General features: G+C 41.1%; 2 protein-coding genes across 8 annotated transcripts; one reads left to right on the forward strand and one right to left on the reverse strand.

Moving 5' to 3' along the window:
• Nucleotides 1-2,504: 2,504 nt before the first annotated feature.
• nrg1 (neuregulin 1) lies at nt 2,505-69,722 on the forward strand. Of its 6 annotated transcripts, none has more exons than XM_060908750.1 (10): nt 2,505-2,698; nt 17,978-18,143; nt 20,957-21,078; nt 57,575-57,713; nt 59,416-59,483; nt 64,169-64,271; nt 64,396-64,528; nt 66,029-66,159; nt 66,618-66,809; nt 66,951-69,722. In XM_060908750.1, the coding sequence occupies exons 1-10, from the start codon at nt 2,617-2,619 to the stop codon at nt 67,612-67,614; spliced, it is 1,800 nt and encodes a 599-aa protein (XP_060764733.1). In that variant the 5' UTR covers nt 2,505-2,616; the 3' UTR covers nt 67,615-69,722. The 6 variants fall into 6 exon arrangements, with proteins under 6 accessions (XP_060764733.1, XP_060764734.1, XP_060764735.1 ...); XM_060908751.1 differs by having other exon boundaries at nt 66,032-66,159; XM_060908752.1 differs by having other exon boundaries at nt 64,172-64,271.
• A 36,118-nt stretch (nt 69,723-105,840) lies between these two features.
• Nucleotides 105,841-141,996, reverse strand: fut10 (fucosyltransferase 10). Of its 2 annotated transcripts, none has more exons than XM_060909255.1 (4): nt 141,747-141,996; nt 120,249-120,525; nt 113,330-114,159; nt 105,841-106,210 (listed from the first exon to the last, which is right to left on the reverse strand). In XM_060909255.1, the coding sequence occupies exons 1-4, from the start codon at nt 141,825-141,827 to the stop codon at nt 105,986-105,988; spliced, it is 1,413 nt and encodes a 470-aa protein (XP_060765238.1). In that variant the 5' UTR covers nt 141,828-141,996; the 3' UTR covers nt 105,841-105,985. The 2 variants fall into 2 exon arrangements, with proteins under 2 accessions (XP_060765238.1, XP_060765237.1); XM_060909254.1 differs by having other exon boundaries at nt 113,330-114,165.
• Nucleotides 141,997-144,179: the final 2,183 nt, after the last annotated feature.

A 144,179-nucleotide genomic window follows, 5' to 3' on the forward strand; every position in this document is an offset into this window, starting at 1 on the left:
ACTTTGTGTTTGTACAGCTGCTGCTTCTCGTCACTTAAAAATGGCGACCTTTCGCGGTCTTGCTATTGTTGTTGGTCTTAACAACTCCACCCCCCCACCCCCCGCTGACGTAAGCGGTTCTTTCCTCTGGCCCAGCAAAGAGTTGGTGCTAGCCTGGAACCGGTTTTTCTGACCCCAGAGTCAGTTCTTTGTCAGTGGAAACGGAAAACCTGGTTCCAAACTAAGCACTGGCCCCGAACCAGCCCTGGAACTGCTTTGGTGGAAAAGGGGCATGAGTGAGGCACCTGGGTGCTGTTAGCATGGCTGGTATGTATGTGTGTGTTCACTGCTTCAGATGGGTTAAACGCAGAGAGGAATTTCACAAGCGTGTGATGAATAAAGTTCTTCTTCTCCAGTTAGCTGCCCACTGCTGTGTGTGTGTGTGTGTGTGTGTTCACTGCTTTAGATGCAGAAGAAGAAGAAGAAGAAGTTCTCTGTGCTTGAGTCACAATAAACAAGTTCTTGTTATTTTGGCGGGTGTTGTGCCTCTAATGCCTCTAATCGTCTCTTGGGCAAAGCGAAGCCGTTTCTCAGTCGGCAGGATCTCAAGAAGGCAATTCATGCATTTATCAGTTCGAGACTGGACTATTGTAATGCCCTGTATGTTGGCCTCAGCCAGTCTTCAATTTTACGTCTTCAACTTGTACAGAACGCTGCGGCCCGATTTTTAACAAGCACGTCTAGACGTGAACACATTACTCCTGTGTTGTCGGCACTCCATTGGATTCCAGTCCATTTTGGAATTGATTTTCAACTTCTGTTGTTTGTTTTTAATGCCATCAATGGCCTGGCTCCTTCTTACTTGTCTGAGATTTTAACTATTCATGATCATGGTAGGGCCCTGCGTTCTTCGGGTCAGCTTCTGTTAGAAGTTCCAAGGTCGAGATATAAACAGTGGGGTGATCGTTCTTTTGCTGTCGCTGCTCCCAGACTGTGGAACAATCTGCCCCCCCGACATTCGCACCACTATTGATCCCGGCCTTTTTAAATCAAAGTTGAAGACCTACTTTTTTAGATTGGCATACAATCCTGACTAGGGGAGTCTTGTTTTTGAGGGGTGCTTTGTTTCGTCTGTTTTATTCAGGGCCGGATTACGGACCGGGCCAGTGGGGCCGGCGCCCAGGGGCCCAAGGGGTCCAGGGGCCCGGGGGGGCCCATAGCGATGTCGATGCCAATTGTGACATCAGAGGGCCTCTATTTTCTAGGATCTTATGACTACTTACACTGTTATAGGGCATATCTGAAGAAAACAGAGGGAAGGGGTGGGTTGGTGGGCGGCGGGGGACGGCAATCAGAGGGCCCCTGGCCCTGCTGTAGTGCCTCTCGTGAAAACTCCTGAGGCCGTAACGTCTGCCAACTAGGGGTTCAAGGAAGTAGGGGGAATGCTTTCAGAGGATCCTATGATTATGAAAGCCCCTGCTAAGGGTCGTGACTTCTGGCTATCTGGGGGCCCTAGAGAGAGCCCTAACAGGAAAGCATACTGTTAAGAGTAGCACCAAATTCTGGGCCCTATGGACCTAGCTCAAATGGACCCCCCTACAAAAAAAAAACCTGACTCCCTATGGGGCCCCCCGATATGTAGGGCCCTGGTGACTGAGTCCCACTTTCCCCCCTACTTCGACGCCCCTGAAGAGAGCCCTCTGATTACAAACGTCCTTACAAAGGGCCTCTGATTTACCAAGGGTTTTGGTGTTGGGGTTCGTTGTTGTTGGGGGGGGGCTTTGCGAACTCCTGGCCCCGGGGCCCAGACCCCCTATAATCCGACCCTGGTTTTATTTCATGTACTTCTGAAAGGCTTTCGGTAATCTGCAGCACGGTGGCACCTTCCGCAGTCAAAACCTGTGTTTTTATGTGTTTTGGTGTTCTGGCTTTGATGTAAAGCACTTTGGGTACCTTTTGGTTATTGTAAAGGGTTATATAAATAACATTTGATTGAGGGCGGCACGGTGGTGTAGTGGTTAGCGCTGTCGCCTCACAGCAAGAAGGTCCGGGTTCAAGCCCCGTGGCTGGCGAAGGCCTTTCTGTGCGGAGTTTGCATGTTGTCCACGTGGGTTTTCCTCCGGGTGCTCCGGTTTCCCCCACAGTCCAAAGACATGCAGGTTAGGTTAACTGGTGACTCTAAATTGACCGTAGGTGTCAATGGTTGTCCAGGGTGTACCCCGCCTTTCGCCCGTAGTCAGTTGGGATAGGCTCCAGCTTGCCTGCGACCCTGTAGGACAGGATAAAGCGGCTAGAGATAATGAGACGAGATGATTTTGATTGATTAATGAATAAATATGATGGTGTCTGGTTAGTGTATATTTGAATATTTGTTATGTTTCTATATGTGGTAGCGTTCCTGTGTGTCAGAATGTGTGCGCACCTTTGCAGTGCTGAATCCACTGAGGAGAAATTTGAGCTGTGGGCTGAAGTTGAAATCCCGCCTCTGGCGCGAGCTGTAAAACACGTGCGCGCGCGGAGGCGGCGGCTAGTCAACAGTTGGCTGGAGAGAAGCGCGCGCTCAGACCGCGAGGAACAAACGGTTGACCGGTTAAAGCTGAACTCCGTCGGCCTGACAGCACTGAAGGAGCGGCCGCCATGTCCGGGAAAGGTGAAAAGGGCAAAAGGAGAGACAGGGGAGGAAGAAGTGGCTCGGATAAGGAAGCAAGCGACGCTCCAGGTGCGTTAATGAATAAATCCGTGGCCCCGGTAAGGTGTGTGAGAGCGCTCAGGCACAATACAGCGGCTTTTAACCACTTCTGTTTCCTGTTCATTTTCTCCTTCAGGTCTTATTTATGGTGTCTGTTCTGATAGAAATTTCTCCATGTGTTTCTCAGCACAGGTGTGTGTGTGTGTTGAGCTTTCTTGACTGAAGTTTCTATTTTTGTTCATGTTGGTCAACAGAATAGACACACTGTAAAAAATGTCCAGTGAATTTATGTAAAATCATGACATAAAAAACTGTAAATACAAAAACAATGAAGCAGTGTGTAATTTACATCAATATACTGTAACCAAATACCACTGTTAATTTAACAGTAAGAATATGTTGAATTGATCATATTTTTTTGTAGAATTTACAAATTGTTGTAGTTTAAACACAGACAAACTGTAATACTAAAACAGAATGTGATAGTTAAAATTACATCATTGCCCTGTTAAAAAAAAAAAGTCAGTAGAGGCTCTCCGGCACATTTCGTAAAACTCTAAATCAAATAAAATATCTGTCTAGTAGTTTGACCCTCTGTAAATACACTACCGTTCAAAAGTTTGGGGTCACCCAGACAATTTTGTGTGTTTTCCATGAAAAGTCACACTTTTATTTCCCACCATAAGTTGTAAAATGAATAGAAAATATAGTCGAGACATTTTTCTGGCCATTTTGAGCATTTAATCGACCCCACAAATGTGATGCTCCAGAAACTCAATCTGCTCAAAGGAAGGTCAGTTTTATAGCTTCTCTAAAGAGCTCAACTGTTTTCAGCTGTGCTAACATGATTGTACAAGGGTTTTCTAATCATCCATTAGCCTTCTGAGGCAATGAGCAAACACATTGTACCATTAGAACACTGGAGTGAGAGTTGCTGGAAATGGGCCTCTATACACCTATGGAGATATTGCACCAAAAACCAGACATTTAGTAGAATTTAGCTAGAATAGTCATCTACCACATTAGCAATGTATAGAGTGGATTTCTGATTAGTTTAAAGTGATCTTCATTGAAAAGAACAGTGCTTTTCTTTCAAAAATAAGGACATTTCAAAGTGACCCCAAACTTTTGAACGGTAGTGTAAACTTTTTTTTTTCTAAGAGTTACCAGAGATTTTGGAAAGTTTAGAATTTCACAGAAGTATCATCTCAGTTCAGTCTTCAACCTCTGAAGTCCATTCATATGTGAATGTGGTTATAAACCCATCCCATTCCTTTAGACCACGTTCCAAAATGTTCACTGAAGATCCTTAACCTTTTATCTCCTGACACGGTTCCCGATCTTTCTAAAGTCCCCGGTGTTATTTTATACCTCACTGGCACACGACTTTCTCACTTGAGGTAATTTTTGAAATCAGGTGAATCTGGATTTACCGAGGTGAATTAGGATTCAGGGTTAGGTTTAGGATTGAATAATCTAATGGAGTGTTTGATTTCTTTCTTGCAATTGAATTCTATTAGGTGTAGCGGTAAAGTGGTGGATTTCAAAGTGGAAGGTGCTGAGTTGGATTCCCAGCAAGGATGGTAAAAAGTGAAGAAAAAAATCTGGATTTACCTAGGTGATTTAGGATTGAATAATCTAATGGAGTGTTTGAGTGCTTTCTTGCAATTGAATCCTCTTAGGTGTAGCAGTAAAGTGGTGGATTTCAAAGCAGAAGGTGCTGAGTTGGATTCCCAGCAAAGGCTGTAAAAAGTGAAGAAAAAAAATCTGGATTTACCTAGGTGAATTAGGTTTGAATAATCTAATGGAGTGTTTGATTTCTTTTCTGTAATTGAATCCTCTTAGGTGTAGTGGTAAAGTGGTGGATTTCAAAGCAGAAGGTGCTGAGTTGGATTCCTAGCAAGGACTGTCAAAAGTGAAGAAAAAAATGCATTTACCTAGGTGAATTTGGATTGAATAATCTAATGGAATGTTTGATTTCTTTCTTGCAACTGAATCCTTATAGGTTTAGTGATAAAGTGGTGGATTCCCAGCAAGGACTGTAAAATGTGAAGAAAAAAAATCTGGATTTACCTAGGTGAATTAGGATTTAGGTTTAGGATTGAATAATCTAATGGAGTGTTTGATTTCTTTTCTGAAATTGAATCCTCGTAGGTGTAGCAGTAAACTGGTAGATTTCAAAGTAGAAGGTGCTGAGTTAGATTCCCAGCAAGGACAGTAAAAAGTGAAAAAAGAAGCAAATTAAATTTGACAGAAAGACAGGTGTAATACTGGGTAGAGAAGCATACGAAGATATAAAGGGAGTGGGATGAGTGAGAACCGAGCTGGAAAGGTGAATAGAAGGTGCTGGTGGTTGAAGTGTTCTTATTGTTTTATGAACCCCCTAAAAATCCAAGCCCCCTTTTTTTAATGAGTCCCCCCACCCACCCAAAAAAAAAATCCCTTTTAAGAATGCCGACCTGATTTACCTTGGTAAATCCAGATTCACGTGATTTTCAAAAATCACCTGTAAGATACTCTTGTACACAGTCGTGTTGAAACAGGCACACTCGTGCTCTAAACGTGTTAGGTGTTGGCATTTCTCAGGGTATAATGTGATCATTCATGAGGCAGCATGCACTGGTGTTGGCGGTGCTCATTTAACGCCTCTGCTTGACCGGCGCCGTTTGTCTCCTAGTGGTCTCTGTGAAGCTCTGACGGGTGTCTGTTACTTTCAGTCTGTTAATTAACTGGCAGATGGTTTAATAGACATTTCTGTTGAAAGGGATTAAACAGATCAAACCTGAGTGCTGTGTAAGTGTCATGTAGTACATGCCCTGTTCATGCTAAGCCTGTTGTAAGTGATGTGTTTATGAAATTAACATCCTGATTGAGATTTTTTTTTTAAATGAACTAATTTTGTGTTTATTCTAGTATAAGGTCAGGCCATGCTCTCAGAAATGAACATACCAAGTTGTATTTTCTCTTGCCATTGGGGTGGTAGCAATAAGGGAACGTGTTTCGTACCTTTAATATACATCTTTTTACCTGGAAAAGTGCATGTGGTGTACCTTTTATTTAGCTTTTAGAGCGTCAGGTTCCATTATGGACCCTAAATTACTTTTCCATGATTCCTAGTTTAAATATACGTACATGCTGAAGGTACAAAACATGTCCTATTGATGGTACCGCCGACGCGACAAAGAAAAGTACAGTTTGATATCTGGTCAGTCACAAAGTTAGTTTATAAAACTCCTCAGTCAGGATTTTAATTTCATAATCAAGTCACTTACATAAACACTTACATAAATAATTAGTCAGTTCAAGGTTATTAGTCATTTCATATTGCTAAACAGTTTAGAGAAAGGTAAGTAAATTCTTAGTCGACTGTGGTAGAGGACTGCTTTGGAAGAGTGTCTTTAAACTCCCACAGCCTCCAACCAATTACGGCATTAAGACCAGTCTTTTAGCAGATGTAAAAGGAGTTGGAGTTATGTACAGTTTTCCTCACAAGTCCCTATAGTCCATGGACTAAAAGCAGAAGATGGCCGGACCCTGTATACGTATATCTGGACGAAGTATTAGATCATGGAATTCCTCGCTCGACAGAGCAATGAGTACTGGAATGCAGAACCTGGTCCGTGAAAATGTCGTGGCCGCAAAACCAGTGTAGGAGTTTCCTTGAAGGGGACTCCTCCATGACACAGAGAAGCAGCTGGAGAAACAGCCTACGTGTACCAAAAAAAAAAAGCAAATACATTGTAAGACAAGTTGTAAATGAAGCTATCTGTCATACTGTTTTAATGGCTGTGACCTATAACTCGTTTTACAGTGATATAAAGGGGCCACCCATGCTGCAATAGAGATCTTGCAGTCACGTGACCGGAAAGTACACAGCCGCCATCTTGTCGGTAAAAAACACCGCTGAATACTGCTGCACTCGTGTACAGAATGGATCAATTTCAACTGACGGACTACATGGCTCATTTTTCTAATGAACAGATAACTAGATATATGTCTAAAATAAACGATCTACAGATTAGTGACCCTTATGGCTTACCGGACGGAGTTTTCACGACCGGATTTTGAACTGCCAGCGGAATACCCGGACGTGTATAATTACCTCATTAACTTTCCCTCGCTGTTCCGTGGTGAAGCACTGTGTGCTTATAAATCTCTGGACAGTTATCTTTACAGAAATTCAGGATTTGTCAGCGACTCAGATGTGGCATCTTGTAAACAAGAATCCTCATTGGATGGGTAAGTCACTTAAGTATTGAGTATAGCACTGACCAGACGATTATAGAATAGAATAAGGTAATTCCAGCTGTAATTCCAAATCGTCCGTGTTGTTTACCATGGATCTGGCGTTGGAGAGGTAGAGGCTTGGCAGTGGAGGTTTGAGTGGCTGTTTTCTGAGCTTAGTCAACAGGCCGGCTCTGCAGCCTCGCTTTTGCTTCCGCTCCCGGCGCCGCCTCCTTCGCTTTGCTTCCGATAACAACCCACAGAGACCCCGCTGGTCTCGCTATCTCGTCCGTAATGTTGTGCATGCGATGGAAATCGCTACAAACCGTCATTTTCTGTTGGAAACCCATGTCCAGTAAGTCCATACGGTTGTAGTGGATATTGAAGTCCGGTACAGACGAACAACACGCAAAAATACACACAAAAAACATAAAAAACGTGCACAGGTAGGGAGAGCTTGTAGCCGCAGCTGCTGTAGTATAATTGTATATAGTAGGGTTTTCCAGAAGAAAAGGTAGAAGTAAAAGCAGAAGTAGAACTAGAAGTAGAAGGCAGAAATATGGCGTTTGACCGACAAGATGGCGTCTGTCACAATCTGGATCGGCTGTGACGTCACATGCAAGTGTTCCATACACACCTATGGCTGGAAGAGAGCGGTAAATTCAGGCAGCAAACCCATTTGTTGAGTCTTAAAGCAGACATCTGTATTCTGTCCGTGATACTGGCCAGTATTGAAGAAGTATTCCTCAATAGTTCAGCTATAAATGTCTGATTGATTAAGTGGACTGTTCCTTGGTATTGATTGTTCGTGGAGCTAGATTTAAGTATTACTCACATGTTGTGCCTACTATCTTTATTGGGTATTGCATGCTGTATGCTTACTTGTTTGAGCTTTTTCGTGCTCCTGTACAGATTACTACAGTGAAGAAACATCTGCTTTCACAATATTGCCTGTACGTGCACAAACGTATGTACACCGTATCGCTTCAATCTAAATTTGTCAAATTCTCAGTGATGTCATTTTTAATGAATGAGTTGCACTTTCTTGAGAATTTCTGGATAGGGACAAGTTCATTATTTTCAGCTAGCGTTAACCTTACATATTACTTATCTACGGAATTCACCGTCTTATCAGTTAAGCTTTTTTTCTGATTGAGAGTGAAGGTTTGGGTTGGGCACCTTTGGGAGGAAATTGAGAATAAAAGTAACAACTGTGACGAACCTGTAAGTAAAACCTATATGATGATATCTGGGAGAAACCTGCAATATTCCGGTGAAATTTGTCTGGTCAGGTATCGTGCGTTGTGGCTTGCGCAGTTGATTACACATTTATTGGGTTCAAGTTCATTCTATTGTCTCGGTATTGACTCCTATCTGCCATTCTTTTCTTTTTTTTCTTTTAAGTGTAACTTCACCCCCAGCTTTCAGCCTAATTCCACCCACTGCATAATTTTGAAAAATGTTTAAAAAAAAAAAAAGTAGGCAAGTGGCGGGGGGAGCTGTGTAAGGCAGGAGTTGAATGATGAGTCTCGATCAGCATATGTTTGAAAATGAACATGGTTTCACAGACTAGGTTTCACAGACAGACTCAAGGGCGGGGGCTGGGGAGGTGAGTCACTCACCTCTGATTAGAGGGCGTTAACATATTTTCTTTTTAATAAAAATTTCATGGCACAGAGAAGTACAAAATGGTCAGCTCTACGTCAGCATCGGCCTTGCAAGGTTCAGGATGGTTTTAAGCAGTAGATGTTGTTTTGAACCATTTTCAACCCAATTTTTTACTTAAAAAGTGGTAGCTTTGTCAATATTAACACCAACATCAATGTATTTTATCACATTACAGTCATATCATTTAGTTAACAGCTCAAATGACACATTTAAGTGAGCTAGTCCCTCAGTTCTATAAAAAGTCTATTGGTAAAATTCTAGACTCAATATATGAGTTTAGAATGAGTCTCAAATCATCCATCCATATTAAAATTTTTCCGTTGTCGACTCCTTCTTGCTTGTAGGACCATTTGTCCAAAGGGGGGTTGGTTGGTTATGTTTCTCCCTGAAAATCAGTACCATTAATCTACAGTAAAATGATACAGAAACAAGATCAATACTGGTTGTAATAACTGAAAATAAATAGAAAAGAGTCAGTGCTGGACAGATGTGGTCCTGTTAATTGTGACGTGATTGATGTGGGAAAAACAGCTTCTGAAATTAAGCCAACCCAAACAATATCCGCTTTACTACAGTTCAGGTTTGCTAATATAAACAAAACAGCATTATGGGATTCTTGTTTCTCAAACTGTGAATATTCAGAGGTACACATTATTGAATTATTTTGATTTATTCACATGGTCGCTGAAAGCAATCCCATTAGAGCTACGGCGAGTGAGCCACTCCAGTCTCCCATTCCCACACCATATACTCTTGTGTGTCTCACCCAGACAAGCCTCCAAATTCATGCGAGACTTGGCTGAGAGACTTGACGAGAATTGAGGTTTTTCACCCACGTGACCAAGTCATGTGAGGCTGCCATTTTGGACGTCACGGCTCGAATCAGTTTGAATGCGAGGAAGGCGACAAACGAAAAACATAAAAGAAAAAGGAGCGAGATGCAGAAAACACCTTCACTATCCAGCGACGTAGGGCATTTACAGGGCGAGCAGAGGGAGAGGTATTTGCAAAAATTGAGGTTAGCAGGCTTAGAGAACGACGTTTACCTGCTTCCACCAGGATTGTTCACTGACGTACGGAAGTACACGAAGCCCTCGTCTTTACCTGACTTCGGCCCACATGATCTGTATACCTATGTCGTTAAAAACCCATCGCCATACACAGGTATTGATCTGAAAGCGTATAAGAGTTTGGATACCTACAAATATTTTGTGTCAGGCTGGGTAACATGCCTACATCAGCGGGTCGTCCCTGGAGCTGGTGGTCGCCATCTTATTACAGCTAAGGTTAGCACTAGCTAATGTCAACAACATAGCTGGTATGTTACTGTAGCAATGTTTACGTTCAGTCATTTGGATGACTGTTAAAACCTTTCAGTCTCAAGTTTTTCCTTTACTGTATTTACTAGTTTACTGTAATTATGATCCAGCAGCTATTTACACCAGATCCAGTGTAAATAGCTGCCGGAGCGCGCTCCGGAACCTCGGCCGGAGCACTCCGGGAGCAAGCCGGAGCGCGCTGCTTAATTTGAGGGGGAGCAAGCCGGAGCGCGCTCCGGAACCTCGGCCGGAGCACTCCGGGAGCAAGCCGGAGCGCGCTGCTTAATTTGAGGGGGAGCAAGCCGGAGCGCGCTCCGGAACCTCGGCCGGAGCACTCCGGGAGCAAGCTGGAGTGCGCTGCTTAATTTGAGGGGGAGCAAGCCAGAGCGCGCTCCGGCAGCTATTTACACTGGATCCGGTGTAAATAGCTGCCGGATCATAATTACAGTAAACTAGTAAATCCAGTAAAGGAAAAACTTGAGACTGAAAGGTTTTAACAGTCATCCAAATGACTGAACGTAAACATTGCTACAGTAACATACCAGCTATGATGTTGTTGACATTAGCTAGCTTGACCTTCAAAATGGCGGACACCGGGGCGTCACGTGACCCTGTGACATCAGGTGAAAAACCTCAATTGGCCACTAACAGAAGTGGAAATGAGAGCGTATGCTTGAGAAACACTTTAGAGAGAAGGAATCAGTGTAAATATAAACTTATTGGTCACGTTTCTAAATACTAAAGGCATAGGACCTCTAGTAATAACTATTTATTATTAAATCAGATTTTACTGATGCAAAGATTAATTGAAACAGTGCATCCCAATTTCATCCCAAATTGTATCCGGTGCAAACATTTTTAATCCAGGCAATCGCACAATGAACTTTTAAATCGGAGTACTGATGCAAATCGGTGAATCTTACAATCCCTACTCGCCAATCACAAACATCTGTAAACTCATTTGTGTCTATCAAAAGGACAGATCGCACGTTCCTCCAAGTGTATAGAGGATGTGCAGTCACGTGACCCGCATGTGTGTACTCCACCACATTGGACGGCATCAGGATAGTTTACCTTGTGCGAGCGTAATGGATCCAGGCAGTAATCCCCAAGAAAATTCGGAAAATACCCCATCAACATCGTGCGATTACTTGTCTAAGTTTGTTCAGCATCTTGAAGGTGACGTGAGGCAGCGTTACGTGGAAAAGTGTCCCAGGTTGGGGATTGCAGATCCGTACAACGTGCCGCAATCCTTGTTCAGGGAAATTCGGAGCTGCGGTGCCGGCGATTTGCCCGATCTGGCCTACCACGACATTTACAGTTTTCTCGTTAATCGTGAATCGTGTTACACTGGCAAAGCCCTCAAAGCTTACAAGAGCCTGGAAGCTTATAAATATTTTGTTGCGGGACGGGTATCCCAACTATACCTCTGGAAGGTTCCGAAGAAGAATGTCTACTTGATAACCTCACGGGTAAGTGGCATTAAGACGTTTATCATAAAGAGACTATGCAGGACGTTTTATCGTAAGAATGTTCGAAATCTAAATTCAGTTCCAGATAATGACGGGGTTGTAAATATGTATGTTTTTGTCTGAAAAACAGAAAATCAGAAAACCGCGCACACCTGCGCGGAAGCTGCGCAAATGTGCGCAGCTTTCTAACCAACTGCCTTCTTCTCATACTAATACTTTCTATGTTTCATGGACTGTAACAGCATTTGCTCATTTAGTAATTTTAATACATAATTTACTTTGATGAAATTATTCAGACACTCCAACGCCCCCCCCCCCCCCCCCCCCCAAAAAAAAAAAATCGGATCTGCGCGATTCAGCCGTGAAAAAGGCGCATCCGCCGTTTGCATCCCTGTTTAAACTCATAGGTTAACCGACTTTAACCGGCTAATGAGGCTCGGAGGTCGGTCAAGATTTTTTTTAGTTTTCGCCATCCCTACTATGGATTGGCCTTTCAAAGGCATATATGAGCCAAAAAGATAAAACATTGTCATAGACTAGGCCAGGGTAGTAGGGCTAGGCATAGCCATTTTAAACGTTAGAGACTGTCTAGTTTCTAAGTATGCAGTTATCATTCAATCCGAAAATCAGCTTAACAGATGTACTAGGAGTATTGAATTAGAAGATTACACCTACCTGATATGAAGTGTTCACTACAAATTCGGCTGGTAGAACTGGGGTACCAGTTTTCTCTTCGCACAGCGGACACCCATTTTGCATGTCTCTCCTCGTCTGCAGGGAATCTATAAAATGACAGGCCTTCCTTTGGTAGCCTGGGCCCGCCCATCCTAAGCGTGACGCAACACGAGGGCCTGTTGCAAGCTTAGTCTGGCCAGGCAAGCTATCTACAGCTCTTCCAAGCTCCCGAAAAATCGGGAACCAATCAACTTTGAGCATCTCCAACGGCCCTGGGTAGAGGCGTGTTCAAGGCACTGACGTAGTAGAACTGCGACCGGAAGCCATAGATTGTTTACAGAATTTATGCCAGAAGTGCTTCATTCACGCTTCTGCATCTATTAGGCATAGATGCTGTATTGAAAGCATTCAACGGGAAGTTCTCATTGAAAACGGAGCAAAGAGCAGCCCTGGAGGTATTTATTGAAAGGAAGGACGGTTTCGCCTTGCTCCCGACCGGCTTCGGTAAGAGTTTAATCTACCAGTTAGCCCCGTCGCGTCGCATACGTCAGAGGAAAGAGTGATGTGATTGGTTTAAGCTTCGTCACAGCCTTTTCTGGCTTCGACCAGTAGCAAACTGAGGCATTTCAGGGAGGCGGGTCAAGCACGCACTTTGGGCAACGGTTGGGCTTAATATCTTGGCCAGACCAATAGCTCGTAGAGCTTTGCAGTCGCGTTAGCCAGACTACTCCTTTTGGCCCTGTCTATTGGTACAACCAAATGCTGAACAAGATATAACCATTCTCAAAAGATCTACTCCCACACACTTGATAATTAGAACGGGTTCGTCTAAGTTCTATGCGCGACCTTGCCGTCCAAAATGGCGGATAAACAAATATCACGTGACCTCGTGACGTCATGTGCACGGTCTCTATAACACTTTCTTAAGCTGCTCTTATATGGGCACTTTTGCTGGAACAAGTTGTCCTGGTGCAGCTGCCTGTCTAAACACGATTTGATCCAGAACAATTTGACACCGGTGGGGGCAGCTTGCTCCACTTTACAAGGTGGTGTGACTTGTTCCGGAACATCATCTTCCAGGTGCAACTTGTTTCCACAATCGGTGGCAAGTAGGAGGACTTAGACATGCGTGGTAGCGTTCATTCAGACAAGACGGCTTCGTGGCAAATTCAATGGTCAGTTCTTCTCGAGTGCTTTTCCTTGTCAAAATTCTCCGCCTTTAAACGATGGAGTCAAGCAATTCCCAAATCAGTCGCAATGATGACTGGACTAAAGAAGAAGTTCTTACCCTCATCCAGTTGTGGGGACATGTAGATCATTGTTTGCTTTTTCAATTTAAAATTCATCTAAAAGAGTCGATTCGTTCCCTGAACGACACGTCATTCAGGTGGTGTTTACATTAGACCGTATCCGACTCGTTTTCGTCGCGGATGCACTGTCCGTGCACATTAAAACGCCGGGAAACAACTCCACAGGCGGAACAACTTGAATCCGCCAGGGCCCACGTATTCAACCCAGTTCGTATCTGATCCGGTGCTGTGTAAACATTGAGGAACGAGGAAACGCAGTGCTGAGCTCTAGCTATCGTCGTCATTGGACAACATCACTGTGACGTCCACCTTCCTGATTCGCTGGCGTTGGGATCACACACACAGCGGCTCAGTCCCGAATCACTGCTCGTGCGCTTCACTCACGCGCTCTGAGCTGCGCAGGGCCGGAGTGCGCACCCTCCAGAGGGCACTCGCTGTTCAGGGCGGAGTGATTTGGAGCGCAGGAGGAAGCGCTGAGCCGCACTGAGGTTTATTTACACATTTCAACTTATTTACCTCCTTCAGGTGCTTAAACTCAGTGAGAACATGAACATCACAGCCAGGTGTGTTTATCTGCTGGAGAAGGTGTTCGCTTGCCATCCTTCCACTTGCAAGTGGTGAGTGACTTGCGCATGCCCGATATGCACTGGGATCATGTGATGTGCCGTCTAATTAGTCATGTGATTAGCGTATCCGTGTATTGGTGTTGCTGTGTGCACGCGAATCGTGTATTGGCGTTGCTGTGTGCACGCAAATCGTTTTAAAAACGTTAATCTGATGATCCGCTGATACGGTCTAATGTAAACACCACCTCAGAGTGAATCAGCTTTCCGAAAGTGAAATCTTGATTTACCGCTGAATCACTGAGCGTTTAAACAGAAACGAGCAGCAAGAGGACAATAAGCCAAGTTGAAAGCAAGCTTCTGATCACCGATTTGTGCATCCGCACTTTTGTGTTTACCTGTCTAACCTCCAGTTTGCCGCCGATCAAGAGTAAGCGTGTAAACATGGAGGAAAGTGGGTGTAATTTGTTCTCACTGCCCATGTAAAAAGCACATTAGTCTTCGTTAGCACTTAATCTCAAGCCTTGTGCATTAATTGACATTGTGAGGACTTCCTAAGCAAAGTCTTGCTTAGTTAATATCAAGAAATAAACTAAAACATGTTCAGCTCATTATATCAACAGCAAAATTCAATTAATTGTCTGGAACAATGTTTGTGTATTGGGTTTTGTGTTAAATTTATTGGTGATTACTAATTCTGTCATGAATCTAACTGGTTGAAGGAGTAACATGATTGTTTCTGCACATGATTTTTTTCCCCCCTGTTTTTCTGCTGCTAACAATCTCAAGGGAAGTCATTATTGGGTTTCTTGGAACAGAATGTTCATGGTGTTGAGTCAAAAAGGGAACATTTGATTTCACTTTTGTATTGAAGAGTTAAAAGATGTCAGCAAGGAATGGATTTAAAAGTATGCTGCACATATCCAATCAAGTGATTTACAAATGATTGTCCACAACATTCAGACAAGCTCAGAGGAATAAAATTCACCCAGACAACATGCATAAAATTGTGTCCCAGAAATGTGTCTTTTCGTCTGTGGTGTACTGACGTGCTGCCTGAGACACATTTAAAGATTAAAGTGCGTATTCTGGACCAATTTCGTGTTTTTTTTACATGAAAGTATGTCCCTTTACACACTCATCTAGAAGGTTAATTTTGCACAAGGCCATCTGTCTACAGCAGAAAAAAATAAACAAAACGCGTCTGGAAAAATCCCAAGGGAGTCTGGAGCCAGATTCGTGACGTCACCTGCGGAAGCGCCAGCAGGCTGCATAAGCTTGCGCAGTTTCAGTGCACAGCCTGTGTAGACCAAGCGCTCCCATTTCTCTCTCATTGTCCGGTCTTTTGGAAAACGATGAGTACTAATCCCATCAAGATTGGTGTCGCTACACCCTCCTACGATACATCTGTTAACCATTTTAATAATTACGTGATAACGTTGAAGAAATTTGCAGAAAACCACCAGGTCGTTTTCTCATAAACAAACCAGCGCTGACGTAGGATTCAGAGGGAGGCGTCCCGCAGATGATGTCACGAAAATCAATGTTTCCCAGGAAATTAAAATGCCAAGTTTTTTCAGAGGCGGACCAATTCGCCTCAAATGGCTTGATTTCAACGGAATTTTTCTGGTATTGCGCAAGGTAAAAAAATTGCAGAGAATGCAGAATGTTACAGATATTTGACCAAAGTTTAATATAAAATCGGAGAATTACATTGATCTTGCTCCTGAATTTACCCGTGACATGCATTTTAAGCCACAGATTGTCCTCAGGTTGTAACTTCATCAGATTTTTCTGCTTGCAGTTTTCACTGAAATTCTTTTGGTTGAAAAACAGGTTATTTATTAGTGGAGGGTGTAAGCAGCATGAAATACTTTGCATATTATTCATGGCTTGTCGGTAGCTTGTGTTGATTCCCAGCCAGAAAAGATCCTCTGAGGGAATATGAAGTCTTTGAAGCTGAGTTTATTAGTGTATAATGCCCTAGTTACCTCCGCCAAGGAGGTTATGTTTTCGGTAGCGTTGGTTTTTGTTTGTTTGTTGGTTTGTCTGTTAGCAACATTACGGAAAAAGTTATGAACGGATTGTTCTGAAATTTTTTCCAGAGGTGTAACTGGGCACAAGTAACAATCCATTACATTTTGGCGGTGAGGCCAAGAAAAAATAATTGTTTGTTTCCTATTACATCTTGAAAAAAAATAGGGTAGGTAGGTAGGTCTTTTTATTTTATTTAATTTTATTTTTTATCACACAAAATACCGGGTAGGTAGGTTTTTTTTTTTAAATAAATTTTAGGTGTGGGACAAACAGTGGCACATAGTGGGGAAGTGTCATTCTGTGACTCAACCATCCAGAACCAGGCCTAAGAAAACCAGTGAAGCTTGTGGAATACAGGATTCGGAGCCCATGGACAAAATATGGAGTGCTCGGACGCTTAAAGGAACTATAAACATAACTACAAATGTATTCAAAATACGTTGGAATAAAATATCGATCTGAATCTACCAGTAAATTGGGGGATTCCACGAGCCAACAACGACCAGCCCTGTGCGGTTTTCACAACACCATCTGTCATACTCTAAATTGTCGGTTTCCAGAACCCCCACCACAAATGCATGTATGTATATGTACAGCTGATGTACACAAAATGGCGCCCACAACAAGCAAACTTACCCCGTCTTCTTCACAGAAACAAAAGCTCTGCCGCCCGCCATGAGCACTTGGAATGCATTATTTGTCACCTTTGTTGCCTCCACTTTTGCGTCCTCGTGTACTTTTAGTATTTTTGTTTTGATAGCTAACATTTTTTGAAACTCCGGCTTCCGTTTACATTCAAATGCCAGTGCCCGCAAGCCAAAATTGCTGAGCAGGCTTTCCAACGTGACTTCCATCGTGATATCGATACCGCCGTTAGCCTGGGCGCTGTGTGTATACTGTTTGCATGACTCGTCCAGCGGAGGATGATAATGTTCGTAGAGTTCTTTTACAGTTGAAAACTTATAAAATGAACTTATTGTCTTACAATCTTCCGTGTGGTCGCAACCGATCACGGTAATCGAGAACACTTCGTTGGCCGCCATGATGCCTAGCGTTGTGTACAACACAAGCCGGAGTTTCCCGGAAAGAGGTCATGACGTCAGATTGAGGCCGTGAGAAATCAATGAGTGTTTCTTGTCCGATATATGCGTTTTAGAATTAGTCACTTGTCAGATCGACAATATTATGCAAATCGTAATGCAGATTTTTTTTTTTCAAAATTTATTGTTGGTCGGCGAAAATAAATTTTTTTTTAAACATCTAACAAAAAAGTCTAGGGTCGGGGCATTTTTTAAACGGTCGGTCGGGTAACCGGAAACAAACAATTATTTTTTTCTTGGCCTGATCCGGATCACCTTCTGGATCCGGGATTTTTTTAAAGGATTCTCGGCGGATGCTCCATAAACTACTTCTGCTTCAAGAGGTTGAAGTAGTTGATGACCTACTCTTAGCTAACTGTTTGCTCATCATTTGCATAATGAACTTTCCCCTAAACACATCTCTTCAAGCCAGGACTTCACATTTAACTACAGTTTCATGGCAACCCTGTGAGTCGTTTAAGATGTGAAAGGAGGCTGATGATTCCTTTGTGTTTGTCTGTAATTGAAGGAGCGGGCGTCTCAAAAATGTGCAGACCCACCGTGGAGCAAAGCCGTTTTGGAAAGGGGCAAAAGCCTCTGTTGGTTCTCATGGGCTTGTGGAATGGCTAGGGTTTGCTGAAAAGATCGTCAGGCATAATGAATATTAACAGACTGAAGTAATGCAAAAACGCTCCAGGTCTGTTGGCACGCAGTGAACACACGTCCACGTCTCCCTCTATCTAAGATAATGGACACTCGGTCATGGCTGTATTTTCTTCAGAAAGGGGCTTGGAATTTAAAATGAGGTTGTTGTGTTTTTTTAAGATACTTTGGATAAATACTGTTAATCTGTTGAATCGTTCTGAATGGAGAAAAACAGTCGTGAAAAGCATTTTGTGCAGCCCCTACTTTTGTTCAGGTTATACCAATGATTAACCAGCCGATTTTTGTCTCTGTTTCAGCCACACCCAAGTTAAAGAAGCTGACTAACGTGCAAGTGGAGGAAGGTCAGAAGGTGACGCTGAGGTGTGAGCTCTTAGCCGGCGGCAAAAAGACCAAGCTCCAGTGGTATCAAAACAACGTCAAGATTGGCAAAAACGAGACCAGAAAAATCAAGCTGAGGAAAAAGTGAGCACCTGTATTCCTGTTCTGTATTTCTACTGAAAAGAGGCTGGTCTTTTCTTTCTGTTTTGTGGAGCAGGTGAGGCCTGCTACAAACATTAGGTCATGAGTTAACAGGTTACACGACAAGCTGAAGTAGTGGAAAAATGATTGTTCTGATGTTGATCACTGCCTGTTGCATATCCCTGGACACTGGAAGCTAGTCTAAACATTTGTCCATATTATTGGTACATGGGCAGATTTTGAACAAAATGTGCAATCCTGAATCATTTAATAATGTTTTTAGTAACTAATTGGAAACAACTTGTGTGTGTGTGTGTGTATTTAGAGCCCAGACAGCTCTGTCCTATCACATGACAGCTACCAACCAGGCAGGGCGAAGGCTGTCATGTGCTTCCTCCATGCCACATGAAGCACGCCGATTACATTTATTTTTTTTTTTCCAAACTGCTGCTCAAGCAATGTTGGGGTGGTGTAACACACTTTGAGGAAAGCCTAGACACCCATGATTGGCTAGTGTCAGTATGATTGACGGGAGAGAGAGTTTCCATCCTTCCCACCCAGAGAGCACAGCTGGTTGTGCTATCTTGGACTATGACATCCGAATTCAAACTCGGGCACATTAACAGTTACATGCCATGAGCAATCATGTGAGGCTGGGAAGATTTGGTCTTCAAGTCCTCTTGCCTGTTTCCTGTTGTAAAAATTATGCTGGACATGCACACTTTGTGTCTGACCCATGATCTTTTTTCTTTTGATGCTGCAGGCATCAATCACACATTCTTGCACACACCAGTCAGTACGTTTACATGCACATAGAGAAAATCGAATTTCTGCCGTTGTTCGACTGAAATCGAAGTTCTAAATGCCGTGGAAACACCTTAGCTCGGCTGAAATTGAACCGAACTTGATTTCTCGTAATCGAGCTACACGACCTAGATTATGCGATTTTAGCCGAGCTACTTAGTGCATGTATACCCTATCGAGCTACGTATTCGAGCTACTTACTTCAGCACTGCCCCTTCCGGAAGTGACAAGTGACGAGACCACAAGCGGGAAACACGACAGCCTCGGTCGGCATGACACTTCACCTTAGCCGCCACTTTATTAGGACCACTTGTGTCTGGGTATGTACGCACCCATTTCCAATTAGTTGGTAAGTTATTAGCATGTTAGCAGGCTAACAGTTAATATGTTCACCATTACAGAGCAACTTCAACTTAGTGGCCATTTTATAAGGAACACTTCTGTTCGTACATACAAACACTCTTCTTGTGAACACGGAACTGATAACTTTGTTTATACTCTTGAATAGCTCTTCTTCATGACGACAGCCGGAAGTGTACCAATACGATGGGGCGTGTAGCGCCACCTGTGGCTCGGGTGCACAATGTACCTCACACAATAGCTCGATTTCCTTGTGTGCATGTAGGATTGGATTTCTCTGGCACCCCTGCTGGGACCCTTAGCTCGATTACGGACAGTAGCTCGATTTGGATGTGCATGTAAACGCACTGAGTGTCACTTCCTATACAAAGCAATCAAATGTGAAATTAAAATGCCTAATACAGGAAAAAGCATCGTAGTGCTGGAAATATGGACATCACATGACCACCATCAGCATCATTTTCAACTTTCCTTGGTCAATATACCGTAATGCCTTTTCAACGTGGCCGGATAAAGAGAATAGATAAGACAAGACGCTTTTTTCAGGTTTATCCACATTATTGTGGCCCAGGCCATAGAGTTAGACAGTAACAAAGTGCTGCATATCTTGTTAGAATTTATCTACCTTTAAAATTTTTACAGTTGTCTTTACTGTCAAGTTTAGCTATTATTTACAGAAACCTAAACACGACAATATGCCGGTTTTCATTACATGTCAATTAGGGTGGATATTTAAGTTATTCCACTAGATCGAGTCGTACATGAGCTGATAGCCAGCGAGGCTTATAGTGCCGAGTTGGCTATAAACCATGTACAACGAGACTGAGTGGAATAACTGTTTTATTCTATCCACATTCACTGGATTTTGAGAAACAGAGCATTTTTATTTTTATGTTTTGCAAATTCTGTTAATAAAAACCTAATACAAAATGTCCGACAAAATCATTTCCGCTTAGAACGTAAACTGGCGAAATGACAGAAGCAATTTGTGAAAAATGCGATAATAATAATTCTTGGAAAAAAAAGATACGTTCTTACCATCACATACTTTCATTCCATATTTTATTGCTTTTTTTTGTATTTTGGGGGGTTTTGTTTTCGACTAGAGTTTTTATTTCGTCCTTGGTTGGTTCAGCAACACACTCCGCCATTTTGTTTTTCTCTACTCATGGTATATGACAGGGGTGTCAAACCTGATCCATAAAGGGCCTTGTGGCTGCAGGTTTTCATTCCAGCCATGCAGCAGCACACCTGACTTGGCTCATTCAATCAACTGAACTGTCTTCACACAGTCAAATACTTGCAGCCACACCCACCCTTGATTAAAGGGTGGGTGTGTCAGTTGATTGAATAAGCCAAATCAGGGTGCTGCTGCATGGCTGGAATGAAAACCTGCAGCCACACGGCCCTTTATGGATCAGGTTTGACACCCCTGGTATATGAGCTGATAGCCTAGTAGTAGTGTAGCCAATCAGAGCACGCAATTGCTCATATCCAGTGAATGTGGATAGAATAATAACATAACATACAACTGTTCCATCTGTTTGATAAATCTTTCTTTTTTTTCCCCCAGAAAGTCATTGTGTGATATTATAATTGAAGACTATAAATCAGATTTTAATTAATAATAATGTTTTATGTTTATCTGACAGAGGGGCATTATCAGAGCTGCAGATAATGAAAGTTACAGACTCTGATGATGGAACATACACATGCAAGGCTGTGAATGATCGTGGTACAGATACACAGAATGCCACTGTGCAGATCATCAAAGGTAAGAAGAGAGAATTGCTCTTATAATAATAATAATAATAATAATAATAATAATTATTATTATTATTATTATTATTATTGTCTAGTAGAGCTTATAATAGCTGATCATTTTAAAGGAAACTGGTAACCTGTAAAGGAAATGGAACTGATTCAAGTTGAGAAATGTCAGGGTTTGAACACAGTAGGCTCAAACAGCTGGCAGGTATGTTCTGTACATAAATCTGAATTATTGTAGGTTTTTCCACTTTGCTTTAATAACCAGACATTTTTAAAAATAATTTCTTAAATTATTGTGCTTTCAAATTGCAAAAGTTAAGCCTTCCTAAATGTCAAACACATTTGACGAAGCCAGTCTTTCTCTTTCCGTTTAGGTTTCATTATTTAAGTTAGCACACCTCTTTAAAGTGCATATCACGGGTAAGTTCAGGAGTAAGATCAATGTAATTCTCCTATTTTATATTAAACTTTGGTCAAATATCTGTAACATTCTGCATTCTCTGCAATTTTTTTCCCTTGCGCAATACCAGAAAAATTCCGTTGAAATCTAGCCATTTGAGGCGAATTGGTCCGCCTCTGAAAAAACTTGCCATTTTAATTTCCTGGCAAACATTGATCTTCGTGACGTCATCTGCGGGACGCCTCCTTCTGAATCCTACGTCAGCGCTGGTTTGTTTATGAGAAAACGACCTGGTGGTTTTCTGCAAATTTCTTCAACGTTATCACGTAATTATTAAAATGGTTAACAGATGTATCGTAGGAGGGTGTAGCAACACCAATCTTGATGGGATTAGTACTCATCGTTTTCCAAAAGACCGGACAGTGAGAGAGAAATGGGAGCGCTTGGTCTACACAGGCTGTGCACTGAAACCGTGCAAAGCTCGCGCAGCCTGCTGGCGCTTCCGCAGGTAACGTCACGAATCTGGCTCCAGATTCCCTTGGGATTTTTCCAGACGCGTTTTGTTATTTTATTTTTTTCTGCTGTAGACAGATGGCCTTGTGCAAAATTACCCTTCTGGATGAGTGTGTAAAGGGACATACTTTCATGTAAAAAAAACACGAAATTGGTCCAGAATATGCACTTTAAAGCTTACCCTGAATTGATAAATATTGGCCCTGGGGGTTTAAAAACTTTGTGTAACATTAATATCCCTGTGAAGTAAATGGGCTTCCTATTGTCCAGTCTTTATCATCTCAGTGCACCACGGAATGGTTGATCACTAAGCAGCTCTGTTAGCTTTAATCTGACACTTAATCACTTTTTCAATTAGCCCATAGTACCTCCTTGAATGGCTGCCCAGAGAGAAAAAAGCTGCTTCATTCGTATGTCTGTCCAGATATTTTTAGATCAACAAGGACAAGCTGAATCTGTAACCTGCTTAACACTGACACTTCAGAGCCTTTACAGAACATCATGGTCTAACCCTTGTCATTGGTTCAGATGAGTTTTTTTTTTTTTTTTTTGTGTGTGTGTCCTCATCCTTACATGATTCCATCAGTCTTAAAGAAACAGTCCACCGTATTTCCATAATGAAATATGCTCTTATCTGAATTGAGACGAGCTGCTCCGTACCTGTCCGAGCTTTGTGCGACCTCCCAGTCAGTCAGACGCAGTCAGACGCGCTGTCACTCCTGTTAGCAATGTAATGCCGCTTTTCCACTACCAACGCGGCTGAGTAGGGCTGAGCCGTGCCGTGCCGAGTCGGGCTGAGCGGGGCTGTTGGAGTTGCATTTCGACTACAACCGCGCTGAACCGTGCTGGCTGGAAGTGGGTGGAGTTAGCGAAAGTGGGTGGACGTCACGTGATGTCGTTAAGCAGCGCAAACAGTGACATCAGTGAGCTTTTAAGCGGTAGTCTCACGACCCGGATAGTAAACAATAAACATGGAGGACATGGAGTCGTTAGTGTTGCTGGTCTTGGTGCTGTGGCTTGTTGTCACCGACAACGCCAACAGATACTGGCAAGAGCGTATAGATGAGGCGAGGTGCATAAGGCTTCAGAAATTCTCGCAATTCGTAATTCTTCTCCTTCCGGGTTTACGGTGTTTACAGATCCCAGCGCGCTCGCGGGGCGTGTGTGGGCATGTGAGGACACTCCTCCTCACCAATCAGTGCACAGGGGAGTGTCTGCTCACGCCCCCAGCCTCACTCGGCACGGCTTGGCTCGCTTCAGCCCCACTCCAGAACGGTGCGAGTTTTAGGGGCTAAGCAGGGCTGAAGCGAGCTGAGTCGTGCTGGTTTTTGGTAGTCGAAACGCGAGCCGTGTCGGGCTGAAGTGAGCTGAAGCGAGCTGAAGTGAGCTGAAAAAGGGTAGTGGAAAAGGGCCATAACTAGGCTCAGCATGGCCAACGGTATTTTTTGGGGCTGTAGTTAGATGCGACCAAACTCTTCCACGTTTTTCCTGTTTACATAGGTTTATATGACCAGTGATATGAAACAAGTTCAGTTACACAAATTGAAACGTAGCGATTTTCTATGCTATGGAAAGTCCACACTATAATGACAGGCGTACTAACACCTTCTGCGTGCTTCGGCAGCGCATTGATACGGAGCTCAGATATCAATGCGCTGCCGAAGCACGCAGAAGGTGTTAGTACGCCTGTCATGATGGTGCGGACTTTCCATAGCATAGAAAATCGCTACGTTTCAATTTGTGTAACTGAACTTGTTTCATATCACTGGTCATATAAACCTATGTAAACAGGAAAAACGTGGAAGAGTTTGGTCGCATCTAACTACAGCCCCAAAAAATACCATTGGCCATACTGAGCCTAGCTACATTGCTAACAGGAGTGACAGCGCGTCTGACTGCGTCTGACTGACTGGGAGGTCGCGCAAAGCTCGGACAGGTACGGAGCAGCTCGTCTCAATTCAGATAAGAGCATATTTCATTATGGAAATACGGTGGACTGTTCCTTTAAAGGATTGTTGGTACTGATGGATGTATACAGGGGGCTGCAAAAGTAAGTATACAGTAAAGATTATTCCAGTATCACCAGTATTATAATAGTGGTGCTAGGTTTCATTTAATGCTAAGGTTTTGTGTGAACGTTTTATTTTTCATTACTGTATACCTACTTTTGCAGCCCCCCTGTATTTCTGTCTGTTTTTCCTGCGCCAGGATTGTCTTTGTTGTGTCCAGCTCACTTGTTATATTTGAACAGAGTGTTTTGTTCACATTCAGAAATATAAATCCTGATACTCAGGAGTCTACTGGGGAATTTTAACAAAATAAGGTACCATAAGGGATAGTGAATAGATTAATATTTTTATTGCAGACAGCTGTGTCTTTGCAAAAATGGTCATCAACAAAACATTTCTTATTTACATGTCTAATTGTCTTAATGTATATCCTGGACCTATTTCATAATTTGCTTTGACAAGTATAACATTTTGATCTTTAAATGTTAATTGGCCTGTACTTAAAGCAAGAGAAGCACACAATCATTGGATACTACAATGTAATAATAAAGTATACATATGAAACATGTTTATTACTCGACTGTTGCAACATAAAATTATCCTCCTGAAAACGAAACATTAACCTACAAAATAGCAGCAGATCAACAGTGCTCCAGTTATCTATAGCGAGGAGTCCAATACCCCTTTTCCACCAAATCAGTTCCAGGGCTGGTTCGGGGCCAGTGTTGGTGCTGGTTCACAACTCATTCAACTTGCGAGCCAGCTGAGAACCAGTTTGCTTTTCCATAGTTCGCGGTGCTAAGCGGAGCCACGTCATTACGTCGCTGTATACGTCATTATGTCGCTGTATACGTCAGTTACGGCGCTACGTTTACATAAACCTTGGCACGAATATCAAAGCAAAAACAACACGGAAGAAGCAGCAGCAGCAACAACAATAATAATAATAATAATAATGGATGACTTCGCGTTTGTACAGCTGCTGCTTCTCGTCGCTTAAAAATGGCGATCTTTCGCGGGCTTGTTATTGTTGTTGGTCTTAACAACTCCGCCCCCCCGCTGACGTAAGCGGTTCTTTCCTCTGGCCCAGCAGAGAGTTGGTGCTAGCCTGGAACCGGTTTTTCTGGCCCCAGAGCCAGTTCTTTGTCAGTGGAAACAGAAAACCCGGTTCCAAACTAAGCACTGGCCCCGAACCAGCCCTGGAACTGCTTTGGTGGAAAAGGGGCACAAGAGAGCACAATTGACCCTCCTGTCTTGGTTGAAATGATTGCATTTCTCTTTCCTCTCAATGTGAGCGACATTCACCTGCGTTTTTCATCAGCTCTTGTGTTGAGTTAGTTTATCTGCCCCGGGTGGGTGGGAACTAGAAATTGGTTAAATTGGGAGGAAGATGGAGAATTAAAAATCCTGTTGTTTTTTTTTTCCTATTTTTTTATTTTTCTTCCTTTATTCCTTTCCATTTAGAAGATAAGGTTATTGCTGTACATTGTGTCAATCAGAGGCCTGTTGTGCTGGCCATTCTACTGGTGCTGGTTCTTGGGGCTGCTCTGGGGAAGAAAACACTCTTGGCACAGTCAGTAATGATCTTCATGCTGTGGAGTGGTGTAATGGAAATGCCTGCTGCTGCGATGGTATCCAGTGGCCAGATTTCCATGGATGGCGATCATGACTGTGGATAACCTTGATATGTTTTCTAGGGATATTAAACAATGTGTGAGAGCCAAGAGCATTTTTTTTTTCTTTCAAGTAGCCAGTGTAGATGTTCTACAATACCAGCCATGTGACCGGATGCGTCTCCATTCCAAAGGTTTCTAATGAGGATATAAGTCAGAATTCAACACCTCATTGATTTGTGGTATTTTGTCTAAGTAGTTTCCCCCAAGGTTCGCCATATAAGGAGCATTTTCATGCAACTTGAGACGGCAAGCCATCATTATCTCCCTCATAAAGACTTCCCCCATATTCATCAGAGTGTCTTATTTGACTCGTTTAAGGGAAGTCGTTCCTCTGTATTACACTGTAATGACCTGCACTATCTACGGTCAGGTGTTCTTTTTTATTTTTATCCATTGTATACTCAATAGATAAAGCTTTTTCATATAGCTAATAATACATTTTTGTAGCCTGATATGAATTATTGCATCATGTATTAGTGATCAGTTATATTGGACTTTTCTGGGATTGGGGAAAATAACAGTGGTCCAGCTATTAACTAGGTTATATTGGTTGTTAACTCCATGTTCTGTTTAAGTCTTGCATCACTAGAATTGGTATACATGCATAGGTGTAGAATTGGGTATGGACGTGTCCTTACCAATATCAAATGACGGCTGATATGTCCCTAGCAATATTTCTGATTGAAGAAAAAAAATGACGCTCCGTGCGCAGTACACAAATGGTTACTGTAGGTTTCCACTGGGCGAAACACCACGCAAAATTCGCGCATGAATATTCACTCTGGGGGCGTAGTCGCGAAAACAGCAAGCAAGTTTGGCTACCCTGTCAATTAGCAAACGCGGTTGCAGTGCAGTGACTGGCTGCTAGCTAGCAAACTGTCCTTGAGGAATGTACCGTTAGATTAGCTTATAAAATTAATCAGTTAACAACAGTTCGTATTCAGTGTGTAAAAACGACAACGTACGAATATGACTGTTTTCTAAGTTTATGTGGCATGTAAATAAGAATCTGACTTGATACTGACAATTGGTGTTCATTAAGGTCATAAAGACATTATTACATCTTAACAAATTATGCTAATGTTGGCTTATATTGCACCTAGCCTTGCTTGTGAGGTGCCTGCAAACTTTAGCAGCCCACTAACCCTTAATTTGAAGTGCTTCAGTTAAGACCTACAGAGAGCCCTGACCAAGCTCGTGTAACATGAAACATGTAAACAACAACCCGATGGTGATGTGGACATTGTTTGTGGCCCAGACACCTTTTAATCAAATAAAACATTTTCACGTAACAAGCATAACAGCCTCCGCCTTCTTGATCAGAAATTTTTGGTTACTCCCACCTCTCTTTTGAAAACGTCACATACCAAGTACATACATGCAAACTTCAAATTTTGAAAGTCTGGACTTTGGAGAGATGATGGATGCTCTTTTGGTAGAACACAAAATATTGAACATTATATTCATAATATTCAAAATATTATGACCCTCTAATGTTGACCTGAAGTTGGCGCCACTGGGGGTTGACATTGGGTTTTTGTCCCCACCAATGTTAACACCAAACCTACGCCCTTGTATACATGATTTATAAGGATTCACATAAATTAAAAGCTTTGTGCTACTCAATTAAAGCTAGACAATATATGGCTACTAATTTGAGATTTTATTTTACCAAGAGGTGTTCATTCATAAAAGGAGGAAGAATGGAAAGGTGATGTTCATTTATTACTGTCTGCTTAAATGCCATGTGCAGCATTTTACTTATTTTATTTTCCACAATATTAATTCATGTAGATTCATTTCATAACATCAGAAGGTTTAACCTCTGCATGGTGCTTGGATGACGTCCATCCTGTTTTGAAAGTAGTACCAGCGAAGAAGACTGATACTGTTTTTAATTTAAAAAAAAAAAGTCTATTTTCCCTCTTGGCTGTTACCCCTGACTTAACTTCAGTATGTGATTTATGTAGAACATAACCAAATTTGACAATTCTATTAGTTTGTAATGTCTCCTACACAATACCAGCTGAAGCCATGAGCTCATTGAGGAGATATGTCTCATGGGGTGATTAGTACCGAGGCCACTGGTCAGCACTCCAGACAGAAGGTAATGGCTCTGGACTCTCGAATGTAGACTGCCGTTGTACCTCGAGTCAGTAAAATGTTCAGCTGTACACAGGGATAATATATCAGCGTGTTCAGTGCTGTCTGCAAGGCAGAGGCAAGATGTAATATGTGTGGTATTTAAACCTAATACCATTAATTAAATTGCGTGCAAATGTCAAAATGTTTTTGTAGGCTGTTATCGGAATAGGTCCTATTTCAAATGGAGAACATGAATAAATGTCTAGACAAGTGTAAAGTCTCTTAGGGAATATGATGTGAAGGTGGTTTAAAAAAGCTTCTTTAGACTAAGTTCATGAGGGTAGGGTAAATCGGGTCTGGCATCGTCTCAAAGGGCAAAGTTCAGCCGGGTGAGGAAAAGATAACGGACACTAGATCTTTATTAAATATCTGTGGTCTGAGTTAATAATGACTGCATGTTATGGCTACAGTTGAAGATATTTTGTCTCTCCTTTCTTTTTAAAAAAAAAAACTTCAGTACGCACACTGAATATTTATAAAAAGCAAACAGTTGATTGTTTTTTTTCTCCCTTTGTGCGTCTAAAGTGCGTCTGAAGTCCCACTAGTAGCATAAACATTTGCACGTTTTTATTTCTTCTGTAAATACTAGTGCTAGGACTATGAATACTTGCTCTTCACTCCGTTCTTATTTGTATATTTAATGTTAATTCATTGATTTGCCATGCGTGTCTTTGTTTTAAGATGGGTGAATTTCTTTTTCATACAGACTGCTGTTGTTATAACAGGCTTATGTAGTATGGTAGTAGAAAAAAACTGGAGATAACCTAAGCCTTAAGGCCAATTTATGCTGAAAACCCAGTCCTCGCAGACGGCGTCGCAGATAGCATCTGCGTAGCCCCCCCACCTTCGCAGACGCTCTGCGTGCACCTCCCAAAAATTGTGACCACCGCAGAAGCCTCGCAGACAGCGTCGCAGACAAGAGGGCTCTGATTGGTCCACTGTACATCCGCTGTACACGCACGTCCGCTTCCCTACTTTCCCGGTTTGGTTTGTTTTCACGACCGCCATTTTTAAAAACACGAGCGAAGATGGAGCAGCACGAAGAGCGGTTGATTGAGGAAGTGAGGAAGTACGTACATCTATACGACTCCAGTTCTAGTCATTATAAGTAACCGGAGGATAAACACTCCACTAACCACACCCACCAACTACTCCTAGCGATTTCGCGACTTCACGCCCCCTTGCGTTGTGGCGGTGAATAACATCGCGCACGCCTATTACTCCCCGCTCAACGATAAATTACAACTGTCTGCGAAAAGCTATCTGCGAAAGCCTTGTCGCAAGAGCATGCAGAGGCCTTTAGAGTAAAGAGTTGCATTAAAGACGTATTTCCATGAACTTTCAGTAAATGCTTTATCCTGATCAGGGCTACAGTGGATCTGGGCTCCGTCCTGGGAACACTGGGAGCAAGGTGGGAGCGCACCCCAGTTCATCACAACATTAAAGGTGTATTTACTATAGAACTAGTCCCAGTGGATAGTTTCAGGTGATATGGAGTTGCAGTGGTTAGCACCGTCACTTTACATCAAGAGCGTTCCGGGTTTGAATCTTGCAGCTGACTGGGGCCTTTCTGTGTGCATGTTCTCCCCTTGCCTATGTGGGTTTCACAGTCCAAAGACATGCAGATTAGGTCAACTGGCTACTGTAAATTGCTCATAAGGTTTGAATATGAGCGTAAACAGTTGCTCGTCTCTGTGTTAGTCCTGTGATAGATTGGCGACCTGCCCAGGGTGAACCCCACCTCTAACCCGAGGTCAGCGGGGGTTGGCTCGAGTTTTCCCCATGAATCTGACAGATAAGCAGTATAGGTAATGGATGGATGGATGGATATTTTCACCCATCTGCCCAAAGAGAGTAGAGTAAGGAAAAAATGTTCAGCTATTTCTCTACGTAGTTCAAATCGACATGATTGAGACTGAGCTGAAAATGTTCTTTTTTCAGAAAAGTTAATTCTACACATCTTTCCCCTTTGGACTTTCACAGCTGCAGGCTATGATTAAATGTTTAGTGCACCAGTTGTGCGTGAGCTCAGCGTATTCTTAGTCACGCTACTCTGTTCTATATCCGAGCCATTTGGGGAAAGACTCGAACTGGAGAACACGCTGTACTCTTGCTAGAGCATTAATAATTACAGCAGACTTTATCCCTGCATTTTTCTGGTGTCCTATATTTTAGGGATTTTTTTTTAATAATGAAAAACTTTTATTGCACCTTCAGTCTGCAGCCAGGATCACTTAGGAATAAGGAAACTGAGGAAATGGATCATCATTGGGGGAAGGGAACATCCAATGAGGCTGTATTGCCTATTTTATCTCGTTTCTGGTGGTTATAAATATTTTTTAGTTTTAATCCCAAACCATGTAGGTAATTCCTGTAGTCTTCCTTTTTGCCATTATGTCCTGGCTTCTTGTTGAATTATTAAACTATTGAATAACTAATATGAATTATTAAGTAACTACAGTGAAACTGATAGGAATGGTGTGTATGAGAGGAATGTGTCTGGACCAGAAACTGAGACTCTAGGATTGCTAATGAATGGAAAGGACAGAACATACAAACCTCTTTGTTAATGTGTAATTAATGTTAATTGAAATATTAAGATGCAGATTTTGTACTCCAGGGATCTTTATGGATTGTTCCATTTTAATACCAGCGTACATACCATGAAAATGACCCAAAATGTACAGTGTTATAGTGTGTATTTCCTTCTGCATTTTTTGGGGGGCTTTTTGCACCTTTATTGGATAGGACAGCGTAGAGACAGGAAATGAGCGGGAGAGAGACAGGGAGGGATCAGGAAATGACCTCAGGTCGGAATCGAACCCGGGTCCCTGGATTTATGGTATGGCGCCTTATCCACCTGAGCTATGATGCCCCATGGAGCATTTTTAACTTCTATTTGTACTGAACCGAATCCATAGGTACAATTCTGAACAAAATTTGTTGGGTGATTGGTGCGATGTGGTTGGGTTTCACTTCTTTTCGTACAAATCAAGTAGCTCGAAAAGGTATGAAAGTTTACCTCGCTGTTAATCCTAAGTGTACACGTTTCTTCCAAATTGAGTTCTTGATTTACAGTTGTGAGATCATATTGTTTCTACCAGATGGAAATTTACCATCGTATTGAATTGGAAGGTCACCTCCACAGCAGTGCAAAATCAGGTAGCGTTGGCTTTCATTGAATATTTTAGGCTTTACATGGCAAGTTGTGGCATGAATAAGTCAGACTGATATAACCATTACATACATTAAAAGGCAAGTGTGGTCTGCTGTCGAAGTGAGGAAAGGACACTAACAATATTGCACAGGACTGGATCAATTGGATGCAATTCCCAGTAGTCATGTGATCCAACAGACAAACTGCCTGACTTCACATGCATGCTCACTTGGGTGAAGTAAGCGAGTTCTAATACAGGTTTACTGTGTCTATTTTTATTTTTTTTTTACTTAATGTTAAATATACAGGTTATTGGGCTTTATGTCAGGTCTGAGTCAGCATATTGCAAAATTTTGGGAAGTCTGCTTCAAATGTTTCTTCTGCCTTTAATTAACAGTATGAAGATTAATTAATTCATGAACATATAACAGTGGTATGACGTACGTTTCCTATATGAAGACTGTGGTTCATATTAGACGTCATTTGATTGGGTTTTAGGGAATAATTAATATAAATGTGGAATTGTCTCTCTGCAGGTTTTTAATCATTGTAGCTTTAATTGGAGATTAAGTTATGTGATAAGTTATTCCCTTTTTGTCTTCCATTAATTTACTGCATTTCATACACACTCGCACTCTGTGTATATTGCATACTGTTGACAGTATGATTTATTATTTAGTAAACATTGTACATATATGCAGTACATTTTAAACATGACATCTCTTTATGGTAAAACTAGATCGAGGAGCCACTGAAAAAATGTTAAAATGAAATGGATCTTTACAAAACTTGCCATTGTGTGACACAAATTCATTTGGGAGTATTAGGAAAGTGTATGAGACAGGAGCTGTCCAGTAAACCAGTGCTGAACACACACACACCCCTCATTCTGTTGTGCTTAAATCCACCCTGAAGAGAGTGTGTAAAGAATGAGCTAGTGTGCACCCAGCCTTAATGATAATGGGGTCATCTTTCTAAGCTCCACTCAATCCTCAGTGGAACGACTTACTTCCTGCCTGGGCTCCATTACATACACATCTGGGCACTGGTCGCTGTGTGTGTGTGTATCTGTCGGGCAGAGCAGTGAGGGTCGCTGTGGGAGACGGATGAGCCTGTGGTGCAGGCACCAGCCAGGCGGGCAGGCAGAGGTGAGGGCCCTTACACACACACACAAGTCTGGCCTTTTGATTTGGTCCTTTCTGAATTAGAAAAAAATGGCAGTTATTGTAAAGTCATAGTTAATGGGAGGAAACGACACCAAACACATCTCCCCCTCCCTGTTGTTAGCAGTGGGAAAGAGGACTTTACTTATAAATGCTGTCTCGTCCTGGCAATGATCTTGCTCTTAAGATGGATGACAGGCGCTCTTCTATTTGTCTAAAAGCCTCTCAGCAGAGAATGTGCATCCGTAGAGAATGGCAGCTTTAATGAATTCAAGCTAGCCTCGTCCCTTGTTTGGTAAAACGTACCATCCTGTCTTTTGGCAAGTAAAGGCCGTTCATCTTTTAATGCACAAATAGCTTTGTCTGCCAGTAAAAAGTCTTCTCTTGCCATGGTGCATGAGGATTTTTCTAGGTCAGGTCCCTCAGATTCTCTTTCTCCTCCCTCTCTCTCTCTCTTTCACTTTCTCTCTCTCTCTCTCTCTCTCTCTCTCTGCACTATAAATAATTCACATGACTTCCTGAAAATGCCACAATAAGGAAATTAATTTTGTAATTAGTTTAATAATTACTGCTAACGTTCTTCCATGTTTATTTGATGTGCCTCACACCTTCTTACTGCTGTAGCCGTGTGAGGGCTTTCTCAATGCAAGAGCACTTGAACCACTTCCTGAATATGGGAGCATGTGATATAACGCTGTATGTCTCCAGAGAGTTGTAGGTGAAGAAGAGAGCTCTAAGCATTTGCTTCAAAAGCATTCTTGTTTTGAGAGCTGCAGATGATGTTTTGAAGAATGACTGAAAAAAGGCTTTATGACGTTCCCATTCTTTGACTGATTTATGAGCCAACTCCATTTAACCCATAGTGTTATTTCTACCACCTTAAGGCTTTTTGCTATTGTTGAAATAAATATTAAAAACATACACAAACATGAAAGTTACTTACAGTAGTGTACATGTATTAAGAGGTCTTATTTTGAACAGATGCAATTTGAAGAATCCAATTCAATCTTGAAACCACTAGTTGTGAAAACTAAATATTGGGCCTATTAACTTGAATGAATGTATATTTTTTTAATGCCGAACTGAACTAAAAATTCTCACCAGATTTTTGAGTTTGTTACTGCTGATTTTTTTTTTTGTACTCGTGTACTTCTGTTGATAAATGCTAAACACCTGTAAATTACCAAGCGCATTCACAAAGCAGCAGATTTACAATGCCCACAAAACTCCATAAAAGGCTCAGAGAGAAACAAGAAAATGACAGCTAAATGGTATAAAAGCATCTCCACAGTTTAGCACAGTTTGTGCTAAATCTTTTAGCAATGTCAATTCAGCCATCAGGGCAGCACGGTGGTGTAGTGGTTAGCGCTGTCGCCTCACAGCAAGAAGGTCCGGGTTTGAGCCCTGTGGCCGGTGAGGGCCTTTCTGTACGGAGTTTGCATGTTCTCCCCGTGTCCGCGTGGGTTTCCTCCGGGTGCTCCGGTTTCCCCCACAGTCCAAAGACATGCAGGTTAGGTTAACCGGTGACTCTAAATTGACCGTAGGTGTGAATGTGAGTGTGAATGGTTGTCTGTGTCTATGTGTCAGCCCTGTGATGACCTGGCGACTTGTCCAGGGTGTACCCCGCCTTTCGCCCGTAGTCAGCTGGGATAGGCTCCAGCTTGCCTGCGACCCTGTAGAACAGGATAAAGCGGCTAGAGATAATGAGATGAGATGAATTCAGCCATCAGTTACCACAGGAACAGCATTACTCTTACTCTTTTCATAGGATGCCATGTCTCCGTTCTAATTTAATGGCTAGTTTTATTTGTCTTAATTACTTAATTGCAGATTTGTTTTGGGTTGCTTTCTCTCAAGTCATTAATATGAAATGACGGCATTTCACAAAATATTCTTGGCAGATTTGTATTGTGTGGCCGATTCGAACCAGGACTGGGAAGACCTTAACACCTGTTATTTGTCCCATTCATCCCATGCAAGCAAGGGATTATGAAGTTGATAATCCCAGACAATATGTAGTAGCATATTGTCATACTGTGACCAGCTTGGAAAAAGCAACAGGGATTTGTTTGTATTAACTGGAATGGTATGAAACCATGTGTGTCTGTAGAGTTATCATTCTTATCATTTAGGTAATTTGTAGGGATGTATCAAGGTATTGATGAAAAGATAATGTGTTCTAAAAGGATATAAATAGGAGGCAGAGTATTCGTTCTGTCCTTAGTAATTGCCTGGTGATAATCACGGTGGTTTAAATTAGGCTATTAGATCGTTTACGTTTTAGCAAATATAACAAATTAAATGAAAAGATTGTAAGCACATCTCTCAAGTGACATGAGGTTGAGGAACTGTCAGAGCCAGAATTCACAGACTATACCGACACTGCTGGCATTTCTACATCTGGGTTTTGTCTAGTGTTTTCATCCCCCGCTGGCCGAAAGGCCTGAAGGGGGATTGCGTCGTGGCGATGTCCATCCGTCCGTCCGTCCCGGGAAGAGTACTCACTTTCTGAAATCAACTCCTCTCACAATTTTTGGAAGAATTTCACGAAACTTGACAGGATTCTTTGTTATATGTCGGTAATACGCATATTGCAATTTAGTTCAGTTCAGTCGCATTTTACTAGAGTTATGGCCCTTGATTACCAAACTTGTACTTCGACAATTTCATGAGGGTGTATTAAGCACTTATAGCATAGATATAGTTGCCAGTGGGGGATATTGTGCTCTCAGAGCACTCTTGTCCTAGTCTGGTTAACACCAGACCATATCACAAGTGAAATATGGTCTGGAATCCGCCTATTGAATTTCTCGTAGGGGAGGTGTGGTTTACGATTGTCAACGGCCGTTTATTGGACGTTGCGAATGTCTATCATTTGGCGTATACGTAGCCCATGACCAATCATGGCAGTTGTACCCGTTGACGTAGTTAGAGCGACGAAGAGGCGAAGAAAGACTGTAACGCCAAACGCTGTTCTTTTTTTAAAACAAACTTTCACTCTAAACTATTCAGAACAGTGTCTAAAGCTTGATCAAAAGTTTGGTTCGTATCGCTCGCCGCCATGTTAAATGTGATCCGTAAACAGTCCCAAATAAACTACAAGCTTCCGTTTGTCGAGTAGTACGCGTCACCGTCTTTCCACCCCTCCCCACTCTCTGATTGGCTCCCTAACTCAGGCGAGCCTTTAGACCATAGTTTCCATGCTGTCTTTTCAGATCGGAACGATTGTGCAAAGCAGCATGGGATTTCCCAGGCTACTCTTGTCTTGTCCAGTGTTTCTGGGGGAATCGTGGTTGGATTCATATTTACTTTTTCATATTTTCTTTCATTTTAGCCCAAGCCCCTCTCAGGAAGGGAAGATATTTAGAGCACTAAACAGATACAGATAGTGATGTTACAGTACAAACCTAGTAGCTTAATAAATGTGCAGACATTGACTGTGTCAAGTTTAGCATGTCTAGTATATTGCTCGGCTGATTAATGATGGAGATGGAGTTGAAGTCGTCGTCTTCTTTTGGCTGCTCCCGTTCGTTTGAGGTCGCCACAATGGACGCGTTCCGCATATTTGATGTGGCGTAGGTTTTACACTGCACGAATGAAAAATTAATGATATTAAAGATATAAAATGATTGTGGTCCTTAATTAAAGTCTGCCGCTTGAACTGTCAGTTGTGGCGAAGAGAAAAGGTTTTTTTTTTTTACACATAAACTCTGCTAACTATTTCAAAATGGAGCTGTTTCAGGAGTGACTGTAAGTCTATTCTTTGCCCTGTATTTTATGTACGGCGTCTTTGTACCCTCCCCCATCCCCTGAGTCAGCAGGACAAGGTAGGTAGGATACATGTGATTACGGAGCATGAAAGGAGGGAAATCGTGCATAGTAAGCATCGAACAAGGAGAAAGGAAAGGAAATGCAAGCAAATGTGTTCATCCATATTTACCAGTCCAGTTAGTGATTTTAATGTTCAAGTGGGTTAATAAAATGCCTTCAATCATATTTGCTTGTTCTCTTGGTTAGTGGCCAGTAAAGGTAGTATTCGATAAAACAATAGCTGCAGTCCCATGAGTAATATCAAATGTCTCTGTCACTGGTGGAGCTCTTTCCGCTCTTAAAACGCGCCTTCATATTCGCATAATCAATGGTCTATAAAGAAGAGGAGGAGAAGTGTGTGAGGAAATATCAGTGAGAGAGAGAGAGAGAGCTGGGTTGGGACTATCTGACTTGCTTGCCTTTGATTCGTTGCATTCTCTGTAATTGGATCAAGTGCAGACTTGCCTAGCTCCGCTGGACGCGTTATGTTCAGAGAACAGAGTGGGAGCGGCTGGACAGGGGACATACCAAAGAGAGAGGGAACGATAGCATGAGAGAGGCAGAAAGGGGATAGAGAGAGAAAGAATGCCCATGTGTGCATGAGTGAGAGAAGAAGAGAGAAAGAAGAGGAGGAGGGGCAAGAGAGAGAAGAGGCGTGCGCAGTCCTCACTCGTCCATCCTTCTATGTTGCGTATCGAAGTGTGCGCTTTGCTAACAATCAGTTTCTGCTCTTATCCCCGGTGCCAGCACATGGAGAGGATGGGCACCTGCAGTTCCTGGATGATTCAACACCTCTCAATACCTGCTGCCAGAGCATGACAAGAAGGCTCTCCTGTTGGCTGAGCTCCAACACAACCACTGCACTCTTCTTCTGTCCTCAGGTGCTCACCGTCTTCCCATTTGAGCTTGCTAAGCCACGGTGCCCTAGAGACCCGAGAGAGGGATCCACCCCAGGCCGCCCCGTGCTTCTGCCTCCTGAGACCACCATTATTTATAGATTTTGTGTTGTGCATGTTTTACAAGTTACCAAGTAGGAGGATGCCGTGAGAGTGAAGCCAAGAAAGAAAGGAGTCCTTTCTGCAACGGAAGTCGGAGCCACTTCCCGGATGCTAACAAGGTTATTCTGTTACCACTGAAGACCATCTCTGCTCTCTCACTCCCTTCCCCCTCCTGCATGATCCGATAATGGACAACACACTTTATGAGCCACGATGCGCGATGGTAAGAGTGCCAGCACTAATCCTCATGTGTAAGACACTAAGCTAGGAGCCAGGCTTTTGGAGAGTGACCTTTGTACGAGACGAGGAGAACAACGGAGGAAGAACGAAGAGACTAACTGAAAGTGATGGAGACTGCTGGAGTGGAGGATTCCTCTGACAGACTCGGTGCACCCGAAAGCTCCACGTCTCCTGTGGATCCCTCCTCCAGAGATCTTTCTGAAGCTGGTCCTGAAGAGGCTCTTGAAGAAGTGAAGCTGGAGGAGGAGAAGCTTGAAGAGGAAGAGGAGGTAGTGACTGATGAGAATGGAGAGGAACATAGACCGTTGGGTTGCCTAGGCTTGACAGCTGCTTCCTGCTGTATATGTGTGGAGCTGGAACAAGTACGTAACTGTGTGCGCTCAGAGAAGATCTGCATCCTGCCCATCCTGGCATGTTTGCTGAGCTTAGCACTTTGCACTGCTGGCCTAAAGTGGGTCTTTGTGGACAAAATCTTTGAGTATGAGCCCCCCACTCACCTGGATCCCAAACCTATTGGCCAGGACCCTATCATTATTGATGCAGATCCCACAATAGGACTACCTGTGTCATTCTCCCACCCCACCTCAACTCGAACCCATCTCCCACCCACCAATACTAAAATCCCTGCACACCCTGACGTGTTTGTAGCAGGTGATTCCACACCAGGTCCTTTTGCACCTGCCTCGCCCAAGGTGACTCACTTTATGCCCACCTCAAAAGTGACTACCCGCTTAAACCCAGCCTCTCAGCCCACCCCCAAAACGGCATCAGAACCTGGCAAGAACAACACACCAAGCCAACATGAATCTAACAGCATAATTACTAAAAGTAAGTACACATGGTGTTTGCTTAGTGTGTCATTGATGACTCCTGGCATTAATTAAGTTTTTCATTTGTCTGCTGTTATGGATAGGATGGAAATTGTTCCTGTTCATGATCAGTGTTTGTAGTGCTTTCCTATCTTGTTAGTTACGTTTTATATGAAATGCTGAGCTTTAATTGGCTTTTACTGAAAAACTCAACTGCTTAATTTCATGTGGAAATTCCTCTTTTCTCCTTTATATAACCTCATGTGCATATTTTTAATGACTGTTATTATTGGCATGGACAATATTTTTGCAGCTCACTGACTGAAAATGCCTGAGGCTTTTCCTTCTGTCCTCTCAAACCGGCTCTCAGATGATTTGAATAATTTGATTTACTTTTACTAAACCAGTTTTATATCAAGAAAACCGCACCGAGTGGAAATCCCTATTGCTTACATACTCTACCTGCCTACACACTAGGCTTGTTATGACTTGTCAGGTATGTTACAAACAGCTGTGACAAAGCCTCGAAAGAATGGGCAAATAGACGTAGGATTGAGTATAATATGCACTCCTTTTTGAATCCACAACTGACAGATACTAGTCTTTATCCTACACAAGATTACCTGCTGTTCTACCACATCAATTACTTTAGTCCATAATGGCAGCTATAAAACATACTACTAACATCCTTTTAGTGAGAGTGAAAAGCTTCCAGCCTGGCTGATTCATTTGAGGCTCTTTACCAGGCATCGGCACTGCCGTTTCCTCTAATTCAGATGCTGTGGTGTGAGGAGACTTCCTCCTTTGGGTGCTCTGGTCCATTTCAAGGTCAGTCTGCAGAGGATCTAATCGATTCCCATCCATCGCTCAGCCACATAGAAAGACTATCCCCAGTAATGCTATCTTCCTGCCTAGCTACTCTCTACTATGACTTTGAAAGCTGTAAGAATTATAACTGTTGGAAGGCAGCCAGCTCACCTTCTTACCCACATCCAGTACGATTCCTTTTTTCCTCATCTATGTGTGCTGGATTTGGCAGTGTAGGGTGGTATGGAGGTTGGGCCGACGCATTGTCTTGGCATAGATAGAAACAGAGGGAGAGGGAGATGAGACATAAGGCAGTGATGACAACCTGCACAGCAAAATGACCTTAGGGCAGGCTTTTGGGGGGAACCCCCACGAAATATTATTCGTTCCAGACTAGCCACAGTGAAAAGTTATGGATACAGTCTTGTAGGATAACCAAATTTATACATCCTAGCATTATAACCCCACTGGCAGGGGGAAAAAATCAGTTGGATTTCCATTATGTAAGTAACATGTATGTTTCTACTGTAGAACTGTGACAGTAAATTGAAAACCACGTCCAGTTAAACATATTTATTGATATTTCTGTCTGTTCAGCTGTATATGGCTTGTATCACCTAGCTCAAGGCCGGTGAAACCCTAAAAGCCTTTCCCTTTTTGAGCAATGTGATCAATTGTCCAGGACTGAAATGGAAATGCGTTTTTGTTGGTAATCTCAGTCTAAATCAATAAACTCAGAGAGCAGGTCAACTCCTCCAGCAGGAAGCCCAATGAAAGCGATAGTGATTGTGACCCACCAGACACCCACTGACTAACTGGCCGAGATGACAGACCTGAATGGAAACGTCATGCGAAAGGAAATATATCAACACACATCAATAACTTTGCTGTATATTTGTGTAAGTCACATAAATAGATGAGCACTGCATGAATGTACATATTTACATATATTTCAACATGTCCAAAGTTATTACGCATGCTAATCTATTTCGATTCCTAATATCCGATATTAATTTAATAAGAGCTTGTCTATACTCAATTTGTTATACATTTGGTCTTTTTCCAAACTGAAATAATACTACCTTGTAGATCAGAATCGAGCCCAGTTTAATCTAATAAGTCAGATTTTTTTTTTCCCCCAGGCAGTGCTGCATCTGTACTTTACCTGTCTTCAGGCAACGCCTGTCAAAACACTTATCTCAAAATATACATTTCCTACAGAGCTGATTGTAGTCCTCATCCTACCATGAGGCTATATCATACTCATTTCATTGTGACAGGTAAATAATTTTGTACGAAGTTTTCCCCCCTCTACAGCATGGCCTGTTTGGCAAGGGAATCACATCCGGCTTCCCCAACAAAGCGTGAACACAACAGTTGTCTTGTCTTGTGCGTCATAGACAAGAGTAATTACAGTGTGAGGCTATAATTTTCAGTTGAAGGAGTGTAGGATTACTGTTATGTCATAAGCATGGCTTTAGTTCTTTTGTAGTTCAAGTGGCCGTCTTGGTTAGTAATTTTCTGCCAGTGGTGTTATAATGTCAGGATGTCCAATTTTGGTAAAAGACATGTAACGACTTTTCCTAACATTTCTCTCGTGCAACTCTCCCTTCCTAGCACATTGGGTTTTGTGTCTAGTACTTATAAATTTCAAGCTCTAATGAAGCAGAAAGGGAAAACGTCAGGGGAAACAAGTTTTGATATGAATTGTTCGAGTCTTGCTCATTGATATTTTTCCCACTTAATGCTTTTGAAGCTGATACGTTTCAAATAAATATGTCTCACTTTTAGACAAAGTTTCAGGAACTACTATATAATGAGTATCAAAAATCATTTTATTATTTACCATATAATATCATTTGAGCTTATTTTCTCCTTTCTGGAAATGGATGATGGAAAACCACACTTAAAATATTTATTGCAGAATTGAAAGTACTTTCACAGCCCATAATGGCAATCACGTAGGTTCCTATCTCGCAGCATAGATAGTTATTTAACTGTAAAGGTCTACGCTCTTATTTAATAATGTATACGTGACTGCTGTGCTGATGGCGTTATTGATCGCCAAAGTCTGTCTTACCGTCTACTCTCGTCAATAATTATTTTGTGTATTATGTGCTTGTTACTTCCTTTTTAAACTTTTATCTTTTTAGCCAAATGACTGGTAGTTCATGAGGACGACTCATGAACTAACAGTTCATGATATATAACTGTTAGTTCTTAGATACTGTTGGTTAGATAGTTCACTAACTGTTTTATATCTGTGAACTCTTTATCCAGGACCCACCTCCTCATTTTCCTTCTTGTCAACCCTTGTTCTGGGATAATAAGGGTCACACAGAGGTCATGTCACACACTTAGCAAATGAGTATTGCTCGTTCACAGCCACCATCTTCACCGTTAGCAAATTCCGCAGCTATTTGTTTTTTGTTTGTTTGTTTTTGTTTTTTACAATTACTTTCTGAAGTAATCTGACGTTCTGTTCAACTAATATCCATCCCCTAATTTGCTAAACTTGGTCCAGTTATGCTGGATTTACTGCATAGGACATGGAATTGGTGAAGACTGGAATTAATTATTAAAGGAAATGCGCCATGTGCAGAGTAGCATCCAGTTGCAAGGTTAGTGTAATATCTGAGTGGCAAAGAAATGCAAAAATGAGTCTGTGTCAAAAGTTATATATGCTTTTTTTTTCTGTGGAAAGGACCAGAAGTCAAATGATATGTGCTGTTGGTATAAGCGAATTGCGAATCTCGGCCCGCCCAGTGCATTATGGGATCGCTAATTTTTTTGGCTACCAAACAGCACTTCAAAATGGCGGAAAGCAGTATTGACAACTACGATTTAGATCAGTTTAAACTTTGGAAAGTTGACGATTTGAAACGGTTTTGCAGTCGTCGTGGACTGCCTGTGACAACCAAGACCACGACTGGCACTAGGGCAAAACGTAAAGAAGAACTGGTTGCCCTTGCCTATGCAGCATCAGTCCAGAACTTACCATGCATTTTAACGAAGGATGAGGAGAGACAAGCTGTCAAAAACGACTACAAGTCCTTGTTGACAGTTGAAGGCAAACAAATTCCCGACCCTCTGCAGACAACCGACGGGTGGTTGGACGAAGCCCAGGGGCTTAATCTGTGGCCAGCATGCATTTCAGTCGATATTGCCGAATATTTACTTGACAGGGACGAAAAAGCGCTACTCCATCGGCTTCGAAATGACTACAAGGAAGGTGAGTTGTTTTGATATTTTGATATATAACGAAGGTGGGCGATATTACAGTAAAATGGAAAGATGTAGTAAACCTGTAGGCCTTTTCTGCATAATAACTACGTAATATTTTGTTAGAATTGCCAAAAATAAATTACAAACTAATGCCGCTTTTCCACTACCAACGCGGCTGAGTTGGGCTGAGCCGTGCCGTGCTGAGTTGGGCTGAGTCGAGCTGAGCGGGGCTGTTGGAGTTGCATTTCGACTACAACCGCGCTGAACCGTGCTGACTGGAAGTGGGTGGACACATTGGGTGGAGTTAGCGAAAGTGGGTGGACGTCACGTGATGTCGTTAGGTGGCGCAAACAGTGACATCAGTGATCTTTTAAGCGGTAATCTCACGACCCGGATAGTAAACAATAAACATGGAGGACATGGAGTCGTTAGTGTTGCTGGTCTTGGTGCTGTGGCTTGTTGTCACCGACAACGCCAACAGATACTGGCAAGAGCGTATAGATGAGGCGAGGCGCATAAGGCTTCAGAAATTCTCGTAATTCGTAATTCTTCTTCTTCCGGGTTTACGGTGTTTACAGATCCCAGCGTGCTCGCGGGGCGTGTGTGGGCGTGTGAGGACACTCGTCCTCACCAATCAGTGCACAGGGGAGTGTCTGCTCACGCCCCTAGCCTCACTCAGCTCGGTTTGGCTCGCTTCAGCCCCACTCCAAAACCGTGTGAGTTTTGGGTGCTGAGCAGGGCTAAAGCGAGCTGAGTCGTGCTGCTCTATGGTAGTCAAAACGCGAGCCGTGTCGGGCTGAAGTGAGCTGAAAAAGGGTAGTGGAAAAGGGCCATATATATCTGAACAAACTTACAACTTTTTGCCATCTTTTACGTCCTTCTGGGTCTTTTTTTTTTCGGTTGGAAATGTAATCAAAACAAACAGAGGTTCACATTTACATGACCCGTCTTCAGATGTAGGCCCAGTACAGTTGTGTGTTTTCTTCCACCGCTTAAGTTTATAACTTCCGTTAGTACATTGGTAAAAAGCACAGTGTGCACCTGTCATAGTTTTACAATTCACTTTAAGCCAATCGCTATAAAGCTTTAAAGTTACGGTCCGCTACCTGTCTTCCTATAGTAACTTCAGCGTCTCGGTAGTTCGTTTGGTAGCCGAAATAATTGACCTAGAAAAGCCGCGCATGCGTACAAGCGTTGCACACTTCGCTTATAGATCATGCACTCGCTCACTCGTGCTCTCTCTCTCTCTCTCTCTCACTTTTTCACTCTGTTCTGCAGTATGTGCTTTTAAGCTGCTTTTATCGCCCTTAAAGTCCCACCTATTGCATTGACATGGCTGCTCATCTTATCTGCCCACCCCATCTCTCTCCCCACTTAGTCACAACTGAAACACTCACCACATGTATTTAAACAGAGAAGCAATGTGTTTGATGTTAAACTGTGGGAGTAGTTTCTATGTCTTTGATCAAATGCAATGCATACACTAGGGATGGAGCCACTCTTTCAGTCTTTTTAATTAGGATCTGTGATTGTGGCTGTCACTGAGACAGGTACGAAGGTGAAGAAGCCGTAGATGAAAGTAGGAAGGTTCAGTGGACTTATCACGCTTTTGGGGAAAGGCTAAAAGTAGATGCCGTTAGATCTGTGCCATTCAGAACGGATTACGCTAATGGCTCCTTGTGTTTCATCTTCCGTTCTGCCCCAGTGACTCAGCGTGCAGACAGTCACGCCTCTCTGAATCCTTCACTAATGAAAACCCCACCACTTTGACCGTGAAGCCGAGGTGAGCAGTATGCATTTAAACTGATGATGAACGAGCATCCACGCTATTCGTCAGATAGTCCATTACCTAATGATGTGCCGTGCTCCCATCTGTCTCATGTTGGACACAGAGGTCTTCTTGCCTTTTTAGCTGTGAGATTTAGAATCCCTTTTTCCTCCTGCAGTCATAGCAGAATGAGTTTGAAGCATGAAAAATGTGCAATGTCTGCTCACTATAAATAATCGATAGAGAGGTATAGAGATAAAATCAGCAGTGTCCGCTGAGAAAGCACATAAAAATCTTGGACAGTTTGTAGCTCAATTCAACCTCCAGAACGGCTTATAGTTTTCACATTTATTATATAATTATGGGAATATAAATGTATGTCCTTTTAACCTTGGTTAAAGGGGAATCCAACTACTTTAACCGAATACTGGTATACGATTGATTATATGATACTATTCCAGAAAACCAGTTCCCCCTGGAGCCTATGCACCACAAGAATATTGTCTGAATGCACAGTGGTTTTATGTTACAGTGCAAGGTCGTCAGAGACAAGATGCACTGCATCAGCACGTTTCCTCTGTGTAAGTGTTCTCTTAATACTGTCCAACTGTAATAACCGTCCGCACTCATTCCGGCATTTTATTATTGCACGCTTCCTATAGTGTAGTATACAGTATGCCTTCCATTCATTCATCGTGTTATTCTCTAACAGGAAGCTAACCCTGCTGTCCGAGTTGGTAAATAGAATGAATGGGGGTGACGTGTAATCACGCTCTGCAAATGTAATTGGGTGTGACGCAGTGTAGAGCATGTGGCTGTCTGCCATCTCCAGACTAGATCGTTAAATGACTTGTAACAGGTTGCATTGCCACAACGGTTAAGACCCACCTTAAAACAGGCCCACGCCTTTTAATACTTCTTTTTGTTCAACCTACTCAGTTGAAGTTGTAACTTTAATTATAGTTGTTTGGTAGCTTTTCTTTTATTGTGCCGTCTAACAGCAATGTCTGCCTTTTTTTTTTTTTTGATGAGATTTTTTAAAATGTATTTTAGACCCTAGCCCGAGCTGCAATGTCAGATTTTTTTTTTTTTTTTTTTTTCCTTGCACATACATTTTCTTACTAAGAAAAAGCGTTTTAGTTCTGGTCCTCATGTTATTCTCATGCCTTTGGGCAATTCACAGAGCATCCAGCCTCTGCGGTGTGGAAAACCTCTTAAGGCTAGAAAAAAGTACATCCTGAGAAAGGACGCGATCCGATATCAGTGAGAATGAATGTGCTGCATCATTCACCATTTAAGGAGGACGTTTAAATGGCAATAAGTATGCACAGGCACAGTCAGCCTGCCGAGGAACATTAGCAGCGATTGCAGTGCTGCAGTGGAAGATTACAGCAACTGCTTCAATGCAGTCTTTTTCACGTGCTCTCTTTCACTTTCACTCTTCACCCTTCTTTCTTTTCATTCTCGCTCCCTTTTGCGATTTTGGTGCATTTTTCTTTCTTGTTGCCTCACCCTTCTTTCTTTTCAGTCTTTCTCCTCCTTGCTGAAACACCCCCACCTCTCGTCTTCCTCTCCCCACACCTCTCTGTCTGCCACACCTTGCAGGGTCCGTCACTCTTTTGTGCACCGCACTTTCCCTTCTCCTGCAGTGCTAACGATGGCATATTAAGATGTCACAATAGCTCTCGCCTCTGTGTGTCATACAGATCAGCCATACATCCTATCCGTCATGATGGACACGTGGTTCCACCGCAGTACATTTCACTTTAATGGGCCAGTGCGGCCGAGCAGCAGTCGAGTAGTGTGTGTGTTCTGTCATTGTGTGAAAGAGGACATAAAGTGAAGGTTAATTCCGGATGTGTTGCGCAATCCACCTGATCTCCCTATCCATCTGTGATTCATGCACCTGCCATCTTCTATATGGAGCTGTGACGTGACTCCTTGTTTAATTTTCCTGTACAGACCTGCACTCTGTGTAGCGTCTGCTGTGAAGACATAAAAATGACGAAGCCCAACATGTGGCTTACCTGCTTCCTTGTCTTTATGTCTTCTTTTCCTGTTCTGTTTTACGTGAGCAGGTTAGATGATGATAAATCAAAGCTTTAGTGGCCCGTGTGATTTAGGACATGAGCTAGCTTTATCATAAGGGGGTTGTAGCGGTCTGTTCTTCATTTCACAACTGGATTTAACATTTCAATATTTAATTGCTCTTGATGATTATTTAGGCGGCACGGTGGTGTAGTGGTTAGCGCTGTCGCATCACAGCAAGAAGGTCCGGGTTCGAGCCTCGTGGCCGGCGAGGGCCTTTCTGTGTGGAGTTTGCATGTTCTCCCCGTGTCCGCGTGGGTTTCCTCCGGGTGCTCCGGTTTCCCCCACAGTCCAAAGACATGCAGGTTAGGTTAACTGGTGACTCTAAATTGACTGTAGGTGTGAATGTGAGTGTGAATGGTTGTGTGTCTGTGTGTCAGCCCTGTGATGACCTGGCGACTTGTTCAGGGTGTACCCCGCCTTTCGCCCGTAGTCAGCTGGGATAGGATCCAGCTTGCCTGCGACCCTGTAGAACAGGATAAAGCAGCTAGAGATAATGAGATGAGATGAGATGATAAATTAATTAATTAAGACAGGGTGTGGCACCACCTGACACAAAGGGCCATTACTGCTACCACCCTTTATTATTTTCCAAAAACAGCATGCCACAAAATATTTTATTCTTCTTCTTGAGCAACAGTCTGAACACAATTAGAGTTTGTTTGTTTTTTTATCAAAGAAGGAGACGTTATACTTTTTATTCACTTATAGTCACGATTAATGTTATGGAGTATCCATGAAACAGGTTAGAGCATCTTCTCACTTATAGCAGGTCTAAACAGTCATTCCATCAGCAGCCTCTTTTTTTTTCCCCCTGTATTTTGATGTGAAGACAGAAAACCTCAGCTTGTCATGTTACAGAGAAACCGAAAAGCCCTCGATCCTGAAGACTTTCCATGTCAAAAAAAGTTACAGCTTTACCTGGGACTGTTGCGCTGATGCTGGAGACTCCTTTCAACAATGCTGATATTGTGAACTTGTTTATTTAGCAATTACAAATGATTTTAATATGTTTATAGAGAGCGTATGAACCATCAGAGCTGCTGGTGTAGAAAATGAGCCTCTTCTGACCAATCAGAAATAAGCAATCAGCAGTGCTGGGGTATAACTGCTGCTGATTCATGCAGCGCTAATGGCGCACATGAATTGATGAACTTTCTAATAATTGTAAAATGATACAGAAGCATCTTTCCATTTGCGAAATGAGTTTGATTTAGAAGAGAATTATAAATGGCTGTGAAGTGTCTCTTCATATTGCTCTTTATGGGCCGACTGATGGATTGTGCGTGGGAATTACGTACAGATTTCCATTATTCGTTTAAACTCTGCTTCGTTTGAAAGTAGGCTCAGTCTTTGCCAGTTTCAAACATTAGTTTCATGTTTAGATAACGCCAGTTTCATTATCCGGCTGATCCGGCCTGACAATTGTTAATTAATAAGAATCTAATGAATATAGGCGGTTGGCAACTGTGGGCTTGTCGGGGGCATCGTGTGTAAGAGACGGCTGATTCATATTGCTCACTTTTGAATGTGGAAGAATGATTAGTCACACTGTGTTGTTTATTATTTTATTTGGATTAATGTGATGGAAATGACACTTTAGATTAAATATCTATTTGGTGCTGATAAAGCGTCAGACAAAGGTGAGGGGGAGGAGGCCATTTATTAGTAATTACTGTATTGGGATTGGTGTATAAGTGGTTATTACAGGAATGCTGGCGTGGTGATTTTGCTTCAAGTCCTGAATAGAGATTATCTGTCTGTTTCATCTCTCTCTCTCTCTCTCTCACACACACACACACACACACACACACAGAGCAACTCATTCATTGCTAGTTTTTTTTTACCCAACAGCTTATTACAGAGTCACACAAAATATCCTATAAATGATGTGCTGTTATATAACTTACACTATAAATGTTTATGCAACCTGTCTACAGTAACGGTGTAGCATAATTGCATTATAGGTAAGCCTTTAAAATCTCTCTCTCATTCATATACACACACACACACACACACACACTATATATATATAAAATCTCATTATCTCTAGCCGCTTTATCCTTCTACAGGGTCGCAGGCAAGCTGGAGCCTATCCCAGCTGACTACGGGCGAAAGGCGGGGTACATCCTGGACAAGTCGCCAGGTCATCACAGGGCTGACACATAGACACAGACAACCATTCACACTCACATTCACACCTACGGTCAATTTAGAGTCACCAGTTAACCTAACCTGCATGTCTTTGGACTGTGGGGGAAACCGGAGCACCCGGAGGAAACCCACGCGGACACGGGGAGAACATGCAAACTCCACACAGAAAGGCCCTCGCCGGCCACGGGGCTCGAACCCGGACCTTCTTGCTGTGAGGCAACAGCGCTAACCACTACACCACCGTGCCGCCATATATTTATTTATTTATTTATTTAGCAATTATTCCACTCAATCGTACATGAGCTGGTGGCCGACGAGGCAGCACATAGTGCAGAGTCAGCTATAAGCCATGTACGACAAGACTGAGTGGAATAATTGTTTTATTCTATCCACATTCACTGGATTTTGAGAAACGGCATTTTTCATTTTTGCAAATTCAATAAATAAAAACTTCCTACAAAAAGTTAGACCATCTCTGCTTAGCGGACACATGACAAATTGCATACGTGCGCAATTTTAATGCTTAAAGATGAAGAATGTAAACAAACCGGCAAAATAACAGTAGCAGTTTGTGAAAAATGCTATAATAATAATTCTTGGGGGGAAAAAGATATGTTCTTGCCATCGAATACTTTCATTCCATATTTAGTCGCCTTTTTTTTATTTTTGAGGGTTTTGTTTTCGAGTAGAGTTTTTATTTCGTCCTCGGTTGGTTCAGCAATACGCTCCACCACTTTGTTTTTCTCTACTCACAGTGTATGAGATGATAGCCTAGTCTAGTAGTAGAGTGGCCAATCAGAGTGCGCATTTGCTCATATCCAGTGAATGTGGATATTTTATATATCCATCCATTATCCGTAACCACTTATCCTGTGCAGGGTCGTGGGCAAGCTGGAGCCTATCCCAGCTGACTATGGGCGAGAGGCGGGGTACACCCTGGACAAGTCACCAGGTCATAGCAGGGCTGACACATATGGCCCTTTTCCACTACCCTTTTTCAGCTCACTTTAGCTCGCTTCAGCTCACTTCAGCCCGACACGGCTCGCGTTTCGACTATCTAAGAACAGCACGACTCAGCTCGCTTCAGCCCTGCTCAACCCCCAAAACTCGCACGGTTTTGGAGTGGGGCTGAAGCGAGCCAAACCGAGCTGAGTGAGGCTAGGGGCGTGAGGAGACACTCCCCTGTGCACTAATTGGTGAGGAGGAGTGGCCTCACATGCCCACACACGCCCCGCGAGCATGCTGGGATCTGTAAACCCGGAAGAAGGAGAATTACGAATTACGAGAATTATGAAGCCTTATGCGCCTCACCTCATCTATACGCTCTTGCCAGTATCTGTTGGCGTTGTCGGTGACAACAAGCCACAGCACCAAGACCAGCAACACTAACGACACCATGTCCTCCATGTTTATTGTTTACCGTATTTTCTGGACTATAGAGCGCACCTGTATATAAGCCGCATCCGCTCTATTTTTAAAAAAAAATTAAAAAAAAGATATACAAGCCGCACCGGGCTATAAGCCGCAGATATCTATGTTGAAAAATTAGATATTTACTGCATGTACAGAACGATTTTGTACTGTAAATGTACATGTATGTACCTGAACAGATTCTTTCCGAACAGTGCCTTTTAACACGGCAGCAACTTTGCTGATTAAAACGGAACAGAACCAAGAGAAAATAACCGGTATTTATTTACCTTCATTTCTCCTGTGTTTGAAACCACAAGTCACTTTAATCATCTTTGCTGGATTTGAAAATAATTACCAGTTAGTAATTTGTCGTGCGTGTTCTATCTGCTAAAGATCTGCTAATTCTTCTTTGCACTGATTTTTCGTCTATCTTATTTTTGATTCTACTTCCGGTTAGAGCGCCCCTAGCGGTGGAAGAAAAATCCACAGAATAGCCGCACCTTTGTATAAGCCGCATGGTTCAAAACCTAGGAAAAAAGTAGCGGCTTATAGTCCAGAAAATACGGTACTCTCCGGGTTGTGAGACTACTGCTTAAAAGGTCACTGATGTCACTGTTTGCGCCGCATAACGACATCACCTGACGTCCACCCACTTTCGCTAACTCCACCCAATGTGTCCATCTACTTCCAGCCAGCACGGTTCAGCGCGGTTGTAGTCGAAATGCAACTCCAACAGCCCCGCTCAGCTCGACTCAGCACGGCTCAGCCTGACTCAGCCGCGTTGGTAGTGGAAAAGCGGCAGTAGAGACAAATAACCATTCACACTCACATTCACACCTACGGTCAATTTAGAGTCACCAGTTAGCCTAACCTGCATGTCTTTGGACTGTGGGGGAAACCGGAGCACCCGGAAGAAACCCACACAGACACAGGGAGAACATGCAAACTCCACCACACAGAAAGCCCCCCCCGTCAGCCACTGGGCTCGAACCCAGAACCTGCTAACCACGACACCACACACTTGGAGTATTGGGAATTTTATAAGTCTGTGTTGTTAACATTCACATGTGACTCAGCTTCAGGTTACTGCATGTGTAATACACTGATTGTATCTCTGTTCATGAAGCTGAAAGCCCTGAGCCCGTTTCCGTATTTATGTGCTGTGTCATCCTAAGTAAAGGATAAAGGACATATTATCCAAAATTACCTTGCTGTATTATCATGAAATGATACTAACCGTCAGTATTCATTCCAGCCCTAAACTAATTTAGCTTTAACACCTTCTTAAATTGCATACATGATATGCCCAGTATACCCATCAGTCTGTCTGTCTGTTATCGTCTGTGAGTACTATGTGCTAGAAAGGAAGTTTTTGAGAGCTCTTCTCCTTGGTGAATACTGGCCTCCACTAATGTGGCGCTGCTATGCAGCTCAGGCCAAACATAAATTCATTTGCTCTTGCTTGTGCAGAACTAATCTCTCCTCAATTTCACACTTTTCTGGGTTTTGTTTGTTCGTTTAGAGTTTGAGAATTAATTATTGAAGTATTAAGTAATTAGGGGTTAAAAATCTCTTGGTTAAAAATCTGTTTCTCGCTTGCATTTTTTGGTGAACAATGTAGGAGATCACCTTACTGCAAGGTATATTCAAATATACGTATGTGGGATTATTAAGAGTGTGTGTGGGGGGGAGGCATAAGAAATGCATCCTGCATTGGATCGGTGAATAAGAGCATCTGCACAAGCTGACTCATGAGAATGTGACTCAGCAGAAGCAGTTACTTGGTGTATTTGGGTTTCTCCTTCACCTAATCCTTTTAGAGACATTTAGCTTCACCTCATAGAGACTGCACATTCCCTCGCACCTCAGAGTAGCTTCCTCACATTGATTTCTCCGACTTAATCTGGGGTGCAGGGGCTAAATACCGCAGTGGAAGCTCAAGTACCATGCGGAGGTATAGAGATCGAGACTGAGATACTGGTGCGGTGGCAGAATGGATCACCATGTACAGAGCATTAGTGATTTTTTTTTTCCCCCCTTAATGGATCTTCTTTTTTTTTTTGCCTATGTAGGCTACTTTGAATCTTGGTGTGGTGCATAGCTGTCTGGATCAGTTGCCAGGAAACGTATCAATACACATCAAATGTTCGATTCTTCGCTTTGTCCAATTTAATTTAAAACTTCAAAGAGTCCTTTTTAGCTGCTTTGTAAAATGACAGAACACTTACTGCTACACTGCTGTGTATTTTCCCACCGTGCTATAATTATACAGTTGACTGCATTGCAGGTCTAACCTATTCTTGTTGCACAGCAAAATCCTCAGTGTGGAATTAACACTTACAAGGTTGACACTGTTACTGACTCACTCGTAGATCATACACAGGAATCAACACCTTCTAACTTTTGTAAAACTGGGCACAAAACTTCTCAACACCTCAGGCATGCACTGTCAGTTGTACCTCCTTATGATAGATGACCGCAAATCAGGAAGCAGAGCCAGTGGGTGCCTCGGGGCAGAATTGGACAGAGCAGGCTGGTTCTGTAACAACAGCAGATTGTCGAGAAAGACCTGGCCCTGGCGGCTCTAGCACTGGTCAGTCGTGCTGCCAGCACATCAATCATGCTGGAAGTGAATACATTTTAGATGTAGATTATGCTGAATTGCTGGTCGTAGCCTTAGTGATGTAGGTGCAGTGTATCTGCAACTCGTGTCTTTTTAAGATTTGAGAAACTGAAATGCAAAAAATAGGTCAAAAAGAACTTGATAAAGTATTATTGTGTTTAAAAATTACAGTGTATTTTAAGGTGATCCATCCATCCATTATCCGTAGCCGCTTATCCTGTACAGGGTCGCAGGCAAGCTGGAGCCTATCCCAGCTGACTATGGGCGAGAGGCGGGGTACACCCTGGACAAGTCACCAGATCGTCGCAGGGCTGACACATAGACACAGACAACCATTCACACTCACATTCACACCTACGGTCAATTTAGAGCCACCTGCATGACTGTGCGGGAAATCGGAGCACCCGGAGGAAACCCACGCAGACACGGGGAGAACATGCAAACTCCACACTGAAAGGCCCCCGTCGGCCACTGGGCTCGAACTCAGAACCTTCTTGCTGTGAGGCGACAGTGCTAACCACTACACCACCATGCCACCCTTTTCTAAGGTGATGCTTATGTTAATTTAAAAAAAAAAAACAGAAAAATTACAGGGCGGCATGGTGGTATAGTGTTTAGCGCTGTCGCCTCACAGCAAGAAGGTCCGGGTTCAAGCCCCGTGGCTGGCGAGGGCCTTTCTCCCCATGTCCGCGTGGGTTTCCTCCGGGTGCTCCGGTTTCCCCCACAGTCCAAAGACATGCAGGTTAGGTTAACTGGTGACTCTAAATTGAGCGTAGGTGTGAATGTGAGTGTGAATGGTTGTCTGTGTCTATGTGTCAGCCCTGTGATGACCTGGCGACTTGTCCAGGGTGTACCCCGCCTTTCGCCCGTAGTCAGCTGGGATAGGCTCCAGCTTGCCTGCGACCCTGTAGAAGGATAAAGCAGCTAGAGATAATGAGATGAGATGAGATATTAACACTGCATTGTAAGTTATTAATATTATTATTATTATAATACAGTTTTAAAGATGAAGTGCTAAATTTTAACCCCAGCTGGTTCCAGTTAGTTTCTAATTATTGTATTTTTTTTCTAAAAAAGTAAAAATTTAATAAAGATTGAATCATGATATCCACAAAATCTCCGAAAGGGGTATTGTGAGAGACTTCATCACAATTTTGACATTACGTTTTCATATCATCGACTGCGGTGAGATTCAGCCGCTGCTTGAGTCCTGTGCTGTGTGTCCACTGTGACCATGGCAATAGAGAAAGAAATTAGCAGATATATGACTCGAATGATTAAAGTGGACACTTCCTGCGCTTGCCCCCTGTCTGGTTTTAACCTATAGCCTGGAGTGTCCCTGGTCAGGATACTGATCATACGAGCATGTAATCGGAGTCAAACTTCTACTACAAAATAACAGTTAAAAAGAATAAAATGTGCTTTTTGCACTTCATGACATAGTCATAAAGATAGCATAGATTAGATTATGATTCTTATAGTCCTCTTAAAGCTAACCAGACGACAAATATTATGTGTGTTTTTAAGGATTTATTCCAGTAAAAGAGCTGAGCCTTTTTTGGTTTCACTGCTGGACTTAAAATAAAGAATACTCTTTAAAAAAAAAAAACAACTTTTTGACAACCATCATCTGTTGCCCCTTTTCCACCAAAGCAGTTCCAGGGCTGGTTCGGGGCCAGTGCTTAGTTTGGAACCGGGTTTTCTGTTTCCACTGACAAAGAACTGGCTCTGAGGCCAGAAAAACCGGTTCCAGGCTAGCACCAACTCTCTGCTGGGCCAGAGGAAAGAACCGCTTACGTCAGCAGGGGGGCGGAGTTGTTAAGACCAACAACAATAAGACCGCGAAAGATCGCCATTTTTAAGCGACGAGAAGCAGCAGCTGTACAAACGCGAAGTCATCCATTATTATTATTATTATTGTTGTTGCTGCTGCTGTTTCTTCCGTGTTGTTTTTGCTTCGATATTCGCGCCAAGGTTTATGCAAACGTAACTGACGTATACAGCGACGTAATGACGTATACAGCGATGTAACTGACGTATACAGCGACGTAATGATGATGTGTCTTCCCTTAGCACCGCGAGCTATGGAAAAGCAAACTGGTTCTCAGCTGGCTCGCAAGTTGAACGAGTTGTGAGCCAGCACCAGCACTGGCTCCGAACCAGCCCTGGAACTGATTTGGTGGAAAAGGGGTATGTGTCTCTTCATGTAACTCTGTTATGGTTGAGATCAGGAGAGAAACCACATGAACAAATGACGTAGTAGTTTAAAAAAAAAATCCAGAGAAAGTTTTCACAGGAAGTTATTTCCTTATTAGTCATTGAACATAAATCCACCTTTTCCTCTGAACAGCGCCCACACATGCTACAACTTGGAGCTGGTTTCTCTGTTGCTCAAGAGCTGTGGGAAGCACACCTTCCCCACCTGGAGCTTGCATTAGATTACATATTGAGTGCACAGAGAGTCACCATGGCTTCACATACAAACAGATGCTATAGCTTCCTCCTGCAGGCAGTCGTTGGCACGGTGTGAAATTAATCATCTTATGGTCCCATCTGGCTGTAGAAGTAGTCGTGATGACATGCCTGTAGTGTCGCACCTGAGAAACTGCTCCGTCAGCCCCTTCCTTCAGGGGACTCCTCGGATCAGTTCAGCACCTGTTGTAGGCTCGATAAAGTGCAAAGATGTGGAATGGATTTTTATCTTGATGTTTTGAATCTCAGAGACAGATACACTAGTCTGTAACGACTGTTCGTTTACCCTGGCACTTGGAGAGCAGTGTTGGATCGCAGACATCAAAATGAGAGAACTGATTTATAATTCACTCTGAGTGCAGCGTTCTAAGTGGTTGTTTGTGAGTGACACCTAAAGATCTGACATGAATTAATCCGTTTTATATGTTGCTTGTCTTATGAAGCACCAGTGATGTCTGGGCTTCACCAGTGCGCAGCAATGCTGTCTCTGCCCTTTTGTGCTGACGGACTGGACCGTTCACATTAATGCAACACTGCAGTAAAATTCCTTTCCCTGTGAATGCATCAGAGGAGGAGGAGCAGAGAGAAGCTAGTGTTGCACCATCGCATACAGTCTGCATAGCCTCAGCAGCTTGGGTTTCTTTCCACCAGTGGGAAAAAAAACCCATCAAATGTACCCAAACTGATCGAGCCACTAGCCTTTGTCTAGAAAGACTGCACTGAAACCACTGCACTGAAACCCAAAACCTGACTGCCTACTTTTAGGTGTGATTCAGCCTGCACCCTTGTGTCGCTGAGTGCTGCAAGCAAAAAGGAAATCAGGTGAAATCATCTTCATCTCCTACTTTTACTGGCTGTAATGAGTTTTGGGTGTTTAGTAAGAACTAGATAAAACGTGGATTTTTTTGTTTTTTCCCCCAGAACATTTGAAATTCAATTTTTTTCTTCTTTTGAGCCATCATTCATATTTAACTGTGGCATCTTTAAAGTAGGCAGTCCTGCTTTGACCACATTGAAGCACATTCAGACGTGAACTGAATGGTTTGGATGCTCTGTCCCTCACCTTGAAAAGACCCCATGTCCCCTGCTGGCATGGTGGCAGTTTGACTTTGTTTAAGTGTCTATCAGTTGAGAGACAAGTTGCCAGAAGCATAGCATTAACTGAATAGTCTTTGTTTCAGACTTTTTTACTTTAACTCCATTGCTTGTCACTCCACCCTTTACCTCTCTGGTGTTGGTAACCCATCTCATTGTTTCCTCTCTTTTTATGTGTTGTTTTTGAGATTTAGACATATGCTAATCTATTTTGAGTTCTTTTCCCCCTCTGGAGCCAAAGAAAGCTGTTGGTGCTTGACTGATGATCTGTCGCTGCCTCAGATTTCTGATCTTGTAGGTTTAATGGGGGAGAAACACAATAATTAGATTACAGAGACAAAAGCGATCTGTTGCACTGTCAATTATTTAACCAGCATAGGTTGTCTAGAACAACAGGGGTATGGATCATAGCGGCTGAATTGCATTTAACTCAGTAGTGATGTCTGCCACCTCAGTGGTTACCTGACAGGGTCACTGACCTATGATTTCACTCTGGCATCTCGATTGTAATCTCTAAACTAACTCGATTGTCTCTCAGGAAGGAGACATGATGTTGCAATATCTGTTCTGAACATTTAGTTCATTGACTTTTCAGATCACGTGCACTTTAAGATTTTGATATAATGGACAAGGGCTTTGTGTGATTTAAATGCCAGTTAGAGATGGGTATTGACGTTCCGGTAGAAAGTTCCTGCTGGAATTAATCCGGTCGTAAAACTTGTGCTTTATTGATCAATTACTATGTGAAGTCACACAGCCAGTGATCAGAGGGCTGGCAGTGAACAGATTCAGCATCTGATCAAGGCCATGGCACGGCATTGCCTTGTCACTAATCTTGATCATTTTAAGGGGAAGCATCTACTTATGTGAATATGGTGGTAGGAAGTGGGCCAAACGTCATTGCTTCATTGCTCTGTGCATAAATATTTGTTCTTTTTCTGGCCAAGATACAAACTCATTTACTTGGACACGTCTCTGCTTGCGCACAGCTGCATTGCCTCCACGTGAGCAGGCCTGTGCCAGGTGTGACGTGGGTGGGAGGCTGAGAGCAGGAGCAGGAAGGGCTTGTTTAAAAATGTTGAGTGTTGAGCTTCCACACTGGTGCGGTCCAGTATCAGGAAGACTTTGATCAGGACTATTGATCCCTACTGGGTAGCAGTAGCCAGGCAAGAAGACATGCGGCTCCATTTGTCCAGACCTAAACGACGTGTTACAGGTAACGCCTGCTCTTTTAAAGTGTCGTACAGCTTTGTCTTGCCTTTTAATCTGTTCAGTTAATCTTTTGGTACATTTCATTTTCATGTCTTATCATGTTTGAGTCATTTAGACAGCTTCAAATGTCAGCATGCTTCAGCGTATATTGTGCGACACTCTCTTTGATTTTTATTAAAGGCTTCCAACCTTTGAAAATCGCGGTTATTTTTTCCATTTAAAAAAAAAAAACCTTGGTTTTATATCAGAATCTGATCATGATTAGTGCAGCCGTTCAGTCATTTAAAAAAGTGCTTGCTTTGTTTACGAGTTTCTGGTTTCGCATCCTGGAACACATTGCTATTATAATATTCAAGGCAGGGATATGTGGGCTTCAAGGTAAGCAGTATGCATTGATTTGCGCCGCATCAATAAACCAAAAAGCCTTGTCAGTGCAGTCCTTGTCCTCTCATATTTCTCGAATATTCAGCAAGCTATTTGGCAACAATGAAGGACACTGGGCTCAAACATAATGTGGGTGTCATTTTCTGCAAAGTCCTTGTAGAGGAGCTAGCAGATCTGGTGTCACAGTGAGTGCTGCGCTCAGTAGGGCAGCTCAGCCTCCATTTCCTTCAGATGCAGGTTTTGAACCAGTCTTCCTTTACCCTAGAACTGAATTAAGCCAAAAAAAGAAGACAAAAAACAGTTTCTCCCAACGCTAAGTTGTCCTGTCTCTTTCTTTAGCTCCCACCAGCACCACGGCGTCAGCCAAGACGTCTAGTCATATGACACGTTGCAAAGAAGAGGAGAAGAGCTACTGCGTGAATGGGGGCGAGTGCTTAACTGTGAATGTCACACCAAACAGCACCAAACACCTCTGCAGGTAAGATGAAAGGGTGGAAATAACATGCATGTAATAAATGATCATACAACACCTAAAGAGTCTAACGTAAGACTACAGTTTTTTGCTCACATAACTGGAATATATCGGAATCTATTTTGTCACTTGTGTTTATTAAAGGGATATCATTACTGAGTTTAATGTAAAGTGCTGTCATAGAGGCCTTTCCATGCTTTACATCTAATTTTAGATCCAGCACAATGCAGCATCTGTTAGTAGTAAAATCATACATGAACAGATCTTTGGGAAATGGTGGCACGACCCTATTTCTTTCCCCCCAAAAACCCCTACCAAGCAGGAAAGAAGATTCCAGGGGTGAAAACTTGGCATGCTGTGCTGAGAATAAAGACATTAAACTGGAAGAATGGGAAAGACCTGCTGTAGAATGAAGGAGCTGGTGAATAAACGAATAAGAGAGAGAAAAGTAACAGTTTATCAGCAGTGGCTGCTGTATATCTTTTTTTTTTTTTACTGTACATCAGATGAAGGTTATGGGCCATCTCAGCACTACAGAGTATTTCAGATAGATCTACTGCAGATTAACCGCTTAGTTTTTTCATTACGTTCCAGAAACATACAATAGAGACATGACGCAGAGAGAATATTGTCTCAGCTTTTCACACACTCGGATATTCCAGTGATCTGCAAAAGTGTGGATCCATTAGTGTCATTAAGAAAAAGCTTTGATGACTTGCACCCTCATGCAGTGCCTCTCTCGATTGACACGCCGGACCAGGAGGCTTATCTTTGCCAAGGAGACACTTTGGCTTGTGCCCTTCCAATACATAAGACTTTTAGTCCACTGAGAGACTGGGTTTAATATTAAATACTTCCGTGACTAAGCAGAAAATCACTGCTGCCGTGTGTCTTTTCATTCTGCAAACACTGCAGGACAAAGCGGGCAAGAAGAAAAGCGTGCCTGTCTCTGTCATTCATTTTCATCTCTCTCACTCTCCTTCCCCGTACGTCTATACTGTGCGGAAGCAGGCTTGCTGCCTGAGTCTCCAGGGATCAGAGAATGCTGAGATCTCAATAGTCTGATACACATGTCAGGAGATGAACCCTGACACAGAGGAGAGTCGGCCATCTTGAAGTGTTTTCAGAAGAAGCTTCAAGTGTCCATGTCTCTTTCGCTCTTGAATATTCATGTTGCAATTCCATGCTATTACAATTTAAATGTTATTTGTTCTCAGCCTTTCTCAGAACTCACACATTGTTTTCTTTTTCGTATGTCTTTCCTAACTCTCTTTCCGGTCTCTCTTTTCCACTCTCTGCTGAGAGACTCAGCTGTCCCAGCTGTTAAGACCCTATAATAGGCACAGCTGGAAGGACTCAGAGGTTGTGCCAGTCACGCCACTAGATTCCCTTTATCAGAGCTTTGGAAAGCCCGACTCTGTCATCAGAGAGCAGATGGCCTTCCAGAAAGCTCCGGTCTTGGCATCCAACTACACTCTTAATGCCCACCTAAACTTTAAATATGACCACCGACCAGGAAATACAGTTGTTCCTTATAAGTCAGTTTTGGGATCATCAAACGATATCCCAAAAGCCATTTTATAAATGTTATAATGTAAATGCTGTCTAATTTGTCGTGCTTTGCTGTTAGACATTATTTTCTGTGTTTAGTGTCAGTTTTTCGATGTGTTCATTCCCTCTTACCCACCACCCCTGCCCCCTTTCTCAGGTGCCTTCCAGGATTCACAGGGAAACGCTGTCAAATCAAAGAACCTGTCAGAGTCTCAAAGCAAGAACGTATGTGCAGCCACTGAACCTCCCCAAGCGCATGCTGCATAGCTGGTGTTTTATGCTTTCGTCTCTCCTCCTACCATTTCCCTAATCACAGTCTCCATAACTCATAACTGTCCATCTGTCCCCTCCATTAGATGTGGACAGGTGTGGAAATGTGTGTGTGGCACAGGCCGCTTTAAGCCGCTAATCACTGCTCTTGCTAATTTGAAGTGAGCATCAAAACTGGCTACTGCCATCTCCATTGGAGGACATTTGGACCAGTTGCTGATACGATTTTGTTCGCATGGTGCTGATACTGCATTCTGATTTCTTAAATCCTCCTTCATTTGCGTGATTTATTTATTGGTTTGTTTTTGGACAACTTAATCGCTTGGAAATTAATCTCACCCAACCATACCATTACTTTGGGACTGTGATTCGGCCAATAGTTGGGAAGAGTGTGTTTCAACAAACATTGTCAATGTTTGTGACACATTTTGCAGAGAACACCAGAAATGCACATGGGCACGGGGAGAACTTTCGGGTATCCACTCACTTCCTCTCTCTCTTCTCTCTTCTCTCTATGACTTTTTTGTTTCCCTCTCAGGTGCCCAAATGAGTTTACTGGTGATCGCTGCCAAAACTACGTAATGGCCAGCTTCTACAGTACGTCTATTTCCTTTTCCTGTCTGCGCTTGGATTGAAGCATGCTCAATCAACGCTATTTCCTGTTGCTTCATTTTGTTTTTCCTGGTAGAAAGATCAGGGAGTTTTCTGTGCTGTTTTGGGGTTTTGTTGTACGTCCTTTACCATACCTACTCCTCGCATGTTTAGCATTTTTTAACCTAGTTTTGTTATGCTGGAATATTAACCTGAGTAGGGACGGAGTGGATAGAAACATGTATTCAATTTGAAAACAGATGAACTAAAGTTATTTTTATATGAAGTAAGAAGAGTAAGGCCATTTCTACTCTGCAACAGAGATCAGTTGTAAATATCACAAAAGAATCAGACAGGAGTGTTTTGTGCCAAATTATGCAATATAGATTTATTACTGATTCTGCAGAGACCAAAAAATTTAAATCACAAACCAAAAGTGCCGAAGAGCCAACTTGTAGCCAGGTGAACAGCAGCTAAGTCCTTGCATCAAAACTGATGAATATGTCGTCAGTACAGGAGTGGATTTTGTCTTTGACCAAATTCACACAGTGTTATTACTGAGTGACATACGATATCTGTTGTGCCGCAAGCTTGAGTACGAACTTGCCTGAACTGTAAGATCATCTTTAACTGTCACATTTTTTCCTGATGAGAAGCAACAACTTTGTTTTAAAGGCCCATTTCGGAGATACAGGACCCAACATACACCTGAACAAATCCTTTAAAGCTGACACTTTCAGTCAAAAATGGAGCAGCGGACCACTGAACTCGGACTTATTCCTCCACTTTAGTACTGAAGCTAAAATAAGTTTTCTGGACTGAAACAGACTGCTGTTCTGTCCATACCCCACAATGATAAGTTTGGTGTTGGACCATAACCAGAAGTGCAGTATGACTAGTGAGTTCTTGTTGAGCACAACACCTATGGCAGTTTATAACTGGGTTGCTAATTATTTTATGTCTTCCCTGTTATGTTGCCAAAGCATTTTTTTTTCTCCTTCAAAGCATTCTGGAAGTGTGATTGAGGCCATGGAGGAAGAGCATCTGCTGAAGCAGCATGGCAGCAGAGCTGTACTTTGCGGCTGTCTGCACAGCATATTTATTAGCACCTTGACTTGCAATCCTAGGCATACAAGCAATTCCTCCACAAGAGCAAATCATTAAGCAATCGCTTTTAGTGGGGGAAAAAACCCAGGTGCAATTATTTAAATTCAGGCAGATTTTGGTTAAACTAGTGACTTCATGTCTACTGCTGCAATGAAGAGGATTACAGTTGTTTATCAGTGGTCACTGAACCCCGTATTCAAATGAAGCATTTTAAAAACAGTAAACGCTCTCTTTCTTCTTTCCATAATCAAGACTATTCAATTCAATAACTGCAAATACACTCACCAGCCACTTTTATGTAAACTGCTCATTTATGCAGTTATACAACAAGCAGCCAATCGTGTGGTGACAACGCAACACACACAATCAAGAGCTTCAGTTAATCTTCGTACCAAATATCAGAAATGTGTCGTGACGTGGTTTTTGGTGCCAGACAGACTGGTTTACGGATCTCCGAAACTTTTCACACTCAGTCCCACATAAACTCTAGAGTTTACACAGCATGGCGCGTCTACTGAGCAGCATCTCTGCGGGTGAAAACGCCTTCTTCTTGATGTGGAAGGTCAGAGGAGAACGGTCAGACTAGTTCGAACTCACAGGAAGTCCACGTGAACTCATATAACCACTGTTAAAAAAAAAACTGTGGTGGGCAGAAAAGCATCTCAGAACGTACAACACATCAAACCTTGACGTGGATGAGCTTAACAGCAGAAGACCACAGCGGGTTCCACTCCTGTCAGCCAAGAACAGGAATCTGAGGCTACAGTGGGATCACACAGGATCACCGAAACTGGACAGCCGAAAACTGGAAAAAGATCAGGCGGTTGGTTTTCAGTTGTACAGTTTCATTGAGCCTGTGCTTCTGTGTGATTGGCTGATTTGGGTAATTGCGTGAACGAACAGGTGGTCGGTGAGTGTATATTTTCATAGGATACAACATACATGTTGTCGGGTCTGTATGTATAGCTTAACATGTATGAATAGCATGGCTGCGAAAACAGTGAAAGCTTTTGGTTTTGATTTTGGTGTGACTTATGGTTTCATCTCACTCAAGGGTTTAAATACTGTACTTGAGTGAAAGATGCATGTCATGTCCCTAACAGCATGAAAGACGTGGTGGTGTTACCAGTGGAATAACACAGGTTTCGCTTCTGTTTCAAAGAATAGGGCCAATCTGTGTCACGATGCAAGCACAGTGATGTTTGCATGTGCATGCTATTTTACTGAATTCATAACTAATTTATGACCGGCAGCCATGAAATGTATTGGGAACAGTAATGATACATGCTGGACAATGTATTGTTAAGATGAAAGATGCTCCGGCGTGTGGGTTCTAGTTGCTTAGTGCTTTGCAGTTGTCTAAATATTTGCTTAGCCAGGTGATCATTACAACATTATCACTCAAATCTCCAACCAACTGTACTTTCTTTCTTTTTGTCATCTTTTCTGCCTCGGCAGAACATCATGGGATTGAATTTATGGGTATGAATTGTTCCTTCCTTCTAGTTTGCAGACTTGTAGGACTAGTAGCTTGAGCCTTTTTCCTTCAACTCTAGCCAGTTTCCTTTTGCTATTGAAGGGATCATACAGCCATAACAGATGCGATTTTGCTCCACATTGCTTTATTTTGTAATTGCACAACATTACAGTTGCTCAAAGAATGAGGACTTTGAAATCCCAATCTCTGAGAATAGTCAATACTTCCATTGTTTTAAACCTTAAGTGCTGCATCAGTGCTCGGGAGTGCCTGATACACGGGGCGCATCAGCACAAGCAGCCTGAATGGCAGTAAAGGATATCCTCAATTATTCATACAGACCTCTGACATGTTCTGTTCAACACGCGCGCACACACACACCTCTAGTATTAGATGAATTGCTCCATGGTTATGCTGTATGTGCAGATCCCTTCAGTCTTTGCTTTGCTCTGTTCCTCTGCATCCCTCCAACTTTTGCATGTTGCACAAGATATGCTGAACATCTTCCATCCATCTTTCTTTTTCTCTTCCTCATTCTCTCATCAGCCCATTTCATCCTGCAACTTTTTCTCTTTTTTTTTCTTCTTCAATTAGTCTTCTATCCTTTAAACAAAGTACCTGCATTTTTTCTATACGTAGTAATGGCAGTTGTGTCGTGTGCCTGTTTCCGAGGATGTTTACTACCAATAAACAGAACTAATAAATTGTTAACCAGGACACTTTGAGTTTTGGCAACAGCTTTTGCTCACAGGGCATCAAACATTCTCTATACAGAGAGTATTTTCGAGCTCTCTGTTGATGTTATTGATATAAAGCAAAAGTTTATGGCTCCATCAGTGTAGGACTTTGATTTGAATCATGTAGCATATGACTGTCATTTTGCCAGCCTGATAAAGGCCCTGTGACCAAGTGCTGCTGCTCTTTTAGTCCCGTTTCCTAAAGCCTTTGCGTGTGGAAAAACTGTAGCATCTGCAAGCCAAAGCAGTATATGACCAAGAAAACAGTCACATGCGTTATCCCTGCTGCTTTGATTCTGCAGATGCTACAAAGTGTTTCACTGACTTGAGGTCTTATTGAATACAACCCTCAAGCTCTTAATCCATAAACAGCATAATTAACCCAAATGTGTATGTAAGTAGTATGCCCGCTCTACCGGGAATTCATAGGAATGCATTTCAGAGGATGCCTTTAAAGTGATGATCCAATGATATTCAAACTCACTTTTAATTAATACCATCTCGTCAGCACAACTACATCTTGAGATCAGTCTGCATCCGGATGCATTCCTACTCTACTAATTAAAACAATAAAACATACAATATATTTGTGAGATTTGTGCAAATAAAATGATGTAACATGAATTAATTTGCACAAGTCGTCCAGGTTAAATGTGAAATGCAACTTTATTTTGAAATGATGTTGTTGTGGGGTTGTTTAAAAAAAAAAGCTTTGTCCTCTTTTCCAGAAGCTGAGGAGCTGTATCAGAAACGCATATTAACAATAACAGGCATCTGCATTGCTCTCCTAGTTGTTGGCATCATGTGTGTGGTGGCCTACTGCAAAACAAAGTAATTCCATTTGCCTTTGATATTTAAACGTTGGTTCAGTGTGTATTTTATAAATGATTCCTGTATTGAGATTTGAAGCACTGAGATGTGGTTTTAAGCAGATTTGTGTTTGTTCTTCGAGCAGGAAACAGAGGCAAAAGCTGCATGATCGCTTGAGGCAGAGTATACGGAAGCGAAATGCCATGGCTGACATAGGCAATGGCCCGCAGTATCCCCAAACTCTCCAGCAACCACCACAAAGCCTGCAGCTTGTTGATGTAAGTGGATGCACCCATCCTGGCCCTTTGTTCTATATCTTAATTGAAATGAGATCAGGCCGCAATTAAATCTAGTCTGCATGACCATCAGAGGATTTCTGTGTTCCAAGATGTCTGTAGTGTCACAAGAACATGAACAAAATTCCTTCAATAAGCGCTGGCGTTTTAAGTAAAATGTGCGTACAAGATGAAAAGTCTCTTTTCATCATACCTGTCAACTTTGAGGTTTGAAAAAAAGGGATATTTCCCAGATTTTTAACTCAAAATAAGGGAAAATTTCAGAAAGTCATACCCTTCACCAAAAGTGGGTGTGTAGTTGAATGGGGGGCAATTTTCTATCTAGTATTTGTGATTTCCTGTACTCTGGTGCATGTTGGTGATAGCCAAGACCCAAACTCAATATGCGTATGGTTTATAGAGTGCATTTGTGAATAAACTATACATTTATTTTTATTTGCTTTCAGTGGTACCAGTTATTTCCCAAATTAAGGGCTAAAATACGTATCTTATGTTAAAATAAGAAAGGTCATTATATAACCAGTCAATAAATTCAATTCCATTGCGATTTATTATGGTTTTACCATAATCATGGCTACGGAACGATAGATAGATAGATAGATAGATAGATAGATAGATAGATAGATAGATAGATAGATAGATAGATAGATAGATAGATAGATAGAGTAATGTAAAATATTAAACCAAGAGTGATTTAAAATGGGTAAGTTTCAGATAGAAAATAAAATAGACAATGAGTGGATAAAACAGTTAATACACCAATTAGTTTACACTAGGCTATTTATGAGGTCTTAGCCAGGACATACTTAATGTAAACATGTGTAGCTTACCTTTGATTATTTGGGAGGCTTTCGTTTTCCCCATGGAAAATTTCTTTGCGATGGAAGAGTCTGGGAACATTCCAGCCACGCACTTGTTGAAATCATCAAAGAAAGAGAGGCTAATGTTTTTCTTAGCTATTAGCATCGCCATCTTCACCTCAGACCTAATCAGTGTTGCCAGATACTGCTGACGTTTTCCAGCCCAAAATATGTTCAAAACCCGCCAAAATGCATTTGAAACCGCCCAACTTGGGCGGTAAACCACCCAATCTGGCAACACTGGACCTAATCACTTGTTCAGCCTCGCCTCCGGACGTAGTTATGTAATGACTGATGCCTGAGAGGGCGGGGACGTGAATTCATGGCCCGACTTCCTGCTGTAAACTCCTGTCAGAGGCGCGTCATGAATTCTGGACCTACCGACTTTTTTATATTGTGAAAATACGGGACTTTTATATAATGTCAAAATACGGGATATTTTCGGGAAGATAAAAAAAACGGGAAGACAGCGGGAAATAAGTCAAAATAAGGGATTTCCCGGGAAAAACGGGAGGGTTGACAGGTATGCTTTTCATGACTGCCCTTTTAACAGGCGTAGAGATCTCTGTACCGACAGTAATGCATAACGTGCTCACGTTCTATTGATTTCTTCTGATTTCAGCAGTATGCATCAGAAAACTCCGTCCCTGCTCAGCACGTGATCGAGAAGGAAACAGAAACTTCATTTACCTTGAGCCAGTACACATCGCCGACTCAGCCTCCTACCGCCATAACTGCCAGCCTCAGCCAGTGGTACAGTGTTTTCTTCCTTTCTGAGAGTGTAGCCAGACCATAGACTGAAAACACCAAGGCTTTATACGAAACTCTCTAAATGGGTAAAGCATTAGACGGTTGGATGTTAAATTATATGAATAATGCTGATTGCATTCCAGCAGAAGGAAATTAGTTTTTAATTAATTAAATGACTGATGAAAGATAAACTGTGATTTAGAGGCCATTCATCATGTCTAATAAGGCAGATCGTGTAATAGGCTTGAATCATAAGAGCTAATGTAATTATCAGCATCAGGTTTTGTCTTTGAAAAATAAATTGCACTAGTGTCGCATAGATGTTCTTTGTTTTTGTGCCTTCTCAGTCGTACTGTTTGTGTAACCGTATTTAAATTGTTAAAACATTTAACAAGCTTGAATAGATAAGCTTGCCTGTAAATGCCAGTTCTTTTGATTTGTTATTTTTGATGTGACATTAGTTGGAGTAACAAAAAGCCAGAGTGTGTGGTGTCTGACAGTCGTGCAGTCCCTGGGTTACAAAACAGCCGGAATGGCACTCCAAGTCACCGCGGGCGTCTAAATGCCACTGGAGGAGCCAGAGATGTCAATGCCTATGTAAAAAACTCCAGAGAAACAACAGATTCTTACAAAGAATCTCCATACAGTGAGAGGTAAAGCCAAGCTAACACTGATGGGTTTTTGTTTTTTTGTTTTTATTTCCGGGGGGGGGCGCATCAGTATTTTTGTAAGATGCTTCTACCAGCAGGATGTTAAGTTATTCATAAAATTGAAATTCACCCTCTTTATGTAAGGTATGTTTCGACTGTGACAACACCGACACGCCTCTCGCCTGTGAAGTTGCTTTCCCCAGCAACGCCCTCCTCTCCTCCCTCTGAAATGTCAGCACCTCTCCCCAGCCTGGCAACCTCTATTCCCTCCATGGCAATGAGTCCATCAGGTGAGGAGGAACGCCCTTTGCTGTTCCTCACCCCGCCGCGGCTCAGAGAGAAATCCGAGCCCAGCCGAGCCCAGCAGCTCCGCAACTCAGCCCACTACAACCACGGCCTGGACGAGATGAGCCCTCCACCCAGCCCGCTACACATCCATGAAGACGAGCAGCATGAGAGAATGCAGGAGGACGACTCCGTACCCTCTGCTCCACCCACATCTACTCCTCACAGCCCCACGGCCATGCACAACTCTAAAAGAACAAAAGCCGGATCTCAGAACAGTCAGGATGAGCAGAGTGGAAGCAGCTCTGAAAGCAGCAGCTCAGAGAGCGAGGCAGAGGAAGAGCGCATGGCCGAGGACACGCCGTTCCTCATACACAACGCTGGGGTCGCAGGCATGACTGTGCTGGGGCTGGAGCTTGTAGACAGCAGCAGGACTAACGCCGCACTGCGCCTCTCCCCACAAGACGATCTACAGAGCAGACTAGCCAGTGTAATGGCTAACCAAGATCCAATTGCTGTGTAAAAGTGAACATGCCATAGAAAAAAAAAATAAGTAAAAGGATACTTGTAAGATACTAAGAATAAACACTAAACCTTTATTTTCTATAAATTAAGTATTTGAGGGAAATTAAAAAATAACTTTTATTTTAGTTATGTAGTGCGAAAAAGTCTTTTATAAATTAAATGTGTGTATATAATGTGTTTTGCTTCTGGAAAAAAGTGCCATTCCTTATATATAATGTGTGTATATATGGTCTCAGTATTTCAAAGGCAGAAACAATATCAATGGTGCCTTTAATCTCAGCATGGAGAACTAAAGGAAACTGCATTATGACACTGAGCTATATATTCATGACCTTGAGCCAGCATCTAACATTGCTACAGATTACAGTCGGCATATGAAGTTGAAAAATGCATACCAATTATTTAAAAAAAAAAAAAAAGAGTGAAAAATTAATCTCAAAGTATACAACTGAATTAAAGTTCGTTACTGTTGGTTACTTCTTTCTCAGCTGGTGACAAGGTTAATAAAGCTCAGCACTAGAAAACAAATTTAGTAATTGGGCAAGTGAAAGCTATGAATCAAGCCAGTTGAATTTGTCTAGTTTGCCTGTTACTGAATGAATATATGGCTCACTACGTCAATAATTCAACACATCCGTTGGCTTCACAGTAATGCATTGTGGGGAAGGTACAGCACCAATATACAAGCTGGTCTACACATTGTAAAGTAAACGGCAGAAAATGTAAGCATTCACCCATCAATATTCTTGTACAATGTTCTATTATTTCCAAAGTGTCTGTTGTGTTGTTTCATTTTACCGATGTGATCACTTGTGTAACAGGTTCACTCGCTTAACTGTATTTTGCAGACTAAAAAATGATGTCAGACAGAAAAAAAAGAAAAAAAACCACACACGCCTCAGTGGCAAACGCAGACACTAACTTATAACGAACCTGAATGGTGGACAAAATGCCTCTGAATACTATTTCACTTTATTAAAACCCTGTGTTGTACCTGTTTAGTGTGCCAGGAGCCGGAAAGTCTTAAATGATATTAATCCAGTTCAAATTATAGCTTAATTTTTCATTTTAACAAAAACGCCCTAAAACAAGTCTTTGTTTGCTTTATCCAGGGTTTGTTTGTTTTTTTTAATTTTTAAACTGGAGAAAGTTTTTATTCGTTTTTCTTCTTCAAATAATCCAAAAAAAAAATCCATCACGAAATCTGGCCTATTTACATTCTGCATTTTATAGTATTTATTTTGTCTATTATTTATTTATTTATTTATTTATTGCTTTGGCCTTCTATAGTCAGTCAAATATAGTCTATATTTTAATAGTGTTGAAAATATACGTTTGAGCATATATATATATATATATAAAAAATCAGTATATGTAAGACTGGTTTCACTTTTTCACCATTCCATTATATTCCCACATTATCATTATTATTATTATTATTATTATTATTTTAATGTTGGAGACCTAGTGTAAAATGCAATATGAATAAATTTACAGCTGATTATATTATCAGTCTATGGTTATATCATCTAAAACATTAAACTACAGAGAACCTCTTGGAAATACCCCATGATGCATTGCTTTCAAACCAAGGAGTGTCTGTCAGATACGCCTGTCTGTGTAAATACACCTCTAACAGCTTGGGTTCTTTAAGTAAGACAGTTAAGAGAAAGGTTTGTGGTTTTGGCCCACTTCTTTAACAGTTTGTATCCATCTTACCACTGATAGATTTGTGACATGACAATAGCTAATTATACACAAAAAAATTTTTTTTTCAAAGATCAAACTGTGTTATTTTTTTTTTTCATATAAATACTGTGTAAAATGATATGTTAATTTGCCTGGGTCTCTGTGTCAGCGTGGTCGATCATGACTGCACTGTTACAACTACATTACAAATGCAAGAGAAACACAAAATAAACCATCGTCCAGATAACTGCATGAACACACAAAAGGACAATTGCAGGCATGTATTGCACTAAATGTGCATGATCACAGATGTCAGTCGAACCCATTGCGGAAGTCACAGACTTGCAGGTGTCTCTACTCTTCTACGTTTCATTAAAGAACTCTCCATGTTCATCTACTATTGTGTGAAATACTAAACATACTGTGTGGTTTGAAGTGTTTGCAGCTGCTTACCTTTTTATTAGATTCTTAATTTTAAATTCATGGAAATTAGGATTGGCTATTTGAATATTTTGAAATTGAATACAAACATTACATGTTATACTACATAGTATAAACAGTCCTGAGAATAACACATATGATGCCAAAAAAAAGCCTAATTAAGAACTTCCCACCAGTTTCACTTTTACTCTGAGTAATTCAGACCCACCAGATGCCACAGTGTTCTCTGTACAGAGAGATTTTTCGTACGTACATTGGCGTCGGCGTTTCCCTGAAAGAGTTTCACTGGTGTCATAAACATGCCTAGACATGTGCGGTTTGCTGCAATTCCTGTGCTGTTGGCATTTCAACATTCCTGATGTTCTCTCCACCTTAAGTAATCACTGAATACCTTGACCCACTTGGTTATCATCTGTCGGATGCATGAAACGGATATAGAGAGCAAACAGCTACACTCTGAATTGCCTTCGTGACAAAGCACACACATTAATTTGCAAACGAGCCCTGTCACACTGTGTTTCTCTTTCAAGCTCCATGTTGCAAAAGTTGTAAGGTTCCATGTAGGGCAAAAGCCTCATGTTGGACAGAAGTCCTAGTTTAGGCAAAGCCTCCTGCTAGGCAGAACCACCACTTGGGTAAGGTCCTATATTGGGAAGAATTGTTGGAGGGCGAAACCCATCTTGGGCATGATCACTTGTTGGGGAAAGCCACGTGTTGGGCAGAATCGCTAGTTTCGTAAAGTCCCATATTGGGCTGAATCGTTGGTTGGGCAAACCCTATACTGAGTTGAAATGTCAGTTGGCACAAACCATATGCTGGGTTGAACTGTCAGTTAGCAAGAACTTTATGCTGGGTTGAACTGATGGTTGGTCAAATCCACATGAGCAGAATCCCTGGTTGGGTGACGTGCCATAGTGGTGTGAATTTTATTTATTTATTTAGGCAGAAGCCTCATCTGGCAGGAAAATAGAGAAAGTATGGTTTTGATTTTTGGACATGATATTATTCATAAAATGCTATAGTGGTATATAATTATTGACAATCTATACAGCCAGTGAACTGTTTTCTACAAGTTAGTGCTTCAGTTACTGATACTGGACTTATATAGTGCCATTTCCATGAGTTCAGTAGCACTGGAATCATCCTTTCTTACAGCTGAATTATGAAGGACACAGCTCAACATGGTGCCACTGGCAGTCGACAGTGCTAACCACTACACCACTGTGTCACCCAATTAATGCTAGCTAGCTAACTATAGATAAGTTTGCTAGCAGCTCATGTTTGTTAGGTAGATAGTTAACATAATTGATGTCCTTTTAGTGGCTAGTTATATAGCTAACCTAGCTAACACACACGCCTATCATTCATCACTTAGCTAATGTTAGCCTAGTTATGCAATGTAGTATTTTATTTTGAAATAGCTATTTGTATCCACTCAAGTAAGGGGTTCGGCCATGCAGGGACTTCTACAGTCCAGCCTGGGGCTTCACACTGTTGATCTGAACACCTGGAGCTAGATACTATTGTGTATTATAGCCTTTCATTTATTTCATAGCAAGTGCACTTATTGTTTACACTCAAATTATTTAATATGATGATGTAGTTCATGTACAGTGGATATAAAAATTCGACACATCCCTGTTCAAATGGCAGGTTTTGTGAAGTAAAAACAAAAAAAAAAGCAACGAAGATAAGTCATGTCGGAATTTTTCCCAACTTTAATGTGAAATCACAAAGCATACAAATAAAGCGAAAAATTATCAGAAATGTTTTAAAGAAAAAAAAAGAAAAAGCGTACAATAACCCTGCATAAAAGTGTGCACACCTCAAAACTAATACTTATATTACACCATTTTCAGAGTGCCACATCTTGACTGACTTAGTAATATTTTCCCACTCTTTCTTCCAAAAACACAGACCAATCAAATTGTCAGGGTATCTCCCATGCACAGCTCACTTCAGGTCACCGCACAGAATTAGTCGGATTCAGGTGAAGATTAGTCAGATTTCAAGGCCTCTGGCTAGGCCTTCAAAATAATTGTTAATCTTTTGGTAAAGCCATTCCTTCATTACCTGGGATGTATGCTTTGGGTCACTGTCGTGCTAAAAGGTGAAATTCCTTTTCATCATCAGCCTACTAGCAGATGCCAGGCTTGTAGTACTCGAGTCCAGGGCTCGGACTCGAGTTCGACTTGTGCCTTAATTTTAAGGACTCGTGACTTGACTTGGACTTGAGCATTGATGACTTAGACTTGGACTCGGACTCGTGCGTTAATTGCATTCGAACTTGTAAATTGGAGATGAGGACTCTGATTTTTTCTTTATGTTTGAAACATGCCATAATAATTTGGCATAAGATATATCTACATTAATTTTTATACTAATTTTGTGCAAGAGAATGCACATTCACCTGTTCATACGTCATGTTCAGGAACAAACTAACGTTAATGGCGCTAAAATGCCTGGAGAGAAGCCCCTAGGATTGGCCGCTATGCTTATACAGACTTCTCATGCAGTGGGAAAAAATGTACTGCTATGTGTTTCATATGTAGAGGAACTATCGAGGAGACGATGGGGACGACCTCGAACTTCAATCGTCATTTGGCAAGACTCCACCCAGAGAAGTAAGTGACGCGCTGTGTTCATTGACCTGTTGATAGCGGGGCTTGCTGACTGATGAACTAGCTAGCGTTAACCCTCTCTCATGTTATTTGCCCTGTTGATAGTGGGCGGGGCTTGCTGAGCGATGAACAAGCTTTTTATCTGTAGCCTGTTCACTAAAACAGGGCAGTCAAGCAGTAATGTTCGTCCAACACAGCAGCAGAGACGGTTTCACATAAAGGCAGCAACAGCCACCGTCAAATGGTGCGGTTGGAGTCTTGTTCTCGGACTTGACTCGGCTCAGTAGTGGACTCAACTCGGACTCATCTCATCTCATTATCTCTAGCCGCTTTATCCTGTTCTACAGGGTCGCAGGCAAGCTGGAGCCTATCCCAGCTGACTACGGGCGAAAGGTGGGGTACACTCTGGACAAGTCGCCAGGTCATCACAGGGCTGACACATAGACACAGACAACCATTCACACTCACATTCACACCTACGGTCAATTTAGAGTCACCAGTTAACCTAACCTGCATGTCTTTGGACTGTGGGGGAAACCGGAGCACCCGGAGGAAACCCACGCGGACACGGGGAGAACATGCAAACTCCACACAGAAAGGCCCCCGCCGGCCACGGGGCTCGAACCCGGACCTTCTTGCTGTGAGGCGACAGCGCTAACCACTACACCACCGTGCCGCTCAACTCGGACTCGACTCGAAATTTTCTTTAATGACTTGGACTTGACTCGGACTTGAACAATGGGGACTCGAGACTGGACTCGGACTTGAGGTTTAGTGACTTGACTGCAACACTGGCAGATGCCTGAATGTTTCTTACTAAAATCAAAAATCAACTGTTATTTGTAGCTATTCATGATTCCTTCCACCTTGGTAAAAGCCCCAGTTCTGATTGAAGAAAAGCAGCCATAAAGCATGATGCTGTCACCACCGTGCTTCACCTTGGGTATGGTGTTCTGTTGATGTGCTTTTTTGTGTCAAATATATCTTTTGGAAATATGGAATTATTAAACCTTTTGGATTTATTCTTATCAGACAATAACACATTTTGTCACATGGTTCAGGGTGGTTTAGTTGGGCTTGGATTTTTTTTTTTTTGAGAAAAGGCTCCTCTCTAGCCATCCCACTCTATTGCCAACACATGTAAAGAACACAAGGGATTGTTGTCACATGCAGAGAGCAATCAGTACTTGGCAGATATTCCTGCAGCTCTTTTAATGTTGTCGTAAGTCTCTCAGCAGCCTCCCTATTAAGTTTTTTCTTATCCCTTTGTAAATTTCGGAGGGATATCCTATTCTTGGTAATGTCACTGTGGTGTTCCATTTTCTTCACTTGTTGATGATGGCCTTCACTGTGTTCCATGGTACATCTAATGTTTTGAAAATTATTTTATTCCACTTCCCTGACTGATATATTTCCATGAAATGTTTCTGATTGTTTTTCACTCAATTTTTATCTCATCTCATCTCATCTCATTATCTCTAGCCGCTTTATCCTTCTACAGGGTCGCAGGCAAGCTGGAGCCTATCCCAGCTGACTACGGGCGAAAGGCGGGGTACACCCTGGACAAGTCGCCAGGTCATCACAGGGCTGACACATAGACACAGACAACCATTCACACTCACATTCACACCTACGGTCAATTTAGAGTCACCAGTTAACCTAACCTGCATGTCTTTGGACTGTGGGGGAAACCGGAGCACCCGGAGGAAACCCACGCGGACACGGGGAGAACATGCAAACTCCACACAGAAAGGCCCTCGCCGGCCCCGGGGCTCGAACCCAGGACCTTCTTGCTGTGAGGCGACAGCGCTAACCACTACACCACCGTGCCGCCCCTCAATTTTTATACGCTGTAATTTCACATTGAGAATGGAAAAACTTCTGGCATGATTTATCTTAGTTTCTTTTTATAGTTCACAAAATCCTGCCCTTTTAACAGGGGTGTGGAGACTTTTTATATCCGCTGTAACTATGGAATTTACTACAGCAGATCATCAGCCTATCAGGTGAACTGCAGGCTACTAAACATGCCTCTGGTTGCGTTGTTATTGGTATCACTGACTTTTATAGCATATAGTCAGTTGTTGAGTTTTTTAATTGTCCTGGTATTGAAATACCCTAAATGACTGTGTCCAAACAGGGACAGTTTGTGTTCTGCAAGATGTAGGCCAGAGTAAACAGTCAATACCCGAAGATATTGTAGAATGCCAGCTAAATGGATTTGCTGAAAATAATAAGTAACTTGCGAGTTTGTTTCTACTTGCCATGCACTCAGTGCACACTCAACCATTCAGTCTATCAGCCTCATATGAATGGGCTGTCTGAGATCAAAAGTTGGCCATTGTTTACACCTGCACTGCTCACAAGCGTAGAAATAAGTCAGATATGTAGCATTTCCATGAAATACAAAAAAATAATGCACCTATCGCACTTTCTCTCACAGTGAGGTCACCGGTTCGATTCCCTAGACCAGCAAGAACGTCTGAGGCATCCTTGAACAAGGCACTTGACCCCCAACTGCTCACTAGGCTGGTCTGGGTACGGTATGTTGTATGTCGCTCTGGATAAGAGCGTCTGCTTAATGCCTGGAATGGAATGGAATGGAATGGAAGAAGAAAGATTTCAGTACTAAAAATGAATGACGGATCTGTTCATGTGGGTAATGTAGTGCTGCTGAGTGTGACTTGGGAGTTGCTATCATTCAAAAAAAAGATCAAGATAGGGATGAAATTACATGATGTTCAGAAACAAATGCAATCGAAACACATATAAATCTATTTCTATGAAACCAGTATCTTGCAAACTGTCCTTGTAGTTGTACTGTACATTGAGGCTTGTTTCTGTAAGGACAAACTATCGATTTTTGGGTACAGGGCCACTTTTTAATGTGCGATTTGTGAATTTCTCCACATATATAAGGACCTCATATGCCCACCATGAAAGATTTGTTCATTTGTACAAATGCACATTGTGGGAATTTATGTGAACCATATTACATAACAGCAAAACAGTTGATATAGCAAGCATGTTAAAGGCCTTGCACAATGGTTAATCTCATGGCATGCATAAAATTGCAATTCAGATCAGTGGTTTACACCATCCAGTGCAGGTAATGGAAAAATGAGCTGAATCACACTGAGAATATGATCACTACATTACATTACAGGCATTTAGCAGATGCTCTTATCCCTAGTGACGTACAACAAGCGTTTACACTAGAAATATGAAAGTACTCAGATATACAAATGTCTACATTCATTTCCATAAAGTTCTTTATAGACAACCACTGAAGCTTGAGGGTCAAAGACTCAAAAAGCCCCATATGTTTTACACCATTAATTTGTTTTTCTGCTATTGAAAAGTTTTCACTGCAAGCTTGTTGGAAAGATTCATCCAGAAAGATGTCTTCTCTTTCATGGTGGGTCAGCTATTTTAATATTGTATTGGTGCATTTGCTGAACAAACTGAAAGGAAACTCTTGGCTCAGGTTTGGGATTTGATTAAAAGGAACCAAGTTGTTGGAGTAAATAGTGGAATTCAGAATTTTTGTGTAAGCAAACTAAATCTAAATACAGAAAGGACATTAGGTGCCAGATTGGGTTGTTCTTGAAAACAGTTCAGAGCCTGCGAAAGTGTTTGAACCTTTCTCCAGGGTAAAATCATTTTTTAGACTCCACAGTGGAAGAATCAGAACATGAAACTGTACAATGCCAGGGAAAGGAAACATAAATGAGTGTTTTGTTCACTATGCTCCAGTTCAAATCTCAAATTGGCACAATCTTCTGTGGTACACACATTTCCCTTCCCTTTGCTTTATAATTGACCTTTTCTGGTCCTGTGATACACTGTATTAGACATGGACCAGCAGTGAAGTAAGAATGAAGAACTAAACTGAGATCAGAGGACCAGCAGCTGTTCGCCTGCCATATGAGAGAGATAATGCACTGGAGGCAATGGTCAACAAAACAATAAAGCACTGTGACAAGTGTTTGTACACTATAGGTTGAAAAAGTTCATTTTATATATATAGTACCAGTCAAAAGTTTGGAAACACCTTCAAATTCGATGTTTTTATTTTTTAATTTTTTTTCCTACATTGTAAATTAATACTGAAGTCATCCAGACTATGCAGCAACATGTAAGGAACCATTTAGTAAACTTTAAAATGTTAATCAAACCAAAATATGTTTTAGATTTTAGATTCTTCAAAGTAGGCACCTTTTGCTTTGATTACAGCTTTGCACACTCTTTACATTCTCTCAATCAGCTTCATGAGGTAATCACTCAAAATGGTTTTCCAACAGTCTTGAAGGAGTTCCCAGAGGTGCTGAGCACTCGTTGGCTGCTTTGCCTTCACTCTGCGGTCCAACTCATCCCAAACCATCTCAATTGGGTTTAGATCAGGTGATTGTGGAGGTCACGTCATCTGACGAAGCACTCCGTCACCCTCTTTCTTGGTCAAATAGCCCTTACATAGCCTAGAGGTGTGTTTTGGGTCATTGTCCTGTTGAAAGACAAATGATGGGCCCACTAAGCGCAAACCAGATGGGATGGCATGTCGCTGCAGAATGCTGTGGTAGCCATGCTGGTTAAGTGTGCCTTCGATTTTGAATAAATCACCAACAGTGTCACCAGCAAAGCACCCCCATACCATCACACTTCCTCCTCCATACTTCACTGTGGGAACCACACATGTAGGAACCATCCGCTCACCTTTTCTGCGTCTTACAAAGACATGGCGATTGGAACCAAAAATCTCAAATTTGGACTCATCAGACCAAAGGACAGATTTCCACTGGTCTGATGTCCATTCCTTGTGTTCCTTGGCCCAAGCTATTCTCTTCCTCTTGTTGTTCTTCCTTAGAAGTGGCTTCTTTGCAGCAATTCAACCATAAAGTCCAGATTCACGCAGTCTTCTCTGAACAGTTGATGTTGAGATGTGTGTGCTACTTGAACTCTGTGAAGCATTTAGGTGGGCTCTTATCTGGGGTGCTGTTAACTTGCAGTTTCTGAGGCTGGTAACTCTGATGAACTTATCCTGTGCAACAGAGGTAACCCTAGGTCTTCCTTTCCTGGGGCGGTCCTGATGAGAGCCAGTTTCATCATAACGTTTGATGGTCTTTGTGACTGCACCTGGGGATACTTTCAAAGTTCTTGAAATTTTTCGGACTGACTGACCTTCATTTCTTAAAGTAATGATGGACTGTCATTTTTCTTTACTTAGTTGAGTAGTTCTTGGCATAATATGGATTAGAACAGTACTCAAATAGGGCCATTCACTGTATACCAACTCTACCTCTTCACAACACAACTGATGGTCTCAAACACATTAAGAGGTCAAGAAATTCAAGAAATTAACTCTTGACAAGGCACAGCTGTAAACTGAAAGCCATTCCAGGTGACTACCTCGTAAAGCTGACTGAGAAAATGCCAAGCTGTGCAAAGCTGTCATCTAAGCAAAAGGTGCCTACTTTGAAGAATCTAAAATATAAAACATATTCTGGTTTGGGGTGGCACAGTGGTGTAGTGGTTAGCGCTGTCGCCTCACAGCAAGAAGGCCCGGGTTCGAGCCCCATGGCCGGCAAGGGCGGAGTTTGCATGTTCTCCCTGTGTCCGCGTGGGTTTCCTCCAGGTGCTCCGGTTTCCCCCACATGCAGGTTAGGTTAACTGGTGACTCTAAATTGACTGTAGGTGTGAGTGTGAATGGTTGTCTGTGTCTATGTGTCAGCCCTGTGATGACCTGGCGACTTGTCCAGGGTGTACCCCGCCTCTCGCCCGTAGTCAGCTGGGATAGGCTCCAGCTTGCCTGCGACCCTGTAGAACAGGATAAAGTGGCTAGAGATACTGAGATGAGATGAGATATTCTGGTTTGATTAACACTTTTTTGTTTACCAAATAATTCCATATATATTTCTTCATAATGTCGATGACTTTAGTATTAATCTACAATTCAGAAAATTTTTAAATAATGAAAAATCACTGAATTAGAGGGTGTTTCCAAACTTTTGATTGGTACTGTATATACACGTGTTTATTTATTTAACAGTTATTCCATGAAATTGAGCCGTACATGAGCTGATAGCTCACGAGGCACGTAGCACCGAGTTGCCTATAAGCTATGTACGACGAGATTGAGTGGAATAACTGTTTTATTCTATCCACATTAACTGGATTTTGAGAAATGAAGCTTTTTATTTTTTGCAAATTTGATAAATAGAAACTTTATACAAAATGTCTGACAAAATCATTTCTGCTTAGAATGTAAACAAACTGGTGAAATGACAGTAAAAATTTGTGAAAAATGCGATAATTCTTGAAAAAAAAAAAAAAAGATATGCTCTTATAGTACCATCAACTACTTTTATTCCGTATTTTGTTGCTTCTTTTGTATTTTGGGGGGGTTTGTTTTCGAGTAGAGTTTTTATTTCGTCCTCGTTTGGTTCAGCAACACGCTCCGCCATTTTGTAGTAGCCAATCAGAGCGTGCGATCGCTCATATTCAGTGAATGTGGAAAGAATATATATACCATAGACACATAAGTGCTGCGTCCATGCATCCAGTGTATCCAGCTGAAGCCCAAATGACTGAAGACTCCATGAATCTCTCTGTCACACACACGCGCGCAAACAAACACATTCATAACAACCTGACAAGACTGTTAAAGCAATTCAGTTTAACTTATTGGTAGGACTGGCATAGATTATATTTTTCCGTACACTCACAGTGTGACGATATAAGAAAGCCAGACAAGCCTTAATCCCTAAAGTTATTCAAAACATTTAGTCAATAAGATTTTAGCTCGGATCCTTTTAGAGAATGTCGCTTGCACTTGCAAGTGCATGCAATTAAATATGTGTGAAATGCCAGTGAAAGTGTTTTGTGAAGTCATCCTTTCTCACAGCTTTCATCTACCCAGATTCCAATCCATTAACACTCAATGGGTTTAAAAGAAACATCCAGACAATACTACATGCTGTACTTCTGACCTAAAAGACCTGAGCAAAGCAAGGAAGCAGATGCCTTAAAAAGGAGGACCCAGTTCTTTTTTTTCGCTAATTAATGACGGTGCTAAAGGAAATAATAAAAAAATATATATACAATCAAAAATAACAAAGGGATATTTTAACAATTAGTCTACTAATAGTCTACAAAGCCACTTTGCACCTGTCTTTGTCTTGTCATTTATGTTGTTTATTGTACTTGGTTAGCTAGATGTCGAGACAGTTAAATGTTACTTAGATAGTTCTTTATATATCTTGTTTTGTAATCTTCTATTTCGCTATAAATGCATCATGAGGACCCTGAAGAAAATGGTATTCCAATGCACGGTATACTTGTATATGGATGTCTTGACAATAAAGCGCTCTTGAATCTACTCTTAGATACTTAATTACAGAATAAGCTGCCACTTAACAAGTGTGTCTGCTAAGAATAAAAAAGTTTTTGTTGTTTTTGAAATGTTTCTACTGTTAGAGTATGAACAAGTATGACTTGGCTTGACTTGCCATCCCTTAAGTCAAAGGAAGACGTGCCTGAAGACTCTTATCTGTTCTGACACTACTGCTTCACTAAGCACTTAAGCAAGCACAAAAAACTGTACCAATTCCCATAGTACCTCCTCCTCTCTTAAGGGATGTAGCATAATGGCATTATTAGACCCTGGTCTACTTGTACACTCATGAGGATGTTTTTTTTCAGTGGAAATTATAAAGCACTATAAAGAATACTATAAAACATCTACTAAATTGTGTGAATGTCAAAAGAGAAAGTGAATATGCAAATCAGGAAACGAGTATAGATAAAGCTATCAATCAGCATGGTTTATTGATATGTTTTTAAGTAGTGAACACATGGCCTTACTACTTTCTAGTCCTTTATTTCAGCTGAAATATTGCTATATTTCAAAAGTTCTTAGCAGAACCCAGAATACTCCTGAATGCGACAAAGTTTCTATCATTATTTCACAGTTGATGTTGAAACAGGCGGCACGGTGGTGTAGTGGTTAGCGCTGTCGCCTCACAGCAAGAAGGTCCGGGTTCGAGCCCCGTGGCCGGTGAGGGCCTTTCTGTGTGGAGTTTGCATGTTCTCCCCGTGTCCGCGTGGGTTTCCTCCGGGTGCTCCGGTTTCCCCCACAGTCCAAAGACATGCAGGTTAGGTTAACTGGTGACTCTAAATTGACCGTAGGTGTGAATGTGAGTGTGAATGGTTGTCTGTGTCTATGTGTCAGCCCTGTGATGACCTGGCGACTTGTCCAGGGTGTACCCCGCCTTTCGCCCGTAGTCAGCTGGGATAGGCTCCAGCTTGCCTGCGACCCTGTAGAACAGGATAAAGCGGCTACAGATAATGAGATGAGATGAGATGAGATGAGATGTTGAAACAGTTAACAAGAAACAGCTTGTTTGTACACGTCTTTCACTGACCCAATATTTCTAGCTAATCTCTGTGGCAATCACAAAAGCTGTAAGTCCACTTTGTAGGAGTGAGAAACCCTCACCATCTCTGAAGAAGCCATCCCCCTCGAAAACGCCTCTATTTAAAAATACTCAGCCTGGACTCTCGGATGGTGGCCAAGGCTTTGCTGGTGTCCTGACCTCTTAATTGGAGTGAGCCAACAGTCCTCAGGAGTCCAATGAAAGTGCTCATCACTCTTATTGCTCCAGCTGTTATAGTATTGCAGGGGAAACTCCACCGGAAGCCTGGGTAGCAGCAGAAGATATATGATATGACATCAAGCATGACCTCTTAAGGCCTTAAACATGCAGAGGGTGAGGCACACTACATCTGAACATATGGTGTCATGGATTGCTTCATTTGTTTAAATAAGGTGGTGCACAAATAAGTCACAACTGGAAAGTGAGAGGGTTCACAGACTCTGATACTATGCGAAAGGCATTTATAAGCTGTTACTGTCTCGTGTATTTTCTTGAATTTACCATTTGAGAATTGATCATATTTTAACCCTTTGCCTGATTTTTGGCTATTTTGAATTGTTGAATCATTGTGAATGAATCTCCAGTACATGGAGCCTCAAACTTATCCTGAGTCTTGTGCGTTACTGGTTATCCAACCATCTTGTTGTTGTTGGCTTCATTTGAAAAGATCAGCGCGTGATTTCTAAAAGCATGTTATGATCTGATGAGCTGAGCCACCAGCATTACATTTATCAATGTGATACAGTGCTGCTTGGAAACAGATATACTGTATATGGACTACATAAATTAAATTCTAATTAAATCACTATAACATAAAACTAGACTAAAAGATTATGTGGGTGCTACTTATTCAAATGCATGTTCATTTAGGTGTGAAACTAAAATGGTATTCTAAGAAAATATCTTTTTGACACAGATCAAATCCTCCATCTTGGCACTCTCTTCCAACAAGATGACTCACATCCTGTAAAGTATCGAAAATATATACAAATGCATCTCAAACAGTTAGAATGTTATGAAAAAGTTCATTTTTCCATAATTTAATTCAAAAAAGGTAAACTTTCATATATTCTATATTAATTACATGTAAAGTGAAATATTTCAAGCCTTTGTTGTTTTAATTTTGATGATTAGGGCTTATAACTCATGAAAATCAAAAATCTAGTATCTCAAATTATTAGAATATTTCCTAAAATCAATCAAAAAAGGATTTACAATACAGAAATGTCCAACTTCTGAAAAGTATGTTCATTTATACACTCAATACTTGGTTGTGACTCCTTTACCATGAATTACTGCATCAATGGGGCGTGGCATGGAAGCAATCAGCCTGTGGCACTGCTGAGGTGTTATTGAAGCCCAGGTTGCTTTGATAGCGGCCTTCAGTTTCAGTATTTTTGGGTTGGGTGTTTCTCATCTTCCTCTTGACAATACCCCATAGACTCTCTCTGGGGTTCAGGTCAGGCAAGTTGGCTGGCCAATCAAGTACAGTAATATCATGGTCAGCAAACCATTTGGTAATAGTTTTGGCACTCTGGACTGGTGCTAAGTCCTGCTGGAAAAGGAAATCAGCATCTTCACAAAACTTGTCAGCAGATGGAAGCATGAAGTGCTCTAAAAATCTCCTGGTAAACAGCTGCATTGACTTTGGACTTGATAAAACACAGTGGATCAACACCAGCAGATGTCATGGCACCCCAAATCATCACAGACTTCAGAAACTTCACACTGGACTTCAAACACCTTGGATTCTGTGCCTCTCCAGTCTTCCTCCAGACTCTAGGACCTTGATTTCCAAATGAAATGCAAAATTTACTTTCATCTGAAAACATCTGAGCAACAGTCCAGTTCTTTCTCTCCTTAGCCCAGGTAAGACGCTTCTGACGATGTCTCTGGTTGAGGAGTGGTTTGATATTAGGAATGTGATAGTTGTAGCCCCTTTCCTGAAGACATCTGTGTGTGTGGTGGTTCTTGATGCACTGACACCAGCCTCAGTCCACTCCTTGTGAAGCTCTCCCAAGTTCTTGAATCAACTTTTCTTGACAATCCTCTGAAGGCTGCGGTCATCCCTGTTGCTTGTGTACCTTTTCCAGCCACCCTTTTCAGCAATGACCTTCTGTGGTTTACTCTCCTTGTGGAGGCTGTCGATGATCGTCTTCTGGACAAGTCACGTCAAGTCAAGTTAACTTTATTGTCAAATATGCTATACGTGCTTGACATACAGCACAGATGAAATTACAGTCCTCTCTGACCCATGGTGCAAACAGGCAATGCAATAAATAAAAAATAGAATAATTGAAATAAACAATACAAACAGTATAAACACTCTAGATAAGAACTGGACATAGACTAAACACTCATAAATAAAAACAGAATAATTGAAATAAACAAAATAAACAGTATAAACACTCTAGATAAGAACTTGACAGACTAAACACTTATAAATAAAAATAGAATAATTGAAATAAACAACATAAACAGTATGAAGACTCTAGATAAGAACTAGACAGACTAACACTCAGATAAAAATAGAATAATTGAAATAAACAACACAAACAGTATAAACACTCTAGATAAGAACTAGACATAGACTAAACACTCATATATATACATACTGTATATACACACACACACACACACACACACGCGTATACATACATACATACTGAAGCAAATAAACATTCAAGGGCACTTGAGGTATAGCAGGTAAACATGAGATAACCAGAATAAACAAACTAATAGCTATTAAGATGAGGTAGTGCGGAATAGTGCAAATGAGCGAGGTAAAGTGAAATATGCAGTCCCTGAGTTCAGTGTGTTAATGAACGTTGAGAGTATATATATATATATATATATATATCATCTCATTATCTCTAGCCGCTTTATCCTTCTACAGGGTCGCAGGCAAGCTGGAGCCTATCCCAGCTGACTACGGGCGAAAGGTGGGGTACACCCTGGACAAGTCACCAGGTCATCACAGGGCTGACACATAGACACAGACAACCATTCACACTCACACCTACGGTCAATTTATAGTCACCAGTTAACCTAACCTGCATGTCTTTGGACTGTGGGGGAAACCGGAGCACCCGGAGGAAACCCACGCGGACACGGGGAGAACATGCAAACTCCACACAGAAAGGCCCTCGCCGGCCCTGGGGCTCGAACCCAGGACCTTCTTGCTGTGAGGCGACAGCGCTAACCACTACACCACCGTGCCGCCCATATATATATATATATATATATATACACACACACACACACACACTGTGTGTGTGTGTTGGGGGGGGACTGTGAGAGTGACATGTCAGATGCTGAATGGGGGCAGGGGGGAGGAGGGGCAGAACAGGGAGGGAGTTGAGCCTCCTGACCACCTGGTGAAAGAAACTGTCCTTGAGCCTGCTGGTTTTGGCCTGGAGACTCCGCAGTCTCCTCCCTGACGGCAGCAGACTGAAGAGGCTGTGAGTTGGGTGGGTGGGGTCACCTGCAATCCTGATGGCTTTGCAGGTGAGGCGGGAGTTATAGATATCCATTAGAGAAGGGAGAGAGACACCAATGATCCTCTCAGCTGCTCTCACGATGCGCTGCAGAGTCTTGCATCAGGACACGGTGCAGGAGCCATACCACACGGTGATGCAGCTGGTCAGGATGTTCTCGATGGTGCCTCTGTAGAATGTGTGCATGATGGGGGCCGGGACTCTTGCTCTTCTCAGTTTGCGGAAGAAGTACAGATGCTGTTGGGCTTTTTTGGCCAGTGATGCGGTGTTGTTGTTCCAGGACAGGTCTTCAGAGATGTGCACACCCAGAAACTTGGTGCTGCTCACCCTCTCCACTGCAGCACCGTCGATAGATAGTGGAGCATGCTGGGTGTGTGCTCTCCTGAAGTCCACAACAATCTCCTTTGTCTTCTCCACGTTCAGGTGGAGATTGTTGTCCTTGCACCACATGGCGAAGCGGCTCACCTCACTCCTGTAGATTGTCTCATCGCCATTGTCGATGAGACCCACTACAGTCGTGTCATCCGCAAACTTAATGAAGAGATTTGAGCTGGATGTTGGTGTGCAGTCATGGGTCAGCAGAGTGAAGAGGAGGGGGCTCAGCACACATCCTTGGGGGGCCCCTGTGTTCAACGTGATGATGCTCGAGGAGTTGCTGCCGACCCGTACAGCCTGTGGTCTCCCCGTCAGGAAGTCCAGCAGCCAGTTGCACAGGGAGGTGTTGAGTCCCAGCTGGTCCAGTTTATGAATGAGCTGCTGCGGAATGATTATGTTGAATGCTGAGCTGAAGTCTATGAACAGCATTCTGACATACGAGTCTTTTTTCTCCAGGTGGGTGAGGGCTGAGTGGAGGGAAGTGGAGATGGCGTCATCAGTCGAACGGTTGGACTGATATCCAAACTGGAAAGGGTCTAGGGCAGGGGGGAGGGCAGACTTGATATGCCGCATGACTAGCCGCTCGAAGCACTTCATGAGGATGGGAGTGAGTGCAACAGGGCGGTAGTCATCAACTATCAAGTCAGCAGTCTTCCCCATGATTGTGGTTGTGTGTACTGAACTAGACCAAGAGATACACGATATTTATAGTTTTACTCAAACTTGAAATGAAATACCCTAATATTTTGAGATATTTTTTAAAATTGTGCTATAGGCCATAATTATCAAAATTTAAATACAAAAATGTTTGAAACATTTTAGTTTACGTGTAATTAGTATAGAATTTTCACTTTCTTAAAGGTCCCATGGCATGGTGGTTTGTTGATGCTTTAAACGGGCTCGTGGAGGCTTCCGGATGTTATATCCACAGCCTTTCTCGAAATGAACCCTCGACACGTAAATATAGCCTCCTGGGAGAAAGCCCCATTTCAGCGCTTTTCCCAGTGCGTCGTTTTGCTAATGAGAAGCAGGAGGCGGGGAAGGGTAGAGGGTGGGGGCTAGCCATGGGGGGACGGGGAGGGGCTTGACCAAGCTGCGGCCATGCTAGCTGTGTGTGAACTAGTAGTATAGTATAGTGTTTGCGTGCACACACATACTCGCTGCTATCAGCGCCTGTAGCCACGCTGCTAAGACAAAACCCCGTTCTCCCTCGGACTCCTTTCGTAAACTCAACGTGACACAGAGAACAGAGAGTGAGAGTGTTCAGAGTGGTAGTTTACGAACGTATAATACCCTAGGCTTGAACACGCACTCCATAACCAAAGAGGATAGAAGCAGCAACTACAGCAACATATCGCTTATCCAACAGAAGACATGCATTGCGGAGCAATAGTCAAACATAAGCTCATAAGTTACAGTCAATTTCCAGACTAAACTCAGTTTAACAGAGCATGCTGCATGCTCTTTAGTTTTGTAGCGCAGATTACCTGGCTAACTGCAGGAAGCGGTTAGCTGCACAGCTAATGTAGCCATTGCAAGGCTAACGCACCGATTTTAAAACACGGCAAAACGACCAGTTATACACTTACTTGTTCGGTGTTTGTGGCTGATGCGGCAGGGATGCTTGGTACGGACCCAGGCTTCAGTGACAGTTGATGTGCAAAACCTGCCCTGTACTGTCCCAAGTTGTGGAAACATTCCTCAGGAAAATGCTTCCGACAAACATACACCGTCTTAGGTAGACTCGACGGCGTATTATTGAAGTAAATAAAATTAAGCCACTGCGTCTTCAGGGGCTCTCCCATCGGCAGTAAAAACAGACTCTTTTCTGTGTTGTCACATCCATGTACAGCGCAATTTCCATGTTTTGCTCGCTTAGGTGATGCCATGTTGTTGTGTCCTCTATGGTCTCCTCACTACAACTGGGCAGGCAATCCATACAGTGGGTGGGAATCCAGAGGGGGGGCGTGGGGATCATCTCCCTTGCTGACGTAGTAAAGGGAAGAGCTTATCAACGCGCCGTTTTGACGCACCATTCTCAAATGTTGGGCATAGTTTGGTTTACACATTATGAAATTTCTAGCCACTGGGGTGACTTAAGAAGGTCAGAGGAACTCATTTTAACATTAAAAAAGCTCAGAAAGTGAAAATTTCATGCCATGGGACCTTTAAACAACTGATGGAAAATATTGAACTCTTTCACAATATTTTAATTGTTTGAGATGCACTTGTAGTACACATACAAGAAACGGAAGTGGATCATTTGAGTGTATTGTTGATCACAATCTATTTGGATGTTGTTAAAATGACTCAAGAGATAGGCCTCGCTTGAAGTAATATTACACTGAGGAAGATAGACACTAACTGCTTCCCAGTGTCTCAATCATGGATGAAATATTTCCTGTTTATGCCAGATCACGTTTCTGATTGTTCGCAATGGTGAATTACATAACAGTGTGTCAAACTTTTGTGCTACTTTTAAATTAACATCTCTCAATGAACAATTTAGGACCGAATTTACATTCTGTTGGTGTCGAACTGGATGTAGTATTTTTGCTGGTCTTTCAAGCTACCCTGAAATAAAATAATTAAGTTCCTTCAATATTTTTTTTCCATTGACTCCATCCAGTCATGCTGGAAACATCATTTCCTATGAGTCATCCCTTCTATGAAAAACAAAAGTACATTCTATGTACATCCTGGACACTAGAACACATTCACCTCTATGAAACATTTGGCATATCCCACATATTCATGCACATGTTTAACAGGAATTTGTATCATTCAAATTTCCTGAAGCTCATGGGAAGAAGAAATGTAATTTCCCTTACTGTTTCATAATGACTAATGATATTATAATATTGACTAAAAATGTCACTTTGAAATTTCAATCCTGTTTCCCAAATTACATATTATTTTACAAATCATTAATGTTAAAAAAAGTAAATTATTAGTATGTCCTTAATGTCTTCATGCCATTAGCATGGATGCTAGTTAGGTGCATTTTGGTTTAAACACTTTCATTCATTTAAGAGCAAAATGCAGCTAGCAAAGAAACCTTTATTTAAAAAGTAATATTTAAATGCATGTGTTCTTAGATTCAGTGTTGGAAAATGGTAAAAGATAATTTTTATTATTAAGAATTACATGAGTGATATGTATTATTATTATTATTATTATTATTATTATATAAAATATATAGATTTCTTTTTTTCTTAACACAATTTCGTATTTTATATAGCTTTATTGTGTATATATATACTGTGTATATATACACACACACACACACACACACACACACTAAAGCTATATAAAAATATAAAATTGTATATATATATATATATATATATATATATATATATATATATATATACAGCTAAATTTTAGATTATTAATGTACCTATGTATGAGATTAATTAAATTATTATTATTATCATTAATATTATTATTATTGGGTACTTAATCCTTTGATGCAAAACATGGGTCAAAAGTGACCCGGCTGAGTTTTTATCTTCTATATCTTTGCAATAAATTAATTCCATCATTCAGTATTCAAGGTATTCCTCAATTAACTTGTTTTTGATCATCATACATCCTTATTTTATTTTTTCCTTTCTTACTTTTTGAATAAAAACCCTTTTTGTATCACTACCCTTCTAATGCACAACATAGGTCAAAAACGACCTGCATTCATTTTCCAGGTTATTTCATGTATGGCTGAGTGTTTCTATGATATACGTTTGAAATAAATTCATTTTGTCATTTACTTTTCCAAATATGCAGTAAATATCTTGTTTTTGTTTAGCACAAATCATCATTTTTATTTTTCCTTTCTTAAGTTATGAACAAGCACAGCTTTTGTAATTCTACATCAAGTTTACACACATGGGTCAGAAACGACCCGCATGCATTTACTCCAGCGTTTGGTGGGAACTGTGAATTGTGCTTGTGTCAGACATTTCACAGCTCAGCACAGCGCCCTTTACCCATCTAATACATGGAAGTAATGTTTTTCAATTGTTCTAACATTACCTTAGAAAAAAATTGATGATGTTTAGGTTACCTTGAGAGTGAGTAGATTACTTGTCAGAAAGTTACAAGTAATTACTATTAGCTACCTAGCTGTTGACATATTCTACTTTAGTGAGCTAATTTTATTGTAGTTGGCTTAGCTAACTACATAATTAATAAATAAATAACTGGCCACATTCACTGCTAAAGTAATTACTTGAAACAAATTATTATTATAGTATTAAGACATTTAATTTTAAATCACACTTGGATGACCCATGTGTAGTAATATAAAAAGTATTTTTGTTCATAAAGTCGGAAAGAAAAAATTAAATTAATGATTTGTGGTAATTAAAAACAAGATATTTAAAGAATACTTGGAATATTCAATCATAAAATAAATTGATTTCAAAAGATAGAGCAAAGAAAACCTCAGTCAGCATGAAATAACCTGGAAAATGAATGCGGGTCATTTTTAACCCATGTTGTGCATTAGAAGGGGTGCGCATATGTTTTGCATCAAAGGGTTAATACAACACTTCAAATGCAGTTTTTATGTGCTGTATATTCAGACATAATGCTGACTTTTCTTTGAGGATAAAAGGTACAGAAGTGTACAGAAGCTCATTTTAAGTAGTTTTGGGGTATTATACGACATTCAAAATCACTAGAAAAGCATCACTTTATTTCAGTGTCAAAATTGTACTGAGAATGACACATTTTAGCACTGTTATATGATCAAATTTGGCAAAAAGAGTGTTATAGTGAATTTTAGTACATTGATATTAAACTGGGGGCGGCACGGTGGTGTAGTGGTTAGCGCTGTCGCCTCACAGCAAGAAGGTCCTGGGTTCGAGCCCCGGGGCCGGCGAGGGCCTTCCAGTGTGGAGTTTGCATGTTCTCCCCGTGTCCGTGTGGGTTTCCTCCGGGTGCTCCGGTTTCCCCCACAGTCCAAAGACATGCAGGTTAGGTTAACTAGTGACTCTAAATTGACCGTAGGTGTGAATGTGAGTGTGAATGGTTGTCTGTGTCTATGTGTCAGCCCTGTGATGACCTGGCGACTTGTCCAGGGTGTACCCCGCCTTTCGCCTGTAGTCAGCTGGGATAGGCTCCAGCTTGCCTGCGACCCTGTAGAAGGATAAAGCGGCTACAGATAATGAGATGAGATGATATTAAACTGAAGTGGTTAAGTGAGTTCAGTATAGTTTGCCTCAGTGGGTGTTTGTGTCGCATAAGGTTGAGCACAAACATCTGTTTAGTTTTCTTATTGTACTTATTACTCTTTAATGCCATACAAGGTGCCATTAGGCAGTTTTTTTTTTTATGGTTGATCAATTACAGCTCCAGGAACCCATTTACTCAATAAAGGTATAAATCTGTTGGTCAAAAAGGTATAAAGGTATAAATCTGTTTTGTTGTTTATATTGTTCTCTCAGCTGAATTGTCCTCAATACCAGCAAAATACTTAAACCCATCATTTACTATTGAAGTATTACGTTTGACGTCTAAAGGAATTTCTTGCCGAATGCTGCATTTTTTTTCCCTCTCACTCTGTCAGATGAAGTTTTCTTAGCACAGAACAGAGCTGTTGGAAGGTCCTGGGGACTTGTGCTGAACATATCAGAATGTATTGCTGCTTTTGGAGTAGGGAACAGTTTTGCGCAGCATATTTTCTATGCGGGCGGCACGGTGGTGTAGTGGTTAGCGCTGTCGCCTCACAGCAAGAAGGTCCTGGGTTCGAGCCCCGGGGCCGGCGAGGGCCTTTCTCTGTGGAGTTTGCATGTTCTCCCCGTGTCCGCGTGGGTTTCCTCCGGGTGCTCCGGTTTCCCCCACAGTCCAAATACATGCAGGTTAGGTTAACTGGTGACTCTAAATTGAGCGTAGGTGTGAATGTGAGTGTGAATGGTTGTCTGTGTCTATGTGTCAGCCCTGTGATGACCTGGCGACTTGTCCAGGGTGTACCCTGCCTTTCGCCCGTAGTCAGCTGGGATAGGCTCCAGCTTGCCTGCGACCCTGTAGAAGGATAAAGCGGCTAGAGATAATGAGATGAATGAGATATTTTCTATGCCCACTTATTAGTGCCCTTATCGCAAGCATAACAATGAGACATTGACCCAGTTACAGCTGTTAATTGTGATAATTGCACTATTTCACACTTCATTGCTCTCTTCTTTACATGTACTGTACACTGAACTCCATGTTCTTTAGAACATCACAAATGAAGCCTCAACGAGGTGTTAATTAAGAATAAAACAACTAAGCTGTAATTAAAGTTCAGCCATGGATAATTGACTCATTTAGGAGCTATCACTGAAGAGCTATTGAGATCTTTATTAGAAGGTGTGTAATAATTTCATATTTGCACATCCTACACATGAAATCCTCATCACATTTCTCAAGTTAAACACTGTTAAAACTGAAGTCCTACTGGTTGGTCCCAATTGCCTACTAACTGAATCATCCAACTTGTATTAGTATTGACGCTGTGCTTGTTAAGCCTGCTCCTGTCGTCAGAAATCATGGAGTACTATTTGATCCATCACTCAAATTTGATTTTCAGATTAACTCACTAACCAAACTTGCATTCTTTCACCTTTGTAACGTTGCTCGTCTCCATCCCCTTCTGACTAGTAATGGTTCATGCTTTCATTATGTCCTGTTCAGATTACTATAAGTCACTCTTCTTAGGCCTTCCTGCAAAGTCTTTACAAAAGCTACATTCAGAACTCTGCAGCTAAGAGTTATAACTCATTAAATGTTTTGCTCACGTCACCCCATCCTCTCTCAGCTACACTGGCTACTGGTTCTGTCCCGGATTAAATTTAAAATCTTGCCGGTCACTTTCAAAGTCCTGCCTAATCTTGCTCCTGTCTACTTTAGGGAACTACCGATTCCTTACACCCCCTTGCTCACTAAGGTCTTCTAGTGACAATTTACTTATTGTCCCACGCACCAGACTTTCCACCCCGGGGGGGGGGGGGGGGGGGGGGGGGGGGGGGGTTGCTCCTTCAGTGCCATTGTCCCCAAACTCTGGAATTCTCTTCTTCAATCTCTCCGTGTCTGCTCTTTTTTCTCTATGTTCAAATCTCAGTTGAAGACTTATCTTTTCCATGAACATTTCTCTTCCTCTCTTACTGCTTAGTCTTTTTTTATCCGTTCTGTAAAGCGACCCTGGGATGGTGAAAGGCGGTATAGAAATTTAACTTATTATTATTATTATTATTATTCGCAGGCAGTATGGTGGTGTAGTGGTTAGCACTGTCGCCTCACAGCAAGAAGGTTCTGGGTTCGAGCCCAGTGCCTGACAAGGGCCTTTCTGTGCGGAGTTTGCATGTTCTCCCTGTGTCTGCGTGGGTTTCCTCCGGGTGCTCCGGTTTCCCCTACAGTCCAAAGACATGCAGGTTAGGTTAACTGGTGACTCTAAATTGACCGTAGGTGTGAATGAGTGTGAAAGGTTGTTTGTCTCTATGTGTCAGCCCTGTGATGACCTGGTGACTTGTCCAGAGTATACCCCGCCTCTCGCCCATAGTCAGCTGGGATAGGCTCCAGCTTGCCTGTGACCCTGCAGAACAGGATAAGCAGCTACAAATAATAGATGGATGGATGGATTGTTATTCGCAAGCAGGTGTTGTGCTGTTTTTCTTGAAAGAAAACGAGTCATAGCAAATGATCAAAGGTTCCTCTCAAATCTTCTACCGTCACATTTCCAATACTTTTCTCAAAATTCTGGCTGTCCCTCAGAGCGCCGTCTTCTGCAGCAAATCCATTCCATTCTCTATTCCCAGCTTTTCCAACCACTGATTCAGTTTCTTTGTCACTGTGCCTAAAGCACCAACAACAACTGGAACTATTTCCACCTTCTCCATACCCCAAAGCTGTGCTACCTCTCTTTTCAAGTCTTGGTACTTCTCTATCTTTTTATGCTCTTTAGCAGCCACCCTGCTGTCATTCGGGCATGCAGTGTCAATCATTATGCGGATTTGATATTTTTTGTAAATGATGATCAGCTCAGGCCCCCTTGCCTCTATTACATTCTCACATTGCACATTGAAATCCCACAACAACTTCACCTCTTCATTTTCTGTCACTCCTTCTGGTTATTATTATTATTATTATTATTATTATCTCATCCAGCTGATAGGTGATGATCTAATGCCATCATGTGTTGTCTGTTGTCCGTCCGCCTGTCCGTCGTCTGTCATCCATCGTCTGTCCGGCGTCGTCCACATTTCATGAAAATCGCTTCTTCTCTCTCAATGCTTCACTGATTTTTATTCTTTTTGGTAGGAAGGTAGGTCTGCCTGGGATGCCTATAGCTGCTACCCAAATTTGCATAATTGCAATTAATAATGAAGATATGGAGTAATTAAGCACTAATGAACAGTTTCCACACAAATCACTTCTTCTCCCTCAATTCTTTACTGATTTTGATTCTTTCTGGCATGAAGGTAGGGGTACCAAGGGTGCATATAACTTCTACCCAGATTTGCTTAATTATAATTATTAATGAAGTTATGGACTAATTAAGCCTTAATGAGCAGTTCAACAAAAATCACTTCTCAGTCAATTTCTCGCCGTTTTGGATTCTTTCTGGCAAATAGGTCAGTATTCTTAAGGTGTATACAGCTTCTATATAGTGTATATAGCTTGCAACATTTATTACGCAACGTGGCCCATTTTAGATCGTTCCTCCTGGACTAGACGGGACTGGAGTGAGCTACGCTGTCATTGACGTTGTTGTTGTTGTTGTTGTTATTATTATTATTCCTGCTTCTGTTAAAGATTGTATACTAAAGATCATTAAACCTGCAATGAGCCGAAACAGCATTACAATTAATAACGTACTCTAATTCCTTTCGATTCATTTTTAATTCTGTTCTATATATTTAAATTGCATTGCAATGTCTTAAGAAGTAAACTGGCACCATGTGTGAAAAAAAGAGATACTATTAGAAATGAGATGCGATTAGTAAATTATTCAAATTACTTCATGCCTTCAGCACCGGTTTTGAAAAATTCATAAGCTCTGAAACTCAGTAGCCTAAAGTTGTGGCACAATCTTCTCTCATTACCATTATTATGATTGCCTGGTGATTGAGGCAGGCTTTCTCTCTCCCAAAGTAGGTGTGTGTGTGTGTGTGTGTGTGTGTGTGTGTGTGTGTGTGTGTAACCTCCAAACAGATAAAAGTCATTTTAAAATGCATGTTACTTCACCAAATATTCCAGCTAATGCCAAAACCTTATCCAATTAGAGAAGAACTCATTACTCATTTTGCATTTTTAACTTGTAAAATAGTTGTATTCAAACTTTTTTTTTTTTTTTAGCAGAATCCACATACATCTGGCAATTTATGTACGCCCCAGAGCCACTCAACCAATATCAGCCTCCCTACTATTACAAAATATAAGTACATACACTTACAGTTGGACATTGGAAAACCATAGCCTAGTCTTTTTATAATCTTCAACTGTCCAGTCTTGGTGAGCCTGTGCCCACTGTATCCTCCGATTACTGTTCTTGGCTGACAGGAGTGGAAACTGGTGTGGTCTTCTGCTGTTGTAGCTCATCTATCTCTGATATGTTGTATGCTTTTCTGCTTGTCACAGTTGTAAAGTGATAATTTGAGTTACCATAGCCTTCCTATTAGTTCGAACCAGTTTGACTATCCTTCTTTGACCTCTCTCATCAAAAAGGCATTTCCACTCGCAGAACTGCCACTCGTTAGATGGTTTTGTTTTTTTTCACACCAATCTGTGTAAACTCTAGAAACTGTTGTGCAGGAGATCAGCAGTTTCTGAAATACGTACTCAAACCAGACCCTTTCAAAACCAACAACCATTTCAAAAACCACGGTCAATCACTTACATCACATTTCCCCCATTCTGAGGTTTGACGTCATAATTAATTGAAGCTCAGTATGATTATTATGCTGCTGCCACATGATTGGCTGATTGGATAATTGCATGAATGAGCGAGGTAGCACATTATTCACTGTAAATATACAGTACTGTCCAAAAGTCTTCAGCACTATTTTTTTCGTACAAACTTTATTATAGATTTCTATTTTATGATGTCTACATTTTAGAGTCCAAATGTTTCTTTTCCAGCACAAAATTAAATGTTACAGAAAAAAAAAAGTTTGTACCGGAGCAGCATATTACATAAGAGACGACTTTTCAGATTCAAAAAGAAAACATAATGAAGGCTGCTGGGTTTTGGTGCAAAATGAAGAAGCGAGTGTTGTGTCCAGAAGAACTGTGGCTGCTTCTGTAAGATGCTCAGTAGAACCTACAGCTCATTTCCTTATAAACTGCACTCACTGTACCTGAGACTACTATTATTTTTAAAGCAAAGGGTCGTCTCGCACCAAATATCGACTTTATTTCATTTATTATGGCTTACTGCTGTTTATAGTATTTTTTTTTTTAATGTTGAAACATCTCACTTCATTATTTTTAAGCCATTTTTGGTCTACAGCATTTCTTTACATGTGCTGAAGACTTTTGCACAGGACTGTAGATATATTTTTAAATGTTTATTTACAGTAATAACACATTCTATTGTTTTTAAAAAGATGACATATTGCTAATAGTATAATATTTTAAAAATCACTACACCACTTTTCAGTTGTGATAATGGTTTGTTGTTATTTTTTTTTCTATTGAAAAATAGACAAATATATTTGAGAGCCAAAATTCAGATAAAAATGAAATAAGCTGTTTTTACCAAAGCAATTATTTCATTTTAGTTAAGAATCAGTGTTATCATATTATAGAAGTAACATGCTGGAATGAAAAAGAAGATGCTAGATAGCATATGTTCGCTATCTAAGGCTAGCAGTACCGCCAGTTTAAACTTGTTACGCTTAACCTCTTTTGCTAAAATAATTGAACAAAATAATTAATTTTTTAAAATAGCAAGGTTCTTTTCCTGTTTCAGGAAAATGCTTTTCCATCCATCCATCTGTAGCCACTTATCCTATCCTACAGGGTCGCAGGCAAGCTGGAGCCTATCCCAGCTGACTATGGGCGAGAAGCGGGATACACCCTGGACAAGTCGCCAGGTCATCACAGGGCTGACACATAGACACAGACAACCATTCACACTCACATTCACACCTACGGTCAATTTAGAGTCGCCAGTTAACCTAACCTGCATGTCTTTGGACTGTGGGGGAAACCGGAGCACCCGGAGGAAACCCACGCGGACACGGGGAGAACATGCAAACTCCGCACAGAAAGGCCCTCGCCGGCCACGGGGCTCGAACCCGGACCTTCTTGCTGTGAGGCGACAGTGCTAACCACTACACCACCTGAAAATGCTTTTCATGCTTAGTTTTATAGAAACAAAATAATAATGTGTGTTTTTGCTGCGTTATTATAATAGAGTCACAGCAGTGGTTCTGTAGATAGATATACTGTAAAGCTGCTTTAATACAGTATAATCTGCTAGTACTGTTAACATCTTCTAACACTACCACAGCATCTGACTGTAAAACACGTAATATTATACCGGTTTAAGCACAGTATTTTATTGTAGAAATTACAGAATTTTTAAAATACTCTTTCAGAACACATTGTGTAAGTATTACCCCTGGCACTTTGCCAGCCTGGGCCATTACTGCTGTTTTCTCTGTCAGAGATCACTATTGCCTGTCATTATACTGAGTGAGCGATGAAACAGGTTGATTTATGATCTACTGAGCTGAACTGCCTAAGTGATTATGTCATAGGTTACATTACAACCGTTACAAGTTGTTTACCAGATACTTATCTGGCAATCATTTCTGAGATCAGGCTGAAACTGTGTGATATGACTCATGTGCATTTTGTTGGTGCTAACATTGTTTTGTGTCAGATCAGATGAAATCAGATGACATATTTCTGAAAGGGAGGGAACAGCAATGCTTTAGTGTGTTTGGGGATGAGCTGTCAGGATTTCCGTCTTCTAGTGGTTTCGGTGGAAAGCAATTATTGACCGTAGCGGTTGAATTCTCTGAAATTAGTTACATCACTACCACATTGAAATAATCTATTTAAATAATACAAATGACAATGCTGCGTACAGTGATGTGCAGTTCATTGCATTACACTACTATACAGGCATTTAGCAGACGCTCTTATCCAGAGCGACATATAACATACCTATAGCAGGCTGGGGGGGGCAGCTGGGGGCTAGGTGCCTTGCTAAAGAGCACTTCAGCCATGCCTGCTGGTCCAGGGAATCAAACCGGCAAGCTTTTGGTCCTAAAGCTGCTTCTCTAACCATTAGGCCATGGCTTCCCCTAATACCTTGAAATAATTTAATTCACTAGGCGGCACGGTGGTGTAGTGGTCAGCACGGTCGCCTCACAGCAAGAAGGTCCTGGGTTCGAGCCCAGCGGTCGACGAGGGCCTTTCTGTGTGGAGTTTGCATGTTCTCCCTGTGTCTAAGTGGGTTTCCTCCGGTTTCCCCCACAGTCCAAAGACATGCAGGTTAGGCTAATTGGTGGCTCTAAATTGACCGTAGGTGTGAATGTGAGTGTGAATGGTTGTTTGTCTCTATGTGTCAGCCCTGCGATGATCTGGCGACTTGTCCAGGGTGTATCCCGCCTCTCGCCCGTAGTCAGCTGGGATAGGCTCCAGCTTGCCCACGAGCCTGCACAGGATAAGCGGCTACAGGTAATGGATGGAACATAAAAATGAACCCAAATTCCTGAGAAGGGGAAGATTAACCCTAGTCCTCATCCTCTAGTGAAAATATCTTCATTGGCTGCTAGTAAACTAGCAAAAATGACCCAAATGCAGCTTCAGCTGATGTATATAGTGCTACAGGCGAGGAGTCGTGTGCTAGTGGTGTGTCGCCACACTATGAAACTTTTTAAAAAGTTTAAACATGCAGTACATATAAAGTAAAAGTCGTTTACCACCTAACTATTGTTTCCATCTACTACACCTACACGTCCCCAAGGCACTTATGAATAGTAAACTACTAGTCCAGACACGCCCAGGATACTGATTTGCTCAGTGAACTCAGTCATCAGGTGCTATTCCACTGATACTAGGATGAAAACCAAAACCAAACACTTGCACTTTTAAATCACAAGGGAAAGTGAAATTGGCACTGGAATAAACTGTCCTCAGCCAAAACAAATAAATGGCTTTATTATAGTCATCAGATTGTAAAACTGTTTAAAGTATAGCTGATACCGCATTTGGTGTCAAATTGATACAATTATGTTGTTATGATGATGATCTAGGATGGATCAAAATGATATAAAAGCTTGCAGTGACATTACCTCATGTGACAGCATGTACAGTACCAGTCAAAAGTTTGGACACACCTCCTAATTCAATGACTTTTTTCTTTATTTTTATTCATTAAAAGACACGTCATGTCTTAAAGTAATGATGGATGACGTTTCTCTTAGTTGAGCGGTTCTTGGCATAATATGGATTACTACAGTTATGGAATAGGGCTATTTACTGTATTTTTATTATTTATTATTTGAGCTCAAACGCATTAAGAAGGCAAGAAATTGCACTAATTAACTTTTGACGAGGCACCTGTTAATTGAAAAGCATTCCAGGTGACGACCTCATGAAGCTTGTTAAGATAATGCCAATAGCGTGCAAAGTGTCATCAAGGTAAACACTGGCTACTGTGAAGAATCTAAAATGTGAAACATATTTTGGTTTTTTTTTTACACTTTTTAAAAATTTACCACTTAATTCAGTATATGTTCCAGATGTTATTTCATAGTTTTGGTGTCTTCAGTATTGTTCTACAATGTAGAAAATAGTCACAATACAAAAAAACAAACAAAAAACCTATGAATGAGTAGGGGTGTACGAACTTTTGACATGTAATGTATGCTTATGTAAGAAATTTAAACTTAACAGTTAACATATACATATACAGTGGGTACAGAAAGTATTCAGACCCCTTTAAATTTTTTCACTCTGTTTCATTGCAGCCATTTGCTAAAAAAAAAAAGTTCATTTTATTTCTCAATGTACACTCAGCACCCCATCTTGACAGAAAAAAACAGAAATGTATAAATTTTTGCAAATTTATTAAAAAAGAAAAACTGATCACATGGTCATAAATATTCAGACCCTTTGCTCAGTATTGAGTAGAAGCACCCTTTTGAGCTAGTACAGCCATGAGTCTTCTTGGGAATGATGCAACAAGTTTTTCACACCTGGATTTGGGGATCCTCTGCCATTCTTCCTTGCAGATCCTCTCCAGTTCCGTCAGGTTGGATGGTGAACGTTGGTGGACAGCCATTTTCAGGTCTCTCCAGAGATGCTCAATTGGGTTTAGGTCAGGGCTCTGGCTGGGCCAGTCAAGAATGGTCACAGAGTTGTTCCGAAGCCAATCCTTTGTTATTTTAGCTGTGTGCTTAGGGTCACTGTCTTGTTGGAAGGTGAACCTTCAGCCCAGTCTGAGGTCCTGAGCACTCTGGAAGAGGTTTTCTTCCAGGATATCTCTGTACTTGGCCGCATTCATCTTTCCTTCAATTGTAATCAGTCGTCCTGTCCCTGCAGCTGAAAAACACCCCCATAGCATGATGCTGCCACCACCATGTTTCACTGTTGGGATTGTATTGGGCAGGTGATGAGCAGTGCCTGGTTTTCTCCACACATACCGCTTAGAATTAATGCCAAAAAGTTCAATCTTCGTCTCATCAGAGCAGAGAATCTTATTTCTCATAGTCTGGGAGTCCTTCATGTGTTTTTTAGCAAACTCTATGTGGGCTTTCATATGTCTTGCACTGAGGAGAGGCTTCCGTCAGGCCACTCTGCCATAAAGCCCCAACTGGTGGAGGGCTGCAGTGATAGTTGACTTTGTGGAACTTTCTCCCATCTCCCTACTGCATCTCTGGAGCTCAGCCACAGTGATCTTTGGGTTCTTCTTTACCTCTCTCACTAAGGCTCTTCTCCCACGATTGCTCAGTTTGGCTGGACGGCCAGGTCTAGGAAGAGTTCTGGTCATCCCAAACTTCTTCCATTTAAGGATTATAGAGGCCACTGTGCTCCTAGGAACCTTGAGTGCTGCAGAAATTCTTTTGTAACCTTGGCCAGATCTGTGCCTTGCCACAATTCTGTCTCTGAGCTCCTTGGGCAGTTCCTTCGACCTCATGATTCTCATTTGCTCTGACATGCACTGTGAGCTGTAAGGTCTTATATAGACAGGTGTGTGCCTTTCCTAATCAAGTCCAATCAGTTTAATTAAACACAGCTGGACTCCAATGAAGGAGTAGAACCAGCTCAAGGAGGATCAGAAGAAATGGAAAGCATGTGAGTTACAGTAAATGAGTGTCACAGCAAAGGGTCTGAATACTTATGACCATGTGATATTTCAGTTTTTCTTTTTTAATAAATTTGCAAAAATTTCTACATTTGTTTTTTTCTGTCAAGATGGGGTGCTGAGTATACATTAATGAGAAATAAAATGAACTTTTTTGATTTTAGCAAATGGCTGCAATGAAACAAAGAGTGAAAAATTTAAAGGGGTCTGAATACTTTCCGTACCCCCTGTATAATGGTACAGATTTTAGTATAATTAAAAGAAATAGATGGCTTACTTTCAGAGACAATTTTATATTACTTTTACGCCCTTGTTAAGGTTTTTTTTGGTCATTTTCATTTTAATTGTACTTCAGGAAAAACAGCAAGAACAACAAACAAACAGGAATACCATTTAATGATCAATCCTGATTCCAAGTTCATGAAGGCTCATGGGGGTGCGTGTCCGTCTCTGTGTGTGTGTGTGTGTGTGTGTATTGGAGCATGAGCACTGCTGCAGTGGGATACTGCTGTGCAAAACCTGCTTACTTCATCTGAATTCTGAAAAACTGCAAGGTGATGCAAACAGTAAATTAACACAACACAGAACATGCTACTGTAGCTTTGAACAAACCCTGAGAAACCGGAGTTTGGGCAAAATAATATTTTCCTGATCCTATTGTTAATGGATAGAATATCAAGATAAATTGGAATGAGGATTTAAAAAATGGAAGAAAAATAACGTAGGATTCATTCATCCGCTGTAACCAGTTTTGTCCTTGTCAAGGTTACAGGAACACCGGGAGTGAGGTGAGAATACATCCTGCATGGGACACCAGTTCATTGCAGTGCATCACGCTTACACACACACACACACACACACACACTTTAGAGTAACCAGTCTACTTACTGGAGAGAGGAGGAAACTGGAGAACCTGGGATAATGATCTACTTTTTATTTTTGCTTAGCTATTGATCCAAGCAATCTCATTTCTGTGCATTTCACTTTCTTCATTAACTATATTTAAGACGTCCAATCAAATCCATACCAATCAGTATGAAACCAAGTCCTGTCACTGTGCAAGAACTGCCTATTCATCTAACTTGCTCTTCATATATTAAAGTTGCTTTAAAAAAAAAAAAAGAAGCAATACTGGAGTACTTTTAATTGAACTGTACCTGTACTAACATTTGATCTGTATTTTTTCCCACATTTGAATATTAATCCTAGTGAAATGTACAGTTAAAAACAACTGTTTACACACGTCACAGACATCAACACTCAGTAAATGAGCAAAAGAATAATAGGCTTATCACAAGCAAATGATTAGCTAAATTTGAACCTAATGCTCATTTCTGATGAATGAACCTCATTCAATGGCAGAACAGAAATAAGAGCCATGCTCTTCCTAAAAATAAAAATAAGTGTCTCCATCTAGTGGTCACATCACTGATACACAAAATAAAATCTGAGTTTGTGCATTAGAACAAATCTTGCAGGAACTGGAGAATGGGAGAGCTCTGACAAAACAAAGGAGAGTACAATGTCTCGAGTACGATACACCCAGATTTTCCTGGGACGAGCGCTGAGGGCCTGTAGGCTGTGTTGTATAAAGTGCAATAGTTAACCAAGTAAATAAGTTGCAGTATGAGCAACAAATTTTCTACAGCACTATAGCAAAGCGTTTGCCCTTCGTCTAATTCTATTTGTCTTGTCTGAAAGGAAATACCAGTCATCTTAAGATCTTAAAACCATTCAATATACACAACGATAAAACATGAAATATAAACATTTAATTTGCCCTTTTTTTTTTTGACTAGCAGACTGACTTACAAAAGGTTCACTGGACAAGTTTCACAAGTTTAGTACATATAGTTTGTTTATTTCATTAGGTGATACAGAAAGGCACTTTATGTAAATACATTTTAGTTCAAATGTAGTTCCTGAATCTCCGATGCAGCACTTTGTTGAAGCTAACCAAAAAACAAACCAGACTGCAAAGCGTAATACTGCTTGATATCAAGTATATGAAAATAGATTTTTTTTTAAATCTATGTGGTGAGTATTTAATACTAACATGGTGGAGGTTCAGTTCATGGTTGAAGTCTATCATATAAACAGGTGATGTTTAGGACAGGAGTTGTACATTATGGTCAGTCAGGTTTTTTAGATAAAAAAGGCACTATTTTTAATTGTTCACCCTTTGACACACAAAGTGTGTGTGTATATATATATATATATATATATATATATATATATATATATATATATATATATACACATACATACATATATATACACACACACATACTTTTATATATTTATATATATATAAAAATGCATCGGCGCAAGAGTTTAGAGTACCACAAGGTTAAATGACCCCCTCCCCTTAAAGGAGATACGCAGAACCATGGCCTCACTTTTTGTTGTTTATAAATGCCTTGAGACCTCAAGAATGGCACAGGAATAGTTTTAAGTGTTAACAATAAATCTAATATAGTCATTTTTATGATTAAAATGATTCATATAGGTAGCGGTCTGAGTGAATGACCTTGACATCTGTGATGTCACAACAGGAAGGCTATCAGTTTCATCGCCATTTCCGCTATACTAAAACACAGAGCTGACTACAACTCCGAGCTTCCATTTTGAGCTAATTTATCACCATGCCACATAGATGTGTTTCTGGCCGGTGCAACAACACGACAGAAGGTGGATTTACGTTGCATTCATGGCCCAAGAAATGTTCAAACTGCAAAGATTTGGATGCGTTTTGCGAGAAATTCACGGGCACATTGGGCACCTACGAAGTGGTCTCTCCTCTGCTCTGCACATTTTACTGAAGACTCGTACGAAACCTCTGATCTGTTGAGGAGCGTTGGCTATAAGCCCGTATTGAAAGAGGATGCAGTACCAGCAGTAAAGGAAAAGAAAACTACAAGAAAAGGAAAGCAAGTTCAGTTGCACCAGTTCTCCCAGAGCGTGAGCCAAGCAGTAATGGCGGAGTATTCAGTATGGAGAAAATGGAGAATGAATGGACCAGTCATCAGATTTCTCCACTGGATATGCTCCTCCCGCTGGATGCGCTTGCCTCAGCAGCAATATCTCACCCTTACGTGGAAGAAGCGAATGAACAAAGAACTGAAAGTCAGACTGTTTCAAAACAATCGGCCACAAGCTTGGCCTTCAAGAAACGAGAACACAGACAGGTAAGATGCGACTCTCATTTGATTACATCACAACAAAAACAACACCACTCATCGTTTACCTGCATTTAGATTAATACATGTAACTTGTATTATGCATTTACCGGTATAAGATTATTTAATTTGCTTCAGAATGTGATTATCAGTTTATCTGATTATTTAATTAGCCTTTTACATTTTTTCAGTGAAAATGCATGCATGCACATGTATGTTGCATAAGTTATAATGCCTATCCCTGTTTTAATGAGAGTCACATGAGACTGTCAGTTCAATTTCCATCCAATTCTCTGGCTTTATTTCGTAAGGTGGGGGCCTCCGTGGCCGACGTGTTACTATCGGGTTCACTTTCCGATGGTTCGAACTGATACGGTTCTACATGTATAGCAGTAGCATGTACACACAGGACTATTACAATCAGATGTATTCCTATCTGAGGAATCCGAAGAATTTCCAATAAATCCGAACGAAGAGGCCATTGCAACCACTCTCGCCTGCCGAGTCTGGCTTTGGTCTATAGCTGTCAAAGGCCTCGGCCTTAAAACCGGTTCCCGCTGTGACGTCACGCACTCAGGGCTGGCTGGCTCAGCGGGGCAGCTCGAATGCCAACTTTGTGGTCGATTTTAACTCTCAAAGATATATATATTTTTATTCCCATTTATGCAGCATACAAGAGTCAAGGATGGAGATACTATCCCCTCAGAAATGTATTTAAAAATAAAGGTTCTGCATATCTCCTTTAAGGACTAAAATTACTTGAGCTGATAAAACTTGACACAAATATAGCACACTAACTATAGACTCTGGGTGAAGCTCTATTTGTGGAGATGTGAGCTTTCTGCAGCACACTGATGGTATTGATTTCTATCAGTTTCGCCTCAGGTGGCCTTTCGGCCCATGCTAAAGTTGTAAATTTATTTTGTGCTAATTCCACAAGAGAGCACTGCTCATCTTTCCTGAGGCAGCTTAATTGTTTCTGATAATAACAAAATCTGTAGGTACGTCTAAGGCTGATTTAAGCAAGACTACAGCAACTTGAGCCCTTGACTCTTGTATACATCTCCGTTTACTTTAGTTCTACAATGTAGAAAATAGTCAAAATACAGAAAAACCCATGAGTAGGTACAGTGGTGCTTGAAAGTTTGTGAACCCTTTAGAATTTTCTATATTTCTGCATAAATATGACCTAAAACATCATCAGATTTTCACAGAAGTCCTAAAAGGAGATAAAGAGAACCCAGTTAAACAAATGAGACAAAAATATTATACTTGGTCGTTTATTTATTGAGGAAAATGATCCAATATTACATATCCGTGAGTGGCAAAAGTATGCGAACCTCTAGGATTAGCAGTTAATTTGAAGGTGAAATTAGAGTCAGGTGTTTTCAATCAATGGGATGACAATCAGGTGTGAGTGGGCACCCTGTTTTATTTAAAGAACAGGGATCTATCAAAGTCTGATCTTCACAACACATGTTTGTGGAAGTGTATCATGGCATGAACAAAGGAGATTTCTGAGGACCTCAGAAAAAGTGTTGTTGATGCTCATCAGGCTGGAAAAGGTTACAAAACCATCTCTAAAGAGTTTGGACTCCACCAATCCACAGTCAGACAGATTGTGTACAAATGGAGGAAATTCAAAACCATTGTTAGCCTCCCCAGGAGTGGGCGACCAACAAAGATCACTCCAAGAGCAAGGCGTGTAATAGTCGGCGAGGTCACAAAGGACCCCAGGGTAACTTCTAAGTAACTGAAGGCCTCTCTCACATTGGCTAATGTTTATGCTCATGAGTCCACCATCAGGAGAACACTGAACAACAATGGTGTGCATGGCAGGGTTGCAAGGAGAAAGCCACTGCTCTCCAAAAAGAACATTGCTGCTCATCTATAGTTTGCTAAAGATCACATGGACAAGCCAGAAGGCTATTGGAAAAATGTTTTGTGGACAGATGAGACCAAAATAGAACTTTTTGGTTTAAATGAGAAGCGTTATGTTTGGAGAAAGAAAAACACTGCATTCCAGCATAAGAACCTTATCCCATCTGTGAAACATGGTGGTGGTAGTATCATGGTTTGGGCCTGTTTTGCTGCATCTGGGCCAGGACGGCTTGCCATCATTGATGGAACAATGAATTCTGAATTATACCAGCGAATTCTAAAGGTAAATGTCAGGACATCTGTCCATGAACTGAATCTCAAGAGAAGGTGGGTCATGCAGCAAGACAACGACCCTAAGCACACAAGTCGTTCTACCAAAGAATGGTTGAAGAAGAAGAATAAAGTTAATGTTTTGGAATGGCCAAGTCAAAGTCCTGACCTTAATCCAATCGAAATGTTGTGGAAGGACCTGAAACAAGCAGTTCATGTGAGGAAACCCACCGACATCCCAGAGTTGAAGCTGTTCTGTATGGAGGAATGGGCTAAAATTCCTCCAAGCCGGTGTGCAGGACTGATCAACAGTTACCGCAAACGTTTAGTTACAGTTATTGCTGCACAAGGGGGTCACACCAGATACTGAAAGCAAAGGTTCACATACTTTTGCCACTCACAGATATGTAATATTGGATCATTTTCCTCAATAAATAAATGACCAAGTATAATATTTTTGTCTCGTTTGTTTAACTGGGTTCTCTTTATTTACTTTTAGGACTTGTGTGAAAATCTGATGATGTTTTAGGTCATATTTGTGCAGAAATATAGAAAATTCTAAAGGGTTCACAAACTTTCAAGCACTACTGTATGTCCAAACTTTGGACTGGCACTGTATATATCTACACCTATACTGCCCTTTTGACCATTAAATGATCACACTGCATGTAAAGTAGAGCTCAGTCATTAAACACCTCCCTCCAGAACTGCGTAACTGTGAAGTTCTTGTTCCTAAGTGTTAGTTGTCTCAGAGCTCGGGCTTCTCTCACTGATTGCTCATAACTGGCTCTCCAGATGTGGCGCAGAGAAGAGTTGTTGGAATGATCTACAGCAAAGTCGAACAGCTTTGGAGGTGGACATGTGAGATGATGTTCTTCAGCCTGCCACACTCTGGGGACCAGACCCTGTTTCAGACAGGATGAGAGAGTATCAAAGCCAAGAATACAATATATATATATATATATGTGTGTGTGTGTGTGTGATTTTCGAAATGACTAATCAATGCCTCTTGATAAATTTAGGTTTATACATATCCTTCACTTTCATTGCAATTTCTAACAAGCAGCAGTTCACAATGCTCTTCAACCAGAAGCGAGGCACTACAATTAATAAAACATTACTCTACTTTATATATTTCAGTCACATGGTGAAATGTTGAAAGTACAGATTGTTATAAATATGCCTGTGTATGCTATGAATAAATTCCAAACATTTCCTTGTTGTTCTGGTTAAATATCATTATAGGTTTCTCAAAGTTAAGGTGTCAAAGTCAGAGGTGGACAGTAACGAAATGCATTTACTTGAGTACTGTACTTAAGTACACTTTATGAGTATCTGTACTTTACTTGAGTATTTTTTTTGGAAACTTATGACTTTAACTTCACTACATTTGCAAGGCAAATATCGTACTTTTCACTCCACTACATTTCCATCAAGGTCCTCATTACTATGAAGCAGCTTTGAAAGTGGATGTTTTTTTCTTTTCTAAATCGTGATTGGTTTTTTCACAGGTGACACTGAAACAGCCTGTCAGTAATCACTAGGGTCACGTCACGTCCATAGACTGGATAAAATCAAGTTCATTGATTTCTCCGCAGCATTATTTAACACGATCGGTTGATAGCCGAATGGAAGGAGGTGGTTCTTCTGGGGAATGCACGCACTCATGGCCATACCTAGAACCCATGTTTCAGTTTTCTGAAAGGGTTAACGATTCGTTTAGTTTTAAATGTTTGTTTTGTTTGCTGAAAACGAACCACATCACAACCTACAAAAACTTGCCGTCCGACCTGCGGAAGCATATTGAGGTATGAAAACATTTTATTCCAAGGGAAAGCTTTTAATGAAGTTGTATGTGCTTTTAGAGCTAGCGATAACATTGCAAACGTAGCTATGCAGTCTGGTTCGTCAAATGACTTTCTATGGATTTGCCCGCCAAGTTGCCATCGCCTTGTCCACGGCTAACGTTAACACATAGCTAGTTAACTTGGACACTGTTAGTTAGCATGTAAAAACGGAGTTACGCTAACATGAATAATGTTAAATTATCTGCAGTCCTTTCAGAAATGTTTTAGCATAATAATTTTCTGAGCAAGCTGCATTTGCAGTTATTCCACTGTCTTTATGATTAACATACACCTGGGCTGCCAACTCTCACGCAATGAGCGTGAGATACACGCATTTGACTGTCTTCACACGCCATACCTCCGATTTCTCACACTAGAAAAAAATCTAGTTTATCTATCTGATCTAGGCTACCCACTGCGTCGCGCCAACCACTTGCGATCGATCAATTATGCCTTACGCACGGCTAAACAGGCAGAGAGGTGTTCCCTTCTGTACACACTCCCCTATGGTAGGTGGCGCATCTAATGATGCTGCACTCGCCAGAAGTTGGATAATTGCCTACCATCAATTTAGAGGAAGAGGAGGGAGAAGAAGGTATCCGAGTTGAAGACGGGTGTCTCAGACAGGTTTGTACATATGCACGCCAATGTGTGGTGTTACTGGCGTAATTATGAACTTATATAAAGTTTCTGAATCGTTTTAGCCTATAAGTGTTGTGAGAATATTTAATGCCATATCGAGAGCTGTGTACTAGGCATGATAAATCATTATAGGCCTACTGCCGTGCCACAGCCTCTATCTTCCCCAACAAGCAGCACGGGAGAGCACCTCCTTAGCACACGTTTATTAAGGCGCATTTTTAGTTTATTTACTGTACGTTATCATACTTTATTTGAAGCCATACTGGAAATGTTGTAAAATAAAGCAAGTAAGAGATAATATTACAAATGCAAGAAGAGCCATTAGCCACCATACCTATTGTTTATTTATAGGGTATTTATTTTTAATTATTTATGATGTATGTAATTGCTCAGTTAAAGTAAATAAAGCATGGTCACCTGTAATATCAAAGAACTTGAACTTCTTGTGAATAATAAAAAAAAAAGACAGAACAATATACTGAGGAGACAGGGTTTCAAAGAGGGCAAGACAGGTAGAGAATATTTGTCAGATAACAGGCCCTGACGAATGCTCTATTACTAATAAGAAACATAGATAAGAAATAAATTAATAAGAAATATATTAATATAGCTTATTTAAGTATGACAAATTTTTAAGCCCAACTTTGTGTGCACATTCCCACCTATGGCCAAGGTTCAGCTTTTTGTGTTTCAATACTGTTCAAACTTAATCATTTTAATGTTTCTTGTAGCACATGCACATTTTGCTTACTGTTTAAGCATTTCATTTGTTCTTTTGCTGTTGATATTTTTCCCCATGCCAATCTTCTGCTGAACCCAGTGGTGGGGAAAGCCCTTAAATGCATAATGAATAGTCAGTGAGGGACAATCTTATTTTTTGCAACAGTTATTAAAAACTTAACATTTAGTTTCAATTCAGAATTGTTTAGGCTTAGCTGATGTAATATTTTCAAACATGAACTTGCCTTTAAATCTGAAACACAGGTCTATAGGGCTACAGGAACATTGGCAGTCATCTGTAGTTTTCTAGTGTGGGGGCTTTTAAGCCAAAACTTGGTGCTTTTGTTGGCCACAAGCTGAAGGCCTGGCAAGTCAGGGTGTGTAAGAATGTAGGTATGGCACAGCAGGCCACTCCAAAAATCCACCAGAATGCAGGAACATCTACTAAATCCAAAATCTCAACACCCCCCACCCACCCATTGTCCATCTCCAGCTGGACGACCCACAAACAAAAACACCAGAATGCAGGGGGACAAGTGAATATCAAACTGAATACAAAATTCCCACTTACTGCGTGGTGTGCGGAAAAATTTTGCCATCGACCCCCCTCCCAAAAAAAAAAAAAAATCTCACTCCAAGAAATTTTGAAAAGTTGGTAGCCCTGCATACACATACATGTGTGCACACACTGCCAGAGCTGTGTTAAAGCACTACCATGCATATATATATATTATATATATATATGAATGAATGAATGAAAGTGACAGTGGCTCTTTGTCAAGTCAGTTGTGTTTCATTTTGTAACATTCTACCAGGTGTTTATTCTCCAGGTTCTACAAACTAGTCAGTAAATCCAGTCGGTTGCTTCAGAGGCATTAGGTTTTGTAAGCGTTGTGGCAATAATACAACAATGCATTGACAGAAAATGTACTTTTAATACTTAACTATCTTTAAAAGCAAGTACTTCAGTACTTTTAACTTAAGTAAAAATTTGATTGTACAACTTTCACTTCTATCGGTGTAACATTTGACCAATGGGATCTGTACTTTGACTTAAGTAATGAACTTGGGTACTTTGTCCACCTCTGCTCAAAGTACATAATTGGCAGAAAATGCCATTTTTGTACAAACTGATTTTTCATCATTTTGGCTGTTTATCAGAACTGAGCTACAGGGAGAGGTTTTCCTGTCCAAATATCTGCTGATACCTTGGAATGACTCGAGTGAAACAGCATACTGCAGCCTTTTACTACATCAATATTTCAAACATCAGCGTTGTGAAAAAAAATTGAGGAGTTCTACACAGATCGTATCTTTATAGACTGTCACACACTACAAAAAAAAAAAAAAAAAAAAAAAAAAAAACAGTAACATCATAAGAAATTAATTTTGACTAAATACAGAAAGACTGAACTTGTGTTTCGTCTCTTCACTGAACTGTTTACTACAGTCCCACAGTGCCTCATTTCCTACTAGCTCCAGGTCACAGCTAGTTAAACTGCATTGCTTAATTCAGGTGCATTCATGCTTTGCTAATTATTCTCAGCATCCTACTGTAGCCAGACAAAAGCAAGTATTTGAACTGGTTTTATAATTAAAAGTTAAAAATGACATTCCAGGGCAGCTGGTAAAAGTGGACTAGTATTTCCCCAACCTCAAGTACAGCACATTATTTTGTACTTTATGGAACCAAACATAGCAGCACCAGCAATGTTCTTGAGAAGAATATGCTAAATGGTGCGAATGAATGGATTTCTTTCTCGCCCAAACTGTCCATCAGTGAAAATTGTGTCAAGTGATTACACAGAGTGTAATGCCCCTCAGATTTGGTGTCATTATGGTTGCAATAAATGCAAACAAAGCACCTTCTTAACCCCATTGTCCTTTTCCACCAGAACTCAAAGTAGACAGATGAAGCACACACTGTCCACACAGAGGACAGACGCAAAAGTCCATGAGAGCGCGCGAGCAAGCAAGAGAGCGAGAGCGTGTGTGAGATGTTGCCCTACATCATTGTTATTATTTCATTGATAAGACCTCATACAAACACTTTTTTTTAAAAGATTTTTTTTGGGCTTTTTTCACCTTTATTGGATAGGACAGTGTAGAGACAGGACAGGAAATGAGTGGGAGAGAGACGGGGAGGGATCGGGAAATGACCTCGGGTTGGAATCGAACCCGGGTTCCCGGATTTATGGTATGGCGCCTTAGGCCAAAAAAAAAAAAAGTGTTTCCGGTAACCCGACCGATCGAGAATTTCCGCGTCGAAATTGCCGACTGTAAAGTTTTTATTACAAATTTCCCCCGATATTTTAGTGTAAGCGGCGTTAGTTTGTCATAATTTTTTGTTTCAACGCATTCAAGTTGTGAAAAAAACGATAAAAAGTAAAATGTTTCGCCACTTCTATCAGCCCTCCTGCATAAACATGGAAGCGCACTTGTATACTGAAGGAGGAAGGGAAAACTGAGCCGAGCCGCCATTTTGAATCCTCATTCAAGGCTGTAATGCAAATTGCTTCCTCTTCAGTATACAAGTGCACTTCCATGGCAGGGAAAAACACTACATTTTGCCGCCTATGTAGTCCCCTATTTATACAAATAGGAGTCATTCAGGATTCAGCCATGTTTTTGCTCCGTGTTTTTGCTCGACCCAAGTTCTACAGTAGGCTAGGCGAGGCCGTCTACTTTTAATGGAAGTAGCCTAGCCCAGGACGTTATTTTCACGTTATTTCTTGATAAGGTGTTTTCACGTTATTACATGAAAATATCATGAAATAACGTGATAATTTCGTATCATGAAATTACGTGATGTTATTACATGATAAATATATTGTAAAAACGTGATAACTTTGTTAACAATATCTTTTCACGTAATTACTTGATTCTAAGCCAATTTTTTTGAGTGTGGCAGCAATACGCTTCCGTAGATCATAACTCGAACTCTCGCGATATTTTTTTTTATTCGTTTAAAGATTTAAAACACTTATTTTATTATGATGTGTGGTATAAAGGATTCTGTGCCAAAATACTATTTTGTAAGACGTTTACTTGTGTTAATTTTTTCGAACAAAATAAAAAAAATTAAGAAAAAAAAAAACCACACAAAAAAAAACTTTTTCCTATCTACCGACCGACCTTATTTTAGTATTTCATGTTACCGGAAACACTTTTTTTTTTTGGCCTTATCCACCTGAGCCACGACGCCCCCAGACCTCATACAACACTAACAGTGTAATTGCTGAGCTATTAAAACTAGGGTATGTAATTTATTTTCGAAGCATGTGTGTTATATTTCTTGAAATTCTCTTTATATACCAACAGCAATGAATAAATCAAATGCTTTGACAATAAGAAGAAAAAATAATCCATCATCATCTGTGGCAGTTGCAGGCCTGTGAAAAACCCATCCGATCAAATCATTTGGGCCTACCTACCTGGCTACCTGTTGCTTGTTACGTCTGACCGAAGTCTTCCACAAAGCTAGCCAGACATATTGCAGACATGTTACTAGCAAGCTAGTCAACAGCTATGAGGACTAACAATAGACCCCTTGCACTTATGTTAGCAACAGTTGCTACCCTTGTCCTGGGGACAAGCAAACTTTGCTCAAATACTGAAGACAAGCGATATCGAAGATGTCCAACGTCTGCAGTTCGAAGAAAACTACAGCTAAAAAAGCTTTACTACCAAATTACTTGGATAATCTATATCAGGAAGAAGCAAAGAATAGATAAAAGACGGAAATGAGAGTTTATTAGTGGTTATGAGCCGTACAAAATTACTCAAAACGATTGGCGTGACACTGTAGATTTGTAGCCTAGCGTTACCTGCATAGATGTTGGAATGTACTATACCTTCTCACTGCATTTTCTCTGTTTAAAAAAAAAAAAAGAAGAAGAACCCCCCCCCACGATTTGCTGGACGAGCAGGGAGGATTGAGAATCGAGCGGCTGTGGCTTGTTAACACTTGATACTAATTCTCCTAGCAACTGCCGCAAAAACACGTACAAAGAGCCCAAAAATGCCTATAGCCATGTTCATGGTTTACACTCATTATGATAATGTTAGATGTTTTCTTACATGTAAACGAGACATGAGGTAGTTGGATATGATAACGATGCGCTATGCTCCTCCCCCACCCCAACACACACTCTGTCTCACATGGACTCGTCCTCCAGCAGTAGTCAGGCAGTGTGTGTTCATGTGTTTTGGCGGAGTGGCTTTGGAGGGAGGGCCGAAGGTTGTGAAGGGGTGGGATTTTTCACTTGGATACTTTCAAAATCTAACTTACTCATGCTGGTTTCTCCAAAATTACCTACCCTGGCTTTAATAAATATTAAATTTTAACCATCATCTAATATCTCCACCATACATGTATTACTGATGACATGTTGGTCTAATGGTTTAAAAAGTATGTTTAATAGTACACTTTAAATATTTTAATTCCTACTGAACTATTAAACACGGTCTAGGAACATTTCCACATTTTTTGGTCTTAAAATGCCAAGACCTAGGAATATGCATGAATATGAAACAGAAAGACTCCCATGGCCTCACTTAAGTACTAGCTGGCTTGTTAAATGATAAACCCGCATTTGAGTTTTTCAGTATCAAAGTCTTGATTCAAATTTTCACACTGCTAGTGATTGATATAACAAGATCTATTCAAAACACACCAATCCATCCAAGCCAATGCTGAGACATACCAAACTGAGCTCATATGCAACACTTGTAACTTATGTAAATGGAAAAATATAAGAGATTTCACAAGGTATTCGAGTTCAGGGATACTTTAACCCCTATAGAAATGCTTACCTCATTTTGTCTGTTGTTGTTCTCCCACACCCTGTTACACACCATACACTCAAAGACATCGATGAAGTTATCCTGAGTGATGTCCTGCACACCCCACTGACGCGCCTTCAGTTCTTTAACAAGTCTCGGATTTGAGACCTCACGTTTCAGCTTCCAGTCCAGGTATGTTAAATACTCCTGGTCATTTTTGTCCAGACTCTTTACATACTCGGCCAATTTCTCTGGAGACTGCTTTGGGTCCACCACAATTGCACTTCTGTTACTCGGGAGCCACATGTAAACATTAGGGGCTCCGTAGTACACAGGGACCACGCCGAGCTTGAGCGGCCGCCATAGTTTCTCTGTGATGTAGTCATCACAGTTGGCATTTTCAAATGCTAGGATGAACTTATACTGGGCTAAGATCTGATAGAAGCTCTCCTCATCCATGGCAGTGGAGTCTCTCAAGTGAAAAGGAAGATCCTTGTTGTGCAGGCACTGGCCATAAGAGTCCACTGGGATGTGTTTCATGAGCTCCTGCACATAGACGTCACGATCTGATGGTGGGTCGCAGTCCGACTGGACGTACACTACAGGAGCCAGAGTGCGTCTCAGCTGGTTCTTCTGGGCCAGAGGGAGCAGGAACATGTGGGAGGTGAGTGTGTGGAGGCTCTCCAGGTGTTGTGTAGTGAGTGGGAGGTGGGAGTGGTGGCTAAAGGTGGCTGTGTGGTTGAACAGGGTGATGACAGGCTTGTGGAAGAGCTTGTAATTGTTCTTAGGCGACTCCTCATGGAAAAGAGCCCAGTGATGCTGTTGCTTCCTTGGTAAAGGGAGACTTTCTATGCTGAAGTCTGTACCTTGAAAGAAAAAGTGCTGATGCTATAAATATAGACAGCTTAAGACATAAGGCTAAGCAAAATTTCTGTATCGTATTAATACGATCATTAAGGTTTTACGCACTGGAAATTTTTTAGTCTTTTGTATCCATCTATACCACAACCCTTTTGGGATTCTTGACTGTGATTGGTTAGAAAGTGTTGATTAATTTTCTGTAACAGTAGTAAATGGATTATTTGGTGAATGCCGCACGAACAGATTTCAGAAAGGGTGTAATTGTTGATATGGCGAAGTTTGCAGTGAGGAGAACTTTTTTGGAAGGAGTCTCCAGTGTCAACAGTTTAAGTTGTAACTTTTAGTCCACCCCCCCACACTGGAAAGCTTTCTGGTTTCTCAGCTGTTAAAAGAGATAAGAAATAAATGTTGTTGACCATTAAACATAACTATTAACAGATAAAGATGAATCATTGCACTTTAATAAAAAAAATAATTGTAATCATTGACAATTTGCCGTGGTATCTCTCATCTCATCTCATCATCTCTAGCCACTTTATCCTGTTCTACAGGGTCGCAGGCAAGCTGGAGCCTATCCCAGCTGACTACGGGCAAAAGGCAGGGTACACCCTGGACAAGTCGCCAGGTCATCACAGGGCTGACACATAGACACAGACAACCATTCACACTCACATTCACACCTACGGTCAATTTAGAGTCACCAGTTAACCTAACCTGCATGTCTTTGGACTGTGGGGGAAACCGGAGCACCCGGAGGAAACCCACGCGGACACGGGGAGAACATGCAAACTCCACACAGAAAGGCCCTCGCCGGCCACGGGGCTCGAACCCGGACCTTCTTGCTGTGAGGCGACAGCGCTAACTTTGCCGTGGTATAAGAGGAATAAAACATTCCAATCTCCCAAAAGGTTATGTAGCTATTTTGTCATGTCAACAGCATTTAGTAAAATTTATACCAGATTTGTTTCCTCTTCTGTCACCATAAACTATATATTATGATTTTTAGGAAAACAGACACGTCGGGGAATAAAGCAAGTTTGGAAAAGAAAAAAAGGGGGGGGCAAATGTCATTCAGAGGGCAAGGTATTTAAAAAAAAAAAAGGTGCATTAGTGTCACTGATGTATTTTTGGACTTGAACGAAGGCACAGCTTTCAGCTAGTTGGCTTGTGGCAGCTATCCACAGAGGACTGGCAAGTGCTACTTATGTTAATCGAGCCTGAACTCCCCCTGGAGATCAGAATCATCTGAGTGATGGAGAGTGCACTTCAAGGTCAACACACATTTAGGAGAATGGCGAGATTGTGAACAGGATATGTTGTTTAGAAAATAGAGAAACCAACAAACCGTGAAGAATGCAAGGCCAGGAGTGATGCACATAAAAGGAGTATCCATTTTTCAAATGTGTTCTGCTACCACCATCAATCCTCAATGATTTATTAGCACCTTCAAGATATATACTTAGGAATGTTTTTCTCTAGTATTCAAACTAGAAAACTGTCAATTTTTTTCCTGGACTGTCATTTTAATCAGTGTCTTTCAATGTTCAAAATCAAAATGCATGGCTTGGAATTGGTGGATAGCACTGATGAAGTATCAAAGTCCCTTCCCACACCATGTGGCACATAGGGAGGCGCCAATCTCCGTTTCCGTAGCCCTCGGCCTCTCGCCTATAGAGAGCGTGCACGTGACGTCACGAGGTCACGTGATATTTATCTATCTGCCATCTTGGACGGCATGCCCGCGCATAGAACTTAGACGAACCCGTTCTAATTATCAAGTGTGTGGGAGTAGATCTTTCGAGAATGGTTATATCTTGTTCAGCATTTGGTTGTACCAATAGACAGGGCCAAAAGGAGGGCCTGTCATTTTATAGATTCCCCGCAGACGAGGAGAGACGCGCAAAATGGGTGTCCGCTGTGCGAAGAGAAAACTGGTACCCCAGTTCTACCAGCCGAATTTGTACTGAACACTTCATATCAGGTAGGTGTAATCTTCTAATACATTTATATCTGATATTGAATAATAATTCTGCACAGATAAAGATAGCGGTGATTTGTGATTTTTTTTTTCAGACAAAAACATACATATTTACAACCCTGTCATTATCTGGAACTGAGTTTAGATTTCGAACATTCTTAAGATAAAACGTCCTGCATAGTCTCTTTATGATAAACGTCTTAATGCCACTTACCCGTGAGGTTATCAAGTAGACATTCTTCTTCGGAACCTTCCAGAGGTATAGTTGGGATACCCATCCTGCAACAAAATATTTATAAGCTTCCAGGCTCTTGTAAGCTTTGAGGGCTTTGCCAGTGTAACACGATTCACGATTAACAAGAAAACTGTAAATGTCGTGGTAGGCCAGATCGGGCAAATCGCCGGCACCGCAGCTCCGAATTTCCCTGAACAAGGATTGCGGCACGTTGTACGGATCTGCAATCCCCAACCTGGAACACTTTTCCACGTAACGCTGCCTCACGTCACCTTCAAGATGCTGAACAAACTTAGACAAGTTATCGCGCGATGTAGATGAGGTATTTTCCGAATTTTCTTGGGGATTACTGCCTGGATCCATTACGCTCGCACAAGGTAAACAATCCTGAAGCCGTCCAAAATGGAGGAGTAAACACGGACGGGTCACATGACTGCACATCCTCTATTACATAGCTAGGGTTACAGTGGGGGGCTAATCCTCTGGTAACCGTGAGTTGGTCTCGTAAAAAACTGATGTGTATTGTACAGTTAATAATTAGTTCTTTAAAAAATTTTTTTTTTTTTTAAATCCACCACGTTTGCCCTTGAAATCCTGACCAAAGCTGTAATTAACCAATGACTTACTTCAGTCACAAGTACATTCGCTCTACATCAGACCCTTCAATGATCATTGTTCATTAGATTTGCTGTGTTTCAAAGAAATAATGCTGCATTCGGCTTAGCTTTGAAGTGAAACATTTGAACTGGGAATCGTCATTTTCGACCTCTGTGCATTTGAGCTACAAACTGGGAAAGAACACTGATGCATCCATTAAAGTGTGTGTTTTGTTAGCAACAAGCGAGCCAGCTAGCATTAGTGATCCTGAATTAATGATGTCCTCACTTTCCCAAAACAGTGAACTATAAGGTCTGTGCTATAGTTGGTCCATATTGGTTGATTCAAAGTAAATGCTGCTATAAACTAATTTAAAACAGTAACGTGTTATTTTATTTAGTGTGAGCGGCTATGCTCATAATAACATCATATCCTCATAGTAAGCGTAGGAGTTTAGGGGCTGTTTTCTTTGGTTTTTCCAAGTCAGAGTTTGGACATTCTGACCAGCACATTTTAGTTGAATATAGTATGTCTTAAGAGCAATTAGTGCCAGAAAAGGACATGATACCAGTTTAAATATTTTAGCTATTCGGTGATTAATTGCTATTACCAGTGTCTGCTCAGAGATTAATTAATGTCAATCACTACAGTCAGTGCAATGTCAGGACGGTGTGGGTTTGGACTGCTCTGGCTTAACGTCTGTCTCTGCTCTGAGAGTTGTGATAAAGAGTGGATTCATGGACTCAGTGCTCAGATGAAGGCAGAAGCTGCAGGGTCAGCTGAGCCAGGATTAGCTCTCCCGCCGGGGGCCAAAATCTTCCCTCTCAAACCACCAAATGAGCGAATTTCACAGACACTTAGGGGTCAGATTGCTCAAGGGAGAGTACTCAAAAGTCTTGAATATATTTGCATTTTCATATGAATCAATGTCTATAAAAAACACAATGACAGCAGCTATTAAAACCAAGTTTGATACCTTCTGTCTCAAACCCCTACTCATTTTCGGTTTAAAATCCGACCTGGCAGTTTCTTATAGACTCAACAAGGCATGCGACATCACAAGACCCAGGCATACTGCTTATCTAACACTGGCTTCATATCTTTTTTTTTTTTTAAAGATTTTTTTGGGCTTTTTTCACCTTTATTGGATAGGACAGTGTAGAGACAGGAAATGAGCTGGAGAGAGAGACGGGGAGGGATCAGGAAATGACCTCGGGTCGGAAGCAAACCCGGGTCCCCGGATTTATGGCATGGCGCCTTAGTCGACTGAGCCACGGAATTTACACAAACCCAGAGTAGTGAAGTAAGACATGTATTTTACCAAGAGTGATCTTTTTACCAGCGGCACAGTGGTGTAGTGGTTAGCACTGTCGCCTCACAGCAAGAAGGTTCTGGGTTTGAGCCAAGCGGCCGACGGGGGCCTTTCTGTGTGGAGTTTGCATGTTCTCCCCGTGTCCGCGTGGGTTTCCTCCGGGTGCTCTGGTTTCCCCCACAGTCCAAAGACATGCAGGTTAGGCTAATTGGTGGCTCTAAATTGTCCGTGAGTGTTGAGAGAATGGTTGAGAGGAGAAAACCTCTATAACAGTCCAGTAGAAGGCAACAGGAAACCACTACTCTAACATTCCCTAGACACTTTGATGGCTGAAGCCGTCAGAGCGGCCACATCATTGTAATGATATTCCAAAATGGATGGATCTTTTTACCTTAAAGCTTTTAAATATATTATTTTCTTTAACAAACAGTAGATAAGGAGCAACACACTCTAGTGAATGACACACACACACACACACACACGTGATCTCTATTTATATTCACACACACATTAATAGTCCTACCTTTAATGTAATTGCTCTTAATTGCAGGTCATGATTACTACTATTATTATATTAGATACGAGTATTATATTTAGTATTTATGTTAGATGTTTGCACATTAGTCTTATTCAGGCAGGTTTTTTAAAAATTGCTCATGTAATAATAATAATAATAATATAATCTTTAGAGAAGTAAATGTATATTACAAGCTTACTGACGTGTATTGACACTACCGAAATAGAAGAACACTGAGTTTTACTATGGTCTAATGGAAACTGTGGTCTAATGGTTAGAGAAGCAGCTTTGGGACCAAATGGTTGCTGGTTCGATTCCCTAGACCAACAAGAATGGCTGAAGTGCCCTTGAGTAAGGCACCTAACCCCCCAATTGCTTCCCAGGCTGCTCTGGGTATGCTGTACATTGCTCTGGATAAGAGCGTCTGCTAAATGCCTGTAATGTCATGTAAAAATGTATCATACTATACTGTATTTATGCTCTTCATGCTCACAGCCCAGAGTGTCTGATACATATTGCACAATTGTTTATCACAAGCTTTAGAATCTTGCAGGTTGCAATCTGACTGGCTGTTCACGCTTTTGTGTATGCACACTCCCATGAAGCAAATTTGAACACTGTGACAGTGACCACAAGTTTAGAACTGGATTGAAAAACATTCACTGTGTTGTGTATTCATGGACCATGCTTTATACACGGGGGCGTGGTCATGCTGGAACAGGTTTGGGCCTCATTGTTCCAGTGAAGGGAAATTGGCGGCACGATGGTGCAGCGGTTAGCGCCGTCGCCTCACAGCAAGAAATTTCCGGGTTCGAACATCATGGCCGATTGGGGGCCTTTCTGTGTGGAGTTTGCACGTTCTCCTAGTATCTGTTTTCTGTGGGTTTCCTCCGAGTGCTCCGGTTTCCTCCCACAGTTCAAAGACATGCAGATTAGGTAAAAATACCCAGCCACTAGGGTTGCACAAGCCAGTGCATACTTACTGCCAGTCCCAAGCCCAGGTAGATTGAGGAGGGCTGCGTCCAGTGTAAAACCTATGCCAAATCAAACATGCGGATCGGATGGGAGCGGGAGCCGCCGAAAGCAGTAGTTCCAGTGAAGGGAAATTGTAAATGCTACAGCATAGGAAAGACAGTCTATACAATATAGTGGGGAAGAACCACACATGGGTGTGATGATCAGGTGTCCACATACTTTTGGCCATATAGTGTAACTGCTTTATCTTATCATGTATACTTATTTGTATTACATTTTCTAGTCTGGTTAGTCAACTTCATGATTTTCTGGTGCACATGTACATTTAATATGTAATACTGATTTATACAAAACATACTAAAGAGCCACAGTTCGTGCGTGTGTGTGCGCGTGTGTGAGATGATCTCGACATGCCGTATGAATGACGTCGAACTGTCTGTACACAATCATGAGCTCAATCTCAGAGTCACTTACCATAAAACAGGAAGGCCTGTGTAGAAGGATGAGAATGGTATGACTTGTTAATGGTGAAAAAACATCTATCATGTCCGCACTGCCCGAGTCGGCCCAGCTCTCCGGTCAGCGGAGACCACCAGACAATAATGGGGTACCGGCCCTCCGAGCCTGGAGAGACTCCATCATCAATGAGACCAGCACCTGCAGGTAAAGCCTGGATCTGTGTTAACTCCTCTCTGTCCTTTAGGGGGAGTGGGTGCACTGCCTGTTCAAACTGGCCCAGCTCCTCCACCACCTAAACAGAAATACAGCTCAGCACAAAAGTTTGTACACCCTCAAAAGAAATGTAATTGAAACCGACAGGGTATTAGTTCATCATGTTTCAGCCTTTCTTTCACAAATACATAAACAAAAAGATCAAAAATCAAACCAATGATTAAAGGAGAGCTGAAGGCAAAATTTATTAATCATCAAAATTCTATTTATCTGATTTTATTAAATATAGGAATGCATTTTTGGTCGCTATTTTGTCACTGCTATAGAGTGTTTGAAATCTGCTATGTAATATATCAGTCCATATGTCAAAGCAATGGTCGTAAACGAGATTCGTTGAGACCTGTGCGAGACATCGTAGGACGGAAGTAAAATGTACAGCGGAAATCAGTCACTAACATCTGCCAACGTCGTCAAAAGACGCGCGCGCCCTCTCGAAGGCTGACGTCATCAAGCCAGAAGTTTTGTTTTGATAGCAATCCGGGAAGTTTGAAAAAAGTAGTCAGTAATCATCATTTAAACTCGTTTCTGTGCAATATTTTGTTTGGAAAACAGTTTTCAAAATGGTGGCACCGACACCTGGCTGACACTTCACGTTTCGAAGTCTCGCACAAGTCTCGTGAAGATCGCGCGGATAAGCGACACCTGCCGTGGACCAAACGAACTAAATTCAACACGGCTAAAAACCGAATATGCCGATAAGTATAATATTTAATTGCAATGAGTTGCCAATACGAGTCACGATTATAAGGTTACTAAAACCGAAAACATAATTGAATAACACGCTAATTAAGAAATAAAGACAGTTTAAAAAAATGACTTCAGTTCTCCTTTAAGATTTTAATAGTAAAAAGATTTTAATGATATCAGTTCAAAAGTTTGCATCTCCCTTTCCAAATGATAAATTATCTACTAACCCTCGCTCTCTAACAACTGTCTTCAACTTCACGTATATAATCTTGGACCCCCATATTTTATGATTAACTTAAAGGAATAATTTATTATTTTTATATATATATATATATATATATATATATATATATATATATATATATATATATATATATATATACACACACACACACATATACACACACACACACACACACACACACACATATATATATACACACACACACACACTGCTCAGTGTAAATGAGTACACCCCCTTTGAAAAGTAAAATTTTAAACAATATCTCAATGAACACAAATAATTTCCAAAATGTTGACAAGACAAAGTTTAATATACAGTTAGGTCCATATATATTTGGACACTGACACAAATTTTGTTTTTTTTTTACCTGTTTACTGAAACACATTCAAGTTATAGTTATATAATGGACATGGACATAAAGTCCAGACTTTCAGCTTTCATTTGAGGGTATCCACATTAAAATTGGATGAAGGGTTTAGGAGTTTCAGCTCCTTAACATGTGCCACCCTGTTTTTAAAGGGACCAAAAGTAATTGGACAATTGACTCAAAGGCTATTACATGGGCTGGTGTGGGCAATTCCTTCGTTATGTCATTCTCAATAAAGCAGATAAAAGGCCTGGAGTTGATTTGAGGTGTGGTGCTTGCATTTGGAGGATTTTGCTGTGAAGAAAACGTGCGGTCAAAGGAGCTCTCCATGCAGGTGAAACAAGCCATCCTTAAGCTGTGAAAACAGAAAAAACCCATCCGAGAAATTGCTACAATATTAGGAGTGGCAAAATCTACAGTTTGGTACATCCTGAGAAAGAAAGAAAGCACTGGTGAACTCATCAATGCAAAAAGACCTGGACACTCACAGACGACAACAGTGGTGGATGATCACAGAATAATTTCCATGGTGAAGAGAAAACCCTTCACAACAGCCAACCAAGTGAACAACACTCTCCAGGAGGTAGGCGTATCAATATCCAAATCTACCATAAAGAGAAGACTGCATGAAAGTAAATACAGAGGGTTCACTGCACGGTGCAAGTCACTCATAAGCCTCAAGAATAAAAAGGCTAGATTGGACTTCGCTAAAAAACATCTAAACAAGCCAGCACAGTTCTGGAAGAACATTCTTTGGACAGATGAAACCAAGATCAACCTCTACCAGAATGATGGAAAGAAAAAAAAGTATGGCGAAGGCGTGGTACAGCTCATGATCCAAAGCATACCACATCATCTATAAAACACGGCGGAGGCAGTGTGATGGCTTGGGCATGCATGGCTGCCAGTGGCACTGGGTCACTAGTGTTTATTGATGATGTGACACAGGACAGAAGCAGCCGGATGAATTCTGAGGTATTCAGAGACATACTGTGTGCTCAAAACCAGCCAAATGCAGCCAAACTGATTGGTCGGCGTTTCATAATACAGATGGACAATGACCCAAAACGTAAAGCCAAAGCAACCCAGGAGTTTATTAAAGCAAAGAAGTGGAATATTCTCGAATGGCCAAGTCAGTCACCTGATCTCAACCCAATTGAGCATGCATTTCACTTGTTAAAGACTAAACTTCAGACAGAAAGGCCCACAAACAAACAGCAACTGAAAACCGCTGCAGTAAAGGCCTGGCAGAGCATTAAAAAGGAGGAAACACAGCGTCTGGTGATGTCCATGAGTTCAAGACTTCAGGCAGTCATTGCCAACAAAGGGTTTTCAACCAAGTATTAGAAATGAACATTTTATTTACAATTATTTAATTTGTCCAATTACTTTTGAGCCCCTGAAATGAAGGGATTGTGTTTAAAAAGTGCTTTAGTTCCTCACATTTGTATGCAATCATTTTGTTCAACCCACTGAATTAAATCAAATCAAATCAAATCAAGTTTATTTGTACAGCGCTTTTAACAATAAACATTGTCGCAAAGCAGCTTTACAGAATTTGAACGACTTAAAACATGAGCTAATTTTATCCCTAATCTATCCCCAATGAGCAAGCCTGTGGCGACGGTGGCAAGGAAAAACTCCCTCAGACGACATGAGGAAGAAACCTCGAGAGGAACCAGACTCAAAAGGGAACCCATCCTCATTTGGGCAACAACAGACAGCCTGACTATAATATTAACAGTTTTAACAGGTATAACCCTCAACTGTCCTCATGGGGCCGTCCTTCACAGGAGTGGGGCGATAAAACTCCGACCAGACACAGGGCACCAGGATGGATCAAGCAGGTCCGAGGGGCAGAAGAGGCCAGCATCTCAATCCCAGGATAAACATGTAACTCAGAGGGACAGATGGGGGGGGGGGGGGGGGGGGGAGAAAACACGTTGTTAGGTATGCCCTAAAAATGACAAGTATTAAATCTGTGTGGTAGGCTCGCAGAGACGAGAGTCTTTACATGAGGCATGACGCACAATGGCATGTTAATATGGTAAAAAATATATCATGACCTGCTCTGGCTGGATGCTTGATTGGGTGATGGGAGCACACTCCTCAGCAATGATGAGATGCAGATGGGACCCTTAGGCCTGGCCAAGACAATTTAAAGCTGAAAGTCTGAACTTCCACTGCATCTGAATTGTTTTGTTCAAAATTCATTGTGGTAATGTACAGAACCAAAATTAGAAAAATGTTGTCTCTGTCCAAATATTTATGGACCTAACTGTAACATCTGTTTAACTTATAGCGTGAAAATAAGGTTAATAATATAAACTTAGATTACACATTTTTCAGTTTTACTCAAATTAGGGTGGTGCAAAAATGAGTACACCCCACAACAAAAACTACTACATCTAGTACTTTGTATGGCCTCCATGATTTTTAATGGCAGCACCAAGTCTTCTAGGCGTGGAATGAACAAGTTGGCGACATGTTGCAACATCAATCTTTTTCCATTCTTCAACAATGACCTCTTTTAGTGACTGGATGCTGGATGGAGAGTGATGCTCAACTTGTCTCTTCAGAATTCCCCAAAGAAAATAATTTCTTTACACCACAAAGGTGAAGGCAACAAGAAGATCAGCAAAGCTTTACTTATCAGTCAGAATGCTGTAGCAAAAGTGGTACAAAAATTTAAGAAAGATGGAACTGCAACCATCTCACAGAGACGTCCAGGTTGTCCACGGAAGTTAACACCTCAACAGGAGCGTCTTCTGATGAGAAGGGTTGAAGAAAATCGGCATGCAAGTTCACTGCAGTTACTGTATCTAAAGAAGTAAAAAGCCAAACTAGGGTGACTATTTCCCGTGACACAATACGGCGTACACTGCAGAGGAATGGCATGCATTGATGCTGTCCACGAAAGAAGCCTCTCCTAAAGCCCAGACACAAAAAAGCCCGCCTAGAGTTTGCCAGGGCTCATGCTGACAAAGATGAAGACTACTGGGACTCTATACTCTGGAGTGATGAGACCAAGATAAATGTTTTTGGAACTGATGGCTTCAAAACTGTATGGCGTCACAAAGGTGAGGAATACAAAGAAAAATGCATGGTGCCTACAGTGAAACATGGTGGTGGCAGTGTCCTTATGTGGGGCTGCATGAGTGCTGCTGGTGTCGGGGAGCTGCATTTCATTGACGGCATCATGAATTCACAGATGTATTGCTCTATACTGAAAGAGAAGATGCTACCATCACTCCGTGCCCTTGGTCGTTGTGCACTTTTCCAACATGACTAAACACACATCTAAGGCCACTGTTGGATTTCTGAAGAAGAACAGGGTGAAAGTGATTCAGTGGCCAAGTATGTCTCCTGATCTGAACCCAACCGAACACCTATGGGGAATTCTGAAGAGGCAAGTTGAGCATCACTCTCCATCCAGCATCCAGTCACTAAAAGAGGTCATCGTTGAAGAATGGAAAAAGATTGATGTTGCAAAATGTCGCCAACTTGTTCATTCCATGCCTAGAAGACTTGGTGCTGTCATTAAAAATCATGGAGGCCATACAAAGTACTACATGTAGTAGTTTTTGTTGTGGGGTGTACTCATTTTTGCACCACCTTAATTTGAGTAAAACTGAAAAATGTGTAATCTAAGTTGTTATATGATTAACCTTACTTTCACGTTATAAGTTAAACAGATGTTATATTAAACTTTGTCTTTTCAACATTTTGGAAATTGTGTTCATTGAGATATTGTTTAAAATGTTACTTTTCAAAGGGGGTGTACTCATTTACGCTCAGCACTGAAATCATGAGATGCAATACAGGAATCTTGGATAAGGATCCTGATGAAACTTGCATTGGAAATAAATGCATGCAGAGGAAAGGACAAAATGCAAATCAAGAGAGAAATGAATGGTCTCGCTTCTTCAACCCTGCACCATACGCCCCATTAAACAGCACACACACCACTAAAGTGGGCGATGGGTGAAACTAGGACAGCGATGTTCCAGGACAGACATGTATTAAGAAGATAAGATAACACATACTGGGAAATGTCCTGTACTACCTTTTGATAAGGGAAGTTAACTGGTAGTTGTTTACATCCATTAATAAACATTTACAATATACATCTATATAATTTGAATTCAAGACTACAACTGTTTCAGCCTAAAAGGTCCAAGGATGATGCCGCAGGCACAAGAGCAAAGCTGTTCTTCAGTTTTCATTCCAATGACTGCAGTTAATTTTGCTTTTCCAGAGTTTTTATGATATCTATGCATCGGACGCACAAAGAATTTGTTGTAAACATAAAATCCTCTGCTCTCTGAAAGGGACACATTTGAAAAGGTCTCCTATCAGATTTAGAGCTTCATTTACAAATACTGGATCTCTGACTGAATTTATGAGCTTAACAAAAATGTGTTTTGTGAAAATATGTACTGATGCCTCAATGACTGCATTTAGATTTTATAGTATAAATCCTTATTATAGTACATGTGTTTTGAGTAAATGTGTTGTTTTCTCAAAAACACAGATAGATAAGTGCTGAAATTACTGTTTGTGCTCTATGCTATAAATGTGGCAGACAGATTAGGTTGTAAAACTCTGATGGCTCGAGTGTTTGTAGAAAGGTAGTTATAGAAAGGTGATGTTTGTGGTTAGAGGGAAAGATAAGAAATACCAGCGTTAAGGAAAGGGACAAGCTTTTATCCAAGTGTTAGTCAGTTAATCCTGGAAGCTCAGCTCAGGACTCTACGCCTGCAAACAAGAACACATTTAGATAACAGACAGTAACATTAAAACTTTTCACAGTATAACCCAATATACAGTACTGTCTAAGTCAGTCTTGGGCACATGTAAAGAAATGCTGTAGACCAAAAATGGCTTAAAAATAATGAAATGAAACGTTTCAACATTTAAAAAACGACTATAAACAGCAGTAAGCCATAATAAATGAAACAAAGTCAGTATTTGGTGTGAGACGACCCTTTGCTTTAAAAAAAATAGTAGTCTCAGGTACAGTGAGTGCAGTTTTATAAGGAAATGAGCTGCAGGTTTTACTGAGCATCTTACAGAACCGGGGCGGCACGGTGGTGTAGTGGTTAGCGCTGTCGCCTCACAGCAAGAAGGTCTGGGTTCGAGCCCCTTTCTGTGTGGAGTTTGCATGTTCTCCCCGTATCCGCATGGGTTTCCTCCGGGTGCTCCGGTTTCCCCCGGGTGCTCCGGTTTCCCCCACAGCCCAAAGACATGCAGGTTAGGTTAACTGGTGGCTCTAAATTGACCGTAGGTGTGAATGTGAGTGTGAATGGTTGTCTGTGTCTATGTGTCAGCCCTGTGATGACCTGGCGACTTGTCCAGGGTGTACCCTGCCTTTCGCCTGTAGTCAGCTGGGATAGGCTCCAGCTTGCCTGCGACCCTGTAGAACAGGATAAAGCGGCTAGAGATAATGAGATGAGATCTTACAGAACCAGCCACAGTTCTTCAGGACACTTTGTCACACTCGCTTCTTAATTTTGCACCAAAACCCAGCAGCCTTCATTATGTTTTCTTTTTTAGTCTGAAAAGTCTTCTCTTATATAATATGCTGCTCAGATACAAACTTGTTTTTTTCCTGTAACATTTAATTTTGTGCTGGAAAACAAACGTTTGGACTCAAAAATGTTTTTGTACTGACTCGATAACGTAGAAGTCATAAAATAGAAATCTATAAAATTTCATCTCATCTCATCATCTCTAGCCGCTTTATCCTGTTCTACAGGGTCGCAGGCAAGCTGGAGCCTATCCCAGCTGACTACGGGTGAAAGGCGGGGTACACCCTGGACAAGTCGCCAGGTCATCACAGGGCTGACACACAGACACAGACAACCATTCACACTCACATTCACACCTACGGTCAATTTAGAGTCACCAGTTAACCTAACCTGCATGTCTTTGGACTGTGGGGGAAACCGGAGCACCCGGAGGAAACCCACGCGGACACGGGGAGAACATGCAAACTCCACACAGAAAGGCCCTCGCCAGCCACGGGGCTCGAACCCAGGACCTTCTTGCTGTGAGGCGGCAGCACTAACCACTACACCACCGTGCCACCCCTCTATAAAATTTGTACGAGAGAAAAAAAAAAAAAAAAGGATGCCTAAGACTTTTGCACAGTACTGTATCTCAATACAATTCTTTGTATTTTTCCTGGGATATTTCTTCTTCGGTTATTCAGATGCTCCAGCTGACTTATGGGACAGAGTAGTGTGGTGCATTCAAATACCATGGATGTAGCTGATCATCCGGGTTCTGTCCGATTAACATTAAAATGTCTACCAAGTATTTGGACACCTTACAGATAATAACACACTGCTTTTTTCTCTACTATGAGTATTCAGCCACAGCCATTTTCTCAGATAATTCAAATAGAAAGATGAATTGGTTAATGATGTTATGTTTATTAGCCCTTTTTCTAAAATTACCTGCTTCCTGTACGCCACCTTGGGTTTTTTTCATCGCCTTCAAAATGTGGTACACATCATTTCACTTCACTTTACTCTCTGATTCACAGAGGTGGCAAGTAACAAAGTGCAATTATTTTATTACTTAAAGGAGCAATCTTTTTTTTCTTCAATTTTTTTTCTAATATGAACAAGCTGGAAAATAAGTAGCATATGATTTATGAAAATAAATTATATGAAAATATGTAACATGATTTTTTTAAATAAATAAATAAATAACATTTTTAAAACAGTGGTTTCAGCCATGATCTCAGGAGAAGGAGGTCATGGCTGAGAAAAGCCCTTTGGAAAACTGTGTTATAGTCCAGAATACGTTTGTGTTTACATGGACATCCATGCTAATATGCTAATAATGCAGCATTCCACTCAGAAGAGCTTATTACTCAGGAAAGAGGACAGCGATTGAACTTGTGACCCTTCTCATAAATCATGGTGCCTGATTTATTTTGCCTTATTGTGTTAGTGCACTTGAAAGTGATGTCATGACAATCGTTGCCAATGCTAACTCTAACTGAACCACACAAAGCTGTTCATGGGTGGGGAAAAGGTGGCCGGGCTCAAAGAATGAAAATATAAAATCATATCTTATTCAGGCCATGAAGCATATACATCATATGCAACATGCCAGTCCCCAAACCCAGATAAACAAAGAGGGTTGCCATGACAGGCCCTGCAAGCCGGTGGCGAAAAAGGCTTGATGCACATGCAACGTATGATCAGCCTCGAAATCATGGGAATGGAATATTGACCAAATCCTGGCTTTTATCACTCTTGAAAAGGCCTTCGACAGAGTACCTCACACATCTCTATAGGAGGTCTTAGCTTTGGAAGAATATGGGGTACCCCAGAAACTCCAACAAGCAATTAAAAGTACATACATTGGAAACAAATACAAAATGAAGACACAAGCCGAAGACAGTGAATGGTTTGAGGTCAAAAGCAGAGTCAGGCAGGGAAGTGTCTTCTCCCCTCTCTTATTTATATTGTTCATGGACAAATGTTTAAGGAACTCCTTACAAGAGGTAGAAAACGAAGCTGAGAAAGAAGAGCTGTTCGGTTATGAAGACGACCTAGCAATCTCCACAAACACATCTGAAAGGCTCCAAAACTCTATTAGTAGGACCAACAACACCATCAAAGACAACAGAATGAAAATTAGCGGAGACAAAACTGAGGTACTCCACCCATCAAGACAGCCACGAGAAATCGCCATTTATCTGGAAAAAGAACAACTGAAACAAACCAAAACCTTCAAATACCTTGGAGTTACATTCTCAAAATCAAATTACTCAGAAATAGAGATCAATCATAGAATCAGTAAGATGAGCAGCACTGTTGGCCTCTTATATCCCCTACTCAAGGACCGAAGCGTCCCTGTCAAAGTCAAAACCATCTTATACGTACACCTCCATACTCAGACCAATCCTCACATATGGACATGAAGCTTGGGAATTAAACTTCAAAACCAAAAGTAAGCTCAACACTGCTGAAATGAGTGTGTTAAGAATCATAAAAGGGGTGACCCGTATGGACAGAGTGAGGAACGACGACATAAGGAAGGACTTGGTATAGAAGAGTTCGTAGAGCGAGGACAACTGAGATGGTTTGGCCACTTGAGAAGAATGGATGAAAACAGGCTCCCACTGAAGTACTACCACTACAAGCCTGAGGGTCCCAGGCTGGTGGGAAGGCCCCGGATAAGATGGACAGATAACATCAAAACAGCTCCGGAGAAAAGGGGAACAACCTTGAAGAAAGTGGAGGAGGAGGAACTGTTCCTTGACCAGCAGAAATGGAGATGCTTGAGTAAAAGGCCGATCAACTGATAAGCACTTAAGTGCAGAGGTGGACAAAGTACCCAACTTCATTACTTAAGTCAAAGCACAGATCCCACTGGTCAAATGTTACTCCGATACAAGTGAAAGTTGTCCAGTCAAATTTTTACTTAAAGTACTTGCTTTTAAAAATACTTAAGTCTTAAAAGTACAATTTCTGTCAACGCATTGTTGTATTATTGCCACAACACTTACAAAACCTAATGCCGTTACCAAAGACAGAAATATTAATTCACAAAATGAACGCATGCTGTGCCATCATGGTGGTTAACGTTAAGCTAGCTAGTCAGTGAAACTCCACCTGACATGCTAGCAAACTCTTTTCAAACTTGAAATCATATTGGGTAGCTAACGCTACTAGAAAAGAAAGATTTCTACATTGTTTATTTGGCAAGCTAAAATGCATTTCTGAAAGGACTTTAGATAAGTTAACGTTATTCATCTTAACGTAACTCCGTTTTTACATGTTAACTAACAGTGTCCAAGTTAACTAGCTATATGTTAACGTTAGCCATGGACAAGGCGATGGCAACTAGGTGGGCAAATCCATAGAGTGTCATTTGACTAACCAGACTGCATAGCTACGTTTGCAATGTTATCGCTAGCTCTAAAAGCACATACAACTTCGTTGCAAGCTTTCTCTTGGAATAAAACGTTTTCATACCTCATTATGCTTCCGCAGGTTGGACGGCGAGTTTTTGTAGGCCGTGATGTGGTTCGTTTTCGGCAAACAAAGCAAACGTTTAAAACAAAACGAATCTTTAATCCTTTCAGAAAACTGAAACATGGGTTCTAGGTATGGCCATGAGTGTATGCATTCTCCAGAAGAACCACCTCCTTCCATTCTACCATCAACTGATTGTGTTAAATAATGCTGTGGAGAAATCAATAAACTTGATTTTATACACAGTCTATGGATATGACATGACCCTACTGATTACTGACAGGCTGCCTCAGTGTCATCTGTGAAAAAAAAAAAAAATCAAGTTTTAGAAAAGAAAAAAACATCCACTTTCAAAGCTGCTTCATAGTAACGAGGACCTTGATAGAAATGTAGTGGAGTGAAAAGTACGATATTTGCCTTTCAAATGTAGTGAAGTTAAAGTCATAAGTTTCCAAAAAAAAAAAAACCTCAAGTAAAAGTACAGATACTCAAAAATACAGTACTCAAGTAAATGCACTTTGTTACTGTCCACCTCTGCTTACGTGCTTACCTTGCACAGGGCGAGAAATATCTTATTCAGGTCCACCTATTTGACAAATTTTGAGAAATCTTACCTAATGTTCAAGTCTGGTTTGAAAGATGACATGCTATACATTTTCCAATTATTTCACATTGTTCCCCGAGATGCTTTTTGTAAAGTGTGGAAGTGTAAAGTGTGGAAGTGTAAAGTGTGGAAGTTTGTAAAGTGTCTAATTGGGGAAGAAGAATTATTAAAACAAAAACCCCTTGGCTCTTTTCTCTCATGCTGTTCTAGCATGGTATCCCATATGGAAAGGATGTAGTAAAATCATACATAACTTTTACACCTTTTACATGAATTCTAAAAGATTTTACATGGCAGTGAAAACAGATATACATTTTTTGGTAAATATGTGTAACATGAAACATATAAAACTTTGAATTCTAAAAGATTTTACATGACAGTGAAAACATGTACATTTTTTTTGGTAAATATGTGTAACATGAAACATATAAAACTTTGCAAACTGCTAAATCTGTATATGACACCAGTCCCTCATAGGATATCCTCACAAATGTCAGATAAAGTTCATCCTTACCAGATAAACATAGGGGAACAAATGAAATGACGCAGTTCTACTTAAACTGATTTCTATGAATTGGCCTATCACTGTCTGTCTGTGTGTGTGTGTGTGTGTGTGTGTGTGTGTGTGTGTGTGTGTAACTAGGAGTAAGTTAAGAGGAGAGAGCTTGCATAGGTGGATATATACCACCAACTTAAAGAAAGCCGCCATACACATTTTTGGTTTTCCAAAAAAAAAAAAAAAAAGTGAGGTGATGTCACTTTATTGAAGTGATGTGAAACTTTATGCACATTTTCCCTTAATGCATGTACTACTGTATCATCTCAATTACAACTCAATTACACAATTAACAAGTCATTAATTTCATCATTTACAGCAATGAGTTTTTATTAATATGATTTATATCAGTATTTGCCAGACATATTCTTCTGTTTAGGTTTCTGTGTACTGGCCGGATGTCTACTATTAAACAGAAGAATATGTCTGACAAACACTATTAGAAATTATATTTTGCAGTGATTTTTGAGTCATTTTATGGCTGTCCACCACTGACCACAAAGGTAAGTTTCATGTCTTTGTGAACGAAAGTTTAATGCCATTTTAGGAGTGATTGTTCGAGTGCCCATTGGAATTGATGTAAGGGCTCGGCTCAGCAGCAAATGTTCAAATTTTGTTCAGAACCACCTTATTTCATCCCAGACTACCTAAAAACAGGGCTTTATGTAAAAAATAGTGAACTTACACTTTAAATGTGGAGGGAGGGCATGGTTTATGTTACTTAGTATGGCAGAATTTTGGATATTTTTTATGTTTATGTATGTTTATGTTTAAAGGGTTTTTCTAAGCATTTATTTTTTATTTTGTTCATTATTACCGTAATCCAACCCAAGTCTGCTCCTTTTCTTTTTTATATATTGTTCTGTTGAATAAACTGGTTATTTCATGGAAAAATTCTGTGTTTTTCTTACATTAACAATATTTGGTTGAAATATAAAAAACATAGATAAACCTTCAACAATTCATTGCAAAAAGGTGTGTTTTACTTACATTGAGGGAAACTGATTTTCATATAAAAAACCTAGACTAACCTATAAAAGTTTTATAAATAATAAGTTTTTCTTTATATTAATAGAAAGTTGACATATAAAAAAGTTAGAAAGCCAATATATAAACACCTTTATGATACATCTACAATTCAAACCAAAACATATTTATTTGTATTAATTTTAATATAAAAAGACATATATATTTGAATCTAAAAAATAGAATTAAGAACTATAAACATTATATGAAGCATACAAAGAAAATATTTTGTCATACACATTTTCTGTTAATGCCATGCACAATTTGTGCTTTAATTATACTAGTTTTACCTAATAATAGTAGGTTAACATATAAAAAACATAGAAAGCCAACATATTATACCTTTATGATGCATTCACAATTCAGACAACAACCTGTATATTTCTATGACTTCTAATATAAAAGACATACATTTGACACTAAAAGACCTATAAACATTATATGAAAAGAAAGTAATTTCCCATACACGTTATCTGTTAATGCAATACAAAATTTTTATTTAATTTACACTCGTTTCAGCAAATAACTATGTATGAGGAAACACCAAAAGGGGCCACTTTCAGGAGTAAATCATACATGGCATACAAGGATTTTCTTTTAAGACAGTGGTAAATTCATATACGTTCTGTCCATGTAAAACATGTAAAAGTTGTTTAGGATTTTACTATATCCTTTTCATATGGGATGAAAACCCGATAGGATAAGACAGGCTGATTTAGGGGCTGTACTTTTAAATATCAAATCTGTAATTAGTTTCACTCCGATTGGCTAACATCTCTAAACGAGAACTTGGTCAGCCACACCTTCACCACCAACACATGGAATTGTAGCTAAAGTCAGAGGTAATGGTTTCTGCACCAAGATTACAACCTTGTGTGTAAACCCGAGTCAGAAGAGGAAAATGAAGGCGCAGAAACCGAACCAGTGCCACAACTAAGACTACACATGCTGTTCACCTTGGAGACCTTCTGCGGATATGGGTGTGGCCTGGTGTAAGGGATATGGGTGTGGCCTGGTACAAGATTTACACCCTCTTCCCCAGATTTTCAAGGACCACCAAGAGCTCACTGGACACTTTGGAAGAATATGCAGACTCAGGTTTTCTACTGTGCAACCTGGAACAGCAAACTTGTGCTTTCTCCTAGACATCTCCGCTTGTTCCTTGCAGGTATCGATTGCTGAATAAGGGCCCAAGTACGGTATACTTCAGAAGACGCGATCTGCGCACACCATGCAAATTTCATTCTGCATGGACTGTGTGCATTGACTGTACACATTTACTGCACACATGCAAAACGGAGCATGTATACGCCATCCAGTAGATGACCAGACAGTCGTCAAAATGCCAAATACAGAAGAATGTATTAAAATTATTTTTTTGAATGTTTTTCTTCTTTTAACATCAGCATTAGACATTACAGCAGCTCTTCTCTAGAGCTGCAAACTGCTTCACATGCCTTTCGCGTTCTTGTTTTTATCTTATTTAGGGGTTGTTTTACAATCAGGGTACAAAGTTTGTGTCACAGGGGTCCAAAATTCAAATTGATTCAAACTGGTTCTTGTACCAGTTTTTAAGTGAAGGACAAGTTAAAGAACAGATTTCAGGTAATTTTTTGACGTGTGTATGGTAGTTTTGTGTAATCTGCTATAAGATGGGAGAAACAAATGAAGTGATTCTCGGAGAGGACATTTTTTTTTTGACAATTCAGAATCCACTACTTCCATAGTGCTTTTAAATATAAGGCTGTAAGCTTTGTGTTAGTTGTCTCTAATATTTATGTCCCAATGTCTTGACCACATTTTAGGATGAAAATAATCATTTTAGACATGTTATTTCATATTGAAAAATTAGCTGTCTCGGAGAGGACATTTTTTTGACACAATTACATACTAATTTGATCAAAATAGTCTGAAAACTTACTGGCATTCAACATTAAAACTTAACTATGTTTCCAATGATATGGAACCAAATATTTGTTTTATGGTATAAAGAATGATTTAAGTGCATCCCTTTTGGAGCTACCTGTGGTCAAAAAAGCACTTTTTCTAAATGACACGAGTAATTTTGCTAAATATGACATGTATTGCCATACATTCACCAAAAATAACATTATCACCAAATTTTTTTTGCATAGTAAATAGAGCTATCACAGGGCTACAATAAACAACCAAGTTTATTTAGTCAAGCCTTTTGATATTGAAGATAATAAGTGTTAAATGTGATTTTTAGCTTGCGTACCCTGATTGTAAAACAACCCTTAGGGGATTGTGTTCCTTTCAGACCATGCTCTTTGCCGCTCCCAGTAGGTCAGGCAGGTATTCAATAAAGGCACAGTGTGTTCAGAGATGCGTACACAGCCATCAGAAAATCAACTATACTTCGGAGACACTCATGTAAATGTCCGTATCATGCAAAGTAAAATCCACAGAAGTATACTTTGGGCCTTTACGAGGTAGATGGCGCCATCATCGTGATTCAGGTTGCTATGGGTAGTCATATTTTAATGAGGGGTGGTACCATAAAAAAATGAGAGGAGGTTCAGTTGCACTTTTCTAACTGACCTGTTCTCTCCACGTATTTCCTTTCTATGGTCATTACAAACTGGGAAGGCAACAGTCCGCTCTGAAAGACCCAGTATGTCCCCCATCACATTGACTGATTTCAAAAACAAGAAAAAATAGTTTTCCACACCGTGTCCCCTTCAGGTATCAGGAATTCAAGTCTATTTTTTGTAAGTGTCTTTGGAAAATATTATTTATTCATGTAAAGCAATTTGTTATGCAAATGATGATGATTTTCTGAATATGACGCCATCTGTCAACATTTAGATACGTTCCCCTGAAAAGCAATGGAAATGCTACTCTAACAGTTCATGCCTGAAATCTGATGCTTCATTTGCAGATTTTTTGGGATCATAATTTGATTGCATACTCCAAGTTATATTTTATTTTTATGTCTTTTAGGGTGGGGCACCTAGAGCTGTGGAGCAGAAACACTCATCAGGAAGGAGGGAGGGAGAGAGTTATATGAGAGAGAGTTATGAATGTTATGAGAGAGTCATGTTATGAGGGAGAGATAGCATTATGAATGTGATGAGGGAGAGAGAATGTTATGAGAGAGTTCTGAATGTTGTATGAGAGAGTTCTGCATGTTACATGAGAGAGAGAGTTCTGCATGTTACATGAGAGAGAGAGAGAGTTCTGCATGTTACATGAGAGAGAGAGAGAGTTCTGCATGTTACATGAGAGAGAGAGTTCTGCATGTTACATGTGAGAGAGAGTTCTGCATGTTACATGTGAGAGAGAGAGTTCTGCATGTTACATGTGAGAGAGAGAGTTCTGCATGTTACATGAGAGAGAGAGAGTTCTGCATGTTACATGAGAGAGAGAGAGTTCTGCATGTTACATGAGAGAGAGAGAGTTCTGCATGTTACATGAGAGAGAGTGTTCTGGATGTTACATGAGAATGAGAGTTCTGCATGTTACATGAGAGAGAGTGTTCTGCATGTTATATGAGAGAGAGTTCTGCATGTTACATGAGAGAGAGTTCTGCATGTTACATGAGAGAGAGTTCTGCATGTTACATGTGAGAGAGTTCTGCATGTTACATGTGAGAGAGAGTTCTGCATGTTACATGTGAGAGAGAGTTCTGCATGTTACATGTGAGAGAGAGAGTTCTGCATGTTACATGAGAGAGAGAGAGTTCTGCATGTTACATGTGTGAGAGAGAGTTCTGCATGTTACATGAGAGAGAGAGAGTTCTGCATGTTACATGAGAGAGAGAGAGTTCTGCATGTTACATGTGAGAGAGAGAGTTCTGCATGTTACATGAGAGAGAGAGAGTTCTGCATGTTACATGTGTGAGAGAGAGTTCTGCATGTTACATGAGAGAGAGAGAGTTCTGCATGTTACATGAGAGAGAGAGAGTTCTGCATGTTACATGAGAGAGAGAGTTCTGCATGTTACATGAGAGAGAGTGTTCTGGATGTTACATGAGAATGAGAGTTCTGCATGTTATATGAGAGAGAGTGTTCTGCATGTTATATGAGAGAGAGTTCTGCATGTTATATGAGAGAGAGTTCTGCATGTTACATGAGAGAGAGAGTTCTGCATGTTACATGAGAGAGAGTGTTCTGGATGTTATATGAGAATGAGAGTTCTGCATGTTATATGAGAGAGAGTTCTGCATGTTACATGAGAGAGAGAGTTCTGCATGTTACATGTGAGAGAGAGAGTTCTGCATGTTACATGTGAGAGAGAGAGTTCTGCATGTTACATGTGAGAGAGAGTTCTGCATGTTACATGTGAGAGAGAGTTCTGCATGTTATATGTGAGAGTTCTGCATGTTATAACATGCAGAACTCTCTCTCTCTCTCATGTAACATGCAGAACTCTCTCTCTCTCTCATGTAACATGCAGAACTCTCTCTCTCTCTCATGTAACATGCAGAACTCTCTCTCTCTCTCATGTAACATGCAGAACTCTCTCTCTCTCTCATGTAACATGCAGAACTCTCTCTCTCTCTCATGTAACATGCAGAACTCTCTCTCTCTCTCATGTAACATGCAGAACTCTCTCTCTCTCTCATGCAACATGCAGAACTCTCTCTCTCTCTCATGCAACATGCAGAACTCTCTCTCTCTCTCATGCAACATGCAGAACTCTCTCTCTCTCTCATGTAACATGCAGAACTCTCTCTCTCTCTCATGTAACATGCAGAACTCTCTCTCTCTCTCATGTAACATGCAGAACTCTCTCTCTCTCATGTAACATGCAGAACTCTCTCTCTCTCTCATGTAACATGCAGAACTCTCTCTCTCTCTCATGTAACATGCAGAACTCTCTCTCTCTCTCATGTAACATGCAGAACTCTCTCTCTCTCATGTAACATGCAGAACTCTCTCTCTCTCTCATGTAACATGCAGAACTCTCTCTCTCTCTCATGTAACATGCAGAACTCTCTCTCTCTCTCATGTAACATGCAGAACTCTCTCTCTCTCTCATGTAACATGCAGAACTCTCTCTCTCTCTCATGTAACATGCAGAACTCTCTCTCTCTCTCATGTAACATGCAGAACTCTCTCTCTCTCTCATGTAACATGCAGAACTCTCTCTCTCTCTCATGTAACATGCAGAACTCTCTCTCTCTCTCATGTAACATGCAGAACTCTCTCTCTCTCTCATGTAACATGCAGAACTCTCTCTCTCTCTCATGTAACATGCAGAACTCTCTCTCTCTCTCATGTAACATGCAGAACTCTCTCTCTCTCTCATGTAACATGCAGAACTCTCTCTCTCTCATGTAACATGCAGAACTCTCTCTCTCTCTCATGTAACATGCAGAACTCTCTCTCTCTCACACGTAACATGCAGAACTCTCTCTCTCTCACACGTAACATGCAGAACTCTCTCTCTCTCACACGTAACATGCAGAACTCTCTCTCTCTCACACGTAACATGCAGAACTCTCTCTCTCTCACACGTAACATGCAGAACTCTCTCTCTCTCACACGTAACATGCAGAACTCTCTCTCTCTCACACGTAACATGCAGAACTCTCTCTCTCTCACACGTAACATGCAGAACTCTCTCTCTCTCACACGTAACATGCAGAACTCTCTCTCTCTCACATGTAACATGCAGAACTCTCTCTCTCTCACATGTAACATGCAGAACTCTCTCTCTCTCACATGTAACATGCAGAACTCTCTCTCTCTCATGTAACATGCAGAACTCTCTCTCTCTCACATGTAACATGCAGAACTCTCTCTCTCTCACATGTAACATGCAGAACTCTCTCTCTCTCACATGTAACATGCAGAACTCTCTCTCTCTCACATGTAACATGCAGAACTCTCTCTCTCTCACATGTAACATGCAGAACTCTCTCTCTCTCACATGTAACATGCAGAACTCTCTCTCTCACATGTAACATGCAGAACTCTCTCTCTCTCACATGTAACATGCAGAACTCTCTCTCTCTCACATGTAACATGCAGAACTCTCTCTCTCTCACATGTAACATGCAGAACTCTCTCTCTCTCACATGTAACATGCAGAACTCTCTCTCTCTCACATGTAACATGCAGAACTCTCTCTCTCTCACATGTAACATGCAGAACTCTCTCTCTCTCACATGTAACATGCAGAACTCTCTCTCTCTCACATGTAACATGCAGAACTCTCTCTCTCTCACATGTAACATGCAGAACTCTCTCTCTCTCACATGTAACATGCAGAACTCTCTCTCTCTCACATGTAACATGCAGAACTCTCTCTCTCTCACATGTAACATGCAGAACTCTCTCTCTCTCACATGTAACATGCAGAACTCTCTCTCTCTCACATGTAACATGCAGAACTCTCTCTCTCTCACATGTAACATGCAGAACTCTCTCTCTCTCACATGTAACATGCAGAACTCTCTCTCTCTCACATGTAACATGCAGAACTCTCTCTCTCTCACATGTAACATGCAGAACTCTCTCTCTCTCACATGTAACATGCAGAACTCTCTCTCATACAACATGCAGAACTCCCTCATATAACATGCAGAACACCCTCATATAACATGCAGAACACCCTCATATAACATGCAGAACTCTCTCTCCTATAACATGCAGAACTCTCACATATAACATGCAGAACTCTCTCTCATATAACATGCAGATCTCTCTCATATAACATGCAGATCTCTCTCATATAACATGCAGATCTCTCTCATATAACATGCAGATCTCTCTCATATAACATGCAGATCTCTCTCATATAACATGCAGAACTCCCTCATGTAACATGCAGAACTCCCTCATGTAACATGCAGAACTCCCTCATGTAACATGCAGAACTCCCTCATGTAACATGCAGAACTCCCTCATGTAACATGCAGAACTCTCTCTCTCATATAGCATGCAGAACTCTCTCATATAACATGCAGAACTCTCACATATATGAGAGAGTTCTACATGTTATGAGAGAGTTCTGCATGTTATATGAGAGAATTCTGCATGTTATATGAGAGTTCTGCATGCTATATGAGAGAGTTCTGCATGCTATATGAGAGAGAGATCTGCATGCTATATGAGAGAGAGAGAGATCTGCATGCTATATGAGAGAGAGAGATCTGCATGTTACATGAGAGAGAGAGTTCTGCATGTTACATGAGAGAGAGAGAGTTCTGCATGTTACATGAGAGAGAGAGTTCTGCATGTTACATGAGAGAGAGAGTTCTGCATGTTATAGGAGAGAGAGTTCTGCATGTTATAGGAGAGAGAGTTCTGCATGTTACATGTGAGAGAGAGTTCTGCATGTTATGAGAGAGAGTTCTGCATGTTATGTGAGAGAGAGTTCTGCATGTTATATGTGAGAGAGTTCTGCATGTTATATGTGAGAGAGTTCTGCATGTTATATGTGAGAGAGTTCTGCATGTTATATGTGAGAGAGTTCTGCATGTTATATGTGAGAGAGTTCTGCATGTTATATGTGAGAGAGTTCTGCATGTTATATGAGAGAGTTCTGCATGTTATATGAGAGAGTTCTGCATGTTACATGTGAGAGAGAGTTCTGCATGTTATGAGAGAGTTCTGCATGTTACATGTGAGAGAGAGTTCTGCATGTTATGAGAGAGTTCTGCATGTTATGAGAGAGAGTTCTGCATGTTATGTGAGAGAGAGTTCTGCATGTTATGTGAGAGTTCTGCATGTTATATGTGTGAGAGAGTTCTGCATGTTATATGTGTGAGAGAGTTCTGCATGTTATGTGAGAGAGAGTTCTGCATGTTGTGAGAGAGAGTTCTGCATGTTATATGAGAGAGTTCTGCATGTTATGTGAGAGAGAGTTCTGCATGTTATATGAGAGAGTTCTGCATGTTATATGAGAGAGTTCTGCATGTTATATGAGAGAGTTCTGCATGTTATATGAGAGAGTTCTGCATGTTATATGAGAGAGTTCTGCATGTTACATGAGAGAGTTCTGCATGTTACATGTGAGAGAGAGTTCTGCATGTTATGAGAGAGTTCTGCATGTTATGAGAGAGAGTTCTGCATGTTATGTGAGAGAGAGTTCTGCATGTTATGTGAGAGAGAGTTCTGCATGTTATGTGAGAGAGAGTTCTGCATGTTATGTGTGAGAGAGTTCTGCATGTTATGTGAGAGAGAGTTCTGCATGTTGTGAGAGAGAGTTCTGCATGTTATGTGAGAGAGAGTTCTGCATGTTATGTGAGAGAGAGAGTTCTGCATGTTATATGAGAGAGTTCTGCATGTTATGTGAGAGAGAGTTCTGCATGTTATATGAGAGAGAGAGTTCTGCATGTTATATGAGAGAGAGAGTTCTGCATGTTATGTGAGAGAGAGTTCTGCATGTTATGTGAGAGAGAGTTCTGCATGTTATATGAGAGAGAGAGTTCTGCATGTTATATGAGAGAGTTCTGCATGTTATATGAGAGAGAGAGAGTTCTGCATGTTATATTTGAGAGAGAGTTCTGCATGTTATATGAGAGTTCTGCATGTTATATGAGAGAGAGTTCTGCATGTTATGAGAGAGAGTTCTGCATGTTATATTTGAGAGAGAGTTCTGCATGTTATATGAGAGAGAGAGTTCTGCATGTTATATATGAGAGAGAGAGTTCTGCATGTTATATATGAGAGAGAGAGTTCTGCATGTTATATGAGAGAGAGATCATGGTTACTGATTGTATTCACACATGAAGCAGACTGAGTGCTCGGCCTGGTGTGTAAAGTTCTTCGTTGCTGTTGTTACCTGCAGTGTGATGATGAGGAACACTCCCGCTGAAGCGCACAGGCAGAAGGCGAAAAGTTTCTTGGCAGACAGTCGCGTCATTTCCTGTTCCTGCACTGAACTGCAGTAACACCATGTTCCCTCCACTTTAACCTCCAGCAGGATCTCCCACTGTTACAGCAGCGCGCCTCACAAACACTGCCGGCATTACCGCATTACCCCTTTACCGCATTACTCCAGTGCAGCGAGCTGTTAGTGTTGTTCAGCTATGTGTCCCAAACAACCGGAGCTACGCCTCCTAACTTCCGGTACTAATCTCCAAATAATCCTCCCAGTCGTTCCAAAGAAAGTAGTGTCTACAGATGAATGAAGATCGGCGCTTTTCCTTGCGACCATTATGCGAAGATAAAAACAAGTAATTTGCTCCACACACACACATATACAATATATATATATATATATATATATATATATATATATATATATATATATATGAGGGTTATGACTTTTGACTTTTTTTACGGGGTGTGTGTCTGATTTGAGACTGGGCGGTGCTCTGAACGTTAGCCACGCCCACCCAGTATCACTAATATAAAGGTCAGGGGGCAATGAAAGCATTACATTTTCTCTTAATTCTTCAGGAAATGCCTCATGTGATGTGGAATATTCCAGATATTTCATAGAGGTGAATGTTTTGGTTCACTAAAATCCATTACGTGTATAAGCTGTAAAGAATGATTGATGGAAATGGATGAATTCACACATTAATGTAAAAAAGAAAAGTGGTTTTAAAAGTATTTTAATGTATTTCAAGGTAAAGTGAAGTTATAGTGGTCTGGGACAGACAAAAGGTTCTGGAGACATATTTATTAATATATTTGTAAATGTAATATTAGTAGGACACAAATGGGACAGCCATACATTCAGCTACAAATAATTATATACACAGTACCAGTCAAAAGTTTGGACACACTTTCTAATTCAAACTTCTTCTTTATTTTTATTCATTAAAATTCACGTCATGTCTTAAAGTAATGATGGATGTCGTTTCTCTTTACTTAGTTGAGCGGTTCTTGACATAATATGGATTATTATAGTTGTGGAATAGGGCTATTTACTGTATTGTTATTATTTACTATTTACTGTTTGATCTCAAACGCATTAAGAAGGAAAGAAATTGCACTAATTAACTTTTAATGAGGCACCTGTTAATTGAAAAGTATTCCAGGTGACTCCCTCATGAAGCTGGTTAAGATAATGCCAATAGTGTGCAAAGCATCATCAAGGTAAATGGTGTCTACTTTGAAGAATCTAAAATATGAAACGTTTGGGGGGGTTTTTAAACACTTTTTTGTTTACTATGTAATTCCATCTATGTTCCAGATGTTATTTCATAATTGTCCCTTCAGTATTGTTCTACAGTGTAGAAAATAGTCAAAAAACAGAAAAAAACTTATGAATGAGTAGGGGTGTACAAACTTTTGACTGGTAATGTACAACAAACTTTTTTTTTTAAAATATGGGAACATGTGCAAATTACTTAATTCAATACATCAAATGTAATTGTAAACTGAGACTTTTTTCAGTTCCGTTTCCACAGTTGTGAAATTGAATCTACAAGGAGGTCTAGTCCTCTTGTATTCAACTGGATTTTTCCAGTTTCCTGATCAAACCAGTGTTGATCATCATCAGTTACGTTTTTAAGTCGTATTCAAACTGAACTAATGGAAGAGGACCATATAGTTCCCTTCGGTGAGGATTTTATTAAGGTTGAAACACCAATCTGTTTCTCATCAGTTAAAAATAAAATAACATTTCCCCCAAACTAGGGCCAGTTCTTTGGCGTTACCTTATTGTGTGTCTTCCTTCAAAGGACAATCAGTGATTCATTTCTTAAATCTTGCATTAATCTCATGTGTATTGATTTTTGCCATGTAATGAGATTCAAAACTTTGTGTTATTTAAGTTGAAAGGACAAATGGTTATGACCCAATACCACTGCCAAGTGCACTTGCCAGCTGGTCTTTCATGCCAACCATTAAAAGCACTGAATTATGGCCGTCTGACAAGAATGAAGTTCATTTCAACTGCATGCTTTTAATGCTGATGGAAAATCTCTGGCATCAGTTTGCTCATCCTAAATATCCTCAGCAGAGCCTTGTATATCACAGAGGGCATGAGCAATTTGTGATCTGTAAAATGGTCAGTCACCTCCGGTGGGTTTGATGTGTGATAGTGCACTAAATCTGTGACATGGCAGAGTGTTAGTTTTTAATGTCCTGTCCTTCATAAACGTGTGAAAATCCACCAAGCCACCACTAGCAGAATTTTTTCTCATTCTTTCTACAAACGTAGAACAATAACTTAATGATAAGGAGCCAGGGTCAAAGCCACATTGGTAACATAAGCCTTGCCATATCTATAACTAAACAGAAAAGGAAAACCTTCACGGTG

This window comes from Neoarius graeffei, chromosome 25, assembly GCF_027579695.1.
Source record: "Neoarius graeffei isolate fNeoGra1 chromosome 25, fNeoGra1.pri, whole genome shotgun sequence".
In the NCBI taxonomy this organism is placed as follows: Eukaryota; Metazoa; Chordata; class Actinopteri; order Siluriformes; family Ariidae; genus Neoarius; species Neoarius graeffei.

Bases quoted from the DNA above. Each gene is read 5' to 3' on its own strand.
- nrg1 (XM_060908750.1), top strand. From the start codon at position 2,617: ATGTCCGGGAAAGGTGAAAAGGGCAAAAGGAGAGACAGGGGAGGAAGA. The intron at 18,144-20,956 runs GTGAGCACCTGT...TTTATCTGACAG, and splicing joins AAAATCAAGCTGAGGAAAAA to AGGGGCATTATCAGAGCTGC. The intron at 64,529-66,028 runs GTAAGTGGATGC...TTCTGATTTCAG, and splicing joins AAAGCCTGCAGCTTGTTGAT to CAGTATGCATCAGAAAACTC.
- fut10 (XM_060909254.1), bottom strand. From the start codon at position 141,827: ATGACGCGACTGTCTGCCAAGAAACTTTTCGCCTTCTGCCTGTGCGCT. The intron at 120,526-141,746 runs GTAACAACAGCA...ATTTCTGTTTAG, and splicing joins TCCTCATCATCACACTGCAG to GTGGTGGAGGAGCTGGGCCA. The intron at 106,211-113,329 runs GTAAGCATTTCT...TGTCTGAAACAG, and splicing joins ACAACAACAGACAAAATGAG to GGTCTGGTCCCCAGAGTGTG.